Source organism: Petromyzon marinus, chromosome 42 (assembly GCF_048934315.1).
Source record: "Petromyzon marinus isolate PM22_M1 ecotype Great Lakes invasive population chromosome 42, UKy_Petmar_22M1.pri1.0, whole genome shotgun sequence".
NCBI classification, from domain to species: Eukaryota; Metazoa; Chordata; class Hyperoartia; order Petromyzontiformes; family Petromyzontidae; genus Petromyzon; species Petromyzon marinus.
The window spans coordinates 6,491,370-6,635,548 of NC_133708.1; the positions used below are offsets into that span (position 1 = coordinate 6,491,370).

Here is a 144,179-nt window from a genome sequence, read left to right on the forward strand (position 1 = left end):
GTGTTTACTAAAGACATCGGAAAATTCCGTCAGAAGGGTGCGTAGGCCGGCACGCTGGGAGTCGGACAGATCACTCGTGCCCGAACATACTGTGTCCATCCAACTATCGTCCCCCTCAGAATGCGGTTGAGCCAGAGGATCGGTCCCCACATTACCCATAACCGTGTCTACCACGGGGACCGGCGTCGCGTGCGCGAGCACAGTTCCCTGAGGAACGACGGCCGTCTGTACGCCAACGTTAAGGACGAGGATAAACGGGTCATCGCTCCCCTTAACGAGCGTTTGAGCGGCCACCAGATCCAGCCCGTTTTCCCCAGCCCTCGAGGGCCCTAACAGAATTCCCTGATCCAGAACACCGGGCATGAAAGGCCGACGCAAGCGAAGGGGCACAAGCATTTGCGCCCCAGGAGGTACACGCACCGTCCGAGTGACGAACGCTTGTATCGATGCGCACGCTGCCCTTGAGGTGACAGGGGAAGGCAGGAATGTTACCCGTCGGCCCGAGGGAAGCTCGATGCAACCCTGATCAATTAGAATTTTAATCGGCATTTTGCCCAAAAAGTCCGTCCCCAACAAGCACGGAACCGCCAGCGAGGACGAGACTAATATCGGCCCAGAGAGTTTGATATCGCCAATGCAAATTTGTGCTCGAATTTGGCCTATGATACCCAGCGAACCCCCGTTCGCTGCGTAACACGGAACGGTGACTGAGAGCAAGGGGCGGCTCTGAACGGGAAGAATATTATAAATCAAGTCTGATACAATGGTCGCCGAAGCTCCCGTATCGACGAGGATACGCACCTCGACCCCGTCAATGCAACCCGCGACCACGGACGAGCCTGCCGACGCAGCAACAATGCGGTGGGCCAATTCCGTCCACTGCCCCGGCCCGAGCACCCTCTCGACCCCGCCGCCACCCAAAAAACGAATGGGCGTACCCCGAGGCCCGTACACCGAAATGCGCGAGGTGGGGACAGGTGTGTGCACAGGCCGAGCATGTGGGGTGCGCGACTTGCTGGGTTGCGATGCGGAGGCCTGTAGGCTGTAGCGCCGTCCGACCGTCCCGGCTGTTGTTGACGAGGCGCCCGGCATTCCGCAGCCACATGGCCCTTGCGGCCACAGTTGTAGCACGTGATGAGCGCCTTGGGGTGCTCCTGGCGATCCAGTGTTGTCCGAGCCGGCCTCCCTCCGGATCTCCACTCCACCGGGCGACCCGCCGCGAAGACCTCCTCGGAGGGGGGGATGATCGGCGTCCCAACGCACACCGCAGCTGCGCCCTTGGGGATGAGAGGTGATCGACGCTGCGCTATCAAGTGCGCGTGGATGTGTCTTGCTGCCCGCAAGGAGCACATGTCCGCGTCGTCCTCTGCGACGATGACGATCTGTAGCTCCTGGGCCAACGCCAGGAGCTTCTCCGTCACCATCGCGTCCACCCCTTCGCCGTCCATCCGCGGGAAAGCCGCTTTTGCGAGGGCCAGGAGAGCCGTGCGATACGCCAGCGGTCGCTCCTTCTGGCCCCTGCACCGCTCGTGGAAGAGTTTGCGGCAGTCCGACAATGGCCCGTAGACTATGGTGAGGACCTGGAGCGCCGACTGTAGCGTAGATCGCGTTGATCTGGGAGCTGTGATGAGCATAGCAAGGGCGTCATCGTCCAGCATGGCCGGTAGCGCACTCAACGCCTCGTTGTCCGTCCAGCCGGCCATCTCTTGATGAGCGAGAAAGCGGCGTTGAAAGGCCCCCCAGTCGCCGCCGTCTGAAACGAACTCCTTCAACACCGGCAGGCGTTGTTGAAACGATGGCTTCGTCTCTGAGAGGTGCCGCGCGCCATTTCCGGCCTCTCCGCCGGTGTTGGAGGGGCTGGGGACACCCATCGGCGGTCGCGCAGGTGATGACGATGCGCCTGCCGATTAGTCCTGACAGCGGGCGTCCGTTGGTGATGACGTCACCACCGCTGATTGGCCCACAGCGTCCACGTGGAGCTGCGACCCTCCAATCGCCGTGGCGGACACTGTCATGGCGGCAAATCCGAAATCTGGTGGCTGTGTTTCGGCGGGAATGGCCGTTGAACGGCGTTCGTCTCTCTGCCGCCTTTGCGCCCGCAGCGTGGAAGCCGTGGCATACAGCAGCTCAGCCAGTCGAGAGTGAGCCGCCTGCAACCCGTCCTCCATCGGCGGCCACTCCTCCAGCGGCGGCTGCTGTTGGGGCGTCTGGGGCATCCCAGGATCGTCGGCCGCGGCCTCTGGCGCAATCCCAGGCAAGCCGTCCTCCTCCTGGGGTTCCTGTGATCGGTTTGTAGTCCTTGTGTCCATTTTAAGACCACTTCTGACACCAGTTGTAGTGGGTTCCAGGACACGGAGACGGCAGAATAGAAGCAGCACTGTTTATTTAAACCTTAACAAGGGTTACACTAGAAGGGGTAGCGGCCCCTCCACCCGTATAACTCAGGAACACACCCCAGGCTCTCTAGCCTAAGCTCTAGGCTCCCAGTTCCTCCTGGTAGGGCTCTAAGGGAGGCTATCAGATCCGGCCCTGGTTAGGCACAGATCTCGGCACCCCGCCGACCAGACCGGCCCTTAGAAGGACTCTGACCCTGGGGCTCTGGGGCCGCACCACTGGCTTGCTGTGCCGGCCCTGAAAAGGGCAGCGGTCACAGGAGTTCCAGGGTCTCACCTAGCTGGCCTTCTTTCTTCACTGGTTGCTTCAGCCTCGGGCCCCACACTCTGACCCGAGCTCCCTGGCTCCCCGCACTTTATACCCACTGGAGCCTTAGCGGACGCTGTTGTAGCCACCAAGGTGTGGGTGAACCACACCTTCCCGTGCCATGTGTTTATTCCCCATAGCACCCCTACATAAGCAAAGGGCGATGTTAAACCCAGGGTCGGAGAGAAAGGGAGATCCCGGCCGTCTTTGTATCTCCGCAGCGCGGGGTAGGAGTGTGTATACGCTTGGGGAAACACGAGTCAAACACCACAACGGGAAGCTGACCCAGACCTTGGATTAATACAGAATCATAACTGTGGAACTCTGATGAAATGAAATGTTAACTTAGAACTTGTCAACCATTTCTTTGTGCGTCGGTGAAAGTCGGAGGAAATATCGCCCCTCCCTCCAGGTTGTGCACCCAGACAGAGAGGCGCCTTCGAGACAATTTATAACATTTGATTGTTTTACTTTATTGGTTTTATGGTAGGAGTATGACAACGGAATATACCGTGGGTGATGCACACAATGACACACACTGACACACGTACGGACACACACACGGACGCAGATACATACGGACAAATCCTGACACAGCAAAAATCGAAAGAAACCCCGCCTTGTGGGCAGGATCCGAGTGAAGGGATTTTTGGGCATGAAAAGAGGATCCTGAGCATTGAAACCTCAGTTCGACCGGGGGGGTGGGGGGGGGGGTCGGCTCACCAGAGTTCGACCGGGGGGTCGACTCTCGGGAGACAGTTCGACTCGGAGGTCGGAACTCGGGAGTTCGACCAGGGGGGTCGGAACTCGGGGCAGTTCGACATGGGAGAGAGTTCGACCAGTGGGTCAGCTCAGGAGCAGTTCAAATCGGGAACGAAAGCAACAGGTCGCCAGCCGGCGAGCTGCAGAGCAGGGCGCGGCGAGCAGAGGCCAAAGTGGCTCCGTCACTACCCACTGACGTTGGCAAGACTCGCAAGGTAGTGAGGCGCCACCGAGTGTGATTTTAAGAGCTGAAAGAAAGAGTATTGCTGAAAGTTTATTCTACATTGAGTCCAGCTGTACAGCGACCGACGCACCAAGCAAGAGCTTCTGCAAACCAGAGCAAGAGCACGTGCGACTTGGGTCATCCAGCAGTGGATGATGCGCTATGCCCCACTACACGACCAATCTGACGTTCGCTGGACCTAAATGCTCAACTACAAACAATGACTACGCCACACAATTCATGACACACAAACACACTCAAGTCCGTGAACCATCTGGCCGTGGAAGCATCGATCGTGTGATAACAGTCCGTCGTTTATAAGTACATTCGTAATTTTCCTCTTTAATATTTTGTTTTGGACTGTACTTCTAATCGCATAAGTTACCAACCGATCCATCAATACACATTAACCCTTGGTACCTTCGCCACGGAGCTACGCTCCCGGGGAGGAATCGTGCTAAACCGATTTTCTGATCATACAATCTTATTCACGAATTAATTAATCTCCCGTGAGATAACACGTTCCGCCGCACACCCTCACACATAAGCCATTTCGGTAATCTTATATTCTGTCCGGTGGATCTGTTGTTACATTTATGCCTTTGGAAATAATAACTGTTTGATTGTCTTAATAATGTGCTGACCATTTCAAGCATAATGATCATTCATATTATAATGTATAAGCTTTTGTGTAGCATAGCATTGGCATGTTCTGACTCTCTCTCTCACTAACAGCAATCGCTTTATGCGGGGTCCATGTGTTATCAAAGTGAAATCGTACAGTCGTTGATGATACTGTCTTGATACCGTGTGGATACCGTGTTGAAGTTCCGAGATTGAGAGTCACATACATATTATAGTTAAGGTTTAATTAGAAATACATTGATTAATACAGAAGTGGTCGTGTGATTCTTTCCTGAAATTTTTGCATAAGATCTGTATCCTGCGATGAGATATGAACTCGGGAACCTAAAATATAAACACACCAATCCACACTCATTAAACTAAAGCAAATGATATGAACTTGGGACCTAAAATATTAACACTCGGGGAGTGGTAAAGCGAGAATCATTGTATTATGCTGATCAATAATACGACGTTAGACAACGAGGCCGAATTGACACTAGCGTAACTGCATACGATTGATTGCGTTATCCTGATTGACAACCCCACCTCGTCAACGAGGCGGGGCCTGATTATCATAAAGGCTATCATTAACACAACCACACCCACTCGTATGAATTAATAGGATTACCTCTCTAATTAGCATAGTTATACGCATAATTACACGAATTAACATAATTTCGGATTAATTATGCAAATTTCATTTAATTTTCAATATTTTTCATAAATTTTCACACACCCACATATACAACAAATTGGGGGCTCGTCCGGGATCTCTCGCAGAGAGTTTATGCTTAAATTAAGGAACGAATCACTGTTGTATTAATCAAGGTTTTGTGAACTAACATTGCCCTGTGACTGTAAATGGTGTAAAACAAACAAAAAACGCACTCTGAAGGAAATACCAGAGTAGCAGTGTAGGACAAAGACAGTTGGAGTAAGATTATTTGCGCAAGTCGAACTAACAAGTCCGGTTATACAAATGTTTTTTATATGTGCTCTGAAGTGGAATTCCAGAGTAACTCACGCTGCACATGAGATGTTAGAATTAAGATACACTCTTAAGTCTATTAACTGCACTACATAATAGAGAACAGCATGACCCGCAACATTCTGAGTTTGACATCCCAACGCATAACACCGATATAGAGGGGACCTCCTAGGAGGAGATGGAATCAATGGAAAAACAATATCGTGAATTTGTGTTAAAACGTACTGGACGGACTGCTAGAGAGCAGACAGAGCAGGAAGACATATGGGAGGGGAGACATATAGAAGATGTTAAGGCACATAGGAGGAAACTACTTGAGGACGTGATGAAATGTAGCAAAACCAAACGTGACGTGAAAGTTGCAGATATAGCGAGGTTAGACTCGTATCTCCTCACACAGACAGACAGAGAAAGATTATGGAATGAGGTAAAATTTGAAAGGGAAAGAAAGGAGAAACTGTCCCTAATAGAGGAGGTAGAGCGTCTGCACACCCTCGTGAGAGAGAAAGAGTCAGCACTAACTGCACCAGCGAAACCCCCAGATGTTGATACACATAACACATACGGGAGTAACAGTTTACCACACTCCGAGCCACGTGGACGTAATCCAGAGACAGGTCACACAGGAGGTGTGGCTACCAATCAAAGTGGTTTTGACAGAGATTCCCCCTCGCGGCTCGAGAGAGGGGAGGGAGAGATACGGATGAAAACAGGAAAACATGGGACTGACAACTTCGAAGTTAGAGAGGAAAAAAATATTAACACTAAGTCAGCAGGATATTTTGTACTGATAGAGCAAAAAAGGGCGGAGCTGGGGCGAGACGAGCGACATGACAGAGACAGCTCACTTGGTAGACACATTCCACGCAGGCACGACCGACGTGGAACTTATGGCAGAGATTACCTTCCAGAAAGACGCACATTACACAAGCATGAGCCATTGGGATAAGCAGGAGTCACCGAGCAAAGTTGACTCACGTTACAGGTGCAAGAGGCACTACAAAAGTTATGTTAAGCAGCGCCACCGTGATGGTGACAGCTCGAGTGAGCACTCCTCAGGAACAGACGCCTCTGACGATGATCAACTGTCCGAATACTCAATCAGTAGTAAAACTCTGAAATTGATGGATAAAGCTCTCGTCAGAATTCCCTACTTTAATCCACACGACACGAACAGGGATATATACACTCACATCGCAACGGTAGAAGCAGAAGCAATGATCAGGGGTTTGAGGAAAACGGATGAAAAAGCCAGTTTATTGGAACGCAGCTTGCACGAGCAGTCTATGCCATGGGTAAAGTCGCTATCATGCAAGATTCGGAACGATTTCAAAAAGCTGAGCCTGACAGTGAGCCGGAAGTTTGGAGAATATTTAACATGGTCTGAGGGATTTAATGCTGCAAAATCTATGACCCAGTGCGCAGACGAGGATCCGCGAGATTACCTCCTACGGTTTAAAAGAACGTACTACGCGGGTGATGTGGATCAGTATCACGAAGGTGACAAAAGGTTCAAAGTTATGTTTTTCGGGTCTTTGAGTCCAGAGATTACAGAAATTGTGGGAATGGTTTTGAATCCAGAAACAGCCTCCTTACACCATATAGAGGATAAGGCGCACAGAGCTTGGCTGTACAGAGCTAAAGACAATAATTCTACGACATCCAGGGAGAGGGATGATGTAACCAGCGTTTCAGAGGGAAATAAAAATCACGTGAGCAGAAACACAACACCACCAGCGAGGCAAAGGCCCGCAGGCTGGGAGCGATCACAGCGTGCAGGGACGCATATTTGCGAGAATCGCGGCGTGTGTAGACCGAGAGCAGAATCATGCCGGGTCCCAATGCCACGACACACGAGGGATCAAACACAATCGGCTCACTTTCGATCGATTCCCCCACCAGTTTTACCAGGAGAGAGTAGAAGCATGAGGAATAGGGAGACAGGCGTGAGCTGGGCTGAGACACAAAAAATGACACGGGCACGTGATGAATCAATCACATTGGTTGAGAGGGAGCTTTCAGTGAGAACGGTGTCCGTGGAGCTGCAGGGAAATCACGGACCCGTTACAAAAATTAAGCAGGCTGCTGTTGACAAGGTAAACCAGGAGGGTCCCAATGATTGGGAAAAAATAAATGCGTCGGGCACCAGTTCTGATAATGTGGTGGAGAGCGCAAGTGTTGCTCCCGTAATTGACACACCTATCGAGCAGGGAAACATAACTGTATTAAAGTGTGATCCGACAGGAGATGATAACCAACCGCAGGGAAGGGAAGGAAAACCTGATTTTCTGGTAAATATAAATGCCACCCCTTGTGTCGCGGAAGTGCGTGAGTGTACTGTGGAAGAGGCAGATGAATGCAGACATCAGCCTTTGGATGACAAATTGTGCTCGGGCACACTAAGGAGGGATGGAGATCAGAGTGTTGAAGTGGAGGAGAAGAATATCCGTGACGGATCGGGAATTGTGTTGAAACAGCACACTCAAAAGCACGGAATCGAATCGTGACCCAGAATCGAATCGTGGCACGGAATTGAAGCGTGGCACAGAAGGGAATCGTGGCCCAGAGTCAAATCGACTCCCAGAGGCAGCAGATGTGCACAGGGCTGCGGAGAATGCAAATGACCACCACAGTCGCGCACGGAAACTCGTGGTGTATGTTGATCCTGATTACGCACAGCATAACTTCACGCCACACAATCTCACATGGAAAGGGAGTGATAAAATAAATTACCGATACGAACCAGTGAGCCGTGCTCATTTGGCCAAAGCCATCACGACGATGAGCCGGGACGATGATGTGATGATGTTGCATGGAAGGGTCATAGGTAACTCTAAGATACCTGGCCATGAGAGATATGATACACTCGTGACTAAAAGAGTCAGTCAGGTTATCAATGACTTGGTACAAAGGTGGCAGAGAGGTAACATGAGAAAGACAGAGAGACACCGTGGTTCTCGTTAACCTGCACTCCGCCATGGTTAACTTAACAATCCAAGAATTGGGTTTCGCAATCCGAGATCTGTACGAAGAAGAGAATACTCGACAGCCAATTCAATGGTTGATCCAAAGACTTGTTGCGTAGCACCAGCGGCAGCATCAGTGATCTTCTCCAAGGACAAATTCCTTCATATCTGGTAACTCCAACACTAAAAAAAATGTGCTACCATCAGCATCCCTGGAAACAATCAGTACAACACAGGCACAAATGGGTACAGCCACACCCATACATGTGGACTCCCAGACCAGACAGCTGGCATTTTTGTTGAATTTACCACTGGTCAAACCCGAAAATGTATTCCGATTGCGGACAGTATTGAACGTGGGTACATGGAATAACGACCTCTCCTATAACATGTAGCCAGTAAAAGAATTTCCCCTTGTTTTACCTTCCTGTTAGTATTTATTTTCTTATTTCAAATGTAATCATAAGTTGTGACGTGCGCGCATTGTAAGGAAAAATTACTTGAGTAATATTGATGATTCATGATGGAAAAGTGCATATATTCTTTATTTTAAAAATGACCTGTGGCCAAATGACCCCCAATCATTTTTAAAAGGGCGGATGTTGTATATGCCCCCCTTTCCATCTTAATATTAACAAGTAATTTTTCAATACATATTTCCATTGTTTTTTATAATGAATAAAAACACCAAACCAGGCCTCAGCATGGCATGTGGAGGTCATATTTACCTTGACCCACTAACACGATTTTGACGTTCAGAGCCCTCCCAGGGTCAGAGGGAGCAGATAGAGAGCAGAGCGCAGCGGATTGCAAGGGGCTGACGTAAACACAAAGCCAGGGTCACTGGGAGGTTGCATTAGCCTAGATCTAGTTAAGTCAAAAAAGCTAATTGGTTCTGCATTACTATTAAAGTAACTCAAAGTCGGAATTTAACGACAGGGTAGGCTAAAGTTATTGATCTTCACACCCACTTCAATTGAACCCTGCCACAAGCTACGTCAATGTAACCATCACCCGTCTATTAATTTAATAGGAAATGTATTTACATATTTTATAATTTCTATACGACTTGACCCGAAGCTTAACAATCAGGTTTTCCTAAGTCAATATGAATGCTCTAATCCACCCATATGCAAATAATAAGCCGGGTTAAAGTAAGAGTAGAGAGGAAAAGAAATGCAAGCGCACAGCAAAACTGCAACGTAAGCAAAGGGCGATGTTAAACCCAGGGTCGGAGAGAAAGGGAGATCTCGGCCGTCTTTGTATCTCCGCAGCACGGGGTAGGAGTGTGTATACGCTTGGGGAAACACGAGTCAAACACCACAACGGGAAGCTGACCCAGACCTTGGATTAATACAGAATCATAACTGTGGAACTCTGATGAAATGAAATGTTAACTTAGAACTTTTTAACCATTTCTTTGTGCGTCGGTGAAAGTCAGAGGAAATATCGCCCCTCCCTCCAGGTTGTGCACCCAGACAGAGAGGCGCCTTCGAGACAATTTATAACATTTGATTGTTTTACTTGTTGGTTTTATGGTAGGAGTATGACAACAGAATATACCGTGGGTGATGCACACAATGACACACACTGACACACGTACGGACACACACACGGACGCAGATACATACGGACAAATCCTGACACAGCAAAAATCGAAAGAAACCCCGCCTTGTTGGCAGGATCCGAGTGAAGGGATTTTTGGGCGTAAAAAGAGGATCCTGAGCATTGAAACCTCAGTTCGACCGGGGGGGGGGGGTGGTCGGCTCACCAGAGTTCGACCGGGGGGTCGACTCTCGGGAGACAGTTCGACTCGGAGTTCGGAACTCGGGGAGTTCGACCAGGGGGGTCGGAACTCGGGGCAGTTCGACACGGGAGAGAGTTCGACCAGTGGGTCAGCTCAGGAGCAGTTCAAATCGGGAACGAGAGGAACAGGTCGCCAGCCGGCGAGCTGCAGAGCAGGGGGCGGCGAGCAGAGGCCAAAGTGGCCCCGTCGCTACCCACTGACGTTGGCAAGACTCGCAAGGTAGTGAGGCGCCACCGAGTGTGATTTTAAAAGAGCTGAAAGAAAGAGTATTGCTGAAAGTTTATTCTACATTGAGTCCAGCTGCACAGCGACCGACGCACCAAGCAAGAGCTTCTGCAAACCAGAGCAAGAGCACGTGCGACTTGAGTCATCCAGCAGTGGAGAAAAACCTGCTTTCAGCAAACCAGCAACGTGCACCTTCGAGTTCTCCACCCAGAGAGAGGGAGCGTGCCGATGCAGCTCATCCAGCAGCGGAGAGAAACTGCTGTCAGCGAACCAGCACGAGCGTGATCGCGCAGCTCATCCAGCAGTAGAGAGAGGTGGCCACTGAGCAGCACTGAGAGCGATCAAGCAACTCTCCCCCGTGGACAGAGGCTGGCTGCTGTGTGGAGGAGGGAACGCCGATACGTATGATGCACAACCCCCACTCACCCTGACCGCTCTAAAGGGAGCGAGTATCCCTTTCATACCAGGGACACGTCGACGTATGTTAACGCGGGAAGACCAACCACACTCACATTACCCTATAAAGAGAACTCCACGATACGATGATGCGCTATGCCCCACTACACGACCAATCTGACGTTCGCTGGACCTAAAGACTCAACTCCAAACAATGACTACTCCACACAATTCATGACACACAAACACACTCAAGTCCGTGAACCATCTGGCCGTGGAAGCATCGATCGTGTGATAACAGTCCGTCGTTTATAAGTACATTCGTAATTTTCCTCTTTAATATTTTGTTTTGGACTGTACTTCTAATCGCATAAGTTACCAACCGATCCATCAATACGAATTAACCCTTGGCACCTTCGCCACGGAGCTACGCTCCCGGGGAGGAATCGTGCTAAACCGATTTTCTGATCATATAATCTTATTCACGAATTAATTAATCTCCCGTGAGATAACACGTTCCGCCGCACACCCTCACACATAAGCCATTTCGGTAATCTTACATTCTGTCCGGTGGATCTGTTGTTACATTCATGCCTTTGGAAATAATAACTGTTTGATTGTCTTTTTATATGAATACCGTTGCATGTTAATCAATCGCCTGTGATAATGTGCTGACCATTTCAAGCATAATGATCGTTCATATTATAATGTATAAGTTCCGAGATTGAGAGTCACATACATAGAAAATAAATTGATTAATACAGAAGTGGTCGTGTGATTCTTTCCTGAATTTTTGCATAAGATCTGTATCCTGCGATGAGATATGAACTCGGGAACCTAAACTATAAACACACCAATCCACACTCATTAAACTAAAGCGAATGATATGAACTTGGGACCTAAAATATGAACACTCGGGGAGTGTTAAAGCGAGAATCATTGTATTATGCTGATCAATAATACGAAGTTAGACAACGAGGCCGAATTGACACTAGCGTAACTGCACATGATTGATTGCGTTATCCTGATTGTTAACCCCACCTCGTCAACGAGGTGGGGCCTGATTATCATAAAGGTTATCATTAACACAACCACACCCACTCGTATAAATTAATACGATTACCTCTCTAATTAGCATAGTTATACGCATAATTACACGAATTAACATAATTTCGTATTAATTATGCACATTTCGGATTTCATTTAATTTTCATTATTTTTCATCAATTTTCACACACCCACATATACACCCCCCCCCCCCCTCGTCACAAATGTCTGATCCCCCCCCCCCCCAGGGGCATGACTCTGCAGGCTGTGCCTGAACCGCAGCTGAGGTGCAGCTGTTGCCGGCTGCTGCTGCCGTTGCAGAACCCTCGGCCAAGGCGGGGGGGAGGGGGCTCTCGCAGGGCCGGGACACGGGGTCCGCTCTGGTGCCACGTGGGGTCAGAGCGGCCACGCACAGCCGGTGGTCATTCAAGCAGCGAGGCTGACCGTGGGAAGGGGGCTGACGGGGGGACTCATCCTTAAATGAGAACATTAGCACTGGCCATCTCAGCCGGTCCTCTGTCGGCCCCTAGCGTTTGGGGAATGTTAAACAAATGTCTGCCCGTATCTGTGTCCCATAGAAATGTCCACAAAGCACCTATCCTTTGCGTATTATCTTAAAACATCAGCAGTTCCTGGATACCTGCATTGTGGTCCTCTTGTCTGAAGTCAACATCAAAATATGTTTGAGCAGATGTGACCGACAGCAGCGGTGATACAGTGATATACAACTGTGGGCCTATAACAATAGGTTTTTACCCTTTCTGACAATAAAACAGTTGTGTCAAGATGTTAAAGCACCATACATAATCCTTTTTCAAGGAATCCCGTCTACATTAACCACACGTACTTGTGGTGATCATGCAATGTATGCATTGGCTTTGAAACTGTTTAATCCACACCACAACTATCTCTGGTATGGACCAATCAGTTTCAAAGACAATGAATACATAATTATCAGAGCATGTCTTTGTTTTGTTTGCATGATCACCACAAGTACGTGTGGTTAATATAGACGGGATTCCTTGAAAAGGGATTCTGTTTGGTGTTTTAACATCTTGACACAACTAACTGTTTTATTGCCAGAAAGGGTAAAACCTACTCTTATATATTGATACTGGCAAGAAAGGTCCCATATTGTAACTGTGGGCCTGTTTCGTCTCCATCAGAATTCATCAGCACACGATAGTCACCAATAATCATTGCTGCAGAGTCTGCCTCTGGCATAACCGTATAAGCGGAGTCCTCACGTCCACGCTATGGGGGCCATTAGCTCGGCTCATGCCCAACGACGCTCACACCTCGCCGTGTCACTTCATTGCCGCTTACAATTCGTTGATTTTCTGGCCTATAATAGTTTCCCCATAATTTACCAATTTCATCTCTCCCGCGTGTTTTCTTTCAAATTAATGTACGATTGGTTCGCCGTGAATCAACCAGGCTGTTTGGTAATTGTCGAGTCCGTGCCAGCTCTTGCGAGTCGCAGGCTTCAGAAGCCATCAACACTCCTTGCTCCTCCATCCAACAAATAAAGCCAACATGTGAAGTGATTGTTGCACAAGGGTTTCCGACAACCCACCCTGGGTTGACACTGCTGACCGTTTTCCATTGGCACATCCGAGCCGAGCCATCAGAGGGCCTCATCGTGGGTTTCCACTGGCTGTTTGCCGTGCCAAAACCAAAGCAACCCGTGATACGCTGGCCTCGCAAGACACGTGAATCTGGCTCGGGGTCAAGAAAGTTCAGTGACGGGATTAATGACACGTTCATTGCATGCGACGTCAGTCATTACACTGAGGATAATTTCACCACGTTATCTACATTAGCCTCGACTCGTTCATTCAAGGAACTGGCTCCTTTAAGTTATTGTTGTCAAGTTGGCTCGGCAAGGCCCCAGCACAGCTCTAGCATGGCTCTGCTGTACAGTGGGGAAAAAAAGCATGGATGAACAATACCGGAAAGCCACTTACGGTATTCCCAATATGCTCCAGGCCTCTAACACTCCAACTAAAACCCCGGGGTGGACTTTATTATATTGATGACTCTGGGCATTGACATCCTACAGTCCATCTGGAAAATCCACACCGGGTTTTAGGTTATCGGAGCAGCTTCAGGTTCCACTCTGGGGGCATGTAATCCGACATGGGCCTTGACATTCCAAGCTCCACGATAAAATACACTTTCGGCCTCAATACATTATATTCTCCAGGCTATAAGGCCAACCTGGGCTGTGAGACTCCACATTCCGTGCCTGTAGGCCACACCGGATATTGGGGTATAATTACGTCTACACTCCAATAAAGGGGTCCGCTAACCTGACTCTAAATATGACATGCCATGCTCCTTTAAGTTAACGAATTGTTGCCGCTCCAGTCCCAGTCCGCGGAATCCAGTCTGCTGTCATTCCATGCACCCCCCTTTATTTCTAACTACGTGACTTTACCGAAAGAACCAAAGAATATGGATCCCTGCACTCACGAAAACTTCAAATCTAGATTCTCCCCCCTTTGGTTTAACTGCTACACTATATGCTCCAGGCCATCCTCCTTGGTGATAATCCGCTCCTGGATTTCACACTGTTATCTCTTCTCCAGTCTATATATAATCCGGGATTAACACTTCATTTACCATCATTGTAAAGGATAATCCACTCCTAGTTTAAACACCATATGCTACAGGCTATTATTGGGTTTTAACACTCCACAATCTATACTCCACCCTGAAGCTCTACGCCTGGTTTTATATTTGTGTAATTATTGAATCTTCATGCCTGGGTCCACGAACGGCCAAGGCTGTAAACGTTCCAGGATCCATGCGCGATAAATACGCTCCGGGATCGAAACGCGACGAATCCGCTCTGGGCTCCAGACTCTGGAAATCAGCTCCGGGCTCCAGATTTTTAAAATCTGCTCCGGGCACCATATTCTAGGAATGCGCTCCGGGCTTCAGACTCTGGGAATTTGCTCCGTGCACCAGGCTCTGGGAATCCGCTCCAGGATACACGCGCTGGGGATCCGTTCCGGGATCAGGCTCTGGGAGTTTGCTCCGGGCTCCAGGCTCTGGGAATCCGCTCCAGGATACACGGGCTGGGGATCCGCTCCGGGATCAGGCTCTGGGAGTTTGCTCGTGCACCAGGCTCTGGGAATCCGCTCCAGGATACACGCGCTGGGGATCCGCTCCGGGATCAGGCTCTGGGAATTTGCTCCGTGCTCCAGGCTCTGGGAATCCGCTCCAGGATACACGCGCTGGGGATCCGCTCCGGGATCAGGCTCTGGGAGTTTGCTCCGTGCACCAGGCTCTGGGAATTCGCTCCAGGATACACGCGCTGGGGATCCGCTCCGGGATCAGGCTCTGGGAAATTGCTCCGTGCTCCAGGCTCTGGGAATCCGCTCCAGGATACACGCGCTGGGGATCCGCTCCGGGATCAGGCTCTGCCCACGCGGTCGCGTCGCTTTTGTGCATGAAGGAGTCGGGTGGATGAGACAGCGGGTCCCGGAGACACAAAGACACGGGGACAAGGAGACTCAGGGACACAGAGACACGAGGGCGAGCGAGAGGTATCGTCATCCCCATCAGCATCATCACATGTCGTACACCCCTTCATCGTCAACCGGCTGCTCGGCGTCCTCGCTGGGATGACACCCGCGATGCCTGGGCGAGTGTGAGTGGCCGATGAGTGGGGTGATGGTGATGATGGTGATGTGTGGGTGAGGGTTCGCTAGTGAGGTGTTGTCTTTGCTATTGGATGAATGCGGCTGAATTTGCTGTAATTGCACTCCCAAGAAGGCCGTGGTGCCGATGGGTGGACTTGTTATTTTGTTTATGTGGATGTGTTGATGGGGACGGGTTGGCCTGTCTGCTGATCCATGTTGTTATTTTGTTTATGTGGATGTGTTGATGGGGACGGGTTGGCTTGTCTGCTGATCCATGTTGATATTTTAAGGATGAGGGTGGTGACATGTGGGTGAGCGTGCACGCTAGACGATGGTGTTGTTGTTGTGATGGCGAGGAGGATGGGGTTGAGTGGCATTCTGGTTGGAGCGCTGGCGTGAGCCCCGGTGTGAGGGGATGTGACGAGGTGGGTCTCGGTGTGAGGGGTTGTGACGAGGTGGGTCCCGGTGTGAGGGGTTGTGACGAGGTGGGTCCCGGTGTGAGGGGATGTGACGAGGGGGGTCCCGGTGTGAGGGGTTGTGACGAGGTGGGTCCCGGTGTGAGGGGGTGTGACGAGGGGGGTCCCGGTGTGAGGGGTTGTGACGAGGTGGGTCCCGGTGTGAGGGGGTGTGACGAGGGGGGTCCCGGTGTGAGGGGTTGTGACGAGGTGGGTCCCGGTGTGAGGGGATGTGACGTGGGGGGTCCCGGTGTGAGGGGTTGTGACGAGGTGGGTCCCGGTGTGAGGGGGTGTGACGAGGGGGGTCCCGGTGTGAGGGGTTGTGACGAGGTGGGTCCCGGTGTGAGGGGGTGTGACGAGGGGGGTCCCGGTGTGAGGGGTTGTGACGAGGTGGGTCCCCGTGTGAGGGGTTGTGACGAGGTGGGTCCCCGTGTGAGGGGTTGTGACGAGGTGGGTCCCCGTGTGAGGGGTTGTGACGAGGTGGGTCCCCGTGTGAGGGGTTGTGACGAGGGGGGTCCCGGTGTGAGGGGATGTGACGAGGGGGGTCCCGGTGTGAGGGGTTGTGACGAGGTGGGTCCCGGTGTGAGGGGGTGTGACGAGGTGGGTCCCGGTGTGAGGGGGTGTGACGAGGGGGGTCCCGGTGTGAGGGGTTGTGACGAGGTGGGTCCCGGTGTGAGGGGATGTGACGAGGGGGGTCCCGGTGTGAGGGGTTGTGACGAGGTGGGTCCCGGTGTGAGGGGGTGTGACGAGGGGGGTCCCGGTGTGAGGGGTTGTGACGAGGTGGGTCCCGGTGTGAGGGGGTGTGACGAGGGGGGTCCCGGTGTGAGGGGTTGTGACGAGGTGGGTCCCGGTGTGGAGATGTGATGGTGTGATGGTGTGAGTGTTGGGGTGATGTTGTAGTGTGAGTGATGTTGTAGTGTGAGGTGGAGATGTGATTCTGTGATGGTGTGAGTGTTGGGTGATGGTGTGAGTTTTGGGGTGATGTTGTGTGAGGTGGAGATGTGATGGTGTGAGGGTGAGTGATGTAGTAGTGTGAGGTGGAGCTGTGATGGTGTGAGTGTTGGGGTGATGTTGTAGTGTGAGTTGGAAATGTGATGGTGTGATGGTGTGAGTGTTGGGTGATGGTGTGAGTGTTGGGTGATGGTGTGAGGTGGAGGTGTGATGATGTGAGTGTTGGGGTGATGGTGTAGTGTGAGGTGGAGATGTGATGGTGTGAGTGTTGGGTGATGTTGTAGTGTGAGGTGGAGATGTGATGGTGTGAGTGTTGGGTGATGGTGTGAGTGTTGGGTGATGGTGTGAGTGTGGGTGATGGTGTGAGTGTGGGTTATGTTGTGAGTGTTGGGGTGATGGTGTGAGTGTTGGGTGATGGTGTGAGTGTTGGGTGATGGGGTGAGTGTTGGGTGATGGTGTGAGGTGGAGATGTGATGGTGTGAGTGTTGGGTGATGGTGTGAGTGTGTGGTGATGGTGTGTGTTGGGTGTTGGTGTAATGGTGTGAGTGTTGGGTCATGGTGTGAGTGTTGGGGTCATGGTGTGAGTGTTGGGTGATGGTGTGAGTGTGTGGTGATGGTGTGAGTGTTGGGGTGATGGTTTGAGTGTTGGGTGATGGTGTGAGTGTGGGTGATGTTGTGAGTGTTGGGGTGATGGTGTGAGTGTGTGGTGATGGTGTGAGTGTTGGGTGATGGTGTGAGTGTTGGGTGATGGTGTGAGTGTTGGGTGATGGTGCTAGTGTTCGGTGATGGTGTGAGTGTTGGAGTGATGGTGTGAGTGTTAGGGTGATGGTGTGAGTGTTGGGTGATGGTGTGAGTGTGTGGTGTGAGTGTTGGGTGATGGTGTGAGTGTTGGGTCATGATGTGAGTGTTGGGGTGATGGTGTGAGTGTTGGGTGATGGTGTGCGTGTTGGGGTGATGGTGTGAGTGCTGTTTAACGTGTCCCGGACTTCCAGGAGAAAGGTGATTGTCTCGGTGGGTCTCTACAGTATGGAGGTCCGGGTGAGTGACAGTGAGATGACTTGTGAGGGACCGTGTGAGAGGGTGAGGATTTCAGGTTTAGAGTGAGGGGTTTGAGGATGAGTCGTGATGGTGAGCGGATTTGAGGATGAGGTGGAAAGCGTGAGGATTCCGGTTGAACGGTGAGGTGAGGAGGGTAAGGGTTTAAAGGTGAGGGGATAACGTATATAAGAAGTGAGGGTTTGAGAGTGAGGGGAAGGATTTGAGGGTGAGGTGAGCAACGGGAGAGGATTTTCGGATGTGGATTCGAGGGCGTTGTGATGATGGCGAGGAGGGAGTGAGCGGCGAGGGCCTGTAGGTGAATGGGGTGTGTCAGGGCTATCGTAGTTCTCACCCCAGCAGTGAACTTCATGATATTCGAGGTTGCCGTTTCATTCAATATTCAAGTTTGTGTGTGTCTCTTTTTGACGTCATTGCTATGTGTTGTGTATCTGTTAGTTTTCTGTCTTGTCAGTATCCTTTAATTTGCCCCAATTAGCCTGAACGTATTATTAGCATACAATTAACACATTATTAGCATGATTCGTTGATTTTTACATGCACGTTTCAAGTATCATTAGCCTTAAGCAATATTCATCAAAGACTCTACGCATCGCGACGTCCCTGGCATGAGATATGAGGGTGGGGGGTGAGGGTGGGAGAATGTTGGTCATGTTTGTTAGTGTGATAGACTTTGAGTGTTAGAATGGGGTGAGGGTGAAGGTGAGGGTGAGCGAGGGTGAGTGTGTGAACTTGACAGCAATTACAGCGGGCGACGAGAGATTCGTGGAACGTAAAACTGCAGTCGTGCAATATCACCACAGCCTCCTGGCAAGTGGACAAAATGAGAGAGACATCGCTGCCTCACTGGCCCATAACGGTATCATCAACCGTGATGAATCCACTGCTGGTACTACCTCGATATCCCGAAACCTCTTAACCACATCGCCCCCGCGTTGTCTCATGAGCTCGTGAACTCAGAGGGCCTTGTGGCCGCACCCCCCGCTCGCCTCGTGGTGCGCGCGGCGCGTGCCCGGCTTTGCCGTCACCTCGTTGCAAAAGCAAACGCCGCGTTCCGAAAACACCACACGTAATCCTCTTTGCGCGTGAGCGATGGTCGTCACCTGCGTTCCCATGCCCGTTTTTGAGGCTGTTGACGCGCGCCGTGAGGACAAACCGGCATCGCTCCGTGTCGGGCGCCGCGTGGAGGGCCCCACCGCCGGCTACTTTGCCGTGGCCTCGAGAAAGGATCAGTGACTCGCCCAAAGATGGAGTCGTTCAGGTTAGCGAGACGGCCATTTGCGGAGCAACGAGGTACTGCCCGTGGGAAACTAAGGAGCGAGTGGGCTCGGTGGTCTGTGGTCTTCTGTGGAGACGCTGGGTCTTGCCATGGGAGTGTGGTATTTCCACTACTGGCTCGGGCCACCAGTGGAGTGAGGGATGCCCCCTATGCTTGTTTGAGCAGCGAGGTACTGTACGAACTTAATCTGCTTACAGGCTGGCCCATATTTGTGTCCATGTATGGTTGGGATGTTTTTTCTCCTAGCTAACGTCCCACACTCAGATCTGTTATTTGCCTTCCCAGAGAGATGTTGAGTCCTGTTTGTCTACACGGTTATACAAATGGTTAAAGGAAACTGTGTAATCCCATCATGCGTAAGCATTATTTTCAAATTGATCCCAGTCGGGTTAGTAAACCATGTAACCATAGACCGTTGTCAAGTTTCGCTTTCAGTGAGCCTCATCAGCAATGTACGGCTTCACAAAAGTTTGCCACTGGGGTTTTTCGGAAGTCATGTGCAAAAGTTTAAACAACCATGAACAATATGGGGCCCAAAATGTTTATTTTCAGTGTTGTGTAGACAGTTCTCAAATAAAGTCTCTCTGCTGATTTAATTGCGTGGTTGTTATATTCTGAACAACAAAAAAGGCGCCAGTCTTTAGCACAGCTGGTGCAGGAAGAGACGGTTGTAATTTAATCGCACAAATCCAGGAACGTTTTTCAAATTTAGAGTTAAGGCTGCGGCGTTGGCACAACATGGCCAGCTTTTGTGAGTGACGATAACAATGTTAACTGAAAACGATGCAAAGCTAACATGCGTCTGTTTGCTTAGCATTATCTCCGTGGCATAGCAGATGGGCCGCCTGCTATGCACGGTGGCTAGGTCGGTGACACTGTCGTTTTACATTATCTCGAGTTCAGAGATCTTGCTGATTTTGGTGGTCGCTGACCGCACAGCTTCCCCACCCATTAACTGCCTGCCCAACTGCCCCTGCCTGATAACATTTTCGTATGTGCAAGCCTGGCCAATGACACACCTAATGTCGGGAACCAGTCCAGAGTTTGCTTATGTTGAAACCACTGCTGCTAAAATCATGCGTGTCCAGAAGACCGTGTGACTGATGAGATGTGTAAAACATAGTTTCATGGTGTGTGTAGAGGGACCGAGATATGGTACAGTCAGGGGAAAAAGTATTTGATCCCCTGCTGATTTTGTACGTTTGCCCATTGACAAAGAAATGAGCAGTCTATAATTTTAATGGTAGGTTTATTTGAACAGTGAGAAACAGAATAGCAACAAAATCCAGAAAAACGCATGTCAAAAATGTTATAAATTGATTTGCATTTTAATGAGGGAAATAAGTATTTGACCCCCTCTCAATCAGAAAGATTTCTGGCTCCCAGGTGTCTTTTATACAGGTAACGAGCTGAGATTAGGAGCACACTCTTAAAGGGAGTGCTCCTAATCTCAGCTTGTTGTCTGTATAAGACACCTGTCCACAGAAGCAATCAATCAATCAGATACCAAACTCTCCACCATGGCCAAGACCAAAGAGCTCTCCAAGAATGTCAGGGACAAGATTGTAGACCTACACAAGGCTAAAATGGGCTACAAGACCATTGCCAAGCAGCTTGGTGAGAAGGTGACAACAGTTGGTGCGATTATTCGCAAATGGAAGAAACACAAAAGATCTGTCAATCTCCCTCGGCCTGGGGCTCCATGCAAGATCTTACCTCGTGGAGTTGCAATGATCATGAGAACGGTGGAAACATTATGCTTTGGGGGTGTTTTTCTGCTAAGGGGACAGGACAACTTCACCGCATCAAAGGGACGATGGACGGGGCCATGTACCGTCAAATCTTGGGTGAGAACCTCCTTCCCTCAGCCAGGGCATTGAAAATGGGTCGTGGATGGGTATTCCAGAATGACAATGACCCAAAACACATGGCCAAGGCAACAAAGGAGTGGCTCACGAAGAAGCACATTAAGGTCCTGGAGTGGCCTAGCCAGTCTCCAGACCTTAATCCCATAGAAAATCTGTGGAAGGAGCTGAAGGTTCAAGTTGCCAAACGTCAGCCTCGAAACCTTAATGACTTGGAGAAGATCTGCAAAGAGGAGTGGGACAAAATCCCTCCTGAGATGTGTGCAAACCTGGTGGCCAACTACAAGAAACGTCTGACCTCTGATTGCCAACAAGGGTTTTGCCATCAAGTACTAAGTCATGTTTTGCAGAGGGGTCAAAAAATTATTTCCCTCATTAAAATGCAAATCAATTTATAACATTTTTGACATGCGTTTTTCCGGATTTTTTTTATTCTGTCTCTCACTGTTCAAACAAACTTACCATTAAAATTATAGACTGATAATTTTTTTGTCAGTGGGCAAACGTACAAAATCAGCAGGGGATCAAATACTTTTTTCCCTCACTGTATGTGGAATGCGGTGTATTGCTCGCTTATATATTTAGCTACTTAAAGTCTCCACGGCGACGCTGACGATTATTCTGTCATCGTTTATGGTCACGGGCAGGCCAAACTACGAGTGCGTGGCATACTTGTACGTACACCCAGGCTGTGTGGCTTACAGCTCGGCCCGTCTGGCACGAGTTTGATCTTCATCATCGACTTGGCCGGGGCAGCCCAGCTGCAACGCGTTCGATGCTCTTTGCGGAGGTTCGCGGTTGGCATCTGAGAGGCCACCTTGGTTATTACTGCGGATGTAGTAAACCGTAAAATACGCGCGGTCAGCTTCACAGTGGATGTTTAATATCCCGTGATGTCATTTTGAAACGACGTAGCCCATTGTGGTCCAAATTTTCTAAGTAAATAAAAATTACCTGCAAATTACTGATTTGGGAAGCACAGCAGCACCTTCTTTCGTGGTTGCCTTGCGCTATAAGCCTGGCACAAATACCAAATGCCTGGCACAAATACCGAATGCCCTCATTATCATCATATTGCTTGTGAACAAATCTGAGTCTACGGCTGGAGGGCGCTGCCACCGTAACCTCGCTGTGACATCATTCGGGGTTCGAGTTACTCCTGTGACACGCGAAGACGAGGGAGCAGCGTCTGCGGGAATGTCATGGAAACCGCGCACCGTCCCTCTCACTGCTGCAGCACGGCGAGGCAGGCAGCCCACTGAGCAACGTACCCACCTGTACAGGCCTTCCGTCAACCCCACTGCTGGATGAAGAGCTCTCCCGCACGGTGTGGGTTGTGAGACTGATCTGACCACACCTTACATTTTGGGCAACAGCCGTTCTTCATAGCACATACAAATGACCGCCTTTTGAAGAAGGGTTATTACCCAAAATGTTGCCTATTGTATATTTTTCAATTAAGGCCGCAGCGTTATTGATGAACGTGTTGAGTTTTTTGCTGTTGTCAGTGCGGTTTAGTTCAGGTAGGGAGCATAGACACTGGAGCGTAGAAGTACAATACAACAATGGATTTTGCTCCCCTGTCCTCTGCTGCCCACAGCGTATGCCCCAGAGGAATCCTTCGGACTTTTTTGGTCACCCATCCAGGCACGATCCAGGCTCAACCCCCACTTAGCTTCTGAGATCTGACGAATTTGGGCCCAGTCCGGCTGATATTAACCAAGGTTCCCATGCACTGGATAATGTCATGAGAACCTCGCCCCGTTGCCTCTCCTCCTCCCAAACACCCTCCCACCCCAGGGAGGTAATGGCGTTGCATCGCTATTATTATTTAAGTCCCATCAGCCGCATAGTCTTCTGGGAGAGTGCACGGTATCAGCAGTGCTGGTTCAACGCAAGCAAACTCTGGACCAATTTCGACTTTCATTGTCTTGGAGCTAGGCTCGCTTGAACCAATGCTGGTGAACAGCCAAATGTTTCCAGGTAAGGACCCCCCCCCTCTATTAGATATGTGTCCTGACTGAATAGCACGTGGGCCCTGTGCCTTTGACAGATCAGCTCCTGCACCTAATGACGTGGTTCTGAAGGCACGGAGGGTCGTGATTGGTAGACGTGGGAGGTTCAACCCCCAGCGATTTAATCAATTGCCGCAATAAAAAAAACAAAATACTAATTGTTGCACACCTTGTAATTATGGCGGTGAAATCCAAACTTAAACAAACGCAGTTCAAAACAGGATCTCCTTGTAAGCAGGCAGGCAGGCGGTGGCTTGCTGGCAATGGTGCACATTCAGTAAACACATTGTCCCACACGCACGCGCTAATCGCATTGGCACATCTGACCTATATTTAGATGGCTGCCACAATAACGGATGCTGGGTGGCTGAGGATTTTACCTCCTGAGCCCAGCACCACCGACGTCATCGGTTCAAGCAGAAGTGGCAGAGCCTCTCCATCAAACTTGGCAGATGTCCCCCCCCATCCCCCATGTGTTTTAGGCTAATCTCGGGCCTCCTTTGAAGCCCAGGACATAAATAATTACAATATGTACCGGCACTGTTGTGGCTGCTGAACAGTCGAGCGTCTCCGTCTCGTCAGGTATCTCTCCGTATCTCTATCCACGTCGCTCTGCATCTCCGTATCTATGTCCTTGTGTCTGTGTGCCTGTCTCAATGGGTTAACTTACTGCCTGCCTCCCTGCTGACTCCCATCTCATTGCCCCACACACTTCTACCCCATAGCTTCACCACCTTCCATCCCATTGCCGCATATACATCAGGCCATATACATTAGATCAACATCCGTGATGAATATCTGAACCGGTCCTGGGCCTCCCCAAGGTCGACTCGGCTTTAAATGAGTATCTGGTGAGGTGTGTAAATATCAGCACTGGGTAGACAATGGTGGCCGGGCGTGGTGCTGGCCGCCCACCTCTTCGTGTGCCGTGCCGACCTTTGTAGGTGCTCGCTAACAGCTCACCCCCCAACAATCTGCTAAGGCCATACGGTGGGATATTTTTCTTAGTTTTTTTTATCAGTTACCATGAGCTGCAGGATGAATAGGTCTCACACCAGCACGTCTACATTTGCATTGACTCTGTGACTGCTGTGCTTGCCTTGTGGTTCGTAATTGCATTTGGCATGCATTGATTTGTACAGTAACGGGCCGTAATCCCCAAAGAAAAGGCGTTTCGTCAAGATTAGCATATTCCATTGACCTTGAGCCGTTATCATTGCTGCCAATCGCCATCTCGGCGCGAACTTCCAAATGTGAAGAATACTTGCAAGCGTTCACAATGCTGCCTTGTACTTTATCTTCTTTTGTCGTGTGGCCAAGCGCAGCTCTGCAGCGGTTTCGTGCTGAGCACGGTTTCCTAAGTAGGGGTCGAACCCTGGGAGCTCTCCTGTGAGGTCGGTAATGGGTTTTGTGGCGCTGCAGCACAATTACCACCACTTGCCTTGCACCGATAATTATGAATATTCTGCAGCTGTTCACGTTCAACATTCGTTTGTTACCGACTTGTAATTAATGTGTTATGAGCTACGTTTTTAATGCTACGAAAAAGAGAGAAGGAAAAAGATCGTGCCATACTTCATGTAATAATAATCATAATAATAATTTCCAGTCCTTTGTGAATCCGCTGCTGGATGAAGTCCTCCCCATGCCATATCGGCCATGCTGGTGGTTTGACCATACTTATCCACGCTGATCGGTGCGATAAGGTGAAGAGGAAGGCGCCCAGGGCCAGTTCAGGTTTCACTCGCCACTGATGTTAGCCGTGGCTGGGAATCAAGCTCGGTCTCAGAGTTCGTAGCACAGTGCGCTAACCGCTGTACCAAACGCTGCACCTGTGAGACACTTGACAACACAGAACTGTGGCTAAACGCTCGGTGTTTGTGGCTGCTGTGGGATAACTTTCCATTGAAAGTCACGAGTCCCCCTGACCGTCTTGAGCGCAGCGAGGAGCTCATGTCTATGGGTGGACCTGAGCCAGTGGAGGATATTGACGAGTAAAATGAATGAGTCCAAATTGACAACTCCTCTTGACTTGCCATGTGCCCGAACCGGCTTGGTTGAACCTAAAGGGATTGATGGGTGAATCGACCCCCGAGCGCCATTTGAACTCGCGACTCTCCACATGGCTGCTGACGCTCGCTTGGTGGTGAGAGGGCAGCGCCGATGCACAGTTCATAGGCTGGCACAAGCCACGTGGTGACGTCACCGCCACTTAGTGGTGAATGGCGATTGTTGTTGTTGGTGTCCCGGGTTCAGTGCCAGATTTGGTGCCAGATGAGTGGGCTTTTCACTTGGCTACCCTAACCACACTGACAGCCGGCTGCATTAATTAGCAGATATTCACTGACCAATAGATATCGCCAATATTTCTGTTGGCGCCCGATGGCTCTTCCTTTGTGGAGAGATGGAGCGATGGAATCGGCTCGTGTGCAGATGCTAGTTGTATTATTACATCGGGATTGTGAGGGATGCCGACAGCTCATGCATGGGAGGCCCTCATCCAGCAGTGGATTGATCATGGCTGGTGATGATGGTGATGAGTCGGTGACCAACAAAACTTAGAAACGGTTGCTTCAAAAATGAAGGCGTTAAATTCATAATTTCTAATTAATGAACTGTTTGAATTCAATCTGTACCGTGATAAAAAAAAACTCAACATACTTATCAATAACACTCCCTCAAAAGATACGTTTATAATAGCCGCCTTTTCACGCAATGTCCCTTCATAGCAGATGCATGGAGAGCAGCCGGAACGGTATGTGCTCCCTGTGTGCTCTGAAGAAAAGGCCATTGCCCAAAACGCCACCTATTATTTACTAAGCCTTTTCAGGGCCACGGTGTCATCGACGAATGTGTTGAGATTTGCGTTGAGTGTGTTCGTGCAGCAACTCCAGCGGAAGCAGCATCGCCAAATGAGATGTACAGTGACGGTGCTACAGGGTGCGTTCGGGACAGCTGTGAGACACTGATGGATCGTGCCATGTCGAAACCTCTTTGTGGGTGTGCTGCGTGTAGGGCGTGGATCGGGTTGCAGCTTCTCTTGGCAATGATGGAGGTGCTGCCATTGTCACAGAGGCAGTGGCGCTCAAATCCCAAGTGCAAGGGGTTTGTTGAGATGAAGCGGATAACCATTGGAAACCATGAAACAGGCATTGGGGAAAACTAGAAAGAGATCCATGTCTTCCTGCCTATGCGATTTACAGAAATATGATTATTTGCGTATGTATGTATCAGCAGTGTGTATAGCGTGTGTGTGCATCTGCCAGTTATCTCAGTCAGCCCATAATGCCGAGGTCTGTCCCATCCATAACCTGCTGCCTGTGGGCCTTCCACACATCACGTGGCGGCCTTATTGTGTACCTAGCCTGGCACAAGTGCTACGGCGACGTCACCGTGCTCATGCGTGTGAGAAGTGGAGAGTGGTGAAGCAACGGTGCACGCTGCGCCACGATGCCAGCTACTTGGGATTTATTCCTGGTCAACATCGGTGGCAAGTGGTGTCGGAATCCATCCAGGGCCTCCCCTCGGCAGCCTCAGCATAAATTGAGTACCTGGTGCCATGTGGGAGCATCGGCATAAGCATGAAAGTTTGGCTTCAATAGCCACCGCTGCCCATCACGCTCTTGCGCTGGCCTTGTTAAGTGTTTCATTCGCAGCCATTGCCTTCACAAATTACGCGGCTACATGTATTTGTATATGTAAGTCTTCGGTAACTGTCAACATAAACTAGTGTTACTTTCTGTAAAGTTACAGCAAAGTGGGTTGGCGCGGCTTTAGCAATGTTTGTAGTGCGAGTTGTGTGGTACATGCCGCAATTGTGTACTTTATCAACGTTATGCTGCTACTGCAGTTTCCAGAGCCTGGGCTGCGTGTAACCTGGATTTATTTTTTATTTCATTAACCTGAAATTCTTTGAGAATGATAACACCGTGGGCTGCCGTCGGCTGTCTTCCGACGGCTATTCTGGGAAGGCTCCCAAAATCGACAAAGGTGTAGCAGGCGGAACACTCTTCACTTGTTTATTTGAGAGGGAGCATCTCGCTTGCAGTGGTTGTCCAGGGTATTGATTGACGCACCGCAAACGTGACGATAGGTATACACACATACAAAGATCCCTATTACAACCTGAGACTGTTGGGGCTAGTGCTGTTTGCGTGCACCAATTTAGGCCTGCATGGCACACGAGGGAGTGGGTGGCCAGCATCACATCCGGCTGCCTTTGTCTCCCTAGTGGCAGTTTACACATTGCACCAGGTACTCAAGTTACGGGCGGTCCAGACTGGTTCAGATAATCATCACTGGTGTTGGCTGTGAGCAGGAATCGAACTCGAGTTGACTTTCACACCCTCGCACTAAACACACACACACACACACCTTGTTTCCCCTCTATGAAAACATGGCAGCGTAGGAATAGGAACCGTTCTTCTTCTCAAGTGCCCGTTAGGCACGTGTTTGGTGTCGGGAGAGGTGCCTGCGTGACGTACCGGAACATTTCCACAACCGTATGTATACACAAATACGTCGACAATATTTTAATAGTTTGTTTAAAGTCTACAGTATTCCTCTATAAGGACCTGAGCCCATTTCACTATAAGGGCCTGAGCCCATTTCACCAGTGCTAATGTCTGCTGCCCTCGGGAAGGCGATTTGAGGTCAAGACTGAAACCCAGCCTGGGCGCTGGCCACGTGTAAAGTGAGCAGCGGCACCGCGTGGTGCCGTGCGTTGCCGCGCGATGCCACGCGGTGCCACGGGGTGTAAATCCGGCCCCTCTCAGGCTCACGCGCCAACCGGTAACAACACTTCCCCTCCTTAGCCGATAAACAAAATTGCTCGAGACGGTGACCAGCTCTTCGAACAGTCAACAATCGAGTATGCCTGATGGATCGATCTTCCTTATTTTAGCCTGTCCACTGATAACGCATTGTATCTTGACGAGAGAAAAAGCGCCGAAATTCCATGTTTCTATATCGGAGCCAGTTTATCTATCGGACAACCACTGTTGACTTCCCGTGAGGCACCACTAATTTTATTGCCCCCCATCTGCCACCCCAGAGAGACGATGACCTCACCTATCTCCCAACCGGGATGTGAACTCGGGCCGTTAAAGCTTGCGAGTCGAGTGCTCCGACCACAGCGCCGTGGCACGGCCACTCTGCCGTTCTCCACAGAGAATCACCGTGCGGCTCAATCCTTCGCTGGATGAGGGCCCAGCCACGCCGTGCGGGTCACGGGGGTTATTTGACCAGAGTAAGTGGACTTTGCCATTGGATGACTTCAGATGGAACGGCAGCCAAAGATGAAAACGCGCCCAAAAGGAAGCGGCTGATATGCTGGTGCTGGGTGGATTGTCGCATCACAGGAGTGTGAGGGATGGCGGCGTGTGGAGGTCTTCATCCAACAAGTGATAAGAGCATGGCTGAGGGAGAATAGTGATGCCCCAATGGGTCGTACGCTTTAAATTCCCACCCACCTGTAGGTGCGTGCCGGTGGGTCGGTAGGTTCGCTCGCCTGTCCATACGGTGGAGTTTGTGGGCTCTCTCCAGAACGTGCGGAGTTTTCCCTGGCTGCCCTCCCAAACTTTCCATAGCCAAACCCTGCTGGAATATATAGCCGTGGGCGCCGAGTGAGGCCTAGCCGGGTAGAGATTTCACCTTGGTACCCTTGCACCGTTGACGTAGCCTCACCAGTACTCGCCTGCTGTTTGGGGTTTACTCCGTCCATCACCCACCAAGGATCACAATAAAATCACTAACACATCACTCCACATCCACAGTGGTTGCCCTTGGCATAAACTGGTCTCTCCCATGGAAATGTGGAGTTGAATACCACCCGGTTATGTGAGCAGAGAGACACTTTTACTTGTTTATATTACAAGGTCAAAAAGTCAGAAGCATCCGACTCAAGCTTAGAGCAGTGCTCATCTCAGTTTTGTATCCCTGAACATCCGGTGGAAATTCCACAGTCCTATGTCGGGGACCAGTCTGGATATTGATTATTTAAATTGATGAGTCCAATGAATAGATGTCACGAGGATTGTTAATTTGCCAGAATACGCATTGACATTTCACTTGTAGAGACGAGCATAATCTTACAAGAGAGATTGTAGCGTCGCCAGTGCATGGATGAGTAATGGATTTGTCCTGTAGCCTCATCAACTGACGGATTGCCAATCGGCGAGAATGACTTCGAGCTCCGCTCCGAGGTTGCCGTGTGCTCGTGACACAGCTCCATCCTCGCCACCATACGGTTACTATTCGGCTTCTCCACCCAGGGAAGCCGAACTGGCGGGTCTCGGGGATCTTCATCACGAGGGCCCTGCCAAGCTGTTGCAGCAAGAGGCGATGTTGCTCGAAGAGTGGTTTGCACATCGTAGTTCGGCATTGGGATGATTTGGCCAACACCACTTGCACCCGGAGGAGACCCATGCAGAATTGTGGGGGGGGGGGGGGGGAAGGTAAAACTCTGCAATGAGAGGTGCCCGTGTCAGGAATCGAACCTAGGCGGTCCTGGCTGTGGGGTCACAAGTGCTTCCACTGAGCTTCCCCCCCCCCCCCCCATGTCGGCAACATTGCTTAGGAGAAATATTTTTAGAATTGTGTAATTGCAGTCGGCTCCATGTAACTGCACACCACACAGCCGCATAGTCTTCTTAGGTCACATCAGGCTAATAATCATAATAATAATAAATTAATTTCCTTGATGTGCCCAGGGAAGCCTCACTGAGTCCGAAGACTATTTTCAGCAGGATCCTGCATGCATTGGAGTTTTTGGGCGCTTCAGTTCCGTGTGTGGTGCAGAGTGGCACAGTGGTTAACACTAGTGCCTCACAGCAAGAAGGGCCTGGGTTCAATTGTCGACTTGGGTACCTGTGTCTGGTTTGTATATTCTTTCCCTCTCATGCGTGGGTTTTCTCTGGCTTCTCCGGTTTCCTCCAATAGCTAAAAGCTCATTCAGTGTAATCGGTATTGGCCTTTCACGCAAACGCTGAGCAAAGACGAGCTCACGTACTGCATAACGCCTTTGGCAGCACCGCTGCGGGTCGGGGCACCGTGCTATCGACCAAGTTCTGTCGGCACAGTGCCAGGGGGCGCGCTGAGAGCACGCGGGCTGGGCGTTCCACGGAATTGGAACGTTGTGAGCTCCTGACGGGGGGCCAACTGGGCCTATCCTATCGTCGTTGAAATGAGCCAACAGTGGATGTCCTTTTGAATGTATAATTGTCATCGCGGACTTGGGGTCAGCAATGGAGATGGGCACGGCTCTGCCGCGTTTTCGCACACGTGCGTACAATCGGGAGCACGCGACGGTCCTGGAGAGGTGTTGGGAGCCCGTGGAGGGGAAAGTCGTTGGTTTTTGACCTTGACTTTTGTGCTATTGAGACCGCGCTGAAACCGTCCAACTCTCTGCGCTTGAGAACCCGGATCGATGTCGTTCGAGATGGCCGTTCGGAAATTGAAGTTCAGATCTTGGTGGTGCTGGCTCTGTGGCTCCGGCGCCGGGCATCAGCCTTGGCGCGAGCGAGCGAGCGAGCGTCGGAGAGACTCGAGCCGTTGCAGTGCTGTCCTGGCGTTGGTACGAGGCTGCATGGGTCGAGAGGGAGACTGCGCAGCATCAAGCCAGGAACCAGGGACTGTGAAGGGGCTTGCATTATAGGGTGTGAAGGTAAAAGCCGGCAAAACATTTGTTCCAGTGCCCGGTCACCCTCTACCAGCAAGCAGTGGATTTACAAAAGAGCTGTACCGGTACCTAAGCACCATCAATCCGAGACAGTGTGGCACTTGAACTCTCATGGAGCAATTGTAAATTAACCTCGACAATCTTGTGTTATTGCCTCTGTGAACGGGCATCGCCATTATCCCGGAGAAAATACGTACCAGGGTAAAGTTTCAGTGTAGAGGTGAGAGCTCCAGTGTTGTGATGTGAATCATTCATTTTGCCGAGTGGTGCGACCCTTCGTGTTAGAAAATGCCCCGCAGAAGCGGATATCGCAGTCTAATTCTCAGATCTTTTCAAGTGGCCTATGTTCCACACAGAGTAGAGGGCAGCACTTTCCCATCTGCTTTACCACCCAGAGCAATGATCCTCACGTGACCGTTACCATCTGATATTTTAAATTCTCACAGCTGGGATTTTAGGTGTGTCTCACGCGGGCACTGGGGATGCCGTGGGGGACGCCCTAAGGACAGGGTTCCCGCACATTTGTTCACGCGCTCCACGGGTTTTTGCACTCCGCAGGGAATTCGAACGGCGCGGCTCCACGCGGGCGATCGTGCCGCCATGTCACCTTTGGCGACCGCCGGCCAGGCGTGCCCCCCGCCGGACGGGGGCTGGGGCTGGGCCGTGGTCGTGGGAGCCTTCATCTCCATCGGCTTCTCGTACGCCTTCCCCAAGGCGATCACCGTCTTCTTCAGCGAGATCCAGGAGATCTTCCAGACGACATACAGCGAGATCGCGTGGATCTCCTCCATCATGCTGGCCATCATGTACGCGGGTGGTGAGTGCGCGGTGCGGGAGGCCCCGGCGACACTGCTTCACCCGGGGGCTCTGCTTGCTGACATGCGCGGAGTCTACAGGGGCAGGCGCCACTCAAATCGAGCGGGGGGCTCGACTCTCGACAGGAAGGCCCCGAGTTTCGTTCCCAGTACCAGTGTCCAATCACTCGCTGGAGGAGGGAGACATTTTGACTTTACGCTTGAGCCATGAAAGCCAAACGAGACGTTACTTCTAATACCTCGAACGCTGTCATCCGGAATCGGCCTACGATTACTGTTCAAAGCTGGCGCTCCGAGCGCCGGCTGTGGTTGATCGCGGGCTGACGGGGTGACGTGCGTGCGTGCGTGCGTGGCACCGTAGGCCCGGTGAGCAGCATTCTGGTGAACCGCTATGGCAGCCGGCCTGTGGTGGTGGCGGGCGGCGTGCTGGCTGGCACTGGCATGGTGCTCGCCTCGTTCTGCACCTCCATCCTACAGCTTTACTTCTGCATCGGGGTCATCGGGGGTGAGTGGGCTGGGCGAGGAGCCCCCACACGGGGGTCACGGGGGGTCAGGGCTAGAGACGGCCGCCGTGCCGAGGGGGATAACCAAGGACACAACGGCGTATCCAGCTCCCCGGATCGGTTCGCAGTGTGGGGGCTTTTTGGTATCCGTTACAATCAAATTTTAGTTTGCAAATGAACCCCAGGATTTGACTCTGCACACAGAGTCAATTTGCATTAAACCCCATTTGACTTCTGAACGTCGACCCGAACACTTCCCTGTAACATCCTACCGAGACACACACACACACGAAGAGCAGCGCGGCGCCATAATCAGATTAGCATTGCGTCGCACGTTCTGCTTAACCGCGCGTCGTGATCGCTGTGCTCTTCACAGTCGTGAGTGGTGCTGGAGACGTGGGAAGGGATGGTGTCAGTGGCTCGCGTTTCTGTGGGGAGAGAGGCAGCCATGCATACTAATCCAGGCAGCAGCAGTCACCTACTCCGTGAAACATGGAGCCTTAATGTGTGTCGGGGGTGGGCGCAGCGCCACGGTCAACATCAGTGGCGAATTATATTTAAACTGGTTCTGGCTCTCACTTCACCAGCCCGTGCTGTCCAGAGTGACAAATCATGGTCACGCATCGCCTTTGACCAACACAGCATGGGATGCGGCCTTCATCCAGCAGCGGAATTATAAAATACTATGAATATATTGCCATTTACATTTGAAACAAAGTTTTCCATAAAATGTATCAAATTGCCGGGTTATGTCACTTTTGCACGTACCAAATGGGGAATCATATTTTGGTGTTTTATGCACCTTCAAGTCACGTAACCTTTTAACGTCAATGTTGTTGACACTGGTATGGATGGGTATGTATCTGTGTGTATGCGCCTGAGGTCCATGTGTGCATCTGCGTGTGTATGGGGAGCAGTAGTGTAACGGTTAGCGTGCTGCGCTACGAACCCAGAGACCCGAGTTCGATTCCCGGTTCACTGCGAACACCAGTGATGATTATATTAAGCAGTACTGGGCCTCCCTTAATGCGAGTCGGCCTCAAATGAGTACCTGGTGCAGTGTCTAAACATAACCACTGGGGAGACAAAGGCGGGCGAGCGTGATACTGGTCACTCAACCCCGCGTGTGCTGTGCCGGCCCTCATAGGTGTTCACCAACTGCACTTGCCCCAACACTCTGTTAAGGCAATATGGGGGATCTTTGTGTATGTGATTGAGGTGCATGTGTGGTCAGCTCATTGCGCTACGAGTCAGTGGTGAGTTTTATCTACCAGTCCTGGGCATCCTCACTAGATTGACTCAGCCTTAAATGAGCGTTGGTATTAGCCCCCAGAGTCTCGCAGTCACATCTGATTCTCCGGCCGTTGTTGCTGTGGTGATCGTCGTCCTTTTGCGTGCACGCGAGTGCAGGCTTCGGCCTCGCCATGAACCTGCAGCCGGCGCTCACCATCATCGGCAAGTACTTCTACAAGAAGCGGCCGATCGCCAACGGACTGGCGATGGCCGGGAGCCCCGTGATGCTCAGCACCCTCGCGCCCCTCAACCAGTTGCTGCTCAACAACTTCGGCTGGAGGGGCAGCTTCATGATCCTGGGGGGACTGCTGCTCAACTGCTGCGTGGCCGGCGCCCTCATGCGCCCCGTGAAGCCGCCGCCATCCGCGCCGGCGGCCCTAACCGCGACGGAGTCCGCGACGGAAGTGGCCACGGAGAACGCCACGACTCCGCCGCCGCCGCCCGTGCCCGCTGACACGGCGAACCCGCAGGCCGTGAGCCTGCTGTCCGGACAGCCGGCAAAGCCCAAGGTGATGTCTCGGGCCACCCGTGCTCCGGCCGTGCGTTTGTTTTCCCTGTTTTCCCTGCTCCCGCCGGCCTCTCCCCTTCACCTGTGCCCTACCATTTAAAGCCATCTCAGTTGATTTGAAGCTTTTGTGACTGCAGGAATTACTCTTTGGTTCTTTCGGTAAAGTCACGTAGAAAGACAATAAATTAAATAATAGAATACGACGTTTCGATTGCAACACAAGCAGTCGTCATCAGGTAGAACTAAATTTGAGAGAGAGACAAAACACAGACACGGAGACACACAGACAGACACACAAGCAGATAGAGACAGCACAGAGACACACAGAGAGAGACGCACAACATAGACACACAGAAACCCAATGCCTCTGTGTCCTGGCCTTAAATAGAGAGAGGGGGGGGGGGCAGAGAGAGAGGTGGGTCTGCTGGAGCAGAGAAATTAGCATGTCAATGAGAGAGTTGTGTGGAAATCCACCCAGAAGCGGCCGGGGGAGAGAAAGAGCGAATGGACCTAATCGAGCCTGGTAAATTTTGGAGAGAGAAATAGGCCGTTTGAGAAAACAAAAACAAATTCTCAAATTGAATTCTACCTGATGACGACTGCTTGTGTTTCAATTGAAACGTCGTATTCTATTATATAATTATTTCTTTCTAACGTGACTTTACCGAAAGAACCAAAGAGTAGCCATCTCGGTGTCGAGGTGCGGTAATTCACCGGTTAAAATCAATCCTCATGATAGTGCGTGCGTCGAATCATTTCTTGTTAGAATACAGCAAAAAATACATCAACCAGAATTGAGAAGGGGCGACCATATCGTGGATCCTGCAATCTGAAGTGTCAAAAATTGACTCGGACGCAACACCGTCAGGTGTTCATAGCGAACATTGACGAGCAGTGTTGCGATTGATCCTGGGTTGGATAGGGAGGCCACGGAGGGATCTGCAGATCGGATAATGGGGGGGGCGCGATCTCGTTGGCTCATGCGCGTGGCTATGATCCTTTTTGCGTCACCCAAGGAGGGATTCCTGCAGCGCTTCAAGGAGCTGCTCGACCTGACGCTCTTCAAGCACCGCGGCTTCCTCATCTACCTCTCGGGAAACGTCGTCATGTTCCTCGGGTTCTTCTCGCCCATCGTGTTCCTGGCGCCGTACGCTCGCCACATGGGCATCGAGAAGTACTCGGCCGCCTTCCTGCTCACCATCCTGGCCATCGTGGACATGGTGTGCCGCCCCACCTGTGGCCTCATTGCCAACTCGCGCTGGATTCGGCCAAGGGTGAGGGCACGCGGGCACGCGGGCACGCGGGCACGCGGGCACGCGGGCACACGGGCGAGCGAGAAGCAAACGCGAGGTGGTTTGAGTCGAGTGGAGTGCTCTCGAGTTGGTCTCAACCCAAGTTGGTCTCAATTCGACTCGACTCCGTGAGTGGCCGGCCATCCTCACGCACTCTGTGCTTGCGGTTCAAAGGTCGAGAGAAAATTACTGACGAAATTTTATGTAAAAATTATACTGTGCTATGCCTCAACATCTGTGCTCCCCACCTTCACACATCCACACTGATCATTGTGGTGAAGTATAACCAAAATACACCCACGACCCACGCGGTGTGGGGAGGCCCTCATCCAGCAGTAGATTGACCACGGCTGATAATGACGACTCAAGTGAGCGTCGGGAGTTGTTATTCTACAACCCGCTGACAGGAGCCAGCGGTGGAAATTCCACAGTGTTAGGACGGGGGACCCAGCGCGAGGCATGGTACGCATGCCAACGCCCGCGTTGCAGACGCCCGCGCATAGGGGGCGCGAGACACGTGGCTCGCACAGCGCTACGGTCCCAGGGAGCCGGGCTGTGCGTGTGCATCGTACAATAAGCCGCCAACTTTACGACCGTCACAACTGTTTGCGGACGCCCCCCCCCCCCCCCCCCACAAACCTGTTCCCCCCGCGCCCCCCCCCCCCCACGCTTCACACCCGCAGATCCAGTACTTTTTCAGCTTCGCGGTGATCTTCAACGGCGTGTGCCACATGCTGTGCCCGCTGGCGAGCGACTACGGCGGCCTGGTGGCGTACTCGGTGTTCTTTGGCATGGCATTCGGCATGGTGAGCTCCGTGCTCTTCGAGACGCTCATGGACCTGGTGGGGGCGCAGCGCTTCTCCAGCGCCGTGGGCCTCGTCACCATCGTCGAGTGCTGCCCCGTGCTGCTCGGTCCGCCTATCGGAGGTGCCCCCTCGCTCCCCCTTGCTCACGCACACGCACGCACACTCAAACACGCACGCACACACTTATTGTGTTTAGTTTGTTCTCTTTCTCCCGCATCTCCGATTAGAACGGTTGGGTACGTACGGTCTGAAAAGTTCAGCATACATACAAACAGTGCCCCTTCACTCCCAGGTGCACACACGCACGCACACACGTGCACACATGCACACACGTTCACGCATGTGTAGTGGGTTCCCAAGCGACAGAGACGGCGAAGTGGAGACAGCACTATTCATTGTACCTTAACACTTGGAACAGGGCAAGGTATACAACACTTGGAAGGGGTAACGGTCCCTTCACCCGTACTACACTGGGATACACCCCTAGGCTGTCTGCCTATCTACCTACGCTCCCGGGTCCTCCGCAAAGGGCTCTAGGGAAGGCTAACTGACCTGGCCCAGCCAAGGCTCAGGTCCGACCACCAGCCACACAGACCCGGCCCTTAGAAGGACATCGGCTTGTAGGCCCTGGAGTCACACCGCTGGCTTGCTCTGCCCGGCCCTGAGAAGGACAGCGGGTCAGAGGAGTTCCAGGGTCTATTTAGCCGGTCTTCAGTCTTCAACTGGTTCTTCGGACTTCGGCTTGCGAACACTCTCCTATCTATATTCTTGATTCTTTCGGTAAAGTCACGTAGAAGGCAAACAATAAAATAATAAAAATATAAAACAATAAAATCCCACCAACAGCCTCGCCATACAAACCAACAAAATTATTTCTGATTCAACCGCATTAATTGATCAAACCAAACAGTTCTCGTTGAAACCTTCTGCTGCCAGGCCACCAAGATTATACAGCTTACCAGAAATACATAAAGTAGATACACCCCGTCGTCCCATCGTCTCTACTATCAACTCCCCCACCTACAAACTGGCTCGTTTTCTGTCTGAAATCCTGCGGCCTTTCACAGGAAAAACCACCCCTGCGGTACAAAATTCAACTCGCCTGGTATCGACAATCACGGGTATTTCCCTGTCCCCAGACGACCTGCTTGTCAGTTTTGATGTAGTTTCCTTATTCACCAAAGTTCCTGTACCTGACACCATCGCAATCATTGAATACTTGGTTCATCAAGGACTAAACACTGAGGTACCCCCCCTGGTGAGACACTGCTTAACCAATACATAGTTCACTTCGAATAGAACTTTCTACAAACAAACTGAGGGTACCCCAATGGGCTCCCCCCTATCTCCAGTTGTAGCCAACATTTTCATGTAGAAATCTGAGACTGACGCCATCCAGACTGCCACTCTGCGCCCAACCTTATGGAAGAGGTACGTGGATGACACTTTTGTCATCTGGCCACATGGCCGGCCTGCTCTAGACCAATTCCTCGACCACATCAATTCCATACACCCAGCCATCAGATTTACCATGGAAGTCGAAAAAGATGGCAAGCTACCTTTTTTGGATGTCCTAATAAAAAAGAGACCTGATGGTTCAATGAGCCACTCTGTCTATAGGAAAGCTACACATACGGATGCTTACCTGAAACCGGATTCCCACCACCATCCATCCCAGAAGAATTCCCTCATCAAGACTCTGTACCATAGTGCCCAATGCATATCCGACCAGGAACACATAGCCAGTGAACTCAAGCACGTACACCAAGCTCTTAAGGCTAATGGTTACTCCGACTACACAATCCGCAAAGCTATCACTCCAACCATGAAGAAGGACCCTCTTGAAGAGCCTTTCAAAACTATCACTTTACCCTACATTGCGGGGATCACAAAAAAGATCTCCAAAATCTTGAATAAACACAAGATCCAGATCCTATTCAACACATTACATAAAATCCATGATCTGGTTCCGTCTGTAAAAGATGTGATTCCGGACATACAGTACCCTGGCGTCTACAAACTAAGTTGCCTCTGTGGTAGTAGTTACATTGGATAAACCAAATGAGATGTCTCGGACCGCATTCGTGAACACAAAGCAGACCTAAACACGGTAGGACCAACACCTCGGCCATGGCAGATCACTGTTATAATTCAGTAGGCTCACATGATATTGACTTCTCCAAGACAGAGGTTCTTTGCAAGCCATCTGGCTACCATGAGAGATTCGTTCATGAGGCTATCCACATATACAAACACAGAGACAATTTCAACCGAGAAGATGGATTCTGGCTTAGCAATCATTGGAAGGATTTGATAAACCATTTCGGGTTTTAATTGATTGTTCACGCTTACGGTGGCTTTCAGACCGCATACATTATTGTCTCTCTCCTCCTCTTTTCCGAACATAGATGGACTCGTCCATCTGAATAACTGCCAAATCGCTCTCCGTGGTGCTAACATTAAAAATAATCTCCACTTTTTTCAAATATTCTTGCTTTGGTTTTCACACCTGATGATGATTGCTTGTGTTGCAGTCGAAACGTCGTGATAATTTTATTGTTTTATATTTTTATTATTTTATTGTTTCCCTTCTACGTGACTTTACCAAAAGAACCAAGAATATGAATCCCTGCAGTCACGAAAGCTTTAAATCAAAACTCTCCTATATCTCTGGCTCCCCGTCTTTTATACCAATTCCCCACCGAGGGGCGGGGTTCTGAGGGATCACAGCACACCCCGCAGCCCCCACCCATTGGGAGGGGCGCGGGGGATCCAAAGCCCACAGCCCTCTTTGGGTAAGCCCAGGGTGCTAGCTGTAACTGATGTGTGTTTGTCCCGTACCACCATAACAGCTGTAACTGATGTGTGTTTGTCCCGTAACACCATAACAGCTGTAACTGATGTGTGTTTGTCCCGTAACACCATAACAGCTGTAACTGATGTGTGTTTGTCCCGTAACACCATAACAGCTGTAACTGATGTGTGTTCGTCCCGTAACACCATAACAGCTGTAACTGATGTGTGTTTGTCCCGTAACACCATAACAGCTGTAACTGATGTGTGTTTGTCCCGTAACACCATAACAGCTGTAACTGATGTGTGTTTGTCCCGTAACACCATAACAGCTGTAACTGATGTGTGTTTGTCCCGTAACACCACAACAACTGTAACTGATTGTGTTTGTCCCGTAACACCATAACAACTGTAACTGATGTGTGTTCGTCCCGTAACACCATAACAGCTGTAACTGATGTGTGTTCGTCCCGTAACACCATAACAGCTGTAACTGATGTGTGTTTGTCCCGTAACACCATAACAACTGTAACTGATTGTGTTTGTCCCGTAACACCATAACAGCTGCAACTGATGTGTGTTTGTCCCGTAACACCATAACAGCTGTAACGGATGTGTGTTCGTCGCGTAACACCATAACAGCTGTAACTGATGTGTGTTTGTCCCGTAACACCATAACAACTGTAACTGATTGTGTTTGTCCCGTAACACCATAACAGCTGTAACTGATGTGTGTTTGTCCCGTAACACCATAACAACTGTAACTGATGTGTGTTTGTCCTGTAACACCATAACAGCTGTAACTGATGTGTGTTCGTCCCCTAACACCATAACAGCTGTAACTGATGTGTGTTTGTCCTGTAACACCATAACAGCTGTAACTGATGTGTGTTTGTCCCGTAACACCATAACAGCTGTAACTGATGTGTGTTTGTCCTGTAACACCATAACAGCTGTAACTGATGTGCGTTTGTCCCGTAACACCATAACAGCTGTAACTGATGTGGCTTTGTCCCGTAACACCATAACAGCTGTAACTGATGTGTGTTTGTCCCGTAACACCATAACAGCTGTAACTGATGTGTGTTTGTCCTGTAACACCATAACAGCTGTAACTGATGTGTGTTTGTCCTATAACACCATAACAGCTGTAACTGATGTGTGTTTGTCCTGTAACACCATAACAGCTGTAACTGATGTGTGTTTGTCCCGTAACACCATAACAGCTGTAACTGATGTGTGTTTGTCCTGTAACACCATAACAGCTGTAACTGATGTGTGTTCGTCCCCTAACACCATAACAGCTGTAACTGATGTGTGCTTGTCCTGTAACACCATAACAGCTGTAACTGATGTGTGTTTGTCCCGTAACACCATAACAGCTGTAACTGATGTGTGTTTGTCCTGTAACACCATAACAGCTGTAACTGATGTGCGTTTGTCCCGTAACACCATAACAGCTGTAACTGATGTGGCTTTGTCCCGTAACACCATAACAGCTGTAACTGATGTGTGTTTGTCCCGTAACACCATAACAGCTGTAACTGATGTGTGTTTGTCCTGTAACACCATAACAGCTGTAACTGATGTGTGTTTGTCCTATAACACCATAACAGCTGTAACTGATGTGTGTTTGTCCTGTAACACCATAACAGCTGTAACTGATGTGTGTTTGTCCCCTAACACCATAACAGCTGTAACTGATGTGTGTTTGTCCTGTAACACCATAACAGCTGTAACTGATGTGTGTTTGTCCCGTAACACCATAACAGCTGTAACTGATGTGTGTTTGTCCTGTAACACCATAACAGCTGTAACTGATGTGTGTTTGTCCTGTAACACCATAACAGCTGTAACTGATGTGTGTTTGTCCTGTAACACCATAACAGCTGTAACTGATGTGTGTTTGTCCTGTAACACCATAACAGCTGTAACCGATGTCTGTTTGTCCCGTAACACCATAACAGCTGTAACTAATGTGTGTTTGTCCCGTAACACCACTACACATGCGCGCATGGATGCTCTTGTCTGGAAACAGTTGTCCCGGGTCTGGGTGGACTGCATCTCCTCTTGAATGGAGTTGGAATCTGACACGAGTAGTGACAGCGAGCAGCGCTCAACCAGCTAAGGAGTAGGGGGCCAGGACCAAAAGCGATAGCCCCCCCCCACCCTCCCAGACGAAGGGCAAGCAACCTGAGAATAAAGGGAGACTCTTGAGGAGGAACCACTCTGGACAAAAAGTTAACGAGCACCCCTAGAGAGGAGGGGGAGATGCTCCTCATTGGCGGGAGCGGAGAGCCCGGGCGAGAAGCGGAGAGCCGTCCGTTCGGGATTTCGTCAGTGGGGACGTCAAGAGGGTTTATCTTATCTAGATTTATATACAGAGCTCGTGGCAGGAAATCTCAGCGGGGTTGATAATGATGATTATACCACGATAACGATTCGGTAACTAGGTGAGCCCACACTAACGGCATCGCCGCTACCCCCCCCGCCCCCACGCCCAACGTCGCAGGCTGGCTGGTGGACGTGACGGGCGACTACAAGTACATGTACTTCGTGTGCGGCGCCATCGTCATCACGGCCGGCATCTACCTCTTCATCGCCAACGCCATCAACTACCGCATGGTGGATCGCGAGGCGGCGGCCGAGGCGGCGCGCAACGGGCGGGGGGTGGAGGGGCTTGAGCTGGGCCCCGAGCCCCTCCCCTCGTCCCTCCCCTCGCCCCAGGGCAGCGACGAAGGCACCGGCAAAACCCCCAACGGCGTGGAGGGCGGTGCCGAGTAAACGTGCCGCGGAACCCCCAGTCGCGCCGAGCAGAATAGCGAGGTTCACCGATTTCACTAAAACCGCTCGCTCACTCGGTCACTCGCTCGCTCGCTCACTCGCTCGCTTGCGTGCAGTCAGGTTCTCTCAGCAATGAGCAGCGGTAGGAGGTTTATTGTTTTAAATGCCTTGGTCTAAGCGGTTGCACTAAACCACTTTGTTTTATTTTGCGTAAGAAGGAACCTAATGCTGGTTCCTGGAGCGGGGTCTCTGGGCGTTGCGCTCTGACATCGGTGGCGTCGCCCAACGCTGAGGTCAACTTAGCCAACAAAGGCAATCGGCTGCTGTCCTCGTAAATCATGAAACTCCACTGACCATCCGTGGTCTTGCGTCCCTGTCAATCGCCTGTAAATAAAACTCAAACCCTTAGCGCCCAAACGCCTCGGTCCCATGGCAGGGTCCCTGCCCTCCACGAGACAACCACGGTTGGCTTCCCACTCAGTGGTTCCGATCGTTTTATTGCCCCAAGGGGGCGATGGAGCTTCACGCACCCACCACGTGTGGAGTCTCCGGTCTCCGCGTGCCCTCCCCCTCAGCACTGCGTATACACAGATAAGGCACACGTGCGGTTTCTGTGTGTGTCTGTCATCGTGTGAATATATACACGAGCCCAGAAGACGTGTAACAATTCGGACTTGTAACAGAAGCTGTGTGTATGCATGCGTGTGTGTGTGTATACATACAAAGATATGCAAATACGGATGTTATTTATGCATCTGTAGCATTACTGTAACACAGTTATAAATATGTATGTAATACATATGACGTGTTCCATTGCGCACCCGCGCACAAAGAGCCCACGGTGGTCCGCGTAGACCGCTGTGGCAGGCAGGGGCTGTTGGCTGGCGCCCGTTGGGGCCGGCGTAGCGTGCACGCCGGCGTGGCGTGCATGCCTGCGTGGGAAGACGACCGCACCGCCGGCGCCCTATGTCACCCGGCCCGCGCCAGCTCCTCCGTTGAGGCCGAGTCAACCCAAGGGAAGTCTCGACCGCCTCAAGGCACCGTTTGTCTCCAGTCGACGCTGTGGGCTGCAGGCGGGGTCGCCGGGGGCCGTAACGCTGTGGGCTGCGGTCAAGCCGCGGTCGCTGGTTGCCGTGACGCTTTGCGAGCCGCGTGCCGGAAGCCACCACCAGGGCCACTGGGGGGGACGTTCGTCGGCACTCGAGTCTCGGTGTCACCCCATCGGGAGCTGCAGAGTCGGTCATCGTCATTGACACGAAGAAGGAAAGAACTTGCTTTAAACAATATAAACCGTCGTTTATTTGATGCGTTTATATATTTTAAACAATTAATTTCCACTTGTATACGAATGCAAAGTTACAACAGTTTTACTGAAGTTCATTTAATACGGTAATTTATTTTGCTGTTAATATTGTTAGAGGTGATGGTTTGGCTTCTGCATCGATGGAAAGCTTAACCCGTTTCGTATTCTTGACGAGATGGTGCATGTACCAGCAGGGCAGGGTTTGTGGATCACAACGGGAGCTAAGCCATGTGACGTATCGAGCTGCTGATAAACAGGTGTTGTCTGTAATGGGGGCAGCACAGCAAGTAGGCTGTTGCCCACAGCGGCCAGCTTTGCGGAATTGAGTTACATGTATTTCACATTTTTGAGTTCTCCGGGTACTTTTTAATTCATGTGTACCTTATATCCACAGTGAATGCTATAAAGCTATAAAATAATTACGCAGACATTACGCATCCTTCCCCTCTCCGCCCCTCCGCATAAATGTTTGAGTAATTTTTTTCCTCTTCCCATCAACCACATGGCCTGAGAGTGCCTAAACTTAGCAGCACAAGTCCAATACGAGCAAATTCTGGACCGGTTTCAACATGCAGTGTAAACATTTGCAGCAGGACAGAAACGTGCGAGGGATGCATTTTGCCTGCCTGGTTATTTCGTCACCTATATTCTGCATAACAGCGCTATTGATTATTTTGTGATATGGATGATTTATTAATGCCTTCTCGCGTCACATGGGCGCGTTAGAAAATGTGTTACCACGACTCTCGTGCGACCTCATCGAGGAAACGTCACGCTTTACCTTATTACTTTGTAAATCGCGCTGTGCCCCAGCGCGCGGTGGCGCCGGCGTTTGGCCAATCGTGGCCCGGCTGGAACCGCCCCGCTGTGTCCGGTGCCCGCCGAGTCGGCGACGCAGCAACCTGCGTTGTGCTGCTCCCGCGCAGTGTTCGCGTGTCACGGATGCAACCGGCGCACAGAGAAATGTACAGGTCCCAGCGTGAACCCTGTCGTCCCTCGGCAGCCCACGTTCGCTCCGTTTGCGCTATAAAACGTACGCGTTGCTTGAGGCTAAGAGACTGCGAAGAGTGGCCCGGTGCATGGGTTTGGCGTTGTGAGAAGGTCCGGTGTGGTGTTCCAACGTGTACCGGCCCGGTGCAACCACTTGGGTTCGGTTGTCGATATGACGTAAACGGGACCGCTGGATCTTTGGTACATAGGAGAGGATCTTCTGTTGGTGGTATGGCCAGGACACGGTTCGGTTGGCTGGGCAGCAGAGCTCCTGGACAATGTCAGTCTTGATTTGAAGCTTTCGTGACTGCAGGAATCCATACTCTTTGGTTCTTTCGGTAAAGTCACGTAGTTAGAAATAATGTTTTTTTTATTTTATTTCTAACTACGTGACTTTACCGAAAGAACCAAAGAGTAATGTCAGGCTTGCTTAGTCAAATCATCCTCGTCACCATCGTCATCATCATCATCATCACCCTCGTCGTCGTGTTGGAGTTGGTAAAATGAGCTCGCAACCTTGAGACATTGAGCCTATCACTCTTCCCACATCGCCTGTGTGAGACGAATGGCCAGCCGGCTTTAGTCACCATGGTGATATAGCAACTGGTAACAATCCACATTCCTTTGTCAATCCCCTGCTGGGTGAAGGCCTCCCTGTGGCACGTCGGCTGTAGGGTTGTTTGACCATACGTCACCACTGCTCGGACTGAGCACTGGACTCAGGTCTGCGGGTTCACGGTGCACTTGCCACTGCGCGAACCGCTGCACCATCAGACCTGTGTGATGCGAAATCAACCGTGGGTTTCGTCCTTATTATGCGTCATCAGTGCGGCAACAAGCCCCTGCTGCACTGATGACAACAACGAACTATCTTCCACTTTATCAGGGGAGTTGTCAGCACGGTGTGGTACCGTCACAACGGCGTGATGGTCGCTTTTGTACAAAACCCTTTGAATCCGGGGGGGGGGGGGTGGAGAGAGAGACACGGCACCGGCGTGTGGCCGGTCGGACCGTCTCTCGGACCGGGCAACGTGGCGGAGCCCACAGCTCTTCCGCCGCGCAAGCCGGGTCATCCCGACGGTGGAGGGTTCGTAGGCCGAGCTTCCAGAGCCACCGCCGCTCTCACCCCGATTTAGAGATGCAAACTCCTACCAAAGAGGACAGAGGACTCGCGATCGTGTATCCGTGTCTCAGGACGGCAGAGAAAAAAACACGACGATGCCACAAAACTTGTTTTCGGAGTCGTGTACTGTACCTTCCTTCCTCGGTGTTAAACAAAAAAAACAAAAGCGTACTCATGTTTCTTTTAGTTGTCTGCGCTAGTTAGTACGCGACTCGCCTCGTAGCTTAAATGCAGTGGGAACGCGCATTGTTACTCGCGGCAGTGTTAATGTTGGCAGGGCCGGTGCCGAGCGGGGGGCGTGTGGCGGTGCGTGCGGGAGGACCTGGAGACAAAGGCGGCCGGGCGTGGTGCTGGCCACCCACCCCATCGTGTGCCGTGCCGGCCTTCATAGGTGCTACTCGCTAACAGCACAGTGCCACTGCCAAGGGACAACGCCACTGCTTGTTGTTTGGCATCCCTGTTGTTTTGTATGATTTTTGTTTACACATTTCCCTTTCATCCCCGATGCTATAGAAGTATTTGTGAAAATAAATGAATACAAATGGAAAATTTACCTTTTTTTAAAAAAAAAGTGTTAATTTTGTTATTATCGATTGAGATTCTTGTTTAAATGGGGTGACCGTGTGTGTGTGTGTGTGCACCTAGCCTGGCACCGCGATTCGCCACCAACTTCTTTGTCTTGTTCTGGGTTGTGTTCATCACTGTCAACAGAATCCGAATCTTTATTTAGAGTGGAGGAGGAATCTGATGAGCTATGAAGCTCTTTTTCACAGATGTCCAAGAATCCAACAAAATCCATCCGACTCCCGGTCCCTGCTCGGATGAGTTCTGGTTGGAGGCCATCTCTGGTGGTGACCCTTGGACCAATGTGATGGGAATCTCACATCCCTAACGTGTAGACGGACCAGTCTCTTCCATAGCACAACCACTACCGACCTCCCACAATGTGGTACTTATTTTATCGATGCAATAGGGGTGATGATCTGCGTTCATTCCTCTGCCGCAGCAATCCCTGCCCAGTTTGGTTATAATCCTATTGGTGAAAAAAGAATAGGCTGTACCTTTCTGGCTGTAATACAGGCGTTAAGTGCCCAAACACGAAATAGATCGCCATTGCCAAGCAGCATCACGTCTGGGTCAAGCCTTTTTTTTCTCATAATTTTGATATCGACAAAATTGGTGCCATGTAATCCTGTTGTTTGTATTTGTGCCACACACTCCTGGAATCACGGCGGTTCTCAGCGTCGGGGATTGCATTTCCAGAGATAAAAATATCAGATTAACATTCAGAAAATTAACAAGCATTTTTCCGACATTTAATTGGAAAATGCAGCCCAATAAAATTATACAGGCACAAATCAGAATTTGGAGGAGACTTGTTGAGTAAATACCGCGGACAGAGCTACATGGAGGAGGCCACGATCGCCAACGTCTTCAAGAAAGGACACGGCACAGAGAGAGATGAGGCTAACGTTGCCCACAGATTAACATTACCCATAGACTCACAAGTTCTTGAGGAATATTATGGGGAGAGCTAAATGGAAGGCAGGCCATGGCTGCTGGCTTTGAGAAAGGATGCGGCACAGTTCCCCATCACATGCTGGGACGTGTTGCTTCGATGCCCCGTTTGTCCCGTTTGTGTCGGGCAGCATGGGACTGGTGGGAGCAGCTCGGTCATTTTCGAAGTGTGCAAGGCTTTGGTAGAAGATTCGGAGAACCCAGCTGGCGTAACTGTTTCTGGCACGCGGGGGACGCGTGCAGACTCATTTCCAGTTCACTGTGATGTTCAGAGTTTTGCCGTGGACTGTCGACAAACCGTGGCCGAGATGAGCCCGGCAGGGCTGCTTGTAGGCAGAAACACCTGCAGAAGATATGACGGTGATGACGACCGCAAATTAATACAACAAAAGCGCTGCAAAGATTTAATCATTAAATACATTGACCAGTGTTTGGATCTCCGCATAAAATAATATTGACAGCTCATGGGCCTCTTGGCATTCGAGCCTCCTAGTGGTGCAAATTCCATATTTATGGTAGGGGTCATTCTTTCTATGGCACAACATTAAACCTTCCGCATATCTTTACTCATGTTATCAGCACCAGCCAGACAAGAGGCTGGAAGCCTGACCAGGATTTGAATAAAACGGGTGTTAATTCGGTGAGAAGTCTACTGGTACTTGCCTGTAGATAATCTGACCCCTGCCATAGGAACATAGAATTTCTACCATTGTATCGGGGTCGCCGGCGGATACGAGCACCACCCAAGTGCTCGGACTAGGGAGAGGCGGTGACCTCTGACCCTGGTGGTGAGACTCGCCTGGTCATTGTTTTTGAGGCCCAGCTTTCTCAGGTCGATGGGGGTGTAGTGAAGGTTCGACATGGTGATCCGAATGTCCTCCACCTGACGCGCGTTACAGCCACGCACACATGCAGGCGTGAATTCGCAGTTAACTCATCACGTGGGTTTTCACAGCCAACGTTATTTTCGTAATTTATTTCTGGGTCAGGCCACGTAGTGATGATCTGGCCACATTTTTTTACGTGAAACCCTCCACCACGTGACAGCCACAGTTAGCGACTTGGCATCTGAGTGTTAAAGTAGGTTGCGAGAAACGCAATGACTGCCCGAAAACAACAATCTGCTCGTCGTGGAACGCTCGTGCACCCCGTGACAATCTCATTCGTCTGACTGTGCCGGGCAGTGGAGGGTTACACGGCAATACATTTGTCCAGTTCATTTCTTCGTGGTGCCACCGCCGCACCCACGCGCGCCCCTGTGCGTTCTCCCCCCCCCCCCCCCACGTGCGTCTTGTACGTGCGGTAGGCTCCGCAGCACGCACTGCCCGGCCAGGTAGAGGGTGTGCTGCACGGATGGGGAGTAAACCCCCGTGTCCGGGGGGCCGGCGAAGGTTTCCAGCAGACACGCGTGCACACGCTCCCTGCGCACGGACGGAGACACAGACCCCACCCCCCCCATGGAGCCCCAAACAGAATGTTGGGGCACGTGCTGTTAGCTGTTAGTGACTAGTAGCAGCGCCTACGAAGGCCGGCACGGCACACGAGAGGGGGTGGGTGGCCAGCACCACGCCCGGCCGCCTTTGTCTCCCCAGTACTGATGTTTACGCACCGCACCAAGCACTCGTTTAAGGCCTCGGAGAGGCCCAGCACCAGTAGAGGTAATCAATAAGTGAGCCTGAATGAATTCACGGATCTATTGACAGAATGGGCGATTAAATGTGTACATTAATTAGTTGTTTGGGGAAATGAATGAATGCATGAATGAGCGCGTGAGTGAATGAGTGTATGGGTGACTTTGCGATTAAATAAACGAGCGAGTCTGCGGGTACCTGGCCTCGTCGTAGTCGCGGGCGCTGAGCGAGAGGCCGCGCTGGAAGGCCCAGCGGGCCTCCATCTCGGTGCAGAAGAAGCGGTCGCGTGTCTCCTCGAGTGACGTGAAGCCCTCCCGGGCGAAGCCCGCGAAGCCCGACTGGGTGGTCTTCAGCACGCGGAGCCCTCGCAGCCCCGAACGGACGAGCGGCGGCCCTGTGAGAGGGCAGCGGGAGGAGGGCAGCACGGAGCTGGCCGATGGCAATCGATGACGACGACGATAATGATGATAATTGAAGATGACGATGATCGATGGCCAGTGATGATTCATTCATAAAGGTTTTTGGGTGAGATCGCGTTATTTATAAATGTGTCGTAACCCTCCACCACCCGACACGGCCAATCAGTAAAAAACAGCGTCACGTTGACAAAAGACAAACAGTTCACTACTTTAGCCCACCGGTGTGTTGAAGAGTGAATGCACAACATTTAAAAGTGATGATTCATGTTCATTGATGGTGGGCGATGATTGATGATGTCGATGATCAATTATAATTATCGACGATGATGATTGCGTATTGAGGATCAATGATGATTATGGGAAATGATCGATGATGACTGATGATTGGCGATTATTGATCGATGATGATGATGATGAAGACTGCACCGTGTTGCTGGGCCTCTACATCGCAGTAGAACTCCACCTCGGGGCTCAGCACGAACGCGTGGTTGTGAGGCTTCCCGTCCTGTGCAGCAGCAGCACCAGCCAACACAGACACAGCGCCTCCTTCACACAGCTGCTCTCTCCACTCATCTCAGGCTGGGTTGACGTAGAGGAGGCAAGGGTCGCATACCGTTGCATATTAGTCTCAAACAACACGGTTAGAATTAGACCAGTCAAGGTACTCAACTAGTCAACTACGACTGCTCTGCGTAACAAAACAGACCAACAAGACGCCTGCTGTTCACTCGAGGAAGCTCTAGGGAGGGTGTATTTGGTGTACTCTTCTACGCCGACCAGACGTCTTGGGAAGAGGCTGGCGTGCCCACACCTTACCCCTGCCCATCGCAGACTCTGCGCTTGAACCCATTTACACTGCTGGGTGGACAGAGGCAGATTCACCACCGCGCTGGGAGACGGAATGAAATCGGCGACCTCTGAACCGCGAGTCCAGTGAGCTGACCCACAGTTTTGCGCTCCTTCAGCGGTGGAGGATCAGCAAAACGACTTCACGAATTCATCTCTCTCCCTCTGCTGGAGCCCTCTCGCCGTGGCCTGCGGTAGCAAGCACCAGGACCTCCACATTGGGCATCGAGCTGGTGAACGCATTGCTCCTGCCAGGGCCGTCCATAGGGGAGTGCGTGTTGTTGTTGTTGTTTGATGTTGTAGCGTTCTGACCCGCCCCTACTGGACCATCTGTGAAAAAGAGCTTTATAGCTCATCGGAATCCTGAAACATAAATATTCTAATTCTGAAACAACACTGTGCCCCCCCCCCCCCACGCCTTCTAACTAAACCAAAAGTATTACAGCTGACACTGTGAAATTGAAGCGTGCCCCCCCTCCCCCCAAGCACGGGGCCCGGGGCAGTCGCCCCGATGTCCCGTAATATAGGGATGACTCTGGCTGCTGCCATCGTGCACCAGAATAGAGTGGAGAGTGCGAGACAACAGGGGCGAGGTGTGTGTGGTGGGCGGCTGGGATTGAGGAGGAGGAGGATGGGGGGGGGGCTCTACCAGGTGCATTCGTCTCCAGGGCGTCTCCGTGAGCGAGGCGCGCACGCGCTCCACGCGGCCGTGAGTGCGCAGCACGTGCTCGCACAGCTGGCTCGCGAACTCCTCCAGACAGCGGATCTAGCACGCGACCAGGACCACAATCAACAAAAACAACAACGTCACCGGCACCAACAACCCATGCCTCTATCCCATAACAGCCCGACCCCATGCTCGACCAAATCGCGCCGCAGCGCTGCGCGCCCCTCCCCTCCCCGAATTGCTGCTGCTACCGCAGCACCACGGTCAGCGCGCCACTGACCCCGTTGGCGAGCGCGAGTGCTTGCACGGTGTTCTTGAGCGTGTCCGTGGGCACCACGGCCGCGTTGTCCCCGCGCTCGTAGTCCTCGCTCGACGCCAGGCTGAGCAGCAGCCGCGCGCGCGCCTCGCGCACCGCGTGGAGGCCGCGGGGGTCGCGCCGCAGCTGCAGGAGGCGCACGCCGCGCTTCCCGTACTCGGCGTCCAGCACCGCCACCCGCAGAGGGGGCGGCTGCTGCGGCGGCTGCTGCGGCTGCTGCTGCTGCGGCGGCTGCGGCTGTGGCGGCTGCGGCTGCTGCTGCCCCCCGCGCGCCGTCTCAGCCGTGCCCGACATCGTTGGCCTCCCTGCGCCGCCAACGGACAACGAGGGGGCAGGCGGGCGGGCAAACAAAACAAGGGGGCGGGGGGCAATTTGGTAAATGGGCAAATAAGCAACAAGGCAATGGGAAAAGGTGAATGAAGTCGGAGACGGAGCAATGATGTCAGCTGGTTGGGCAGGTGGCCATCATCCGTGATTGATGGATTGTTGCATCGCCAGATGGTGGAAGATGGCAACGGTTTTGGCCAAGGCCTTCATCGAGCAGTAGATATGTCATTGCTGATGACGGTGATGGATTGCGACACTGTGGCCTTTAGAACGTGGGGGGGGGGGGGGAGAGGGGAAATCCAGACACTCGTTCCGTTACCGCTGAGTCGCAGACGCACTGCCACCCTGACAGGTAGGCGAGACGGAGGCGAGATTCACGCCGTTGTCGTCCCAAGGTGGATGACAGGAGACTGCTGAAGCTCTTGATCGTGTGACACTCATCTGCGCCTGCGCCCCCTGTTATATACGGTACCCAGGACGGACTCTTCACGCACGCTCACGTTAATACATATAACGATTAAACGATCCTCAATTCTAAAGGCCCGATATTAAATTGACATCTGCTAAAAAAGTTAAATATGCTCAAGCGGGCACATTTTTTAAGATTACAATTTAGCCTGCTAGAGATGGATAACTCGTTGCACAATTAGATTAGTTAATTAATGCAAATCCCAATATCCGCAGAGGTGCAAAGGTCTGTCCCTGGTGCCTTTTAAAGCGCTCGAGTGACACGGAGTTGAAAATGGCAGCGGCGGGAAACTTGAGACACCAGCGCTGCCAGTGAAGGATTAGAACCTGTGGCTGAGTGTCCCTCTCTCCTCCCACCATGGGGTTCACAATGGCCAAGTCACGTCGTCAACGAACTCCAATGAGATCCAGGGTACACGTTCAGCTTGGGGTTGGGTGTCTGTCTCTGCCTTAGGATTCATCATGGCTTGATCAGCAAACACCGAGCCCAGCGCTGCCGAGATCCTGCCTTTGTGGGGCGTCTGCGTGTCTCCCACTCATTGGGCCCATCATAGCAGCCGCGCGCGAGTGCAGATGAGCACGCGTTGCCTAGTAAGCGCTTGACAGGATATTATAGACGGATGTGTTCAGGTTTTGTTCTTTGTCCACCACTGCCAACGCAGCAGCAGCAGCATCATCACGACCCAATAACGCGTTCTGTTTTCAGCAGTTGGCAACACCTGCCCGGGATCGACACCCACGCGTGCTGCACGCCTGCCCAGTGTCCAGGTGGGCAGCAAGGCCTCGTGAGAGTCTCCATGCTGGCGATTAGGCCTCTGCACGAAACGTCGGTATGGAGGCCAGAAGAGGAAGGCCGAGACGCGAATGGCTAAGCGGGCCCAACAGGTATGGAAAAGTATAAAATGCGTTGGCTTCGGTAATGATAATAGGGTTTTCCCCTTTCTGGAAATAAAACAGGTGTTAAGATGTGTTAACACATCAAACTGAAACCTTTGCAAGGAATCGTGTCTACATTAACCACATATATTCTTTGGTTCTTTCGGTAAAGTCACGTAGGTATATTTTATTTTATACCTACGTGACTTTACCGAAAGAACCAAAGAGTATGGATTCCTGCAGTCACGAAAGCTTCAAATCTAGATTTAACCACATATACTTGTGGTGAACATGCAAACAAAAAAATAAATTTAGATTTAAAGCTTTTGTGACTGCAGGGATTCATATTCTTGGTTCTTTCGGTAAAGTCACGTAGAAGGGAAACAATAAAATAATAAAAATATAAAACCAATAAACCAAGAATAAAAAAATACATGCGCTGACAGTATGTGCATTGTCTTTGAAACTGATTGGTCCACACCAGAAACAGCTTTCGTTTATTGCCAGAAAGGGGAAAACGCTATTAACACATTCCTGCGGAGGGAGCTGGTAGGAACGTTGGGTTGCTCGGTCAGTGGCCAGGGTCAACGGCGGCACCACGTGGTGTATTCCGCAAATATGCCCGACTGTGAGGGCGGGCACAAGCCGGCGCGAGTAGGTTAAACGTTTAGTTTTATAAGGGCACCACGGGGTGACCAGCCCCTCCCCACCCAGCCCCTCCCCTCCCACCCCCCACCCAGCCCCACCCAGCCCCACCCAGCCCCACCCTCCCCACCCAGCCCCTCCCCACCCTCCCCTCCCCACCCAGCCCCTCCCCACCTAGCCTCTCCCCACCCAGACCACACCCTCCCCACCCAGCCTCTCCCCACCCAGCCCCTCCCCACCCTCCCTTCTCCACCCAGCCCCACCCCTCCCATTTTTGGATGCACGACGAACGGACGGACACAATAATCCCCTGTGGGCTGGTGTAACCAGGAGGTTCCTACCAGTATCATACTCTTTGGTTATTTCGATAAAGTCACGTAGAAAGAAAATAAACGAAATAATAGAATACGACGTTTCGACTGCAACACAAGCAATCGTCATCAGGTAAAAACAAACCTAGTACACTTAAAAATACAATGCAATACAACATAGACAGTCGGCAAACACAACAGTCAACACCCTACCTGGTTGATTACGTTCCTCGAAAGATTGCTAAATTTGAGAGAGAGAGAAAACACAGACACGGAGACACACAGACAGACACACAAGCAGAGAGACAGAGACAATACGGAGACACACAGACAGACACACAAGCAGAGAGACAGATACAATACGGAGACACACAGACAGACACACAAGCAGAGAGAGACAACACAGACACGGAGACACACAGCCAGACACACAAGCAGAGAGAGACAACACAGAGACACACAGACAGACACACAAGCAGAGAGAGACAACACAGAGACATACAGACAGACACACAAGCAGAGAGAGACAACACAGACACGAAGACACACAGACAGACACACAAGCAGAGAGAGACAACACAGACACCGATACACACAGACAGACACACAAGCAGAGAGAGACAACACAGAGACACACAGACAGACACACAAGCAGAGAGAGACAACACCGAGCCACACAGACAGACACACAAGCAGAGAGAGACAACACAGAGACACACAGACAGACACACAAGCAGAGAGAGAGAGACAACACAGAGACACACAGACAGACACACAAGCAGAGAGACAGATACAATACGGAGACACACAGACAGACACACAAGCAGAGAGAGACAACACAGACACCGAGCCACACAGACAGACACACAAGCAGAGAGAGACAACACAGAGACACACAGACAGACACACAAGCAGAGAGAGACAACACAGACACCGAGCCACACAGACAGACACACAAGCAGAGAGAGACAACACAGAGACATACAGACAGACACACAAGCAGAGAGAGACAACACAGACACCGAGACACACAGACAGACACACAAGCAGAGAGAGACAACACAGAGACATACAGACAGACACACAAGCAGAGAGAGACAACACAGACACGAAGACACACAGACAGACACACAAGCAGAGAGAGAGAGACAACACAGAGACACACAGACAGACACACAAGCAGAGAGAGACAACACATACATGGAGACACACAGACAGACACACAAGCAGAGAGAGACAACACAGACACGGAGACACACAGACAGACACACAAGCAGAGAGAGACAACACAGAGACACACAGACAGACACACAAGCAGAGAGAGACAACACAGAGACACACAGACAGACACACAAGCAGAGAGAGACAACACAGACACGGAGACACACAGACAGACACACAAGCAGAGAGAGAGACAACACAGAGACACACAGACAGACACACAAGCAGAGAGAGACAACACAAATTGAATACTGGCAAAGGTGGTCTCACGATGGCTTCGGGAACATTGCAAGGCACCCTACCCACCCATGGCCAAACAATGATGGGCAGAGCGTAACCAAGTGATCAAAGCCACCTGCAAAGTCTAATCCAGGGGTGGGCAACACGTGGTTCCGCAGTGCGGCTCTATAAGGGGCCCTCCATAAATGACGTCACGCGATTTTGGACCATTTTTGACCCCCCCCAACCCTTTCGTCACACGGCGTCACAAAGTCAGACACCCCTGAAATATGACGTCACAAAGCTCTGCCCTCCCCCAACAAATAAAACATGCTTCAAATCGCTTTAAACTATTGTCAATGTAGTGCGTATTTAATGTGGCGCTGCACTCTGATGTTGTAGGAGAAAACATTTATTAAAAAGTATATTTAATTAAGTAGAACGTGTTGTCTATTTTGATGTGACGTCACATTTCTCACCCTCCCCCCCTCGTCACATATCGTCACAAATGTCTGACCCCCCCTAGGTACGTGACGTCATTTATGGACAGGCCCCTAAGGACTGATTCGTGACGTTGTTCGCATGCAATGCGGCTTTTAAAATATTGAGGGTTTTTTTTCAACCTAATTCGAGAAATACAATTACACTTCTTGTTATTTTAGTTGACGACCCGTGGTCTAAGCCAATGTCGAAACACAACGGACCACGTGGTCTACAACTTGGGGACTCATGATAACGTGGAGGAGGGAGTGGGGAGTACAGAGCGTAGGCACTGATTGAGGCTGCGTTGTGTAAGGAAGAGGAGCTCACAGATACTTAAAGACGTGGATGTTGCCCCACAGTGCAACTTCTGTTTGGCCGGATAGAAGGGGGGGGGGGGGGGGGCTTAAGCGGCCCTGGCACGGCTCTGGCACGGTTCGAGATGGGATGATGTAGTAAGGGAGGGTGTCAAGCTGAGTGGACTTGCCGAAGTTTGGTGCCAGCGATGTCAAGATCGGCCTTTTTGCCCGTTCGCCTGGCACTGCGAAGTGACAGAAGAGGTGCACGTCAGAAAAAGGGTCGGAGCCAGGATTTTGACTTTGGGGGGGACTGACTTCAATATTCTGAGATATCCAGTGTAATGTTTTCCAATGGGCGCCACAAATGTATAAAACTAAATTTTATTGGATTTGAACGCGGAGTTTATTAATAGGTCGGAGCCGCTGATGTGGCTAATAGGTTCGATAAGTTCGAAAGGCTGCCGCTCAAGCAGCCTGCAGGGCAGCACAAGGTGGCAGCACAAGGTGGCAGCCTGCAGGGCAGCACACGAGGTGGCAGCCTGCAGGGCAGCACACAAGGTGGAGCCTGCAGGGCAGCACAAGGTGGCAGCACAAGGTGGCAGCCTGCAGGGCAGCACAAGGTGGCAGCACAAGGTGGCAGCACAAGGTGGCAGCACAAAGTGGCAGCCTGCAGGGCAGCACAAGGTGGCAGCCAGCATTTTGAAGCAGCCGGATATCCGGTTATCCCGATTACCGACTTTCCCAAAATTTCAGGGGGGGGGGGCAAAGCCCCCAACCCCCCCCCCCCCCCCCCCTGTAGCTCCACCCTTGGTCAGAGCGACGTGACATTTGAAGGCAGTCGCCCTCTGACAATCACAGAGAGTGGAGAACAACGAGCGGAGCTCCGTGGAGTTTAAAAACAACCCAGCGAGTTGGCACAGACTGGCGTCTGGCAGTCTTCTCGGTCCCATGACCCCCTTGGCCAGCAGCGAGAGCCTTCCACGCTTTACGTGGCCTCAAGGTTGTAAATGGAGGAGCGGTGGCGCAGTGGTTAGCGCACTAAACGACGAATCCATAGTATTCCCGTCTTTCCTCTACTAACTGTTGGTCACCTAATATACAAACCTATAGCCCATATTTTCAACCTGTCCATCAAAGAAGCATCAGTTCCTCTAGAATGGAAACATTCCTATGTCCGTCCACTTCACAAAGGGGGCCCTAAAGATGATCCAAATAACTACCGACCTATCTCAATTTTGTCCCCGTTGATGAAATTTTTTGAAAAATTATTGACCTACCAAATTAGCTGTTTCCTGTCCACCAACAATCTACTACATCTAAAACAATCTGAGTTCCGAAAAAAATACAGCACCACATCTGCTGCATTAGACTCTCTGAATCACATTTACAGTCGCCTTGATAATAAGCAGTACTGTGCCTGTCTTTTTCTAGACCTGTCCAAAGCTTTTGATACAGTAGACCACAACACCCTGCTTAGTAAACTACAGTGAGGAAAAAAGTTTTTGATCCCTTGCTGATTTTGTACGTTTTCCCACTGACAAAGAAATGATCAGTCTATCATTTTAATGGTAGGTTTATTTGAACAGTGAGAGACAGAATAACAACAAAAACATCCAGAAAAACACGTCAAAAATGTTATAAATTGATTTGCATTTTAATGAGGGAAATAAGTATTTGACCCCTCTGCAAAACATTACTTAGTACTTGGTGGCAAAACCCTTGTTGGCAATCACAGAGGTCAGACGTTTCCTGTAGCTGGCCACCAGGTTTGCACACATCTCAGGAGGGATTTTGTCCCACTCCACTTTGCAGATCTTCTCCAAGTCATTAAGGTTTTGAGGCTGACGTTTGGCAACTCGAACCGTCAGCTCCCTCCACAGATTTTCTATGGGATTAAGGTCTGGAGACTGGCTAGGCCACTCCAGGACCTTAATGTGCTTCTTCTTGAGCCACTCCTTTGTTGCCTTGGCCGTGTGTTTTGGGTCATTGTCATGCTGGAATACCCATCCAGGACCCATTTTTAATGCCCTGGCTGAGGGAAGGAGGTTCTCACCCAAGATTTTATGGTACATGGCCCCGTCCATCGTCCCTTTGATGCGGTGAAGTTGTCCTGTCCCTTTAGCAGAAAAACACCCCCAAAGCATAATGTTTCCACCACCATGTTTGACGGTGGGGATGGTGTTCTTGGGGTCATAGGCAGCATTCCTCCTCCTCCAAACACGGCGAGTTGAGTTCATGCCAAAGAGCTCCATTTTGGTCTCATCTAACCACAACACTTTCATCCAGTTGTCCTCTGAATCATTCAGATGTTCATTGGCAAACTTCAGACGGGTATGTATATGTGCTTTCTTGAGCAGGGGCACCTTGCGGGCGGTGCAGGATTTCAGTCCTTCACGGCGTAGTGTGTTACCAATTGTTTTCTTGGTGACTATGGTCCCAGCTGCCTTGAGATCATTGACAAGATCCCCCCGTGTAGTTCTGGGCTGATTCCTCACCGTTCTCATGATCATTGCAACTCCACGAGGTGAGGTCTTGCATGAAGCCCCAGGCCGAGGGAGATTGACAGTTCTTTTGTGTTTCTTCCATTTGCGAATAATCGCACCAACTCTTGTCACCTTCTCACCAAGCTGCTTGGCAATGGTCTTGTAGCCCATTCCAGCCTTGTGTAGGTCTACAATCTTGTCCCTGACATCCTTGGAGAGCTCTTTGGTCTTGGCCATGGTGGAGAGTTTGGAATCTGATTGATTGCTTCTGTGGACAGGTGTCTTTTATACAGGTAACAAGCTGAGATTAGGAGCACTCCCTTTAAGAGTGTGCTCCTAATCTCAGCTCGTTATCTGTATAAACGACACCTGCGAGCCAGAAATCTTTCTGATTGAGAGGGGGTCAAATACTTATTTCCCTCATTGAAATGCAAATCAATTTATAACATTTTTGACATGTTTTTCTGGATTTTGTTGTTGTTATTCTGTCTCTCACTGTTCAAATAAACCTACCATTAAAATTATAGACTGATCATTTCTTTGTCAGTGGGCAAACGTGCAAAATCAGCAGGGGATCAAATACTTTTTTCCCTCACTGTAAGTTGCCTCGGTTTCTCCGAAAACGCAGTAAAATGGTGAAAAAATTACCTCTTTTCTTGCACCCAAACTATATTCACAGATAGTTGGAGATCAAACAGTGTTAAGATAACAAAAGGGGTTCCACAGGGTTCCATCCTCGGCCCCCTTTTGTTCTCTCTTTATGTCAATGACTTGGGCACTGACCTGGATCATTCCAGGGTAAATCTTTTTGCAGATGACACGATACTGATTACTGCTGGCCGCTCTTCAGATGACGTGATTGCTAAGCTACAGGGTGATTTCAACAAACTACAACATCAGCTAGTTGCTCTTAAACTAGTCCTGAATACCTCCAAAACCAAGGTGCTATGCTTCTCACCGGGACTAAAGCAGGAAGTTATTTTTCCCCTATTACATTCCTTAAATAATTATCAAATAGAGCAAGTCAAGATCTATAAGTATCTTGGGGTCATCCTGGATTCAAAATTTAATTTTGAAGATCACATTGATTATATTGGTAAAAATTAAAAAATAAAAATTGGTTTTCTGTATCGACACGAGCACTGCTTCCCCCCAATGTACCGTTTGGAATTGATAAAAGCTACCATACTGCCTCTACTTGATTACTGTGATATCGTGTATAAATCAGCCCCAAGTACAGTACTGAAGAAGCTTGATTCCATCTATCACTCGGCCTTAAGATTTACATTGAACTGCCCATATAGGACTCACCACTGTGATCTCTACATTGGGTCAAACTTAACATCTCTTAATGTTCGATGGCTTGTGCACCAGACCTTATTTATTCACGATGTACTTACAAAAAAATCCGCAGACTACCTGCTGGATCTCCTCTCCGTTTCAAAGAACAAATTTGACCTCAGGTCTTCGCTCATTTACCAGCTTCACATTCCTTATTGCCGTACAAAAACTGGAGGAAGGGCCTTTGCTATTGATGCCACCAGGGTCTGGAATGCTATTGCGAATAAACTACAACTTGAATCACTACCTATGAGATCTTCTCTCAAAACTGCTCTAGAGGAGTTGTACACCCCTATCTGCCACTGCTATTCATTGGCGTAAAATAAAATAAAATGTTTCGCTCAGGATGACGCTGCAAAGTATTATCTGTATTTTGATTTAGCGTGCTGATCTGAAAGGTGCATTGAAAAATTTGATACTCCGACTGAAGCTTCTGTCGTTGTGGAGTAACTCATGCAGCCAGCTATGGCTCTAAGATTTGGTGTTACATGTTATTTATGTAGTTTTTGTAAAAATTCGGTCACAGTCCCTGTGATCACTGTTACGTTGCAATTATGGCTTTATTTTTTGGTGATTTCGAAAAGTGTTTTTGTTTGGACGTGTTTGTTTTGTTGTAGTACGGAGTTAGACTGACGGCCTTAATCTAAGTTGTCTTGTGGTTGTTGTTATTTGACTTGCATCTCACTGGGATTTTTTTGCACACAGCGTTGGTGTACGGTGCTTTTTTCAGGAATATTTAATGTTTTTTTCATGGATTTTCTGTTTGCACAGTCACATAGTCACTTTAAGATGTTTTTCTTGTTCGTGTTTTTGTTTTGCTTGTTGTGGTTGCACCCGATTCAAGAGCCGAATGGCTCACAGGGCTATACCAAAATAAATCAACTGAACTAAAACTAAAACTGAATCCGAGTTCGTTTCCCGCTCACCGCTAACGCCAATTATAACCATTCAGAACCGGCCCTGTGCCCTCCCCTAGGTCGACTCAGCCTTAAATCGACGCCTGGTGCGGTGTGTTCCACATCAGCCCCGGGGAAGACAAAGGCGGCCGGGCGTGGTGTTAGCCCCCCCCAGGACCTGTCTGTGAAGGCTACACGGGGGAGCTTTGTCTTTGTCTCTATAGTCCAGTCACTGCAGGAAGTGGCGAGGTCAGTGCCGCTGCGCTCGTCACAGCGGCAGCCCGCGGAACTCGACGTCGCGGACTGCACCGACTCCTCTGTACTAGTTAGGGGTTGTACTAGTTACACGATGTACTAGTTAGGGGCTGTACTAGATACAGGCTGTACTAGTTACACGATGTACTAGTTACACGCTGTACTAGTTAGGGGCTGTACTAGTTACACGATGTACTAGTTACACGCTGTACTAGTTACACGATGTACTAGTTAGGGGCTGTACTAGATACAGGCTGTACTAGTTACACGCTGTACTAGTTAGGGGCTGTACTAGTTACACGATGTACTAGTTACACGCTGTACTAGTTACGGGCTGTACTAGTTACAGGCTGTACTAGTTACAGGCTGTACTAGTTACACGCTGTACTAGTTAGGGGCTGTACTAGTTACACGCTGTACTAGTTACAGGCTGTACTAGTTACACGATGTACTAGTTACGGGCTGTACTAGTTACGGGCTGCACTAGTTAGGGGCTGTACTAGTTACAAGCTGTACTAGTTACACGCTGTACTAGTTAGGGGCTGTACTAGTTACAGGCTGTACTAGTTACAGGCTGTACTAGTTACACGCTGTACTAGTTACAGGCTGTACTAGTTACAGGCTCTACTAGTTACAGGCTGTACTAGTTACAGGCTGTACTAGTTACAGGCTGCACTAGTTACACGCTGTACTAGTTACACGCTGTACTAGTTACAGGCTCTACTAGTTACACGCTGCACTAGTTAGGGGCTGTACTAGTTACACGCTGTACTAGGTACACGCTGTACTAGTTACAGGCTGTACTAGTTACACGCTGTACTAGTTACACGCTGCACTAGTTAGGGGCTGTACTAGTTACGGGCTGTACTAGTTACACGCTGTACTAGTTACAGGCTGTACTAGTTACAGGCTGCACTAGTTACACGCTGTACTAGTTACATGCTGTACATGCTTTACTAGTTACAGGCTGTACTAGTTACGGGCTGCACTGTACCCGCATCAGCTGATCCAAGTTCCGCTGCTGTCTCAGCTGTCTCGGTACGTCCCGCACTGTACTCGTGATGTGATAGTGCACGTGAGCTGTGTTGCTGTGTCACGTGTGTTGCTGTGTCACGTGTGTTGCTGTGTCACTTGTGTTGCTGTGTCACGTGTGTTGCTGTGTCACGTGTGTTGCTGTTTCACTTGTGTTACTGTGTCACGTGTGTTGCTGTGTCACGTGTTACTGTGTCACGTGTGTTGCTGTGTCACGTGTGTTGCTGTTTCACATGTGTTACTGTTTCACGTGTGTTACTGTTTCACTTGTGTTGCTGTTTCACGTGTGTTACTGTGTCACGTGTGTTGCTGTGTCACTTGTGTTACTGTGTCACGTGTGTTGCTGTGTCACGTGTGTTGCTGTGTCACGTGTGTTACTGTGTCACTTGTGTTACTGTGTCACGTGTGTTACTGTGTCACTTGTGTTACTGTGTCACGTGTGTTGCTGTTTCACTTGTGTTGCTGTTTCACGTGTGTTACTGTTTCACTTGTGTTACTGTTTCACTTGTGTTACTGTGTCACGTGTATTACTGTGTCAAGTGTGTTACTGTGTCACTTGTGTTGCTGTGTCACGTGTGTTACTGTTTCACTTGTGTTACTGTGTCAAGTGTGTTACTGTGTCACTTGTGTTACTGTTTCACGTGTGTTGCTGTGTCACGTGTGTTACTGTTTCACTTGTGTTGCTGTTTCACGTGTGTTGCTGTTTCACTTGTGTTGCTGTTTCACTTGTGTTACTGTTTCACTTGTGTTAGTGTTTCACGTGTGTTACTGTGTCACGTGTGTTACTGTGTCACGTGTGTTACTGTATCACGTGTGTTACTGTTTCACTTGTGTTACTGTGTCACGTGTGTTGCTGTGTCACGTGTGTTGCTGTGTCACTTGTGTTGCTGTTTCACTTGTGTTGCTGTGTCACTTGTGTTACTGTTTCACTTGTTTTGCTGTTTCACTTGTGTTGCTGTTTCACGTGTGTTGCTGTTTCACGTGTGTTGCTGTTTCACTTGTGTTGCTGTTTCACGTGTGTTGCTGTTTCACGTGTGTTGCTGTTTCACTTGTGTTACTGTTTCCCGTGTGTTGCTGTTTCACGTGTTACTGTTTCACGTGTGTTGCTGTGTCACGTGTGTTGCTGTTTCACTTGTGTTGCTGTTTCACTTGTGTTGCTGTGTCACGTGTGTTACTGTTTCACTTGTGTTGCTGTTTCACTTGTGTTACTGTTTCACTTGTGTTAGTGTTTCACGTGTGTTACTGTGTCACGTGTGTTACTTTGTCACGTGTGTTACTGTTTCACGTGTGTTACTGTTTCACTTGTGTTACTGTTTCACTTGTGTTACTGTGTCACGTGTGTTGCTGTTTCACGTGTGTTGCTGTGTCACGTGTGTTGCTGTTTCACTTGTGTTGCTGTGTCACGTGTGTTGCTGTGTCACGTGTGTTGCTGTGTCACGTGTGTTACTGTGTCACTTGTGTTGCTGTTTCAATTGTGTTGCTGTGTCACTTGTGTTACTGTTTCCCTTGTGTTGCTGTTTCACGTGTGTTGCTGTTTCACGTGTGTTGCTGTTTCACTTGTGTTGCTGTTTCACGTGTGTTGCTGTTTCACGTGTGTTGCTGTTTCACTTGTGTTACTGTTTCCCGTGTTTTGCTGTTTCACGTGTTACTGTTTCACGTGTGTAGCTGTTTCACTTGTGTTGCTGTTTCACGTGTGTTGCTGTTTCACGTGTGTTGCTGTTTCACTTGTGTTACTGTTTCACATGTGTTGCTGTTTCACGTGTTACTGTTTCACGTGTGTAGCTGTTTCACTTGTGTTGCTGTTTCACTTGTGTTGCTGTTTCACTTGTGTTGCTGTTTCACGTGTGTTGCTGTTTCACTTGTGTTGCTGTTTCACTTGTGTTGCTGTTTCACGTGTGTTGCTGTTTCACTTGTGTTGCTGTTGCACGTGTGTTGCTGTTGCACTTGTGTTGCTGTTTCACTTGTGTAGCTGTTTCACTTGTGTTGCTGTTTCGCTTGTGTTGCTGTTTCGCTTGTGTTGCTGTTTCACTTGTGTTGCTGTTTCACTTGTGTTACTGTTTCACTTGTGTTGCTGTTTCACGTGTGTTGCTGTTTCACGTGTGTTGCTGTTTCACTTGTGTTGCTGTTTCACTTGTGTTACTGTTTCACATGTGTTGCTGTTTCACGTGTTACTGTTTCACGTGTGTAGCTGTTTCACTTGTGTTGCTGTTTCACTTGTGTTGCTGTTTCACTTGTGTTGCTGTTTCACGTGTGTTACTGTTTCACTTGTGTTGCTGTTTCACTTGTGTTGCTGTTTCACGTGTGTTGCTGTTTCACTTGTGTTGCTGTTGCACGTGTGTTGCTGTTGCACTTGTGTTGCTGTTTCACTTGTGTTGCTGTTTCACTTGTGTTGCTGTGTCACGTGTGTTGCTGTTTCACTTGTGTTACTGTTTTACGTGTGTTGCTGTTGCACTTGTGTTGCTGTGTCTGCTTCAGCTGTAGCACTGCTGTTGTAGACTTTCTGTATCTTTGTGTTGCTATCCGCTGCTGTTGCTACCGCTGCTGTTGCTACCGCTTGCTGTTGCTACCGCTGCTGTTACAATGGCTTGCTGTTACAATAGCTTGGTGCTACAATGGCTTGGTGTTATAATGGGTGAGTGTTACAATGGCTTGGCGTTACAATAGCTTGGTATTACAATGGCTTGGTGTTACAATAGCTTGGTGTTACAATGGCTTGGTGTTACAATGGCTTGGTGTTACAATGGCTTGGTGCTACAATGGCTTGGTGTTATAATGGGTGAGTGTTACAATGGCTTGGTGTTACAATGGCTTGGTGTTACAATGGCTTGGTGTTATAATGGGTGAGTGTTACAATGGCTTGGGGTTACAATAGCTTGGTGTTACAATAGCTTGGTGTTACAATGGCTTGGTGTTACAATGGCTTGGTGCTACAATGGCTCGGTGTTACAATGGCTTGGTGCTACAATGGCTTGGTGTTACAATGGCTTGGTGTTACAATGGCTTGGTGCTACAATGGCTTGGTGCTACAATGGCTTGGTGTTACAGTGGCTTGGTGTTACAGTGGCTTGGTGTTACAATGGCTTGGTGTTACAATGGCTTGGTGTTACAGTGGCTTGGTGTTACAATGGCTTGGTGTTACAATGGCTTGGTGCTACAATGGTTTGGTGTTACAGTGGCTTGGTGTTACAGTGGCTTGGTGTTACAATGGCTTGGTGTTTCAATCGCTTGGTGTTACAATGGCTTGGTGTTACAATAGCTTGGTGTTACAGTGGCTTGGTGTTACAGTGGCTTGGTGTTACAGTGGCTTGGTGTTACAATGGCTTGGTGTTACAATGGCTTGCTGTTACAATGGCTTGGTGTTACAATGGCTTGGTGTTACAATGGCTTGCTGTTACAATGGCTTGGTGTTACAATGGCTTGGTGCTACAATGGCTTGGTGCTAAAATGGCTTGGTGTTATAATGGGTGAGTGTTACAATGGCTTGGTGTTACAATGGCTTGGTGTTACAATGGCTTGGTGTTATAATGGGTGAGTGTTACAATGGCTTGGCGTTACAATAGCTTGGTATTACAATGGCTTGGTGTTACAATAGCTTGGTGTTACAATGGCTTGGTGTTACAATGGCTTGGTGTTACAATAGCTTGGTGTTACAATGGCTTGGTGTTACAATGGCTTGGTGTTACAATGGCTTGGTGCTACAATGGCTTGGTGTTATAATGGGTGAGTGTTACAATGGCTTGGTGTTACAATGGCTTGGTGTTACAATGGCTTGGTGATATAATGGGTGAGTGTTACAATGGCTTGGGGTTACAATAGCTTGGTGTTACAATAGCTTGGTGTTACAATGGCTTGGTGTTACAATGGCTTGGTGCTACAATGGCTCGGTGTTACAATGGCTTGGTGCTACAATGGCTTGGTGTTACAATGGCTTGGTGTTACAATGGCTTGGTGCTACAATGGCTTGGTGCTACAATGGCTTGGTGTTACAGTGGCTTGGTGTTACAGTGGCTTGGTGTTACAATGGCTTGGTGTTACAATGGCTTGGTGTTACAGTGGCTTGGTGTTACAATGGCTTGGTGTTACAATGGCTTGGTGCTACAATGGTTTGGTGTTACAGTGGCTTGGTGTTACAGTGGCTTGGTGTTACAATGGCTTGGTGTTTCAATCGCTTGGTGTTACAATGGCTTGGTGTTACAATAGCTTGGTGTTACAGTGGCTTGGTGTTACAGTGGCTTGGTGTTACAGTGGCTTGGTGTTACAATGGCTTGGTGTTACAATGGCTTGCTGTTACAATGGCTTGGTGTTACAATGGCTTGGTGTTACAATGGCTTGCTGTTACAATGGCTTGGTGTTACAATGGCTTGGTGCTACAATGGCTTGGTGCTAAAATGGCTTGGTGTTACAATGGCCTGGTGTTACAATGGCTTGCTGTTACAATGGCTTGCTGTTACAATGACTTGCTGTTACAATGGCTTGCTGTTACAATGGCTTGGTGTTACAATGGCTTGGTGTTACAATGGCTTGCTGTTACAATGGCTTGGTGTTACAATGGGTGGGTGTTACAACGGCTTGGCGTTACAATGGCTTGCTGTTACAATGGCTTGGCGTTACAATGGCTTGGCGTTACAATGGCTTGGTGTTACAATGGCTTGCTGTTACAATGGCTTGGTGTTACAATAGCTTGCTGTTACAATGGCTTGGTGTTACAATACCTTGGTGTTACAATGGCTTGGTGTTACAATGACTTGGCGTTACAATGGCTTTGTGTTACAATAGCTTGCTGTTACAATGGCTTGGTGTTACAATGGCTTGGTGTTACAATGGCTTGGTGTTACAATGGCTTGGTGTTACAATGGCTTGCTGTTACAATGGCTCAGTGTTACAATGGGTTGGTGTTACATTGGCTTGGTGTTGCCGTCTCTGTGTTATGGTTGTTCCCCTGCTGACTAACCCGAACTGCGTGACCTTCATGTGTGTTCATCTGAAGTGCCGTTGCTTTTATGAATGTACGCCGACTGTACAGCTAGCTGCTGCTGCTGCTGCCTATGTTGTACATAGCCATTGGTAATCCAGGAGTCGCTGTTGGCGTCTCCTGCTGTAGCCACCCCATGTGGTTGGTCTGTCTACTTCGTGGGGGTTGTATTGGCTGCTGTGTTGTTGACTTGTGGTAGCGACAGCATTTGGGTTTTTTTTTCCCTTCAGAAATGACTTGTACAGTACACACTTCCCTTCCTGTTACCGATGTTGTTTACACTGCTGGAGAGCTTCTCGAACCGCGACCCTACTACCTGCAGCCCCTATTACCTGCAGCCCCTGTTACCTGCAGCCCCTATTACCTGCAACCCTTATTACCTGCAACCCCTATTACCTGCAGCCCCAATTGTCTACAACCCCTATTAGCTGCAGGCCCTATTATCTGGAACCCCTATTATCTGCAACCCCTATTACCTACAACCACAATTAGCCGTGGCAGCTGAAAATCCCTTCAAAACTCTTATTTGCGGCCCTATTAGTTATAATTATTACAATTAATGGGATCTACAATTTGGGCCGCCCATATCGCGGATACGAGGTGTTCGCCCTGTAATTCACCGCTCGCCGTGTTGCCTGCGCTCACATTGCGTGTGATCATTTCTCTTCATGCTGTCGCACAGATCAAGATCGCCACAGCAGTCCCGAGAAGACACCACCGTGGAATTATAGCTCGGGTTCCAGCCGATGTCACCGGTAACGGCAGCGGTAGCAGCAGCCACGTGAGTCGTCGTAGTAGCTGCCAAGCGAGTTGCGGCAATGTTGAGTAGCCTCCAGGAGCACGTGTCTCGGATGGCCGCGCAGTATCTGCACCGGAGCGGCACGCGGAGCCCGCGAGCCGGGACTGGAGTCGAACCGGGACCTGGTGACAGAGCGGAACCCGGCCGGGAAGGAAAGCCGGCGGGTCAGGGGTTGCGAGACCAGAGCCGGCCCGACTGTGAAGCGCTGCCGCAGCGCTACCCGTCAAGCCGGCCTGCCTTCGTGCTGTCCACGGAGCAGCAGCAGGACCCACAGCGGCAGCAGCGCAGGACGCGGCAGGAGGGAGAGGAGGAGACGCAGCAGGTCGAGCTGTGGAAGGCGCTGCGGCGGCAACGACAGCAGCAGCAGGCGGAGGAGCAGTGCCAGCACTTGGGGGGGCAGAGGCAGGAGAGGCAGCAGGAGGAGCAAGAACAGCAACCTCCACACGGAGAGCAGCAACGGGAGCTACACGAGCAGCAGCAACAGCAGCAGCAGCAGCAGCAGCAGGAAACGCAGCCGGACGGTTGCTCGGTGGTGCGGGCTGTGCGCCCCGGTGCGGCGGGTTTGCCGTGGGGGTGCGGCTATGCTGAGTGAGTCCCAGGGGTCGCGGCTATGCCGAGCAAGTCGTTGGGTTGCGGCTATGCCGAGTGAGCCGTGGGGGTGCGAGCCGTGGGGGTGCGACTATGCCGAGTGAGTCGTGGGAGTGCGGCTATGCCGAGCGAGCCGTTGTGTTGCGGCTATGCCGAGTGAGCCGTGGGGGCGCGGCTATCCCGAGTGATTTCCCCCAGGATTTGTTGCGCATTGCAAACAGCAATGGAATTGCTGTTTGGGGTCCGCGTGTGACGCTTCTGCGTGTCAAGGGCCACGAACCACAACAAGAGCCGGTGCAACGAGGACCAGGCAGCCTGCCTCATGCTGCCACTGGAGTGGCCCCCCACAGCCTGCACGGACGGACCCCTGCACACATCGTCACAGCTGGGGAGCCAGGTAATAGCAAATAAGGATCTAACCCTTATGCATAATATTGGTCGCGAAAGCCTACGTGTTAAACTAACAAACACTCCACCGTGCCACTGATTTTTTTTATCTTTAGAAAGCGTCACATTAAATCTTAAGCTCTTTTTCAGGAAGTGTCCCACATTTTGGATGTTTGGCCAATTAATTTTGTATGTGATGATTTGCATGCGGGAGGGACTTGTGTTCAGTGGGTATAACACTATATAAAGTCTGCACAGACAGTTTCAAACCCACTTGTTGTACTGCCACATGTTGGCCGCTTTGCAGCCCGGCATGTTTTATGAGTTTCAAAAGCTCCGTGCGATTTTTTTCAGCCGTCGATGGATCATGTAGTTTAGTGAAACTTCCAAAAACTGCTGGGCTGTGGGGTAGCCTGGAAAAGCAGTACAGCAAAGCAGGTTGTGAACCTGACCTTGTGGACCCTTGAGTGTCATGCCGTGGTGTGAGTGGGAGGTTCTCTCCGAGTTCTCCAGTCTGTCTACACAATAGAGGTTTTTGGGTTCGATCAAGTAAATATGTGTTGTTAAACCCGCCACCACCCGGCACAGCCAGTTTGTACGTTTATTCACGTAAACAGAACGTGCCAATTCATTACTAGTACAGCACACGGGTGCGTTAGAGAGTAAACCCACAACATTGGAGAGTAAACCCACAACATTTACAATTTGAGTATGACGTTTAGCCAGTAATTACATCATCAGGCCACAGCCAGAGTTGACTGTTGCCTGATGATGCTAGTTGTAATTACTGGCGAGACGTTGTACTTGAATTGTAAATGTTGTGGGTTTACTCTCCAACGCACTGGTATGCTGTATTAGCCACGAATTGGCACGTTTTTTTTTACGTGACAAACCTTACTAATTGGCTCTGGTGGGAGGTGGCAGGATTAGCGACACATTTATATTTACGCGATCTAACCCAAACACCTCTTATGGATAATATTGGCCTCCACACATTAAACCTTTCTCGCAATGGAACTGTGCTGAAACATCCCCAGTAGAGCAGGACTCTCCTGAAAAAAACTCCTGAGGCTCGGAGATAGTTCCGCAGACCAAACACATCGTTATACGAGTTGAATCACATGGCCCGCGTGCATTGAGAGTGAAAAGGGAACTGGTGTGACTTCCACTTATCTATTGGCCCTGCAATTCACAAGCAATGTCGGCAAATCTTGGCAAAGGAGAATTGACAGCTTTTATGGTTCCACTTCCGCGAGGTTCAGACATTTTTGGTTCTCTATCATTACCAGTTCGGCTGAGATACATACATACGTACGAGATGCCGTACAGACAGATTATAATCGGTGGTTCATTTCCGTAGTTTCTCCCGTGGAGAGAGATGGAACTGCCACCGTTGAGCACGAGGTCTCGTGAAGCTTGCCCTCTCCTGTGGCTCGGTGAGAACCCCAAAGGGCGGATGATGTGACCACAAGCGGACGGGACTCGACATCACATCACTGGCCCTGACATTTTACCAAATAAAAATCGTAATCGGCAAGCAAAGGAGACGTGTGACAAACGATGAGAAACGAGCAGCTGGATTAGGAATGTCTCCCCACGCGCTGCGCCTGATCACACGTGTGCGTGCGTGAGCATGCTTTGGGCAATGTGGATCATAGTGAAAACGAAACGTTGAATTCGGTGGTGGCCATTCCACATTCCCATGATGGGTGCCAGGTCATCAGACGTTTTTTCTGTTCGGCTCTCACAAGTCGGTGCGAGTTGAGTGGTTTGGGAATTGAGCGGCAAGCCGGCACAGGTTTACGCGTCTTCAACGTTTAGTGTTCAGTGGTCAGGGCTCAGTGGAAATTGCCAGTGCTCAAGAGCCAAAATGTAACGGTTCACCCGCTCAGTGCGACTCGATGAAGTGCCACGATTTGAGGTTCAGAATTTAATTCATGAATCAGTCTTGGCAAATAATTCCACTGTGTGTTTTAAAGGGGCATTGTCACACTTTTATTCTCCAAAACACCACTCTCTCCGTATCCCTCTCGCACCTCATGGGCCGTGCAGGCAGCCGCCGGTGTGGTCACGGCTCTCCTAGACAAGGCTGAGGCTCTCTTGCCACCGGGCCGTGTCTGCCACCAACCTCCTGACGCCGAGCTCCTCCTGCACGAGGACTTCGAGATGGTCTCCCACGACGCTCTGGGGAGCGGCGTGGACCGCCATTCTAAAACTCCCAGGAACATTTCGAACGAGGACGTGGAGAACTCTGGAACTGTGGTTTTGGAAAATCGCAGAGGTGCAGCAGTGAGCTCATTCACAGGTGCCAACAATACAGGCGACGCTCAACCAGGCACCGCTGACAAGCGCCGTTCACACTTGACATCATTCGCACATCACCCACGTCACACGCATCGCTCGCTCGCGTATCGCGCATCTCTGACGCGCGCGTGTCCCCGCATGCGTGTGTCCCCGCACGCGTGTGTGCCCGCAGGCGCGGTCGGGGAGGCGCTGCCCTACTGGGCGCTATTTGACGGGCACGGCGGTCCGGCCGTGGCCCTCACCGCGGCCCACACGCTGCACAACCTCCTGGGCCGAGCGCTGCAGAAGGTGGCGCCGGTCCTGGCGGCCGAGGGCCCCGCGCCGTTCGTCATCGCCGCGCCCAACGCGCCGCAGGCGCCGGCCGAGCCCGCGCGCCCGCGGCAAGGGCGCGCCGTGTCGCGCGGCGAGATCGTCGTGGGCGCCATCGAGAGCGCCTTCCTCGAGATGGTGGGTGAGGCCGGGCGGCGCTCGCGGGCGGAGCGCGCGGGTTCCCGTGGGAAGGTGGCGAGTTTTTCCCGGTCCGTCTCCGCACCGCCGTTGCCACCGTTTAAGCAGCGGGGTGGCGAGTGCGCACGTAGTCGTGGTGGGGCGAGGGGTGTGGACGCTTGGTGATTGGGCTGTGCGCGGCTACTCGGTGTGTCTGAGTCACGTCCCGTACGTCACCTAATCGGCGCCGGTGCTGCTCACCCGCCATACCATTTACAGTAGCCTTGAAAGATGTGAGCCATGTTTCAAAATCGTGCAACTCTTACATTTGCCTCGCAAACCCACTTAAAACTATTGTGCTAGATTTTGTGGCTTTTTTTGTTGTGTTATGGTGTAAGTTCTTACCGGAAAATCTCATCAATCAGTTTCGTAATCCCTCCCTCCTTCTCCCCTCTCCCCCTGTCCCCTCCCTGTTCCCCCGCGTGCAGGACCAACAGATCGAGAGGGAGCGCGTGTCGTTCGACCTGCGCGGCGGCTGCACTGCGATGGCGGCGCTGTGTGCACTGGGCCACCTTTACGTGGCCAATGCTGGGGACAGCCGGTGTGTGTATGTGTGTGTGTGTTGTGTGTGTCGTGTGTGTGGGGAGCGATAGTGTAGCGGTTAGCGCTCTGCACTATGAACCCGGCGATACGAGTTCGATTCCCGCTCACGGCCAACAGCAGTGACGATTATCTGAACCGGTCCCGGGCCTCCCCTAGGTCGACTCAGCCTCAAATGCGTACCTGGTGCGGTGTGTAAACATTGCCACGAAGGAGACAAACGCGGTCGGGCGTGGTGCTGGCCACCCACCCCCTCGTGTACCGTTCCGGCCTTCATAGGTGCTCGCTAACAGCACTTGCCCCTACAGTCTGTTAAGGCTATATGGGGGATCTTTGTGTGCGTGTGTGTGATTTTTTTCACGTGGTTTAGTGATACTAGGGTTGAAGGTGGAGGGGCTACCAGCCCCTCGCATCCGACCAGAGCTCGACCTCCTGTCAATAGGCGTTCGATACTTTGCATAGCCTTAACGTGCACATAGCCAGGCACAAGCGCCGTGGTGATGTCACCACCACTTAGTGGAGAATAGCGGTTATTGTTGTGTGTGTGAACACGTGTGTATACGTGTGTGTGTGTGCGTGTGTACATGCGTGTGTGTGTTTACATGTGTGTGTGTAGGCTCAGGGTTAGTTGGATATCAGCACTGGTAAGACAAAGATGGTTGTCCTGGTGCTTGGAGCACTCCCACCCTCTTGCTGCCTTGAACTCGCAGAGTGTCTAGGAGAGCACTCAACTAGAGCACCACTTTGTGGGTCCCCCAGTAATTGTCCAGCAGCGTGCGGTGGTGACGTGAGATGTCCACCACAGGCTCGGGGGAGTGCCACCGCTTATCTTGTCCTCCGCTGCTGCGCGGGTCGAACGTTTTGACACTCGACCCGGACCCACAAGCCGCTCGTTCCCACGACCCGGCCGGCGGGTGATGGCCTGCGGGCACCTGATCGCGAGGGTGTGACCTCGCGCGGGCGCCCTCGCGTGGCGGTGGCAGAGAGAAAGCGCGCGCCGTGCGTGTGTGGGGTGCAGGGCTATCATCGTGAGGGCCAGGGACGTCATCCCCATGTCGCATGAATTCACTCCCACGACAGAGAGGCAGCGGCTGCAACGGCTGGTAACCGTCTTGCCACGCGTGTTCACTTGGCTCCCACTCATACTGTCACCCATTTACCTGAGTTCCGATTGGGTCTCTAGAAAATGCTATTGACAGGCCAGTCTCTAACGGGGTCTCTAGACAATAGACTGACAGCCCGGTCTCTGACGCTGCTTTCACCTAGGCGAGTGAGCGCCCCGAGCTGCTGAAGGAGATCTTCACGCCGCTGGAGTTTGGGTGCCGGGTGCTACGCCGTGACCTTGGCATGAGGGTCCTCTACCGCTCTCATCACATGACCGGCTGGTGCGTCGCCCCCCCCTCCCTCCGCCCCGCCCCCACTGCCCTCCCAGCCCGGGGCTCCTCACACGCCAGGAGGTCACGTGGGAATGCGGGAGACGCACGTGGAGGGTAGACATAAGGAGAGAAAGAGACGGTGGGGTGCACAGGGGGAGACGTAGGGACGCTTCGGGGGACGCAGAGGAAAACGGACGGGAGATGGTGCACACGCGGGGAAGATGCACAAGTGAGGAAGATGTATGGAGGGGAGACGCGGGGAAAGCCTGGAGTAGGTGTGAAGGGGAGTGACGCAGACGGAGACACCAGCCGACGTGGAAAGGAGATGCCAGGGAGACGTGGGGCACGAGAGATTAAGAAGTGGAGACCCAGGGAGAGGTGGAGTGATATCAAGGGGAGACGCGGGGTAGATGTTGGTGACACGGGGGGGGAGACAAGGAAGAGACGAGAAAGGGAGACACGGAGACACAGGGTGGGAGACAGGGGAGTTGTGGAAGGGAGACGCGGGACGACCGTTGGATGTCGCTGCCAGTGGCACTGGCTGAAGGAGGATGTGCCGGGCCATGTTCCCGCAGGGGCTATAAGACCGCTACTGAGGAGGACCTGCGCTTCCCGCTCATCAGCGGCATGGGGAAACAGGTGGGTGGGCCCCCGTACGGCTTCCCTGGGCACGTAACGAGCGCACGCCCCGTCCAACACGTCGACACAGACACAGTCTCGATTCGTTTCATTCAATCTAGATTTGATGTTTTCGTGACTGCAGGGATCCATACTCTTTGGTTCTTTCGGTAAAGTCATCGGTTGCTCGCCACTGTGTTGTTTATGCTGGATATTGAAAATGTGGTGAAAATAATACAATTTAAATGCAATTTTTTAAAAAATGCGTAATTATCCGATATTATGTTAATTATGTAATTGTGTGCATAATTAGATATATAATAGTATTAATTTATGTGAATGTATGCGATTATGCTAATGCACATCATTATGATAATTAGGCCCCGCCTCGCTGACGAGGGTAGTATTATCAATCGGGATAATACAATTAATTGTATGAAGTTATGCAGGTGTGCTGTAAGTATGCTAGATTAAGCTCAGCTTCGTTGTCTAGGGTTGTATTATCAATCGGTATAATACAATTATTCTCGCTTTAACAGGTCTCCAAATTCAAATCTCACCGCAGGATACAGTTCTTATAATGAAGATTATTACGCATGAACTTAAGAAAGAAACACTAAAACACCTCTGTTAAGCAATTTTAATTTCTAAACAAAACCTTAACACTAATATGCAAACTCTTATGTTGGGAATTGTCAGCACAGTACTCCTGGAGATGTTCCCCTCATTGATCCATACGTTTAACCCTCAATGGTCACGTTTGTTAACTGGGTAACAGTACAATCGATTATTCCTCAGAGTATGCGAGCATACACGGCGAGAGGAAAAGTCATAAAAAATTCATGCAACGATATTCATACGAAGGGCAATAACGAAACATGTTCCGAAGGCAATAGTAGTTATCAATGAATTAATTGGTAAGATTATGCAATTAAAAAGAAAAAAAACGAACGACTAAAATACTTCTAAATGACCGTATCCACGTAACTCAATGGGCAGCAATGTTCTTCACGATCAGTTGATATTTAACGCACCATCTTGGAATGGCAACCCTTCCTGAACCACAAAGATAACTTTTTCGAACAATCTTATTTGTCCCGATATGCATGTTGTGTGTCTTCTTTGCCACTCGTTCAATTCTTTGCGTAAAGCAGACGCCAGGCGATGCGTCGTGACGGTGTGAGTGTGGGGGAGGGTCATACAAACGGCTTTGTTCTCTCTCTTGCTCGGGGGCGGCCACAGTTTCTGTCCACAGCTGGCTGGAAGAGTCGGCACGACGCTCGCCGTCGTCGCGCGATGATTCGTCGTCAGATAGCGCCCGCAGCTCGTCCGCTGGCTGCAGTTCCTCACTCTTGTCTTGGTTCCCAGCTGCTGCTGGTCGGCGTGCGTGTGGGTCGAACCCACGGCGCGCTCGCTGGCGCCGACACTCTTGCTCACGGGCTGCTGGTCAGGCTCTTTCCGCTGCTGATTGAGCCAAGTCGGCACAACGCTCGTCCGCTGGCAGCTGTCACCCTTGCTCGGTGGCGCTGGTGGCGCTGCTGCGCGCTGTCTCTCTTGCTCCGTCTCTCTCTCTCTGGCGACGCTCGATTGCGCATGCAGCTCTTTACCCTTCTTCCAGGAGGGCTCTTGCTGTGAGCTGCTCGTCGCTGGCTGGATCACTCACTCTCAAAACTTGAAAATTGTATTTGCACACCTCTCACACAACTCTGATAGCTTAGTACGATACAGCTTATCGCAATCCTCGATTCCGCAAGCGACTCAAAACATCAGGATGAATGTAGAATAAACTTTCGGCGATACTCTGTCGGTCCATGCCGAACTCGGCACCTAACATCACCTCGCCCCTCTTCTCTGCGAGACACAGCACCCATTGCTAATGTCTCGAGGCCATGCCCCGGCGCTGGCTTGCTGTCCTCTTCCGAGCTGCTGTTTCGAGCTGTCCCTTGCCGAGCTCTCTTGTCGAGCTCCGTTGTCGAGCTTAAATGTGAAATTCTCTCTCCTCTCTCCGCGTCTCTTGCGAGAGAGCAAAAAAAAAAAACATATGCCCTCTATCAGCATCCTCCTCCCGTGGCAGCAGCGGCCTGGCTGCCCCCCCCTTTTGACCTTTGACCTTTAACTGTTTTACCATCACATTTTGTTTGTTTGCATTCCCAACCCCTCTCTTCGTGGTTTCTCCTATTAGGGAGGGGAGGCACTCTCCCTTCATGCGTATTTTATGGCTACCATATGTTTGTGTGAAATTGTTGGAAGACAAAGGCGGCCGGGGAGGCTCTGATTTCATGGAATACATATTATCTGGTCTTGTGTGGTTGACCTATTTTCTTGTACCTCTAATTAATTACCCCAGGTATAATCTCTTGTTATTATTATTTGGTTTATGTTTAATCAAAATTTGTAATGTACCATTAGATGTTACTTCCGGTAGTTCAAGGGTTTTATTAACTTTTGCTCCCTGTCTGCATCCAGGGATCCGTGCTTTTTATTCCCGAGGTCAGAGATATCTCGAGGCTTAGTTTGGACTTAAGTTTTCGTGATTGCAGGAACTCATGTACTTTGGTTCTCTTGGTAAAGTCACGTAGATAGAAAGATACAATAAGAAATAATATAAGGAATACTGCAGTCTATAATCTCGACTTATTCTTATAGCCAAGCTTCAACTTTTTCCATACAAAAAAAATATGTATCAGTTATAATGTCCGTTTGCCCTGCGCTCTGTGTCTGTGCCTGTGATTCTGGATATTTGTTTGTGAATTGTCCTTTGGAAATCTGGAGATTTTGCAGATAGTCGCTAACCTTGCTTTGCCCCGGAGTTTATTATTTAATGGCCTTTTACGACCTCCAGCTGCTTGGTGCTTGTGGGAGGTAGCGGGTTTGAGGGTGGTCTATTTATTTATTTATTTTATCGATTATTATAATAAAAAAATGACGCAATTATTTTTAATATAATTTTTTGGAAAAAGGCCTATATATACAACAACTGGGAGGGCCATCCCTTCAGATAGAGCATCCCAAGGCTGTCCAGAGTGTTGATTGACGCATACACAGCCAACAAGTAATGACATCTATACGCACAGAAACAGCAGCCGCCGTTCGCCGCAGTGCTTGTGCCAGGCCAGGTGCACGTTGAGGCCACGTAAAGTGGCTAAAGCTCTCTGGCAGGAGGTCACGGGGCATACTCAGGTGCCCATGGGTCGACTGAGACGACTGGCAGACACCAGCTGTGCTCCCCACTGCGCCACCGAGCTGCGCTTCAGCCGCCCGGCGCTCCGCTCGTTATTGTGAGCCTCGCTCCTCTGCCCTCCGCTCTTGTTGGAGGGCGACTTCCTCCAACCGCCAGTGGCATCCTTCACGAGCTTCCTCCTCCACGGAGGCCAATCTTGACACCGCCGGTGCGTGTGCTGTGTTCAGGCTCGGCTATTCAGCACGATCGGCGTGACGCGGGGCTTTGGGAACCACGACCTCATGGTGCACGACACGGACATCTGCATCAAACCCTTCCTGAGCAGCACTCCGGAGGCACGGCTTCCACCAGAGCACAGCAGCCTACACCACCCTGCTGTGCTACCACACAGCATGGTGATGCTGTACGGTAGCGCAGCAGCCTATACTGCCATGCTGGATCACCAACCATGCACTACTACACACTGCCATGTAGCATCACCATGCACTACATTATATAAACACTCATTCGTGGGGTCGGCAAAACATCCCAATTTAGGACCACAGAAATTGGGTAATCGTTGGTGACGGTTCTGGCTACCTTCCGACGTCTCGTCTGTGGCTTCCTGCGGCTCCGTTTTGATCTGCGGTTTGCATGAATGACGCTGCTCTATCAGAATAAAACATTGGTACCGTATTTGTACATTGAACCATGCAGTACTATGCACTGCTTTTAAAGGAGGAAAACTTGCATGCACGGCTCTACGGAGGCTCCACAGGAAGGTTTGGTCAGAACAATAGTGAATAATTCCTAAAAGCATCGAAGCGAGGACCCTCCGACGGTTTGAAGGAGGGGGGGATGGAGCAGGAGGCGAGATGAAGCGGTGGGATTGAGACGTGGTCGCCGCTGCTCCGCGCCTGCAGGTGATGGTGCACAAGCTGTGGCAGGGTGGCCCCGGAGATGAGGAGGACGACGACGAGGTGCTGGTGATGGGCACGGACGGGCTGTGGGACGTGCTCGGCGTGGACGAGGTGGCGTCACACGTCCGCTCCGTGCTCAAGGCGTCGCGGCCGCACGACCCCGGCAGGTCAGCACGGTGCCCGCACGTGCTCACCCACGCGTCTGTGTGTGGGCTAATGATGTGTGTGTGTGGGCTAATGGTGTGTGTGTGGGCTAGTGGTGTGTGTGTGGGCTAGTGGTGTGTGTGTGGGCTAGTGGTGTGTGTGTGGGCTAGTGGTGAGTGTGTGGGATAGTGGTGTGTGTGTGGGCTAGTGGTGTGTGTGTACTAGTGGTGTGTGTGTGGGCTAGTGGTGTGTGTGTGGGCTAGTGGTGAGTGTGTGTGTACTAGTGGTGTGTTTGTGGGCTAGTGGTGTGTGTGTGTACTAGTGGTGTGTGTGTGGGCTAGTGGTGTGTGTGTGGGCTAGTGGTGTGTGTGTGGGCTAGTGGTGTGTGTGTGGGCTAGTGGTGAGTGTGTGGGCTAGTGGTGTGTGTGTGGGCTAGTGGTGTGTGTGTGGGCTAGTGGTGTGTGTGTGGGCTAGTGGTGTGTGTGTGGGCTAGTGGTGTGTGTGTGTGGGCTAGTGGTGTGTGTGTGGGCTAGTGGTGTGTGTGTGGGCTAGTGGTGTGTGTGTGTACTAGTGGTGTGTGTGTGTACTAGTGGTGTGTGTGTGGGCTAGTGGTGTGTGTGTGGGCTAGTGGTGTGTGTGTATACTAGTGGTGTGTGTGTGTGGGCTAGTGGTGTGTGTGTATACTAGTGGTGTGTGTGTGGGCTAGTGGTGTGTGTGGGCTAGTGGTGTGTGTGTGGGCTAGTGGTGTGTGTGTGGACTAGTGGTGTGTGTGTGTAGGCTAATGGTGTGTGTGCTAGTGGTGTGTGTGGGCTAGTGGTGTGTGTGTGGGCTAGTGTGTGTGTACTAGTGGTGTGTGTGTGGGCTAGTGGTGTGTGTGGGCTAGTGGTGTGTGTGTGGGCTAGTGGTGTGTGTGTGGGCTAGTGGTGTGTGTGTGGGCTAGTGGTGTGGTGTGTGCTAGTGGTGTGTGTGTGTGGGCTAGTGGTGTGTGTGTACTAGTGGTGTGTGTGTGTGGGCTAGTGGTGTGTGTGTACTAGTGGTGTGTGTGTGGGCTAGTGGTGTGTGTGTGTGTGGGCTAGTGGTGTGTGTGTGTGCTAGTGGTGTGTGTGTGGGCTAGTGGTGTGTGTGTGGGCTAGTGGTGTGTGTGTGGGCTAGTGGTGTGTGTGTGGGCTAGTGGTGTGTGTGGGTTAGTGGTGTACGTGTGTGCATGTACTTTTGTATGTACGTGCGTGTGTATGTGTGTACGTGCGTGTGTATGCGTGTACGTGCGTGTGTGTGTGCAGGTTCACGAGGGCGGCTGTGGCTCTCGTGCGTTTGGCCACGCGGCCCCAGGGATCCCCGGACGACGTCTCCGTGTTCGTCATTCCCCTGCGCCCCCCTCGCCTCGCGTGCAGCCGGCCAGGGCCCCCCAGCCCAGGCCCCCCAACCCGAGCCCTCCAGCCTGAACAGGGAGGACTGCCAAGCTGAAGCCTCGTGGTGATAGCGGTGGTGATGGTGGTGGCCAGCAGCGGATCCAAGAGGCGTGGGGCTGATAGGGGCGTCCGCCCCCCCCGCTTGGGTCCCGATAATTGGCATTGTATTTACCATGGAGAATACATTGAATATTTTTTTATTATGAATGTAGGGGGCCCTGTGTGAAGAGCTTCCGGTTCCAGGGACCCCCACCACCACGGGAATGTTTATAAATCTCTGGCCGTGGCCGTGGTAGTGACGATGATAATGTGAACTTAAAACTTCGATTTTCGTAGCCAGTACCAAGATATGCGTGCTGGTGCGTGGTTGTTCTCTGATGTCGTGATGGTGCTTGTGACTACTGTCACGGTGGTGGTGGCGGCCCGCGCTATGATTGAATTGTGCCACCACTTGCTGGCAGGGATTGGTGGATCACAAGGGCATGGTAGTCCTGCATTTGCAGTTCTATGTTGGGGTAAACGCATGGCATTAATGCGTTGGTGTAAATCCAATTGCCAAGGCAGGTTCCTGAAACTTGCACGATTGCTCCACGTTTCTATTTGTGATTAGATTACTTGGCGTGTGCCACTTGATTCGTTTGTACGCGATTTAATGATTATATTGTGAAGGGAGAAAGCACGGGCGTTGGGCGGCAGCGAGGGGTTGAGTCCCACGGGACGCGCGGAGCTCGGTACGCGGCCGCAGTCGCAGCGTTTGCAGCTGTCGAGTCAAGTGGCGGCGTAGGCCGCACGACGTCGCCTCGGGCGACTGCACCCTCCTCCCCGAAACCTCGCGACATCGGCAATCGAGCCACGATCACCACTCGGGGAGGTAACGCGACGCTGGAGCCGCGTCGACGGTGCTGCGCGAGACCCCAGCTGCCGCTGCCTGAAGGAGGCAGTGCAGAAAGTAGGTTGTCTGACGAGGCTGTCCGGGGGGCCGAGTTTGAGTGTTCTCGTGTGCGTGAGTGCTTTGGCCGCACGTTCCAGCTTCCTCACGGAGAACAACAACAACAACAACGAGAGAGAATGCTGGGAAACTATCGGAGCTGAAAATTTCAACGGCCGAGCTCTGTTGAGTTCTGGAGACTCGCAGAGAGGTTTTCCTGTGTAAAGAGTTCAATTTCACATTACTCCTTCGTGTCCAATCCGCAATAATTCCGCGCAATGTGCTGACTGCCGCAAATCCGCGTCGCCCCAGCTATCCATTGAAGTTGCCACGGGATTTAAAAGTCAACTGCGATTACGCATAACCTGGCTGTACTGTTAGGGGCTGTTTGAGGCTTAAACCCGTGACTCCGGTGGTTCTGGTTCAGTGCCTGAGCTTGGGCAGCCGCCAAAGACATGAGGCCGAGGGGGGGGTGCTGAAATCCCGAGCACAGAGCAATCCGTGCTCGGTTTGGTGAAGGTGTGCAGGTCAGGAGGACTGTGTAAACTTACGCCACTTAAGTTAACGCGAACCAGGATTCAAACTCAGATCGCGTTATTTATAAATGTGTCATAACCCTCCACCACCCGACACGGCCAATCAGCAAAAAAGTGTCACGTTGACAAAAGACAAATAGTTCACTACTTTAGCCCACCGGTGTGTTGAGTGAATCCACAACATTTACAGTTTGAGTAGTACGACGTTTCGCTGGTAATTACATCCAGCATCATCGGGCAATTCGCCAGAATGGTAAAGTCCTCACTTGCTCCCGGTCTTAAATAGAGCAGCAGGGTGACGTCATCATTTAACTCATTCAGGTGCAGTAATTTGAGGCGGAGGGGGGGTATTGTAATTATATAATCGATTGCTAATCAGTCAATGGTTATGATTAGTAATGAGTTGTAGATTAGTAATTAGTTGTAATGTGTGTTATTGTGATTATATGCTACGTTAGTGATCCGTTAATTATCGTGTGTTTCCCCTATAAGGAATTGCAATATGTATTATTTACTAATACGCTTCCAAGCGTATTATTAAATAATGTGTGCCCAATGAACAGCAACGGCCGTGTCGGGTGGTGGAGGGTTACGACACATTTATAAATAACGCGATCTAACCCAAAAACCTTTATTATGAATAATATTGGTCGCGAAAGCCTACGTGTTAAACATTCAAACTCAGGGTGCAAGGTTCATAACGCAGTGCGCTGACCACTCCACCATGAAGGATATTATTCCGCTGGTTTGTCCAGGAAAACCTCGCTGAGTGTCATGACTTTCTCGAAAGATGGTGCTGCCAAATTCTCGCTGTAGGGAGCGATCATTTGCTCTGTGTAATCCAGTCGAGTCATTTGCGCTGTTATTTTACAAATGCGTGCCCTGGCGCTGGCACAGAGTGGCCGACTCTTGCTGACGGCGTCATGGGATCTTTAACGTCCACTGTGAAGGTGACGGCGCGCAGTATTATCACGGTTGTTACACCGCAGTATTAATTGAGGCGGGCGCGGAATGCGAAGCGCGAGCCTTGGCAAGACACGGCGAGCGCGCTGCCGCTGGGCCCCGGTCTGAACGAACGATCGAGGCTCAAGTCCAGACAGTGACGGAGCCGCGTTCCACGCCGTTTGCCAGGAAACCCTCCGAGTCCGCGCCCCTCTGGGACTCCAAGCCGCACGTGAATTTGCGTTTGATGGAAAATCCAACTCGGCGCGGTGCTGAGTTCGTGTGGCTCCTTGAGCAGCCTCGGGAATTGGTCCTGAATGTTAACATTCCTTACGATGGCCTTTGTCTGGCTCTCAGCGTTGGAGTCGTTAAGGTTCAACAACCACTATTTCTTTGGTGCCGAGTCAAGAGTCTCGATCATCACTGATTTTTTTTTCGTGTGCCCAATGAACAGCAACTATGCAAGATATATCAGTTAATGATTTAGCTGTGCAGTTGCTTTGAAAGTTGGTGAATTTCAGATCCAACCAGCCATCCAGCCTTTACGTGTATATTTGGGGCAGTGCGAAGTTAGAGGGTCCGTGGTTTGGAGTCCGTGGCCACAGGTGCACACAGGAGTCATTAAGAATCTCCATGCAGCCTTGGTCTGCCTCGAACTCTGAAATCACTCGGATGAAGCCCGAATACCCCTCGCTCGTTCGCGAAAACCCCCACGAACCCGAATGCGGATGTCCGAACTCTCGTGCGACAATGGCAATGCAACATTCTAAATGACCGTGTTATTTTTACAGATATACGTATATACGCAGAATTTAATAAAATACGAATCGTGCAGACATTTCAATCGGCGTTGGACAATTCCTTGTCGGCCACGCGGCCAAATCGATGGTGTTCACGTCTGAAAGTGTCCCGTGCGCCTTGCCTCCACTGGTTTATGACGAGCGCCGACAACCAAACCACCCGGAATGCCCCCCAAGTCGCGTCAGAGCTCGGGACCCCCCCCCAGCAGGGCTTGAGCCCGCACCGTGCTCGGATGGGCAACCACCAAGCGCTACGGCTGTTGTCGTCTGTGGGGCTGTAACGCTGTTCAATACAGCGAATTACATTGTACTCGCCTGTGCCCCCCACCCCCAATCCGCACTGATCCGCGTGGTGAAGTATGGTCGGGCAAACGAGGGCTGAAGAGTGGCGTATCTGCGGGGCCGAGTCGCGCCCCCGGGGTGACCGCGTCACAGGCCGCGTCGTCGTGCGGATTAACGAGCGCATTCGCGGCTCATCCCCCGTGTCCTGGAGGCTCCGTGAGTGGCGGGGGGGGGGGGGGGGGGGCTGCTTCGGTATCCAGAGGGACACAGGAGCGCGACTGCGGACTCGCAAGCCAAACCGTAGACCACACGGTAAAGCACTGTGGTCTGCGCTCATTCAACAGAGGAGGAGCAGGAAAACGACAGGAACTCTCAACTGAGAACCCCTCTCTTCGTGGCCAGCAGCAGCAGACCTCGTCATTGTCATTGAGTTTCGGAACATCTTGCTGCTGCTGCTCCTGCTGTCATCAGTGGCGAGAATAGAGGGACACCGCATCGGCGCAAGAATACGGCGCGGAGTCCTCGGGGACTTTAATGATTCCGTGTAACGGTTTAAGAGGCACCCACCGCTGCGTTCCCGGTGAAGGGCACGGCCAGAAGAGCTGGACGCAGCAGAGCCAGGTTCATGAGTGTGGGTGGGGCTTTGATCCCCGTGGGGGGGGGCACGTGAGAGGGGGGCACGTGGGAGGTGAGCACCCGGTCCTCTTAAGAGACGTGGCGCCTGAGGCAGGGGCTGAACCTCGGATGATCGGAAAGGTAGCAGAGCAGCAGACACGCGGTGAGCAGCCGGTGCTGCCAACAATATTGCCCAAGCTCTATAGTCATCTATATATTAAGGTGTTACCAGCCAATTAATGACTGTTACCATGTGGGATGAAACTGGGGCGCCCGGAGAAAACCCATGCGTGCGAGGGGGAAACACTCTATCCCGTACAAAAGCAATGGGGAAAGTCCACCGTACTGTATGGCGCCTCGACGCCCATGGCAAGGGAGTTTCACGACGTCTGTGTGATTCACCAACCCTCGCTGCTGTCTCCACGGTGCTGGGTTATAAGCCACGTGCAGCAGAGCCACCAGAGCCCAGCGATTTTCAATTCTAAAGAGCTTCACATTAGGGGGAGAGAAATTGGAAGTTTGAGAACACAAACTTAGTCAACTTAGAAATGTAATGTGTGGTGCCACCGCAGCGGAGCAATTCGGCCGGCGCTACCCTCTCCTCGCACCCCACTCCCCCATGAACGCATGCACGCCCCACTAAACACTCACATGCACCCCCGTAGGGTCTCGAGGAGGGATCACCTGGTACGATGGGTTTTCACCCGAGGACCCCACTAGCAGGGACGTTCCACGGTTTCCCTGGACCAGGAGATTGGCCGAGCCCCCCAGACCGGGTTACATGGCGGCCCCCCCTAAAAGGGGGCATAGAGCTTTACAGGTCGGCCCCGATGAAGCAAACACAGCACGGGGGATGGTACCCCAAGGCGAGCACCCTGCGGCAGTGTAAACAGTGGGGTGGGAGGGAAAAGCCCCGAGGCAAAGAGGAGGATTAAGAGAGAGGGACCGAGGGGATTATCGGTGAGTCAGCGATGGGGAACGCAGGTACAGAGATAATAGAACGAGGGGGGGGGGTGGGATGACGTGACCCCCCCCCCCCCAACGGCCAGAGCGCTCAAAACGGCCGGAAAAAGGATTCGATTGGATGCGCAGGATGACATCATGTCACCCGGGGATTAACGGGCTTTGAGAACATAAGGGGGGAAGGAGGGCAAATTGGGATCAGAGTTCTTCTGGAGTGGTGGAGAATACCGGCCGCCCTCAGCGTCCGTGGGACGCGTGCAGGGTGCAGCTGAAAACGATTGCCCAGGCAAAGTCTCCGAGGCGAGCATCTTCCCCAACCCCCATCGTGCAGCTGGAAAGGTGAGTAAGCACGGGTGGCCGATTCGGCCCAGTTCGCAGTCAGCCCTAGCTCAGGGATAGTCGCACTTTGCGAAGGGGACGTGATAAGAGGTTAGGCGCTGTCCGAAGGGTGCTGGTTGAGGGGGCCAAAAGCAAGGGTTCGCTATTCACGCCGGAAATAAAACCTCGGTACCAGATTGTTGGTTGACGCGTTGTGTGTGTGTGTGAAGAGGGGTAAAGAGCGGTGGGACAGCGATCGGCGCACTGCTGTGTGTGGGTGACTCCAATCAGTGTGTGTATGACGCGCGCACACATATAAATAATTAAATATATGAACGTTCGCCCGCGCCGCGAGCGTATTGCGCAGAGATTAATTGATTCCGAGCGCCGGCCGCATGTTGACACGACGGCTTAGAGAAATAATTAATTAATCCCGAACAGCTGCGAGCGGCGATCTAAACAATATTACGTAATCCGCGTGGTTCGGACGCGCGAGTGGGGGGGAGGGCGCGCGCGTAATTAACCCCTAGGCCAGTGGTTCTTAAGCTAGGTTCGATCGAACCCCAGGGGTTCGCTGAGTCACTCTCCGGGGTTTGGCAGGGGTCAAGACACACACAGTATAGCAGCCCGGTTCGCACTAGCAATGTCGGGCCGTTTTTGTCGGCCGTCAAACAATTGGCAACACACAATTTTTCTTCGCCGTGTTAGATTACAAATATTTAGTTGCTTAGTAAAAAATGTGTTACACAAAATACATTCAGCCGACTTGTATTATTTGTGACGTCACGCTCCGCTTGGCCATCATTGGCTGCAGCTGATCACGACGCCACGTTGCGTGATCAGGAACTTGGTGCGCTCAGTAGTCGACTTGTGGCTGTTGTGATTGTACGTCATTTGTGATTTTCTTTTAATCTTTCAATCCCTTCATACTAACTATGTCGAGCAAAAAAAGAAAGTGGTTGGACGAATACGTACAATATGGATTCACGTGTATAAAGGAACGTGATGGGAGTCAGCGTCCTCAATGCATGATTTGCAATGCCAAGTTGAGCAATTCTAGTCTAGCACCGGCAAAACTAAAGGAACACTTCCTAAAGCTGCATGGAGATGGCAAATACAAGAACACAACGCTCGCTGAATTCAAGGTGAAGGGAGCCAGATTCGATGAAAAGGCTACTCTGCCTGTTCTCGGCTTTGTATCCATCGACAAACCGATCCTCACAGCATCGTACGAAGTTGCGTACCTGATCGCAAAGCAGGGCAAACCACACACCATTGGTGAAACACTCGTAAAACCAGCCGCGTTGAAGATGGCGAATATCATGCTGGGAAAAGCTGCTGAAGATAAGTTATCCCAAATTCCTCTTTCAAATGACACTATCAGCAGCAGAAGAATAGACGACATGAGCGATGCCATCTTGGCTCAAGTAGTTGCAGATCTGATTTCAAGCCCAGCAAAATTCAGCCTCCAACTCCACCAGACCACCGACGTTTCCAATCTAAGCCAGCTTGTTGTATTCGTGCGCTATATGAAAGACGACGTGATAAAGGAATATTTTTTTTATTTTGTAAGCCTCTTACAACAACAACCAAGGCAGTCGATGTGAAGAAACTCGTGGATGACTTCTTCAGAGACAACGATCTTTTGTGGAATATGGTTTCTGCAGTTTGTTTGGACAGAGCTCCAGCCATGCTGGGACAACACTGGTTTTGGAGCGCTGGTGAAATCCGATGCACCACACATCATTGTTACGCACTGTGTTCTGCACAGGCATGCGTTGGCAACAAAAACCTTGCCTCCAAAACTGGCAGAAGTATTAAAAATTGTAGTTGAATGTGTGAACTACGTGCGAAATAGTGATATGAAGCACCGCATCTTCAAAGAGCTGTGTAAGGAAATGGGCTCTGAATTCGAGGTACTTCTGTACCATTCTAACGTTCGGTGGTTATCCCGGGGAAAGGTGCTGAATCGTGTTTTTGCCATGCGTGTGGAATTAGCCCTGTTTTTGCGAGAGTACCAACATTGTCATGCAGATTGCTTCGAAAATTCTGAGTTTATTCTCATTTTGGCGTACATGGCCGATATTTTCGATGCTCTCAATCATCTCAATCGACAGATGCAGGGCGGTGGAGTCAACATCATCGAAGCGGAAGAAAACCTGAAGGCCTTTAAAAAAAAGCTACCTTTATGGAAACGACGAACAGAGAATGATAACTTCGCAAACTTTCTCCTGCTGGACGACTGTGTAAGTAAGATCGAAGACGTGTCTGGAATTGGAGACATTTCTGTACCTGGGGAGCTGAAGCAAGCAATTTGCCATGCACTTAGATGAGCTCGCAAAGTCTCTCGACAGATACTTCCCCACCAGTCATATGCAGCATGGATGAGACAGCCGTTCACGTTTAGTGTTGCGACAGCAGATGTCAACGATGAATACCTCGAGGAAATCATTGAACTTCAGCAGAGCCAGCTTCAACAGCAACTCTTCAGAACAACAACGCTCAACGTTTTGGTGTGACCAAATCGTACCATACCCTCTTATTGCTAAGAAAGCCCTTGAGATACTCACACCGTTTGTTCCAACGTATCGCGAGCAATCTTTTTCGAGGATGGTAGACATAAAAACTAAGAAAAGGAACAGACTTTGTTGCGAAAATGATATGAGAGTGGCACTTGCCAAGGGTGAAGCCGCGCATTTCTGAACTTGTATCTGAAAGGCAACAGCAAAAGTCACATTGATTTGCAGTAAATATTCATTGAGTTATGTTTTTGCGTGAAATTCATGTTTTGTTGGTTTTGTTCTTTGAACACAATGATTTTGTGTGCAACTGTTGCATGGTTCATTTTGTGCACTAATACAATATATATACCTATGTTCTGAAGAAATCATATTTTATTTTTCCAATTACGAAGGTTTTGGTGAATGCACTGATGAAGCTTGCAGGGTTCAGTACCTCCAATAAAGTCACGTTGAAGGGAAACAATCAAATAATAAAATATATATAAAACAATAAAAATTCTCACGTTTCGACCATAACACAAACAGTCGTCATCAGGTGTGTCGGTTTACATTAATTTATTTATTTGTAAACGGTGTATTTATTTATTTATAAAAAACGTCAGCGCCACGCGCAGCGATTTGACAGTTTATTTCGAAGGACTAGTCCATCTATGTTCTGAAAAGAGGAGGGGGGAGACGAAAAATTAATGTATGCTGTCTGAAAGCCACCGTAAGCGTGAACCATCAATTAAGACCTGGAATGGTTAATCAAATCTTTCCAATGATTGCTAAGCCAGAATCCATCTTCTCGGTTGAAATTGTCTCTGTGCTTGTATATTTGGATAGCCTCATGAACGATGCAAACCGACACACCTGATGACGAACGTTTGTGTTATGGTCGAAACGTGAGAATTTTTATTGTTTTATATATATTTTATTGTTTCCCTTCAACGTGACTTTACCGAAAGAGCTAAGAATATGAATTACTGCAGTCACGAAAGCTTTAAATCAAAATTTTACCTCCAATAAGGTTAAGAACCACTGCCCTAGGCGGTGTCTGCCAGCCGCTAGCTATGTCAGTCATAGAGAGGGCTGGTGCGGGGGGGCCGGTCACCCGGTCGGGGGTGGAGGGGGCAGACGTCGCGCCCCACCCGCTCTCGGGGAGCGTGGAGGGGGAGATCAGCCCCCACCTAATGAGGAGTGGGGAGGGGGGCATCAGCCCCCACAAATGCAATGCAAACACAAGAGAGTCGGCTAACACAACAGTTAACACATTACCTGCTTCATTACGGTTCTTCCAAAGATTGCTAAATTTTAAGTTACGTCTGAGAAAATGGGTTCTAAAGCTATGCAGCTTATCGGTCACACATCGAGGTGGTTGTTAACTACAGTGGCTGTTGTTGTTGTTGTTCCCCTGGGTGTGTGTGTGTGCGGCTGTGTGTGCAACGTTGGGGGTCTTACGCGTCGCTCGCTCCAGCTTCCGCCTCCTTGCTGGCACGCAGCCCACGGACGCGTGCTTCCTCGCGGCATCCACGTACGCGCGGTGGGGGGGGGGGTCCCGGGGTTCAAATGAAATCTTAACCACGAAATGTTTTTGAAATCCAACTCTATGGACGTCTATATGTTTTGATAATTGTATCGCACAAATTTAAAAGAGTAAAGTGATGATCGCGTGTTTTATATATATATATTTTTTATATTGGAAATTAATACGCCTCTGAATTAAAAAACATTAAAGAGGACGATCATTTAATAACCAAAGCATTCGTAATAAACAAGAGCATTTCGTTTTTCAGGGGCAGCAGCAGAGATGGCGCCGTGGCCCACGTTCACGGAGTGATGCCATCTCAGCTGTGCCAGGGCGTCGGTGGGCAGCATGCAACGGTAAAGTCACGTAAAAAAATTTCACGACGTTTCGGCCACAACACAAGATGAAGGCCACTTGTGTTGTGGCCGAAACGTCGTGAATTTTTTTGTTTTTTTACGTGACTTTACCGAATAGAACCAAAGAGTATGGATCCTTGCAGTCACGAAAGCTTTAAATCTAGAACAGAGTATGTGAACAGTTGTGCACCTCGGGCTATACAACGCTTGTCGCTGCTTGTTACTTGTGGGGGCATTCATCCCACAGGCTCTGCCCTCCCGGTCCAAAAGCGCGCAATCTCCATTGATCCCTCCCATAGCCACATTGCTATGGCAGGGACCAACACACACATCGATGACGAAACAGAAATGTGCTCGAGACTTTTTTTTTAAATACAAATCTTTATTATAAATTACAAGGCACAGGTTCACAGCAGAAAATTATTCAACAATCGTTCAAATGAAATGGGGATACCGATGGTAGTTGGGGAGACGCGTGCGTCCGCTGTGTCAAACACGGCACAGAGATGAACGCCGTTGCTGGACCAGACTCAGTTCTGTTATGGCAAGGACAGTGCTGCTGCTGCTGGTAGTAGAGGGAATGGCACAGAGGAACAACACAATTCCACAACAACATCACGTGGCGCTAACCAAGCCTACCTCGTGAAACAGCTCGGCTCCTGCAAGCTGCCTTCCCCCACTTCCTCTCTCTCTCTCTCCACAATCCCGCACCTCCTTTATTCTAACTCCTCCACCTGCAGCCTGAAAACCAACCCACGCTGGCAACAACCGGGCAGAGTCGGGGGGGGGGGGGGGGACTGATTGTCGATAAGAAGGTGAAGTTACGTTCCGAAAACGTTTCTCTCACGCCCAAGTTTGATGGACGGGTGGCCGTGATTTAAGGAGCATCGCTGCCTACCAGGCAACGCAGTGGTGGCCTGTAGGAAAGGAACCGTGCAGCCAGCAGGCGTGCCGCAGGTGTGCAGCAGCCTGTATTGCAGCCGAGCACTCTCCAACAAGCTGGTCGCTGGAGATCACTCGCCACAACCTCGAGCCGTGAAGACGCGGCGGGGAGCGGCTTGAGCGGAGTCCAGTCAACACAATCTCCACACGCCAAGCTGTGCCGGCATGGCGACGACTGGGGGCGTGGAGTGCGGTCTCAAGAGACCGCACCGGCAGCAACGCGGACGACAACAAACAGAACCGCAAGTGTGACGCAACGCGGCATCTTCTCAGTACGGTTCCAGGGAGATCGATCAGCATAGCGAATGCCACTTAATCCGTACGGTTCGCAAGTATTTTTCAAGATCACACGTCCGCTACATCGGGCACTCCTGCACAACACGCTCGAGGCCCTTGCCGAGCCCGTGGGTCTACACACCGCACACCTCACGAACCACCGAGCTCGCAGGCGCGGTTCATCACGTGGCCACCTGAAATCGCGGCCACGGCGCCCTCTCCGCTTTCACGTCCACGCCGACCGCTCGCTCGCAGAGGGCCGGCGGGGGTCACCCGCCGGCCACAATTGCCCGGAACGCGCCCCGGAGTCTCGTAAGATCGCGGAGGCTGCGCTGGGCCGAGCCACGTGGTTAGCGCTGGATTAGAGACCGCCGGCGCACGCAGAAGCCTGGCACAGAAATGGCCTGGGTCCACAAGATATGGGGTCGGCCAGGTCCGCCTGTGGAGCGAATCCGTGCGAAGCTACGAGTGCTATCTCGCTTGTGTGTGCGTGGGTTTGTCTGTCGGTCCACCGGCTTCCTGCCGGATGGATCTGACCAAACGTCGAAACCGAGCCGAGTTTCTCAACTCCAGTCCTTGAGACACCCAGCCCGCAGCCCGCCTGTTCGTGATCACCAATCCGTTCTAGTCACATGCAAATAAAGCCACTGCACACATCTGATTATTGGTAACGACAGAAAGCTGCTCTGGGGGAAGGGGGTCACGATGACCCTCCCCGAAAGAGTCTGGAGACTCAGCGAGGCTTTCCTGGGTAAAGAAAGGTGGCCTTTTGAAACGCCTTTCAGGATACGAGCACCCGAATGAGCCTGTGTATCACTGTGCACTCTCCATGCGCGGTTTAGCTTCGGCTCGCGGGACAATCGAGATGGAAGACGCAACACGCAGACGAGACCAACACAAGAGTGAATTCTTACATCGAAATTCGATCGCAAATTGAGAAAATTTAATCGCGCGAGGAAGGAGACCTTAACATTCCTTTTACACAGCAAGTGGAATGTTTGTTTAGAAACAAATGAAGCTGAATGTAAGCAATTGCAGAAGCTGCAATAGCGCAGCATATCAGCAGCATATACTGCGGATTATTGGCAATAAATCGCCCGTGGAGAAAGCGATTAATTGCGTCTATCATTTGAGTGAAGAAATATATTTCATCGACGTGTCGCTCCGTCGTTCCAACTTCAGAGCATGGTCAGCAGCAAAGCGAAACGGGAGGGGGTAAAGCCGTGTGAACGCCGTGGAAGCAACATCCCGGCAGATGCGAGACACGCCACGGAGATGGAGACAGGTCTCAGCAGTGGCCACCGAAGCAGCGGGGGGAAACAGACGACACGAGTCGCGAAGCCTCCTCCCGCCCAGTGGCGCGCCCACCGCCTGGGGTAGGGCGTCCAGGTCCGGCTGCTCCCAGCGAGCGACCTCCACCCCACGAGGCCTGGGTTCGCACCGACCCGGGGCGCAGACGCCACGGGCGACATCGCCGCCACCGCACTCGGTCTGAATGTGACGTGGCGCCCCGGGCACACGAAAAAAATCCGCACCGCGGCACTGTAACAGCCCCGTCCCAGAGTCTCGCGATCCATACGAGCGCCACGCGCCGCAGTCTCTCTTTACGGTGCATTCGTAAAGTTGGGTAAAAACGACGACGTGCAGCGCCCCCCTCGAAGGCTTCACACCGGAGCCGCCCGCTCCCCCGGATCGCCCCCCCCCCCCCGTCCTAGACCGGGCCGTGCCGGGCTCCGGTCCGCATTCTCCTCGGCCGCCGCGCAGACCCCGACCGAGCCACCGCCTGCATCAACGAGGAACGCACCCCAAGAGGAGGCACCGGATTTGAAATGTGTTTTTTTTATTTTGAAACGTACTGTGCTAGCGTGTAACGCCAATGCTACACAAGCCACTTTTGTGAAATAGAACTCGTATCGATACAGACTTTCATCTCATGGACTTCAAAATAGAACATATTTGTATTTACATAAAAACACGTTATTATTTAAAATAGTCTTTCCGTACGAATCTTAAGAGTGCTGGACAATTGTGCTGATCAGGCAGATTAAACCGGAATTAAAATACACGACGTCATCGCCGTCGTTAGTATCTGCGTCTTTGAACGGTTTCCAATTTTTTTTAAAGATTATTTAGGAATCCAATCACGACCCCAATCACCCAAGTCCACATTGTGGAGTGTAAACTTCTCACCAGGCCCGTTCGACAAAAACCTCCAAGAACAATTTGCGCGAATGCTTCGCTGCATCTCCACGACCGCACAGGAGTCACCGACACCAGGAAACCAGACCCGGAGATGGAGGCGAGACGGTGATCTGGCGAATTCAGCAGCGTCACCCGCAGTGCCGTGGCGAAACACGTTCGGCAGACGAGGCCACGACGCTCCGTGTTATCTGCACCGCGGGCGCCGCGGTGGCACTCGTGGTTCGCGTTCGAGCCACGGACCGCTGCGGCCTCTAGGCCCCCCACCCCCAACCTCGAATCGGTATCAAGCGACCGCTGCATATGCGGTCAAACGGCCTGAGCACCGCCCCCCCCCCGCCCCCGCTTGTCGAGCACGCAGAGGAACTCAGTGGTAGAAATACCACATTCCTATGGCAGGGGCGGGCGAAGTCAAGGACATCCGCGGTTGACTTCCCACAACCGGTTCTCGCGTTTGTCGATCCTGAAGGGTATGACGGCTGAGCGGAGCCTCGAGCGGGATTCGAGCTCTCGAGCTCTCGCGACGAGAGGTCACGCGCCGCGGCACCCGCACCGCGCGGCCGGGAGGTTACGGAGCGACCCGAGAAGCGTCGGCGTGCGGACGTCGCAGACGCACGCACGGAAGGCTTCACCATGGAGAATGACGCACGGTGAACCGTGGGGGAACGCTGCCCGACCGCCGGGGCATGTACGTAGGTTGAACTTCTTTCGCACCGCACGCAGGCAACCGTGTTAAATCGGAGGTGTGGGGGGGGAAGGACAAAAAAAAACCGAAACAAAAAAGCAGTTATAAAAGAAATGTGATTTCAATCTAGATTTAAAGTGCATAGCTCCAGTGGCTTTCTAATGTGGGAAGGAAGAGCGTTCCAGACGGCCGCAGAAGCGCATCTGAAAGCGCACGATGATGCGGTGACCATATTTGTTTGATGGCTAGCCAAACGATGCTGCAAGTTCGCGTGATGGTTCATGCTCCTTGACGAGATCAGCGAGGTACTGTGGTTCCTTGGTGACGAGCACTTTGTGTGTCATGAGTGCGACCTTGTAATGTCTTTGTTCGGCAACCGGAAGCCAATGCAGCTCGGCGAGCACCGGATGGACATTGTGAGATCTCGCAGTACCCATCACGACACGTGCCTAATAATTTTGTACACGCTGCAGCTTGCTAAAGTTTTTGCCAGACGTCCCGTAGAGTAGCGAGTTGCAGTAATCGAGCCTTGTCGATACTATGCTACATTCCACCGTATTGGCTATGTCACGCACGACTCGATCGTGGTCGAATGTGTCATCGAGCTTTGATATTACAATAACAGGACCTCACCATATTTTGCACATGGTGACCAAACGACAGCCATACCTCGGTATACGACCGCTTTGGAATACGTCGAATTTGGTATACGTCGTGTTTGGACGAGAAAAAAATTGTCTAGGGGTACGACGCGCTTGCTAGAACTTGTATAGGTCGGGGGATGAATCACCGTGTCCCCGCGTATACCCCGTTCACGACTGAAACAAAGCGCCGCTCCTCAGTCTGCCTGTAGATCCCGTTCAGTGCACAACCCTTGCTGTAACTCTGTGAATTTTCACAGTCTATAGTACACACAAAAAGACAGAAAAGAGAAAGAGGAAAAAACCCCAGAATTTCAGCTTCCTGAAGTTTTAATGGAAGGGGACTCTCCTTCCAAAAAATATCTCCTCCTCCTCCCCTTCCTCACCACCATCAACTCCTCTCAGCAAGGTAAAGTGATGTTTAAACTTCATTTTTATTTCAATTAATTTATGCATTTCTTTTAATTTATTTTAATTTATGTATGCATTTTAGTAATAAGTAGTGTCTCAATTATGGTATACAACCACATTAATGTATAATAGGCCATGTAAAATATAATTTCTTATTACTCTGGAACGGATTATTTATTTTCCCTTTATTTCTTATGGGAAAAATTAGTTTGGTGTATACGTCATCTTCGGTATAAGTCCTCCCTTCTGGAACGGATTAACGACGTATACCGAGGTACCACTGTATTCAGGTTGAGTATGGTGCTCTTTAGGAGGAGCAGAAAACCGAATCCTGGAGTTTGCAACTGCCCCTCTGGGTCCTCCCACACAATATTGAGTGCCAACCAGCAGAACCTCCCAGAGGCCCCAACTCAACTGTGCTCCCCCGTCTGTAAATAAAGACGACCAGGCTGCTAACCCACCCCTCACCTATGCACCTGCTTGATCACATACCCAGCTACCTACCCCACCCAGCGCGCAGAAGTCGACTTTTTGTCCCTTCCCGCCAGGCGACGACATGAACTTTGTTCGAGGGATTCTCAGCGATCGTGGTTTCCCATCGCACACGGATGCTCGTGGAAGACTAAGCGGAAATATTTTAAAATCTATTTAAAATAAAATTAATTAATTTGAGATGTCCGTCATAATACATACAAGCACGCAAATTCATCGCTCACCCAGACCACACTGCGCATTCTACAATGACAATCGTTTCTCATCTTTACCCAGGGAAACCCATACACGCCTCCAGGAAATGTGTTCCAGGCTCATAGCGTTGGGGCGAGTCATTTGTCAAGACCGGAGAAACGCAATAAGTGATACACGCAATAAGTGATCCAAACTCTGATGCAGAGACTGCGGCGCAGCCGCTCGGTCCACACGCGCACAACGCACTGCCCGTGCCACCAACCCAACCGACCACGCGCGCTCCCGGTAAAACTCGTCACGTGACACGCAGGCGATTGCCCTCGAGGATTTTTGGTGCCCTGGGAGGCATTTTGGCTAAAGCTGTCATTCTAACCCGTCGCTCTGTGTCATCATCGACGCCAATCACCAACAGCGATGACGATGACGACGACGCTTGTGTAATTTGCCGCTTAAACGTTCACACCGCGCTTTACGAGAAGCTCACTTCAAGGCGTGCTGAGGAGACCCCATCAACAAAGGGTGCTGCAGGGTGGACCACTGACGGTGGATATGGTTACCATGGCAACCATCTCGCAACAACCATGCAGCAGCAAGTCACCAACCCCGTGTGAACAGAATCCACCTTGGTGATGGTTTAACTACAGTAACTTTTTCTAAAGACAACCAACTCAAAACACACAAGTTTTTTTAAGCCTCCTTTCCGAGACAACTTTTTTTTTTAAATATGTACTTATCTGTATATATATATAAAAAACATGTTTCCCTTCCTCTGAATCACCGCAGCTCGGACAACAATCAAGACGCAACCAAATCAATTGCACATGAATCACGGCGTTAAATCTCAAGTGACGTGCGGATAACAAATCCGCCTGCATATATCCAGACGTTTGTTCCTCTACGCGTTGATCTTCCTGCGACTCCACGACCCTCCCGGCACGGGACACGGCCCCCGCCTCGCGGGACGAGGCATCCGGGAGCGGCGCCGCGCGGTCGACGAGGGGTACCTCTCTCCTCCTCCTCCTCCTCGTCGTCGTCCTCGTCTCCCGAGGAGGGCGTCGCGAGGGTCGAGGGGGCGGTGCGCCCGCCTCTCCTCGGTCGCGCGTGCGTCACATCTTTGTATTCTCTACGACCTGCGGAGGGGACGACGCACAGGGCACCGAGGTAAAAGGGACGGATTCGCCACGGCGGGGAGATGCCGTCGCGTCGCCTGCAGTCGGCGAGCGGCTCGGCGCGGTTCCCCAGCGGGCGCCGCGTGACCGCTTCTGGCAGCGCTGCTGTGGACCGACGTCGCACGAGAGCCAAGCAAAGCCTCGCAGTGTGCTTGGGCTTTACGCTGAAATTAATCAAACAGGAATTCACCAAGACCACCGCCACCATTGATCCGGTCGTTTTCGTTTTAAATCAACAACACCATTACAATAATCGCCGCACGTTCCTTAACCCCGTGTAAAACACTCTTAATTGTGACCATCATTGCCATCACTCCACCAATCACCACCCGTCCACCTTGATCGCTCAAAATCACCACCACCAACAGTACCACCACCACCACCACCACGCCCGTACAGAGCACCACAGATTGTTTTAATGCCACCGCACGCAAGCAGAGTCTACGAAGACGACCAACCTAAGCGTCTCATTGCTCCTCCACGTCTGCGGAATCCTCGGGCGGCAGCCTCAGCCCTCGCCAGGGCGAGCCGACCCTTGGAGACAAGCCCTGGGGTTTGCGGCCAGGGAATCAATGACGCCAGGTTTAAAGAGGGCAGCGCGATCGCGTTCCGGCTTCACGTTCCCACGCAGCCGCGGCTCGGCCGCCGGGGGAGCGAGCGCAGGGACCTGACGGCGCGCCGTCGGGTCAACTACCCGAGGGGAATCGCACCGCTGATTGGCTGACTTGGACACGGACTTCGAGTTAAACCTGTCGTAGTCTTAACTATAATAATTATAATTACGACATTGACAAAACGTGCAGAGTTTCTAATAATTGCCTCGGGAAATCCGAATTTCCCTCGGTAGTTCTAACCCAGTGAAAATAATTCCATATTGTTATGGCGGGGCCCAGTCCATCCTATTGTTGTCCTTCTCCTGCACCTCCAATTAGCACAGCTACGTACAGTGTGAAACAATTTCAACATATATAGAAGGTGGCTCTTGCAAATGACAAATCCTCGCCTCTGGAGTTCTCGCTGAAACACAAACTGAAACTATAAAAATAGACAAACACTTTGTTCATGAATGCCTCCTGAACCCGGACCGAGGCTCCCAGTGAAGGCCTCCTTAAACCGGACCCAGGCTCCCAGTGAAGGCCTCCTGAACCCGGACCCAGGCTTCCAGTGAAGGCCTCCTGAACCCAGACCCAGGCTCCCAGTGAAGGCCTCCTGAACCCGGACCCAGGCTCCCAGCGGAGGCCTCCTGAACCCGGACCCAGGCTCCCAGTGAAGGCCTCCTGAACCCGGACCCAGGCTCCCAGTGAAGGCCTCCTGAACCCAGACCCAGGCTTCCAGTGGAGGCCTCCTGAACCCGGACCCAGGCTCCCAGTGAATGCCTCCTGAACCCGGACCCAGGCTCCCGGTGAAGGCCTCCTGAACCCGGACCCAGGCTCCCGGTGAAGGCCTCCTGAACCCGGACCCAGGCTCCCGGTGAAGGCCTCCTGAACCCGGACCCAGGCTCCCAGTGAAGGCCTCCTGAACCCGGACCCAGGCTCCCAGACGTGGCCACTCGGTGCCCTGGCACAACCATTATGAACCCCTTGAGGCAAGGAGCATTCCAAGGTGAATTGAGGACCCGAGTTTACACAACGGACTTGCGTTCACGCATTAACACGAGCCACATCCGCAGTGTAGATAGAGTTACTGCTTGTGTGTCTGCTGATGGTATTTCTAAAAGTATCTATTTCCTATACCCTCTACGAGCGAGCGAAGCGATGGGAGAGACGAGCAGACTCACCATCGGCGCGGGGCTCCTGGGCTCTGGGTAGCACCCTCCGTTCTCCACGTGATGCGCGTGTTTGTCCTCCTGGAGGCAACATCGTCCGTCCGTTACCAGAACCTCACTCGCGGTGTTGCGCGTAGCGCTGTTAAGTGCTGTGTGTGTACGTATGTAGAACGTCTTCCATACTCTGCATAGCCAACCGTGTTAAATAGGAGGGTACGGGGGAAGGACAACAAACTGGCGTGCTGGCTGTGCGGTGTGCCATCGGTGCTGGCTGTGCGGTGTGCCGTCGGTGCTGGCGTGCGCCCACCCTTCCGTCGGCCGTGTGGTTGTGCGCGCCAGGCGGTGTGGTGAGCGCCGGTCTGCTGTGCAGCGCGTCTTGGCGCTGGCAGTGGGCCACCGCGTCGGGGACGCTCAGGAAGAGCTGCGCTTTGCTGGAGGGCCCGCTCAGAAAGCCGGTTCGCTCCAGCTGGGTCACCACCACCGCTGGCGGCACACAAAAACAAAGATCCCCCGTGTCCATGTGCAGTCGGTGAGGAGCACCTAGGAAGGCCGGGACGGCGCACGAGGGGGTGGTGTGGCCCGGTACCATGCCCGGCTGGCCAGGTGCTCTTTAAAGGCCAAGTTGAGCTACGGGATGTCCAGGAATTGTTCTGATAGCGTTTGCCACTGATGTTAGCCGTGGCCAGCAGTCAAACCCAAGTGACCATTTTTCGTGCGCTAAACACTGGGCCAACGCTCCCCGGACAGATAGACTCACGTGTTGACCACCAAATCTAGCAAAAGGTTGGGTGTGAGTATGTGCGTGTATTTGGGAGTGGGTGCATAAGTTGTGCGAGTGTGTGCGTGTATGAACGAGGGTGGTGAGGTGTGTGCGCTAGGTTTGGTCCCAAGTATTCCTCCTTAACTTCAAGGTGAACCGAAACAACAACGGGCGCGTCACACGTGCGCACTTCATCCGTTTGGTCGTGTCGAGTGGTGGAGGGCCAGATCATCGCGTGGCCCAACCCAAAACTCGACCACGACTCGTAGCTCTGCACGCTGCCCGAACCAAGCATTGTATGTCCCCAGGCGTGCGCCCCCACTGGCAGTAACCGTTCAGAGGTGCGCCGAGTGAACTGGGCGAGCGTGCGAGGGAGCAGACGCGTGACGTACCTCTACAACCAGCCAGGCACACTTGCACTCCTACCTCCTTGTGCTCTTGGAATATCTGCAAGGGAAAGAGCAAGCACCGTATCATCATCAAGCTATCGTACGGGTTGGTGGAGCGCATCAAATGTTGGGAAACTCCTTTCCGGTGGGCGTCATGGAAGAGCAGTACCCTGGCTCGCCAGGAGAAGGCGGTACGGCAACATGCGGACTAAAATCCCCTCCGTACGGGATAGAGCGTTGCCCCCTCGCGCGCGTAGGTTCTCGCCGGTTGCTCCCGTTTCCTCCCACACATATTAAAACTTCAAAACACGTTCCTACATAGAGGACGGCAGAGCTTGGGCAATTGTTGTTAGCACCGTCTCACCGCCTGGTTGCTGCCTTCCTGTTCATCTGTGGTTCCTCAGCCTTTGTGAGTTGTAATTTTCATCAACGCCTGGGCAAATATAAAACTAAAAACCAGTATTTTTTAATTATGCAAATCAGATTACGCACCGAAACATTCGCGTTTCTTGCCGTTGGTCGGGAGCCAAGACGTTTAGGTCAATTAAAAAATTATCAAGGAAAAAGAGGCGACCCAAACCACTAAGAGCGAGTAATTAGGAGGTACACGCCCGAGCCGTACGGCGTCACGGAATGTGGGCATTGAACAAGCTTGCACACGCTCGCTCTCGCACACGCAACGACCACACAAAGATCCCTTGTATAACCTATCATAGACTGTTGGGGAAAGTGCTGATAGTGAGCAACGCTTATGAAGGCCGGAACGGTACGTGTTGGGGTGGGTGGCCAGCACCATGCCCGATCACACACACACACTCACTCACTCTCACACAAACGGCCCGATGTGCGTACCCTCTTGAGCATCTTGACGCCGGGCGTGTCCACGAAGGTCACGGCGCCAAAGTCGAGCACGAGGAAGCGGTACGCGGGACTGGTGAGGCCCTGCTCCTCGCTCTCCTCCAGCGGGAGCACCACGTGCCCCGCCTCGGCACCGTCCTGGCACGCACGGCCGGCACAACGCCCTGGGCTCAGAGCAGCACACTCGCCGCGTCACAGCCTCACCACAGCCTCGGCCCGCGTCACAGCCTCACCCCGCGTCAGCCTCACCACAGCCTCACCACGCGTCACAGCCTCACCACAGCCTCACCCCACATCACAGCCTCACCACAGCCTCACCACGCGTCACAGCCTCGGCCCGCGTCACAGCCTCGGCCCGCGTCACAGCCTCACCACAGCCTCACCCTGCGTCACAGCCTCACCACAGCCTCACCCCGCGTCACAGCCTCACCACGCGTCACAGCCTCACCACGTGTCAGTGGGGCCAAATTTAATTGCCACGTTGGCCACCCAGGTGACTCTTGCACACGAGGCTCGTTGCTGTCTCCCAGGTTCTCACGCGGTCAAGCCAAACTGACGTACACAGCGCGTGCACGCACTGCTCAGCATCGATTCCCACAGGCACGACGCGCGCATCACGAGCGTGAGAATCGATTGCGAAAGCCGAATCTCCCCCCCCCCCCCTCCCCACACACGGCTGATGCTGCGACTGTAGCCCCGTGGCGAGTGGAGGCCGCCCGAGGTCCTCACCAGATTGAGCGTGGCGCTCTTGGCCTCCGTCCCGGCTTCGCGACGCCGCTTGCGCTCCAAGCGCTGCTGGTGGGCGAGGAACTTCTTACGCACGGCGATCAGCGACCGGGGGTCCAGACCGGTCTGCGCGTGAACACACACAAAGAACACACACGCGCGCACGCACGCACGCATTAACACGCACGCGTGAACCCAGGACCCTCAATGGTATCGGCTCAACGCTCAGACTTCCGAGCAACATGGCCACCTATTTTTTTTGTTTGTTTATGGCTAAAGTTAATGTCTCAAGCCGTCGGGGAAAAAAAAAAAATTGACGAACAAAGAAATAAGAGGAAATTAAACTGACGGGAGGACACAGCCCCACCTTGCTGATGAGCGCCTCCGTGTACATATCGGCGTTGGCGAAGTAGAGCGACGCGTTGGTCTGGAATATCCTGATCCCGGAAACCTCCTTCGCCTGGCACACGCGACAAGAGAGGCGATGCGTTCACGCGCGCGCCACGACACTCGCCGCGAACCGCGCGGCAAACAGCCCCGGGCATTCACCGCGCTACGTGGACACAAGCCGTCAAAACCATCCTTGCTTCCATGAGTGCGTGTCCTTACTTCCGCGTATTCTTTGAGGTCCAGGTAGATGTCGGTGTTGGGGATTTTGCCCAGAATCGAGTACTTGGGCCTTGGAACGGGCAGGGCGTGGGATCGGGGACATGGAGGGATGGCACACAAACATCGCCCTTCACAACGTGTCGAACGGGCCCCATCGTGCAAGTGGCAGCGATTGTCTATGACAAGTGGCAGCTCAGCCAAAGCGATGATTGGTGGTGGTGATGATATTGTGAACTTATAACGTGCCACCACGCAGCAATTGCTCACTCTCTGAGAGAGAGAGAGAGAAAGGACGACTCGCAGGCATCAGGACAAGGAACCACAGACGAGTGGGAAGGCAGCCACAAAGTCAGCCGGTGGCAACAATTGCCAAGCTCTGCGGTTCTCTTCATATCAAAGTGTTATTCGCCAATTAATGAGTGTTTACATGTGGGTGGAAACCGGAGTGCCCAGAGAAAACCCACACGTGCGAGGGGGAAACACTCTATCCTGTACAGACGAAACAACTGGAGTCTATGCTTTGCTGCGTTCTCCTTGCAGGGCCAGGGTACGGCTCCTCCTCGACACTCACGGGAATAGGAGTTTCACAGCATCTGTGTGATCCATCAACCCTCACTCCCTCCACCAATGCGAGATCACAGGTGAGCGCCTGGTAGTGGCAGTGGTAGTTGATTATGGTGATGACGGTGGCGGCGGCGGTCGTGGTGTCCGTGGTGGCCATGAAGCACACACGACCGATGCCACCACGAGCCCCATCATCCCTGCGCTGTCGTCCCATGTCGCAGACCGACGCCGGTGCTGTGCGTGCGCCACCGTAGGCTCCCGGCGTGCCGTGCCGGCGTAGAGGAGCCGCTGGTGCTCACGTTTGGGTGCGGATGACGACGCTGAGCAGAGCAAAGGACACTGCAACGGCCAGGCCCAGGTCCAGCCCCAGCAGCACGGACGCCCAGAAGGTCACCATCCACATGGCCTGTGACACGCAAGGGACAACGGACCGCTTTGTAGCCACAGAGCGCCATGGCTGCCCAGACACCTTGGTCTCCCCAGCACCATACTTGACGGTCACCTTTTCGAAACTGGTTTTTATCTTTTCCCCACACCACCCCCCCCCCCCCCCCGGTTTCATCCCTGTTATGTTTTCAGGGTCATGGGCGTATATAATCCATGACCTTTAAGTGAACTCTGGACCAGACACTCGGGGACTGCCATTTCCCAGCCCTGTCCTGCCACAGAGAGGACCGTTCCTCGTATGACGGTTAAACTGCCGTGCTTAATTCTCAGAGCTGGAATTGAGCCAAATGGAATTGAGCCAAATTAAGTGCGATTATTTTTTGTTTGTCCAGTCCTTGATGACCGTCAACTTGGCACGGGCAACCAAATGGACGCGAGCCCAGGATCTCCGCGGTGTCAGCTCTGACCTCTGACCCACATGGCCACCGCACTGGGTCATCATCTTTCCCCGAACTGCTTTGGGGAGGCTCAAACCGAGTTGGATTTTAATTGGCTATCGGTGGTGATGTTGTACATCGCTGCCAGGAACCAAACTCCGGTCGGATGATTCGCAGTGCTGACGTGGAGCTGTGCATCATCAACGCGCGCACTGTCCCAGCCGGGCCACGTGAATAGATGCACGTGGTCAAATATGTGCCACGTGAATAGATATGCGTCGTCAAAGTACACACCCATGATATATCCTGCTTGCACAAACACACACGCTTGTACCAAGACAAACATCACCGAATAGACACAGCCCAGGCAGGTGGTGTTAGAACAGGCACACGAGCGGTGCAATGAGGCCAATACCCACGTACGCTCGGGCACCTTTGTATCCCACCCGTCGACGTTTGACAATGCCACTTCACCGCGTTCCCATAGCTAGGGGGAGACCCACGAGGGGCTGACATCTCAGCGCCCCCCCCCCCCCCCCCCCCACCAGCAATGGGCATCACGAGGTGCATCTGCTTCGGTATTCCCCGATCGGCTCGTACGGTGGAAGTGAAACCAAATCACCCAATTGGGATCACACGGCAGCAATCACTGCCCCCTACTGGCAGATTCGTGCCCCAGGTCGCTCTTGCGAACGAGACGATCGTGGTCTCCCGAGTCATCACCAGGTTAAACAAAATCAACTCGCATAATCTTGTAGTGTGTTTCTGGAGGGGAGGGGATGGAGCCGCTCACCAGGTCTATGCGACAGGTTCTCCACAGCTGGGGCACGTCCGCGAACTGCTTGAACATCCCCTTGAGGTTGACGAGAACGACGGCCGCCAGCGCCGCCTGCCCCGAGCACACGCACAATGACTCACGCACACACAACGACTCACGCACAATGACTCACGCACAATGACTCACGCACGATGACTCACACATGATGACTCACGCACGATGACTCACGCACGATGACTCACGCACGATGACTCACGCACGATGACTCACGCACAATGACTCACACATGATGACTCACGCACAATGACTCACGCACGATGACTCACGCACGATGACTCACGCACGATGACTCACGCACAATGACTCACGCACAATGACTCACGCACAATGACTCACACACAATGACTCACGCACAATGACTCACGCACGATGACTCACGCACGATGACTCACGCACGCACAATGACTCACGCACAATGACTCACGCACAATGACTCACACACGATGACTCACGCACGCACAATGACTCACGCACGCACAATGACTCACGCACAATGACTCACGCACAATGACTCACGCACAATGACTCACGCACAATGACTCACGCACAATGACTCACGCACGCACAATGACTCACGCACAATGACTCACGCACGCACAATGACTCACGCACAATGACTCACGCACAATGACTCACGCACAATGACTCACGCACAATGACTCACGCACGCACAATGACTCACGCACAATGACTCACGCACGCACAATGACTCACGCACAATGACTCACGCACGATGACTCACGCACGATGACTCACGCACGATGACTCACGCACAATGACTCACGCACGATGACTCACGTACGATGACTCACGCACAATGACTCACGCACAATGACTCACGCACAACGACTCACGCACAACGACTCACGCACAACGACTCACGCACAACGACTCACGCACAATGACTCACGCACGACGACTCACGCACGACGACTCACGCACGCACAATGACTCACGCACAATGACTCACGCACAATGACTCACGTACAATGACTCACGCACAATGACTCACGCACAACGACTCACGCACAACGACTCACGCACAACGACTCACGCACAACGACTCACGCACAACGACTCACGCACAACGACTCACGCACGCACAATGACTCACGCACAATGACTCACGCACAATGACTCACGCACAACGACTCACGCACGACGACTCACGCACGACGACTCACGCACAATGACTCACGCACAATGACTCACGCACAATGACTCACGCACAATGACTCACGCACAACGACTCACGCACAACGACTCACGCACAACGACTCACGCACAACGACTCACGCACGCACAACGACTCACGCACGCACAATGACTCACGCACAATGACTCACGCACAATGACTCACGCACGACGACTCACGCACAACGACTCACGCACAACGACTCACGCACAACGACTCACGCACAACGACTCACGCACAACGACTCACGCACAACGACTCACGCACAACGACTCACGCACAACGACTCACGCACAACGACTCACGCACAATGACTCACGCACAATGACTCACGCACAATGACTCACGCACGCACAATGACTCACGCACAATGACTCACGCACAATGACTCACGCACAATGACTCACGCACAATGACTCACGCACAATGACTCACGCACAATGACTCACGCACAATGACTCACGCACAATGACTCACGCACAATGACTCACGCACAATGACTCACGCACGCACAATGACTCACGCACAATGACTCACGCACAATGACTCACGCACGACGACTCACGCACGACGACTCACGCACAATGACTCACGCACAATGACTCACGCACAATGACTCACGCACAATGACTCACGCACAATGACTCACGCACAACGACTCACGCACAACGACTCACGCACGCACAATGACTCACGCACAATGACTCACGCACGATGACTCACGCACGACGACTCACGCACGACGACTCACGCACAATGACTCACGCACAATGACTCACGCACAATGACTCACGCACAATGACTCACGCACAATGACTCACGCACGACGACTCACGCACAATGACTCACGCACAATGACTCACGCACGATGACTCACGCACAATGACTCACGCACGACGACTCACGCACAACGACTCACGCACAATGACTCACGCACAATGACTCGCGCACAATGACTCACGCACAACGACTCACGCACAATGACTCACACACGATGACTCACACACGATGACTCACGCACAATGACTCACGCACAATGACTCACGCACGCACAACGACTCACGCACGATGACTCGCGCACAATGACTCACGCACAATGACTCACGCACAATGACTCACGCACAATGACTCACGCACAATGACTCACGCACGCATTGACTCACGCACGCACAATGACTCACGCACACACAACGACTCGCACACACGACTCGTACAGCGCACGTGCTTACAGATCCCCCCCGGAGCCTTCACAAACCCTTGGGGTAAGCGCCGGCACAGCACATGGTGGGGGGGAGGGGGGACTGGGTGGCAAGCACCACGTCCGTACGGATTAAGTCAGCAGCCCACTTGCTGCGCTGCCTCATTTCACACAAACCTCACCGCCTCTGGATAGAGGGGCCGGGGGGAGCCACCTTACCCTGGGCAGAGGCCGGAAGAGGCTGCTGATGGCCAAAATTACGATGAGCACCAACAACGCCGACACCAGACCAGCCACCTGCAAAGACGGCGCGGAGTCAATCCGGGGGGACACGGGAGGTGTGCACCGTGCCAGCAAGTCACTGGTGGAAATTAATTCTGTATAAGTTATAGAATTAGTATGCGTGCATACGTGTCATCAATGCATTTGCTATACGTGCGTGTATGCGCGTAAGTGGACTCGAGTTCCATTCACGCTCACGGCCAACGATAATGGATGTACCTGTGTTTGCCCTCCCGTCGCGTCCTGCACCAGGCTCCGCGACATGGCACAGCTGATGGTGAATGAGTGGAAGATCGACCCGAAAATGTTACTCAGGCCGATGGCGACCAGCTCCTGCAGGCGCACACAGGCAGATACAGACGTGCACGCACACAGATATAGAGATGCACACACACACACACATGGTGTGCACACGCACGCATACACACAAAGACAAAGATCCCCCAGATAGCCTTAAGTTAACAGACTGTAGGGGCAAGTGCTGTTAGCGAGCACCTATGAAGGCCGGAACGGTACACGAGGGGGTGGGTGGCCAGCACCACGCCCGACCGCCTTTGTCTCCCTAGTGGCAATGTTTACACACCGCACCAGGTACTCATTTGAGGCTGAGTCGACCTAGGGGAGGCCCGGGACCGGTTCAGATAATCGTCACTGGTGTTGGCGGTGAGCGGGAATCGAACCCGGGTCACCAGGTTCATAGCGCAGCACGCTAACCGCTACACTATCGCTCCCCACACGCACACACACACACAACAGACGCGCAAGTATTAGTCGACTACAACTTGGCACACAATTGGCACATGCCCTTGACCACAGGAGGGGGAGCTGAGCGGGGATTGAAGGCATCATCATGATCAGCGTCACGCGTCGCACTATGACGGGATAAGCGGAGTGCAGGTGGAGTGCGAACTGGGTGGCGTGTACTGGGAGGAGTGGCAAGTACACCGAGTGGTGTGTACCCTACATGGAGTGCTGGTTGGAGTGTTGTGTGGAGTGTTGTGTGGAGTGCGCCACTCACCTGGTTGCTGTCGATGTTGTATCCATGCTTGAGGGCGAACGTCTTGCCCATGGAGATGGCGATGGAGAAGCCCACAATGGCCAAGGTGATGGCGTCCACCACCACCTTGCCAAACAGAGTGAACGATGGGACCACCGGGGGCTTCAGGCTGCGGCGCGCGAGTGGACACGCACGCACACAGACACACAGCGCAACGTGCAGACACGTGTACACACACACGCACGCACACAGAGACACATACAACCACAACACGCAAACACAATCGCGCACAATCACAATAAGCAGACACGCACCAATACAGCAACGCGTGCAGACACACGGTCACAAATACAAAGATCCCCCATATAGCTTAAACAGACTGTTGGAGCAAGTTCTGTTAGCGAGCACCTATGCAGGCTGGCACAGTACACGAGGGGGTGGGTGGCCAGCACCACGCCAGGCTGTCTTTGTCTCCCTAGTGGTGACGTTTATACACCGCACCAGGTACTCATTTGAGGTTGAGTAGCCCTAGGGAAGGCCCAGGACGTGTTCAAAGAATCGTCACTGGCGTTGGTCACGTGCAGGAACAGAACTTTGTTCACTTGGTTGTGTAGTGCAGTCCGCGAACCGCTGCACCAACGCACCCAACACAACACAACTGCCGTCACCATGACACTTGTGCCAGGCCAAGTGCACCCCGAGGTCACGCGAGGTTATCCACGGCTCGCTGCTGGCAAGGTTACGGGACAGACCCAGATGTTACGGGTTGACTGAGATGACTGGCAGATGCATCACCACTGTGCGTACAGGCGCACACGAGTGCGTCCGTACGTGCCGGCGCGCGCACACACACACACATACACACCCAGTGGGAATGTCTCCAATGATGTCCACCGCATGCTTCTCGTTGAGCTCCAGGCCGCTGGACGCGAGCGTGGCAAGTACAACCTAGGCCACGCGATCGCACAGGGACGCGAGTGAGGACGCGGCGAGTCTCCCGTTCGTGCCCCGTGCCAAGCCAGCCGTTTCCAAATCACCCGGAACGCACGCCATCTCACCCGAGCTCAGAGGCTAAGCGGGTTTGAGCCCGGACAGTGCCGAAAGGTGACGGCCTGCCCAACAGGCTCTCATCAGGCTGCGTCTTAGACAGCAGAGGGCGGTGCAGTCAAATCCACTGTCGTGCCATACTTCGACGCTTTCACATCTTTTCTGCCCGTCCTCAACCCTCACTGGTAAGCGTGGTGAAGTATGGTCAAATTTATTTGTTTTAAAAACGAGGCGAGAACTAATTTGCAAAAGCGGCCCGGAGTAATCAACAGGGTCAAATAACCCCTACGACCCTCACGGCTTAGGTCAAAGCTGCGTACACGTGCGCGCCGTATAAACGACGCTTCAAACTCGCGGGAGCGCGGCCGGGGTTGGGGGCCGTGTCGCGGTGCCGTCGGCGTGGCGACTGGCCCCGCGAGAGCCCCCCCGACTCCCACCACCACGCCCGTACCAGGATGAGCTCCAGTGGGATGGGCGCGGGCAGGCGGTTCCTGTAGCGGTCGCCCAGCTCCTTGCTCCCAGCAAGGCCCACGGTGCAGATGACGCACAGCAGGAGCGACACCAGGTTGGTGTGGCCCAGATGGGAACAGAACTCTATTGTAGTCTGCTCACACAAAGACAAAGGTCCCCCAGATATAGACTTCTACAGATTGTTGGAGGCGGGTGCTGTTAGCGGGCACTTATTGAGGCCGGGCATGGCACACGTGGGGGAGGGTTGGCCAAAACCACAGCTGGCCACCTTTGTCTCCCCAATGCTGATGTTTAATACGCACTGTGCCAGGTACTCGTGTAAGGACCGAGTCAACCTAGGGGAGACCCAGGATTGGTTCACATATACACCGCTCTTATTGATCGTGAGAGGGACTTGAACAAGTTGCCGGTTTTGTAGCAAAGTGCAGACACCGTGGCCACCAAACAAACAAGCACCCCCATATGCACATATAAAGACAAAAATCCCCCGCATAGCCTTCAAACTGTTAAGATAAGTGCAGTTATCGAGCGGCACCTATTAAGGCCGGAACGGCACACGAAGGCGGTGGGTGGCCAGCACCACGCCCGGCCGCCTTTGTCTCCCCAGTGGCGATGTTTACACACCGCACCAGGTACTCATTTGAGGCCAAATAATCGTCACTGCTGTTGGCCGTGAGCGGGAATCGCACCCCGGCTCGCCGGGTTTGTAGGACAACGCGCTAACCGCTCGCGCCACCGCTCCCCACACCAGATACACACTCGCACGTCGCGCGCACGCCTGCTTACGTATACGATGGCCAGGGGCCCGCTGTAGCGCGAGACGCTGACGCCGAACATGTACTTTAACTGGGTGACGCACACGTGGATGGAGCAGGCCGTGGTGAAGCCACGCACCATGGGCTCGGAGAGGTACGTCGCCACCACTCCGAACCGCAGCATACCCAGGGACAGCTGCCGTCACAGGGTGCACGGGGGACGGACGCAGAGTGTCGGGGGGGGGGGGGGGAGAGGGGTCATGTTATTGTGCGCTGCAGTGATGAAATGTGGGTTAGTAAGGTGAAAACATTCTTATGACCACCAACATCTGACCACCGGTGGCCACCGACAGCTTTCCCTAGACAATAGACTAACAGCCCAGTCTCTGACCAGGTCTTTATACAATAAACTGACCAGCAGAGCGGTCGTGTGCCGTGGTCGTGTGCCGTGGTCGTCTGCCGCGGTCGCGAAAAGTGACAGTGCCGGGACACACCTGGTAGATTCCGCAGAGGAAGGTGACGGCGATAGCGACGGAGACGCGTGCCTGGTCGCGCGCTGCCACGTCGATGCCCTCCAGGGACAATCGCATGCTGCTCAGGGTCTGGTTGGTGCCCGTCAAGTTTGCCGGCGGCAGGAGGAAGTCCTCGTCCGGCACAATGCGCTCCGTCACGTCGCCCACCATGACGCTCAGCACCGCGAACGTGCCTGACAAAGGTCACCACCCCCCCCCCCCCATAGTCTCAACAGGCTGTTGGTTCAAGTGCTGTTAGGCGAGCACCTGGGAAGGGCGGCACGGCAGACGTGGCGGTGTGCGGGAACCCGGTTCATATAATTGTCATTGGTGTTGGCCGTGAGCAGGATTCGAACTCGGGTCGCCGGGTTCGCAGCGCAGCGCACTAAGCGCATAACACGCCCGCGCACGCCCGCGCACGGACACACGCGCGAGTAACAACTCTATCTGCAGTGACGCGGTCCTGCGGTAGCGCGTTCGCCGCTCGTTGCAGAGGTTCGCGGTTCAAACCCAGCGGCCGCCCTGGTTAATAACACGGGCGTATTAACCATGATAACGCTACGCGCTGTCTGCTTCACTCAGTGGACATTATATATTGCCCGACGTCATTCGCAAGAGTAGGCCATCGTGTGCCGGCATCGGGCTCCAAATTTTCCACGTTCGATAAATGACTCAATTGGGACCCAGGCCCCCTAGAGGCAGCAGAGTAATGCTCCAGGTGACTGTTGCAGCCTGATCTATTGCGTTCTCACCTAGATATACAGATTAAACTTGAAATGTGAATTCTCGGCCTCGTTTCCGCACTCACCAATGGAGATGTGATGAGATGTCCCGAGGAAGAAATAGACTAGCATTGGGTAGAAGGAGGCATAGAGGCCATAGATGGGAGGTACTCCGGCCAGCAGAGCGTACGCCATTCCTGGAATGACAAAGATCACCCGCGTAGCCATGACAAATTGTTGGGACAAGTGCTGTTAGCAAGCATCGATGAAGCAGAGCAACGCCAACATCAATACGATACAATGTACATTCATGTAGCAGCATCTAAATGCAACCGCATCTCCAGATGCCGCATGGGGTGGGGGGGGAACTAAAACGCGAATCCAAATGGGGTCATAAGTGTGGACTTGAACAAGGGCAGCAGGAGCAGCAGTGTCAACCGCACAGAGGAGTTCAAGAAGAAGAGAATTCCAGACCCCAGGAGCAGAAGCCGAATCAAGAGCGACCTTCCACGGAACTATCAACAACTGACCGTCAACAACTGACGTTCATCTTAATATTCCTCGGGGTGTGCCGGTGGTCCTCCAGAGTTGGCCAGATACAGTGCAGATTAGCGACTGACATTATTTTTTTTTTTCAACGAACAGAACCCAACGAAGATCTCAATGAATATCGAAAACGAAGACGCATCACTGAGAGGGCAGCCAATCAATGAAAGGCAGAGGAGGAGAGGCTTGGAGGGGGCCCACGAGTGAGAGAGCGAGCGTAGCGACGCACCCTGCGGTAACTGGATGACACCGGTGCTGATGCCGGCAAAGACGTCTCCGAGAAACCACTCGCGCAGACGGTAGCGCGGCAGCCATGACAGTACGGGGAACGCGAGCTTCATCCGGGCGCTCAGGTCCGCGCGAGAGCAGCTGCAAACACACGCGCACACACACACACACACGGCTATGGTTAGCTACGTACAATACGAAAGAAGTTCAACATACAGCGAGGGGAAAAAAAGTATTTGATCCCCTGCTGATTTTGTACGTTTGCCCACTGACAAAGAAATGATCAGTCTATAATTTTAATGGTAGGTTTATTTGAACAGTGATAGACAGAATAACAATAACAAAATCCAGAAAAACGCATGTCAAAAATGGTATAAATTGATTTGCATTGTAATGAGGGAAATACGTATTTGACCCCCTCTCAATCAGAAAGATTTCTGGCTCCCAGGTGTCTTTTATACAGGTAACGAGCTGAGATTAGGAGCACACTCTTAAAGGGAGTGCTCCTAATCTCAGCTTGTTACCTGTATAAAAGACACCTGTCCACAGAAGTAATCAATCAATAAGATTCCAAACTCTCCACCATGGCCAAGACCAAAGAGCTCTCTAAGGATGTCAGGGACAAGATTGTAGACCTACACAAGGCTGGAATGGGCTACAAGACCATTGCCAAGCAGCTTGGTGAGAAAGTGACAAGAGTTGGTGCAATTATTCGCAAATGGAAGAAACACAAAAGAACTGTCAATCTCGACACACTTCTACGGGGAAGTTACCGTTGCATTTCTGTCCTAAATGTGCACCCCAAACCTGTTCCCACCCCTCCCCGTTTCTGTGTATATGCAAGATGTGCTGTTTTTGAGCTGCCGCAAGATGAGCTGCCACTCTCTTTCTGGCCCCTCCCCCCCCCCAACCTTATTTCCTATTTAAGCTGCTGTTCATCCCTCTCTCTCCTTGCCTCTCTGTCCGTCTTTCCTACTGACCATGTACCTCGTATTTTCACTCTGTCTATGCTGGTTTTTTGCAATCCAGAAGTTGAACACGAAATTTAACACTCTTCTGAAATTCGTGGTCCGCCAGGAAGTGTCTAACTGTGTTGTTGGCCTGATTGGTTGTGCTTCACATAATGTTTTTTAGGTTTGTTAAATTCTCGTCTCTCATCTTTTTTGTTGTATTTACCTCCATGATTTGTTCTTTCCATGATTTGTTCTTGACACCTGATGAAGATCGCTTGTGTTGTGATCGAAACGTCGTGATTGTTTTGTTTTAATCTAATTTTATTGTATTTCCACATACGTGACTTTACCGAAAAAAACAATGAGTAACTGTCAATCTCCCTCGGCCTGGGGCTCCATGCAAGATCTCACCTCGTGGAGTTGCAATGATCATGAGAACGGTGAGGAATCAGCCCAGAACTACACGGCAGGATCTTGTCAATGATCAAGGCAGCTGGGACCATAGTCACCAAGAAAACAATTGGTAACACACTACGCCATGAAGGACTGAAATCCTGCAGCGCCCGCAAGGTCCCCCTGCTCAAGAAAGCACATATACATGCCCGTCTGAAGTTTGCCAATGAATATCTGAATGATTCAGAGGACAACTGGGTGAAAGTGTTGTGGTCAGATGAGACCAAAATGGAGCTCTTTGGCATCAACTCAACTCGCCGTGTCTGGAGGAGGAGGAATGCTGCCTATGACCCCAAGAACACCATCCCCACCGTCAAACATGGAGGTAGAAACATTATGCTTTGGGGGTGTTTTTCTACTAAGGGGACAGGACAACTTCACCGCATCAATGGGAGGATGGACGGGGCCATGGGCCGTCAAATCTTGGGTGAGAACCTCCTTCCCTCAGCCAGGGCATTGAAAATGGGTCGTGGATGGGTATTCCAGCATGACAATGACCCAAAACACATGGCCAAGGCAACAAAGGAGTGGCTCAAGAAGAAGCACATTAAGGTCCTGGAGTGGCCTAACCAGTCTCCAGACCTTAATCCCATTGAAAATCTGTGGAGGGAGCTGAAGGTTCGAGTTGCCAAACGCAGCCTCGAAACCTTAATGACTTGGAGCAGATCTGCAAAGAGGAGTGGGACAAAATCCCTCCTGAGATGTGTGCAAACCTGGTGGCCAACTACAAGAAACGTCTGACCTCTGTGATTGCCAACAAGGGTTTTGCCACCAAGTACTAAGTCATGTTTTGCAGAGGGGTCAAATACCTATTTCACTCATTAAAATGCAAATCAATTTATAACATTTTTGACATGCGTTTTTCTGGATTTTGTTGTTGTTATTCTGTCTCTCACTGTTCAAATAAACCTACCATTAAAATTGTAGACTGATCATTTTTTGTTCAGTGGGCAAACATACAAAATCAGCAGGGGATCAAATACTTTTTTCCCCTCACTGTACGTACAATATGAAAGACGTTCAACATACATAGACACACAGACGCGCGCACGCATACACACACACACAAACGCATGGAAGCACACAAACGCACAGACACGTGCGGACACATAAAGCCACGTGTACAGGCACACACAAGTACAAACTTGTTACATTTGCAGATGGCAAAAGTGACTCAAAAGGCCTATTGAGGTCAAGAGGTGTGGAGATGGCACTGGGCCACGTCTTGCCATCGCTCATACCCTTCTGCCAGATTTCACAACCGTTGTCGAGTCAACGACTTACCTTCACAGCCTGCTCGTACAGCACCCCATTCTTGTAAAACCGTTTACGGCCGCAGGCTTCTTACCCTCGTCAATAAATAAAAACAAAGAGCCGTTTTCAGGTCTGGGTAACCTGCCCACCTTTATTATGCGCATGTGTCGGGCAGCGTGAAGTTTAAACAAAAACTTAGGAATTCTTGAGATTCTTTCACCGCTAATCCTGCCCGAAGGCGATACAAATCTGAGCACCGGTCGGGGAGAACTGTGCCGTACAAATGGTGGCGACTGATGCACGCGTTTCGCGAACACATGTGCGGTGCCCTCCAAAACACAAGAGACCGAGCCGGGCAAAGGTCACATTTCCTGGTATGGTAACAAGTATCTCAGTGGTTCCGAGTACAACAACATTTACATTAACAAAGCGCAGAATTAAATTGCAGGGAGGAGCGGTGGTGCGGCACCTGGCGCACTACGCAATGAACCAAGTGAGCCAAGGTCAACTCCTGGTGACGGCTAACATCAGCTGGGGGGGGGGGGGGGATATTGGAAATGGCCCCAGGTCCTGCCTACCCTCACCAATTCGCACTGCCCACGGTCAAACAATCCCCATGACTGACACAGCGTGAGGAGGCCTTCATCCAGCGGTGGATTGGCAAGGGGCAGCAGCGACTGCTGTCTCACTGATGCAACCGCGTCTCGAGACGCCGTGCCGTGGTGGAGGTCGCACGAGGTCGCAGCGACAACCGGGATGACTCGTCCAACGAGTAAGGGACAATGTTAATTAACTCCTCTTTGTGGAGATTTACTCGGCATTCTAAAACTCACGGTCACAACCCACATCCTGCTTCCCGAAGGAGGGAAACCCCCTACAAGCCCAAGCCACGCCTGTCGATGCCGTTACCGTCACCAAGCCTCCATCGTCACCTCCCGTCAGTCGATCTTAACGATCCCGTGACATGATTCGTAAGGGTGGGCCATAATGCGCTGGCGTCCTGATCCAAATGTCAAATTCTTAAATTACCCGCAAATTTATCAAATGGGACTATACACAGCAATCAATCATCGCCCCATAGCGGCAGACTAATTCCCTGGGTCACTTGAGTTCACCTGGCTAAACAAAATTAAGCGAACTTGAAACTAGCGGCACACTTGGGAACACAGGAGAGACCATTCCCCCACACCCCACCCCCACCCCCCCCGACTAATTTTGTGTCTTCCGACGAGTCGAGCAATGGGGCCGACAATCAACGGCGCGACAGATTACGCGATGCAGAGCACGCTGGAGATGCCGCGACTCACTGCACGCAGGAGAACAGGCGCTCCCGCAGCGTGGGCGGCGGGTGCTCCGCCCGCATCGCCAGCCCCTCCAGGTCCGCTTGGCTCATCGGGTGGCGCGCCGAGCCCCCCAGGGACGTCCCGCCCTCCAGTGACCCCCCTCCTAGCTCTCGCTGCCGCGGCAGCGACCCGTCGCTCAGAGCCATCGCGGATCCGCGAGCCGGCGTCGTGGTTGAATCGGTTCAGTAGCACGTCCTACTTGGCCAACGCTACACACAACACGCGCAACAACAAAGGAGGGAGAGAATGTATAACTTAGTACATTTGGTGTTCGCGCCATTGTTCAAGCGCACGGCCATTACGCAGGAAGGCGTTTGGTTGCTTTCGCGAGAGACGCAGTTGCAGTCGTTACACAGCCAGGGGTGATGCTGCTTTGTGTTATCGCAATTCAGTAATGCGCTGTGTCATTTTGCAAATTCGACAAATTTAGACCAAGATGCCGGTACACAATGGCCTTCTCTTCTCAAATTACGTCACGGGATCTTCCACGTCAGCTGTGACGCAGACGGCGCGTAGTATCTTAACGTTATTACACCCGCAGTGTTAACCAGGGCGGCCTGCCGGATTGGAACCGTGGAACTCTGCAGCAAGCGGCGAACGCGCGGCCGTTGGGGCTCACAACCTCAGCACCGCTCCCGCACGTCGTCGCCACCACCACCACAACCTCAGCACCGCTCCCACACGTCGCCGCCACCACCACCACAACCTCAGCACCGCTCCCGCACGCCACCACCACCACAACCTCAGCACCGCTCCCGCACGTCGCCACCACCACCACCACAGCACCACTCCTGCACGTCGCCACCACCACAACCTCAGCACCGCTCCCGCACGTCGCCACCACCACCACCACCACCACATCAGCACCGCTCCCGCACGTCACAACCACCACCACAACATCAGCACCGGCTCCCGCACGTCGCCACCACCACCACCACAACCTCAGCACCGCTCCCTCACGTCGCCACCACCAGCACCACAACCTCAGCACCGCTCCCGCACGTCGTCGCCACCACCACCACCACAAACTCAGCACCACTCCCGCACGTCGCCACCACCACCACAACATGAGCACCACTCCTGCACGTCACCACCACCACAACATCAGCACCGCTCCCGCACGTCGCCACCACATCAGCACCGCACGTCGCCACCACAACATCAGCACCGCTCCCGCACGTCGCCACCACCACCGCCACAACCTCAGCACCGGCTCCCGCACGTCACCACCACAACCTCAGCACCGCTCCCACACGCCGCCACCACCACCACGGAGTCGTGTGTGGCTAGACAAGGGCTGACTATGATTGTAGTGATGATGAGGATGATCATCATCATTTCTTTAAATACTCATTAAATAAACAAAAACACAATTAGGTACGTCGACAAAGAGGCCTGCAGCAATGTTTAGCCGCAGGGCGCGTTTGGATTTGCGCGCGTCCGGTCACCGGCCCGCGGGTGATCAATGTCATTCTGCAGAGGTGGTGGATGTGACGAAAGAGCCCTTCACAAATGCCATCGCAGCAGCAGCAGCAGCAACACCACGTGCCTTCTGGGTGAGCTTTTCATCGCCGTGTCTTTAGCTGATACACTTAACCGGCGTATAATTAAACTGGGTTCTGAAGTGTGTATATATAAGTATACACACACACACACACACCATGGTCACCAATGAATGCACAAAAAACAAGCACATTCGTTCGGGTTTTTCATTTAAATCTCTGCAGATTTCCGCGGTGAAAATAATGATTTCCACGAAGCAAATCAGGTACAACCATAAAGCCCGCACCGGCTAGCGTGGGTAAGATGGGCTATTGAAGAGACGACAGAAATAGGGTAGGATTAGTGAACAGTGTCATCTGCTGGGGCCGTTTCCGGGCCACGTGCGGTGTCACGTGCGGTGTCACGTCACAACATCACAACCGGCAAACAAGTGGGATACACAAAGCAACGTCTACTCCCGACAGCTCTGCGAGTGGAAGATGGCAACACCTTGACTGCGGCGTTGACGTTGGCCATTTGGAGAATCACAATCCCACCCACACCATTTTGTGTTCAAGAACTCGTTGGTATCATTGAAACATTTCGTCAAGTTATTCAAAGGGATTGTTCAATCGTTTCCCAGAAGGGAGGGGGGAAAAAATTAAGAACAGAATCCGCTGACACAACGCAAGCCAGACACGCCGCCTGCAAATGTTTATATGCGCATTTCCAGTGCAGCCGGGCACAAGGCAAGGCACTGCTCGTGACGTCCAGCGGTCTGGAATGCAGCGCATCAGTCGCGATCAGTTGAGTTACACAAGCCGCGTTTCGTAATATGTTGTTAATAGTAACGCAACGGTGTTACGTAATTATTCAGTGGCGGTGCAGACAGCACTCTGTGTGCTTCGATTCTAGGATTTCGCGTTTCAAGCCGAACTTTGTTCGTGTGCTGCCAGCGGACCAAAATCAGAATCTTTATTTATCCTGGAGAAATCCCATGGCTGGTGAAACGGGTGCCGCACGCGCTGGCAGCGTTCGTGCCCCTATCGCAGCGGACTGCCCGACCACAAATGCTCCCCCCAGAAGCGTGCCACCAACCTGCGGCTATAATCTTGAAGCTGCAGCTGCTGAGAAATCTACTCGCGGGCACCACCCCCTACTACTAGGCTGAACGGGGCCATCTGCTGAATGCAGAACAACATCTGAGCCGAGCGCGGTCCTCGTGAGGACAGCACACACGGGGTACGATGGGCGGCAATGTTCACATACCGTATATGTAAGCATACATCGATGTAGAACGTGGCAATTGGGCTACACTACAATTTTGGCACACGATGATCGACTGCACCGAGGCAGTTCCTCAAATTCTGTTCTATTCTTGGATATGGCAGCAATACGTTCAGGAGCCAGATGAAATGTCAAGTTCAGCTGGTCACGATAAGAGGGCTTCAAGAGAGAGAGGGTGTAGTTTTGTTGCTCCTCCGTTAAAGGGGAGCAGACTACAGTGGGTTTACTGTGGTCCGTGGTTTGGGTTGCATGGCGACAATCGTCTCACTATTATGATAGAGATGATGCACGCATCGATCTGTTGATGTTCCCATGAGGATGCTGGTCACACCAGTGTCTTCGAGGAGGAAGAATATCAAAGTCAGCAGGTGTGATGTTTGGGTCTCAAATGAGGAGTCTATTCTGGACGTCCGGGTTGTTCAACTGCGTCCTCCAAGCGTTCTTCCACAAATGAGACGAATGGGACAACCATCGCTGCCTCCACACTCCCGGACCACAGCCCAGCACCACCACCGCCCGACAAATCTGTACGCGTCACCGCAAGGTGCAGACGGCACCCGGGAGTACAGTCGTGCGCCGTGGTGCCGAACGCTGCCCGTGACAAGACATCACGAGCGGCTGCAGATACGGGGAGCCAAGATCACTCAAGGACCCTCACTGCCACTCTCAGGAGCTCTCTCGAGAGAGAGAGAGAGCGCCGTGGTGGAATGTGGCCTCGAATCAAAGTGCAAGGCAAACTCACAGCAAAGCCCTCGTGCACACACGACTTAGCAATCCTCAACTGGGACCCACAGCAGAGAGGGATCTTGCTTACCAAAGTCTGGCAGTTCGCCAGGCTGCTAGTGAGACTGCATGCCAGTCAAAACTCAAACCAGAGTTTGCTTTTATTAAGCCAATGTTGTTGAACATATGCAGGCCATTTGGCTGATGGGATGTGCAAAACATTTTTTTTCTACATTTAATGCGGAGGGGAAATATTTGTTCGGGATGCATATTGTCTGTTTATGTATTTTGCTACTTATATTCTCAAAGACGCAAACGATTATGCGACAGATCATCAACCCACTGCCAGATGCAGGCCTCCCCGCACCCTTTCGGTCATGGGGGTTGAATGACCATACTTCACCATGCTAGTGAGTGCGGGTCGTCGGTAAATGGACTTTGCCAGGAACCGTTTAAATATCACTCATTGGTGATATTAGCTGTAGTCTAGAATTGAACTTGGGTCGCTGGGTTCATAGGGCAGTGCGCTAATCACTGCGCCACCGCTCCACCCACATCTTATTTAATTTCCATGTTGATTTTGGTTGTTAGAAGGTATATACGGTGTGTATATATATAGAACACACACAGACAGCTAGAGTTTACACAAACAACTAACAGTCAGTGTAGGGACAGCCTGCTATTAAAAGCAGCAGATTACATCTGCCGGCTGTGTGGCTGGGCGCTCCTTTTGGTAGCAAAATTAAACAACAGGAAATGTGTATTTGGGTTGTGGCTTCCTATATAGCCGTTCCCTGCAGTCACAAGACGGCTCACGGTGGTAACCCAAAGTCTGCGACTACATTTGCCAATGGGCTACAAAGTTAATATCTCTGTTGTCACTCCCACAGACAGCTTGAGGAAGTCAACAGATGACTGCACACACACAGCAGAAGACCAAACATTCAAGTGACCATTATACACGATACCCACCAAGTGACCATTCGCCACCATACCCACACCAGTTGACTATTCTCCACTATAACCACATTAGGCAGTGTGGCCAACAGAAGCAATAAACCAAACCCTCCAATAGTTTGTTCCATCACCACATCTTTTATTTCTCACCCTGAAGCTCTTCTTCCAGTGGGAAACTCCCCAGTGGTGTCCATTGATTTTCTCAGACACTGCACCGGTTTGGACTTCGCCCTGCCACCAGCGAGGTGTGGCATCACAAACCAATGGCTCCGGGTGGTCAAACGTAACGAGCGAGTGCAAGAAAAAGCCACAGACGTCGCAAAATAGAGAAAAGGTAAGCACGTCACTAAAAAATAATTTAATTAAATATACAGTACATATAGAAATTGCATGAGTATATACGTTCATGCCGAATTTTCAACACAGATAAAAGCTTCGGCAAGGCAGCAAAACAACAATAACAACAACAAAAACCAGTCACATAGCACACAAGACAATACACAGTCCCGTTAGTAACATGGCACAATGACAATGAAATGATTTTATACCTAAGTGACTTTACCGAAAGAACCAAAGAGTATGGATTCCTGCAGTCACGAAAGCTTCAAATCAAGATTCAAATCAAGAGATTGGCCACAACAATAAGCAGCTGAAGCACCATGAACAACACGTAAACGTTCATGGATGGGCTCTTGCTTATGACACCGAGCAACACAACAAACGCCACTGGAAAAATACGAATCCAGTCGAGGAAAACCCACTGAGTCGGTGTTGATTCTCTGTTATGGGCCGTGGCAGACCCTTAGCTCGTTAGTTTATTGCTTTGTTCGCAACTGCCCAAGTCGCTTCACAGTGTTTTCAGTCACCATACAAGGTCCCGCCGGCGTCTGTGTGCAAGGAACACCTGTAGTCGCGCGCACAACGATGGAACGACTGCGTCTCAGCGCACCACCAGGCACGGTTAGAGCAGGCCATTAAGCGGCGATGACCTTTGTTGGTTTGACATTCGTGGAATAAACAGTGCGAAAATGCACAGGGTTCGCCAACTTCCAAGCACGCCGAGACCTTGACGGCACTACTTACGCAGCTTACGCTGGCTCCTCGCTTTCCACGAGAAAAATCACTGAGAGAGAGAGAGAGAAATCCGGTCACGATTTGATTCGAGAATGAATTATTTTGATCTTGTTTTGACTTAAAGCTTTTTTGCTGTGGTTTTCAAACCTGATAATGATTGCTTGTGTTGCAGTCGAAACGCCGTGAGAATTTAATTGTTTAATATTTTATTGTTTCCCTTCTACGTGACTTTACTGAAATAACCAAGAATATAAATATTCATCTTGTTCATTTCGTTTATATCGTACGACTTGCTTGTCCTGCCTCGTTCATCCCCGATAGCCTAACGGTAACATATGCATTTAATTTCCGCAAATAATGGTTTCTTGCATATACGATTCGTTGCACACTCTAAAACTGATAGGAATTGCCGAGGTGATAAATCATGACAACATCACAGGCCAAGATCCATCTACTGTTGGATGAAGGTCTCCCAGACCCTAACCTCTCAGTGCTGTGAAGCCACAATCCATCTTACTAATGGACATCGACTGATCTCATCCCTCCATCTCACACACACACACAGTATACAAAAGACAAATCCCCCGTGTAGCCTTTTACAGACTGTTGGGGCAAGTGGTGTTAGCGAGCAACTATGAAGGCCGGCATGGCACACTATGGGGTGGGGGGGGGGGTGGCCAATACCACGCCCGGCCACTTTTGTCTCCCCAAAGCTATTGTTTACCACATAAGGTACTCATTCAAAACCGAGTCGCTCAAGGGGAGGCCCAGGACCGGTTCAAATATTCGTCACTGTTATTAGTCACGAGCGGTATTTGGACTTGAGTAGCCGTGCTCGTAGCGCAATGCGCTAACTACTACGCTGCCTCTCCCCTGCCCTCCCTAAAAAAACAAGAGTTTACTGTGAGTGCACGTGAGTGTACACACAGTGTGCACTCAAAGAGACGTTAAATATACACACACACACACAGGTATACAAACTACATCAGCTGTCCATTGTCAGTAAGTGGCAATTACATCCTCATAGAGCTTGTGCCAGGCTAGGTACACACAAAGACGTGCACTCACGTCATCACTCAACGTCTACAATGATCGTCTTCTCAGGCGAATTATTTCCTTTGGCTGCCATTCCTTCGTGGACCTTGTCCATCGGGGCTATCACGCCTTCTCTCTCACTTTCCTTAAGTGTGTACACGCCGCGTCTCCGATGCGCGTTTGTACCCTGGCCCCACCACGTCCCTCTCGCACTCCCCTTGTGCAATACCAAGCTGCGTCTCGGATTATTTCCCCCAATATTCTGCCCCTTTTGCTCCATTTACTTTGCCAGTGTGCATATGTTTTTACTTTCGTACCCAGGCTTAGAAAGTTAAAATATGCAATGATTAAAAACGTTTTTCTGAAGTCACATTGCGACGCTGCGTTTAATTATCAAGCTCAGGCTCAGCAAAAGCACTCTGTCTCCTCCACCCTGCTCACCCCCCCCCCCCCTTTGATTCACCAATGAATCCTGAAAGTCTTTGACCTGACAGGTAGCGCGGGTTAATTAATGAGGCTCCACTGGTAGATCCGGCCTCTGTGGAATGTGGCTTGTAAAAAAAGACTTCTCTCCACCCACCCACTAATTCCCACACTGTATGAGCCACACACACGCATATATATTTATACATTCGTCGAATGTATAGCCCCCTATTCAAAACGCACGGAGTTAAACCCTACGACCAAATCGTACGGAGTGCGCCCTCGCCGTCCTGGATGGCGACCACCATCATGTACTCTATAAAAAACAGGTGTTATAGGCTGCCGCGGGGCTATGTTGTCACTAGGAAGCAGTGCAGCAATATCCATTGCTGTACGGTACTCGACTGTCAAAGTCTATGCTCCCCGCTTTCACCAAGTCACGATAACCAGCACGGTGAAGTATGGTCAAATGACTCCCAAAAACCCGTACGATGTCGTGAAGCCCTCATCCAGCAGTGGATACATCAAACAGGCGTTACACATACATGATTATAACGCACACTACGGTAGTGTGCGATGGTTAGGGGAACGGGGGCCGAGGAGATTGAATGGTTGAGCGTGCAGAATTAAAAGAGCCGCTTCCAGTGAGCTGCTTACCCCAGAGGAGGACACAGACGGTCATTAACCAACAGGCGCTTCTGACTCGCTGTGTAACCCAAACATTCAGTCCATCAGCTTATGGGTCACCGGGACCAAAACTTTTGTGCAACATTGCTTTGAGATGGCACATCCTGGCTTCGATGTATCCCAGTCTCATCAACAGAGTCATGTTAATCAACAGTTACCGAGTTGCCCAATGTTACATGCAAGGGCCCTCTGTAAGCAATGGTCAATGTCCGTCCATCACAAACTCGGGGGAGAAAACTGTGATGCGCCGTCGTGGTGCATTGTGGGGGAAAAGCCAATAAATTAGAGGCAAGGGCCATTCGTACCACACCAACATGAATCCACGTGGCGGCTGACGTGTAGTCTGAAACCGAAGTAGGTTCGTAGCAACAGCATAAGCTCTCGTTGTCAGTGGCCACGCATTTTAAGTCAGAATTGAGAACTATAAAACTTAAGACTTCCAAGCAATCAATAAAGTCAATATTCCGACTTAATTATTCACTCAAATCCTGCCACCTCTGTTCACACGCTTGACACATTTTACATGCAAATGTGTAAAGTAACCAGAGTTCATAATATTGCCAGGCACCGTCTCGTACCTTCTCATAAAGTACGCTGTGTATTTGCTTTGCGTTGTTAAGGTAATTATGTTGGTGTTGTACAATATCCCGCAGCGCGGGATAATAAAAGTTTCGAGTTGCTTTTGCCGAACGAGGTGAGAACTCACGAGGCCAGGATAGGGTCACATTTACAGAACGACCTGAGGTGCATCGCCCTGCCAGTAGGGGAGCAGGCAGAGGGGGGGGGGGGTGATGGCTGCGTGTGATCCCAACCGAGTATGTTGGGGGATTTTTTTCATTTGAAAATGTTGGACCCCGACGGCGGCACACGACAGCTGACTCTTGCAAATGACGTCACGGGGTCTTTAAAGTCCACTGACAAAGGAGACGGAAACGTCGTGTTTTACGATTATATTGCCCCTGTAGCAATAACCAGGGCGGCCACTAGATTCAAACTCGTTAGCCTCTGCAATAAGCGGTGTCAATGTATAGTTAGAATTTGCACATATCTTTGCGTAATTTAAGTTTGCAATCTTGGTCACAATGTTCTGATATGCAAGAATTGTACACCCTAAAATAAACTTGATTTGAAGCTTTCGTGACTGCAGGAATCCATACTCTTTGTTTTTTTCGGTAAACTCACGTAGGTAGAAATATTTTTTAAAAATCTATGGTGTCAGGCACAGGTACCTTGGTGAACAGAGAGACTACATCGAAGTTGACAAGCAAAGCAAATCATCTGGAGACAGTGAAATGTCCTTGCTTAGAGAAACCAAGTGAGCTGAGCTAAGTACTGCTGAGGTGGTTTTGCCCGTGAATGGAAGCAGGGTCTCAAGACAGAAATCGGACCAGTTCGTAGGTAGGCGAGTTGTTGATGGAAACGATAGGATGGAGTGGAGTACTTTCTTTATGGATTTTTGGAAGGCCGTAAAATCTGGGTGGTCTAGCAGCCGAAGGTTTTAGAGAGCTGCTTGGTCGGTTCGATTAGAGAAGTCGAATTAGTGATTATATTGTTGGTGTTTGTAGCCAGGCAGTTGGTAGGATCTTTGTTGATTTTGGTATAACTGCCTTCATTAAGAAGGTCCTGGATTTAGTTGTATGTGGTTTATCCATGATGACCGTGGCATTGCCCTTATTGGCTGAAAGGATGACAATGTCATCTCTCTTTTTAATTAGAGCGAGTTCAGAGCGCTCGTCTCTGCTGATGTTACTAATGGGTTTCTTAGCGTTTGAGGATGGCGGCGATTTCAGATCTTGCCACGTCTGCTGGGATGTGACCCAAACCTTTGAGGGCTACGTCAACCTGGGCAATGATATCATCCACTGGGATGTGTTTGGGTGACTTCAAAATTAAGCCCTCTAGCTAGTACCGATTTTAAGCTATCGGAAATTGGGCTGTTACTCTGATTGATGACAATCTTGTCAACATTTAACTTTTGAATGTGGATCTGGCTTCTTTTTTGACAGGATGTTGAATTTAGCAATCAGGTTAACTTTACATTTGGTTGACATTGCCGCGGCAGAAGAAACAGTCATGTTATCTACAATGTCCCAATCAGATGTGGACATTTTATCTGTTAATGCTAAGTGTTATTGTAAGAGACATTTGTCTAAATTATCAAGTTCAAAACAGAGCAGTAATTGTACACCCTGTATAACATGTTTGTATTTTTAACCCAAATCTGCCTTACAATAGAGAGTTTACACGTTAATGGGTTTTGCCCGATCATAAATAAACAACTTACGGCAATAAATAAACATCTGCATGTAATAAGGCCAATTTTAATGTATATACTATTTAACTATGCACATAAACAGTCCAACAAGACAAAACTAAATAACATAATCAAAACCAAAACACGGGCTAGGCTGTGACACCATGTATAGCCTGCCATCCCATCTCATCCCCTACTTTCCCATCTCATTGAAGCCCAACCCAAACCACTGCGCCACCACTCCCTACAGGTGCTAAGTATAGTGGGAAAATAAGAGATCCTGCGAGTCTGGGACACGTGGTGAACCTTCGTTTAGAACCGAACGCTGCAGAGAGAGCCTCCCTGCATTCAACGTAGAACCAGAATCTGTTGAGGCGCACCTGTCGCCCACACGCACGTACGCAACACTTAGTGAATGAAACAGCTTTGCCGCTTTAAAAATGGCTGCGTGAATTCACGGCCCTTTGTAAAATTCAGCGCTAAAAGCCTTCTGCCATGTCACTCATAGTGTTAGGGTTTTGACCATACTTCACCAAACTGATCGAGGTCAGAGGCAAGTGGGGGGGGGGGGGGGGAAAGAGGTCCAGGACCTTTTCATGTATCGCTCGTCACCGACGTCCACCGTGACCGTGAACCAAACTCAGGTCCACCAACCACTGCTCCCCACTCCCTCACACATTTTACTGCTTTAAATAACTCGTACCACTCCAGACAGTGTAATGACCTTCGTCACACAGCCGTGCTGGACCTTCATCTGTGAACAGGTAAGAAGCCCATGAACACCAAGTCTATTTTTCAACGGAGAACCGATTCCCAACATGCACAGCAAAGTCAGGAAATTCCGAAGTGTCAAAATTGGCCGCCGTACGGAATGATAAATGAATCGCTTTGTGGTCTCTAATCGTTACCTGCTGGCCGTGTTGAGACAGTAGCTTATGAAAAATACAAGCCGCTCAGATCCTGTTCCGCATTTAGCACGGCGCTCCGCTCCTTGTATCCATGTAACACGACTCTTAAGGTCAACACCTGCCCATACCCAACTCCCGCCAGCGAGTGCGATGCACAGTTTTTCGCTCAGCAAAAACAGCAGAACGCGTTGGAAACGACAGCAGCTTGGCGTGGAACAACGCAGCGACACGGCTCTGTGACGGCGAACAAGTTGATGGGTCACGCAAGAGACCGGTCCACCTCTCGACCGCACAAGGCTGCGGAGTGGGCAGTAGTAGAGCGACAAGGGGGTTGGTTGATGAATCTGTCCGTGCAACACTGCGACCCCCTTGGACGCGTTTTGGGTGTCGTGCTCCAGCTCCGTACTATCCGCAAAGCTGTTTCTCCAACCATGGAGAAACAGCCCCCTGAGACTCCGATCAAAACCATCACGTTGCCATACACAGCAGGCGTTACCAAAAAGATTTCCAAAATCTTAAACAAACACAAGATCCAGGTCCGATTCAGTACAGTACACAAAATCCGTGATCTAATGCCATCTGTGAAAGATGTCATTCCTGACTTGCAATACCCTGGTGTTTACAAACTAAGTTGCATCTGTGCTGATTGTTACATTGGCGAAACGAAACGTCATGTCTCTGACCGTGTCCCCACCTGATGACGGACTGCTGGTGTTGCGCCCGAAACGTCGTGATTTAATTAAGTTGTTTTAATTTTTATTGTATTTTTTTACCTACGTGACTTTACCGAATAAAACCAATGAGTATAAAAAAAACAAATCCTTTGAAGAAGACATTTGTGAACTTTCCAAATGCAGTGTAAAAAAGAGTGCGGTGACTCAGACGAGCTCCCATGACTAAACGGGTTACATAACTGTTATTACACAAGTTCATTCTTTCATGGACTCTGCCCAACCTCTCTCATCTCGCCGTACACCCCATTCCGTGTCCTCAAACTCCAGCAACAAAGGCCTTTAATATCCAAACCTGCAGTCGTCTTTCCACTCGATGGGAAGTCACTCCCGTCTCAGATTTACATTGCGGCTATGTGCATGTCCACCCCTGGCCATCTGTGCGGCAACACTGCCTTACTTATCCTGTTCAAGTCCAGGCTCAATGTGTCTACTCCGCCGCCTCTTCGTATATGGCGTGCCAACATCACCGTGTATCCCTTCATGTCCCCTACCTGCCCTGTTATTTCAGTTTCATTTATTTATTATAGCCCTGTGAGCCATTCGGCTCTTGAATCGGGTGCAACCGCAACAAACAAAAACACATTGACAAGAAAACATCTTTAAAAGTGACTACGCGCAAAAACAAGTCCACTAACTGTGCATTGTCTTGAGAGCCAGATACCCCCGCTGCACTCCACACAACAATATTTGCGCAAGTGCTTATTCAGCAAGCACCTACGAAGCCTTGCACAGCGTACGGTATGCGTGGTATGGCCAACAACCACGGCAGGCCGCCTCGGTCTCTCCCACAGTGCTAACGTTTACACGCCGCACAACACCCGGTCACATAACCACCGCTGGTGTAAAGTCGTGGCTGAGAATCGCCGAGTTCGCATCACAGTGCCCTTACCAGAGCGCTACCGCTCATCGGGGCCGCCGAATCGAGGCTTCACGGGCGAACACGGACAACTGAACCGGGGAGCCAAGAGCAACAGCGATCACACGTGGATGAGAATACAGCCGAAAACAGCCGAAAGGGTCACGGAGGGTTAGTTTGGAATAACAGCGAGACGGGGTGACGAAGGAGCACGTGGATCCGTGAACATGAACCCACCGGCTCGCGCCCCCTTGTTGATTGGTGGCGGCGAGTGGGCAGCGACACGGACATCGTGATCGCTAGGATGGTGGTCGAGACTAACAACGGAGTGGCAGCCAAAGGAGAGAAAACGCGGAGCGATGAAACCGCGCGTGCCAGACGCGCAACGCGAAACCCTGAGCGGTTGGCGACAGTTTGTGGGAAAGCTTTCATCCAGCAGTGGATACATCACAGCTGCTGCTGACGCTGACGCGTCTAGGCTAACGTTGTACGAACGTGGCAGAAAAAAAAAAAAATCAACGACCGCCGAATCGAACGGTGACCACAATAACGAGCGACCATTCATAGAACCCACACCCCGTTACTCCGCAGGGGTCACCCCGCGCACCGGCCCCCGGACACGCCCGGGCAGGGGGCCCCAGGCCGAGCGCGCCCGGGTAAGCCGCTATCCGAGCACCGGTGTCTGGCTCGCCCGACTAGGCCTCGCTTCGGTGATTCCGCCTCGACGCGCCGCCCGGACTTTCCCTGGCCCGAGGGGATCCTCTCGGGCCTCGTACCTGTTGCCCGACGTTCCCGGTTGGCATCCGTGAGCGGGAAGCAGCGTCCACGGTACGGAGCGGTGCCTTTAAGGGGCGCGCACAGGCGGGCACACACACACACGCGTGACGTCACGGGGGTGGGGCGGTGGGGGCGGGGTGGGGGGCGGGGTGGGGGGCGGGGGGGAGATAAATGTGAAGTCATGCTGTCATCATCATCAGCAGCAGCATCCATCCAGGGTCAATCCACTGCTGGATGGAGGCCTCTACGCTACCTCTGTCGCTCCTGCAACTTAAAACAACTCGCAAAGGCTAACACCTGTGCTTCGTGTAGCCGTGAGGCGACATTGAGATTTGTTCGTGGGAGCGCGTGCATTACTTAATCGTGGGATAACACAGTGAGATCGATTTCTAAGAGGTTCGCTTTTGGGCAATCCATAAAAACAATTTTTCGAAACTTTTTTCTGAAGCATTTTTGTTGTTGTTGGGTCTATGGCATCAACGGCGAATAAAATTGTGCCTGGCTGAACACAACACATCCAGAGCTTATTCAAAGCAATTGACATCATTACTCAAGCAAAATCTCAAACAGTGGAGGGGAGGGGGGGGAGTAGTGAGAGCCTGTGCGAGATTGGAGGGGCAGGCAGGCAGGGGGGGAGATGTGATTCTCCTTTATTTAACCGTGGGGAACCCACTGAGGCTGAGCACTACTAAGGCCTTGGTGACATGGAGACAGGGACCAAGAAGAGCTGGCTCTCACCCTGTAGCCCACACGCCTGAGGCTGTGGTGTGCCAGATTGACGCAAGAACGATGCTTCATTCACACTTTGAAGTGGCTCGCAATATTGTGATGTAGGAGCGTCAATGTGACGTTGCCGTATGTATGTTGAATTTCTTTCGCACCGTACGGTAGCCAACCGTGCTAATCGGAGGTGTAGGACCTTTGGAATGAATATACGGTTCTACCCCAATTTACGTCTCCCCGTTTAACGTTGTTTCGCAAATACGTCGTCGTCAAATTTCGATTTAAAGCTTGCGTGACTGCAGGGATTCACATTCCTGGTTCTTTCGGTAAAGTCACATAGAAGGGAAATAGTAAAATAATACAAATAAAACAATATAATTGTTGTTTTGTTGTTTAATAAAAATAAAACCAATATTTTTTTTGTTTTATTGTTCAATTATTGTATTATTTTATTGTTTCCCTTCTACGTGACTTTACCGAAAGAACCAAGAATAAGTCGTCGTCACTTTATTAACACCGCTACCCGGTGTGCGCTGCCTCAACCCCGCACTTACGTCGCTGACGGCATCGTCCGTCCGTTACCCGTCGCCTCTCTGCCTTCGCCTCCATCTACCCTGCCAATTGCTTTCATTTACGTCGTTTCGAAATTCGCTGTCGCACTTTTCAGGAATTGTACTGTCATTTATAATCATGTTTTTATTTTAAATATACATTAATTCGATCCCCCAACCCCCCACACCTCCCACCCCCTGCCCGCACCGTGACACCCCAAGCGGGGGACAGGTGGCTGGACGCACAGCGGTGCCGAGGAGGACGAGGGGAGGCGGGCTGAGATAAGGTTGGGGCAAAGGTTTACATTTATTTGACCGTGGGATATTTGTCCGATTCAATGCATATGTGTTTGTACAAGAGTAGAACAATCAAAGGTCTACACAGGTGGATTCAATAATCCACGTCCTGCACAGACGTCCCTTGTCCACTCCTGCTTAGCTTCCGAGATCTGACATGACCGGACACATTCCGGGTGATTTGGTCATGTGCTTCATAGGAATATATAGAGTACCTTGGGCATAAGATTGGGGTCAGAGTTAGGTCAGCAGTGTGGGTGGGTGTCTCTCTGCGGCCTTGCAAAGTCCGCATCCAGTGCCGGGATGCGCGTAGATCTCATTCAAAAATGAATATTGAAGACACGAGCTACAGCAGTGCGATTGTGGCCATGCAACCATGTGGACCATTTAGTAAACCCACTGTAGTATGCGCTCCTTCAATGGACGAGGAGCAGCAAAATGACACGAACTCTCTCTCTCTCTCATGAAGCCCTCTCATCATAGCCAGCGGACCTCGACATTGGCATCGAGCTCCTGTACGCATTACTGCTGCTGCCATCGTGCGGGAGAAGTGAATAGTGCCGGAGCAAGTGCTGGTGGTAGTCGCCTCCGACACTTGAGGAGTCGCGATGTGGGGACATACGGAGTGATGCCCATTCAAGGTGGCTGCTCTTACGTGGGATGGATTTTTAAGAAGCTGTGAACGAGTTTGGTGGCGTTTCTCCAATGTGATTTTACTTTCTTGAACACGGAATAATCATTCGTTGCGTGGCACAACCAGGCCAGGGTTTCTGCTCATGTTGAACCAGACACTGCTGAAGTGATGCACCACAAGAAGGCCGTACTGTGGCTGATAGAATGGGTAAAAAAACCGCGTTCATGTTTTATTGTCGCGGGACGGTTGTGGGAAGAAGGCGTATCGCCTGCTTATTTATTCTGTCGATTTAAAGTACAATCCATTCTAATGTCAACTTTTATAAATAATTGCAATTTGTTTTTGGTGGTCACGAGTAATGTGGTGGCCACTCAAAATTTTCAGTCCGAATTTGAACCTCGTGTTGGTATCGCCCTCTATTCCTACATCGTGTCAGTGAGGGTGAATGGCTACAGCTGAAGACAACAGTTCTCTCGTGCAAGGAAAGACGATGCCAAGATACCCGAAAATGCGGATCCCACGTGGCGACATTCCAGATGACTGCAGATAATAATAACAAACACATCGCTCAATTTAGGTCAACACTACTGAAACAACCCACGCGGCAAAAATCCACGAAGAAAAGTTTATGAATTACATAACCGGGCACACTCTTGGACGGTTAAACACTCGGGGCCGTGACGTGGCCTCGCGTTCGCCTCTTGTCGCAGAGGTTCACGGTTAGAATTCAGCTGCTGCCCTGATTATTACTGCGGTGGTGTCGTGCGCTAATCATAGTAATATTTACGCGCCGTTTGCTTCACAGTGGATATTTACGATCCATTGACGTCATTCGCAGGAGTGGGCCATTGTGTGTCGGCATCAGGGTTCAAATTTGGCAAATTTTAAAACGACCCACAAATAATTTGATTGGGAGTTTTCACACAGCAGCGCGCAGCGCCCCCTTCGGACAGTGCAGTGCCCCAAGTCACGCCTGCAAATGCGACTCATCCTGGTCACTCAGGTCCTCACCTGGTTCAACAACATCAACGTGAATTCCCCCGCGTGCCACCACAGGTCTATTCGTGTACGCACTTGGACAGCACGCCTGCGTGCCACCACACCAGGTACGGCCCTGGCGACACCCATCCACAGAAGTGCCAACACTAAAATTGTGCAGAGAGCTGAAATGAAGCGTGAACGACGAGAGCGAGCGACGGTCACATTCACGTCGTGACGGCCAGACCATGAACCTCCCTGTCACACACCTGTCTCTCGCGACTTTTAAATCACACCTCACCGACAATCCCCTGACGTTAAACCTGCCACTCGCTATCGGGTCACATTTCATTGTGACTCAACAATGTGAGTGTTGTCCGTTGTATGCGCTACGCGACGATGCTTTTGTCAAAACTCGACAACAACAACAACTGGACACTTCTCTGTACTCGGACATTTCAGTGGCCACTCTACTGCAAGTAGCTGCTCTGACCCAGCGCTGTGGAGGCGGCAGCGAGGGTTTGTCCATCACCGCACAGATGATGTGAAGCTCCCTTCCCCTGGGCGTCGTGGAAGAGCCGTTCCCTGCCTCGCTAGGAGAAGGCAGTTCAGCGAGTGGACTAATCGCCATCTGTTTCCATCTGTACAGGGATTGAGTGTTGCCCCCTCGCGCAAGGCCTGGGTTGTCTCCGGGTGCTTCGGTTTCCTTCTCCCACGCGTGGATAATAAACACGACTCGTCAATGACTGCTTGAAAACAGATTCAAATAAAAAAATGTAGCAGCGGCAGGACCCTCCTAAAAACGAGCCATGTGACTCAGTGTGTCTCTCCTGGATAAACAAATAAACAAATACATTTTACAAAAGCGATTGCTCTGCGTACTGGGTGGCCGCGCAGACCGCTCACCCCGATGAGGCCGCAGATGCCTCGACAATGGACGTCTTTCCCCGGCCGCTTCTAACTTGGGCTCACTCCAACAGTCAACAATTTTAATATTTGGAATGTAAACAGAAGAACATCTGAAAATATGTGAGTTGTAATTTGCAATTGCCGTGTAGCAGTGGCGCAGTGACGCAGTGGTGCGTGCACTCTGCTATGAAGCCAGCGACCTGAGTTGAGTCCCAGCCACGGCTTACATCAGTGGTGGCTTGAGGTCTGACCCACTCCTGGGCCCTGCCCTTCTCCAATGTCCTCAAAACCCCACGTGGCCGATACATCGTAGGCAGGCCTTCATTCGGCACTGGATTAAGACAAGGCTTGAATTATTATTTGGGTCTTTCGGTAAAGTCAAGTAGATACGAAATTCCGGCAGTCACGAAAGCTTTAAGTCAAGGCTTAAATTATTGTTATTTTATTTGTTGTTATTACTATTTGGGATGAATTACATCCAAAATAGCCACAGTTTAGCCACAGTTTATCACCAAGCTGGAGAGTCCAATAACACAGAGGAGGCTTCGTTAATGGCCATAACGCACTTTTATATTCACAAACAAACCGGCGTGTAAACATGACAGAAAGCGTGACAACGGACCTCCCTCCCCCGTCCGTGATTTTCCATCAGGGTGCATCACTCGCAGTGTGCATCTCCTCGTTCTGATGACTGCATGTGACAATGCAGCGAGAAAACCAATCAGCATGACTGGCGTTTTGCCTGTGTGGCACAGGCTAATTAATAACCCCAATACGAGTGGCATTCAGCTTGTTTGGCTGGCTAGCTGGCTGACCGGCTAGCCGTCGGCATCTAACTCCGTGTGTGTGTGTGTGGGGGGTGGGGGGGGGTCGAGGAGGGGACGCTACGGGCCTCGTTGCCGAGGCGTGCGGTACGGGTCGGGCGCTGTGGGTCGATCCTAACGATCACCGCGCGCCGCCTCTCTTCGCGGTGGACGTTAATGAGCCCGCGAGGTCGTCCCAAACGGGTGGTTCGTTCCATTGCGTGTCGGCGTCACGGCCCAAATTTGCCAAAAAATCACCAAAATGACACCGCGAATGACCCCACTGGGAATTGAGCACGCCGCGACATCGCCCCTGCCTCCTGCAGGCTGGCGATAGCCTCGCGGGAATACAGAACTTACTCAATCATCATTATTCATTGCTTTGTCAATTCAGACATATTCTCACGCTCACGATAGACGCGTCTCCCCATGTGCCTTGCCAGAGCACCGACAACCCGCACTGCCACGTTCAGTCCCAGGCTGTTGGCCCCACTTGGCGGACTGCGATCTCTGGAGTGTGCCGAGTTGTCCTCACATAAACCATAATTAATGAAACATCGATTTAAAGCTTTCGTGACTGCAGGGATTCATATTCTTGGTTCTTTCGGTAAAGTCACCACGTAGAAGGGAAATAATAAAATAATAAGGACGGCTGCTTGCGTTGTGGCCGAGACGTCGTGAGAACTTTCTATTATTTTATTATGTTTGATTTTTATTATTTTATTATTTCCCTTCTACGTTACTTTACCGAAAGAACCAAGAATATAATTCATTAGTTAGTTTTTTTTTCCCCCAACGAAGGTCTAAAGCGCAAGCCATGTCTGTCCGTCTCTTACGGCAGTGGGGGCAGGGGGGTCACGATGATTTTCCACCCCGTGCGAAAACCTCGTGCGGGTGGCCCTGCCAGCGGAGATGCCCGGACCCAAGTGACCTGCGACAGATGCCTGTGAGCCATCGTTGAGCCGCCTGAGTCGGGTTTGCAGCGGACTTGACTCCGTGTTGTGATTCCACGGAGCGACGGCGCTGTGTCCGATCAGCACGGCGCGCTCGCCGATGGGCTGGACTCGCGGGAGTGCGCGATAACAGCTGTCCGGCGCTTACTGACGGTCTAACTCACCGCGGCTGTGTCTACTAAAACCAAACAGCGGAACGCGTCGTCCGGCAACGGCCGCTTTGCTCGTTCACCGGCGGCGTCTCAGACCTTCGTAGAGTGCCCCCCCCCGCCCCCACGTGTCGCTCACTCCTCGCTGACTCCGCAACTTCGACGGCAACGCAGAACGCCGCTGCTCGCCCTGACGGAGGCAAGGCGATACGCGTCTCATCGAGGCTCCGCGTTCTTAACTCACGTAACCAACGCCTTCAAACCCTGGGCTTCCAATGAGTCTGTCTCAGCGCATTCTCATCACCTTCATGTTTCAGGCCATCAGCCTGCATTCTAATCATTTTCTTGCGCATGATGTCAACTTGTGCAAAAGAGCTAGACGCCAATGTCGTCGAGGTCTGATGGCCACGACGAGAGGAGTTCAGGAGAGAGTTCGTGTCGTTTTTCTGTTCCTACTCCATCGCAGGAGCGCAGACGACCTTGGTTTATTGTACGGTCCATTGTTTGGGTTGAATGACCACACTCGCACTCCAGTGGCTTGCCTTTAATTTCCAAATAAACTTTCTGATCCGTTACTTCACACCAACATGTGTCTAACAGGCCATAAACTTGTGATGTGCAGTGTGGCACTTCTTTTGCCTGTTTGGCTGAGTGACTAAAATGTCACTCTAATGGTGAGGTTGTGAAACTGTCCCTTGGCTGCTCATCTATTTATTAATGCTCTGCGTAAGGTGAATCAGTGCCTGATTACTCATTACCCGAGGTTTTGGAATTTACGTAACAAGATTTTATTTCGTCGCTTACATCACCTCCACGATTGCTTTCCCGTGTGATCTGCGTGCATCAGCTGCTGACATCATGATTTCTATGGAACTCCCCTTTATTCATCCTCACAAGATAGCTATTATGAAAGTAATTTGATTACCCGCTGGGAATGTAGCAGTGATATTATGTTGCTCCGACCAGCCGGAGTTAATCAGATTGCACAGTGCACTCGGGATGAGCACATGGAAGAAGGAACTTACCAGAAATTCGCCTATTATATATAGTTTAAGACCGCAGTGTTGTTGACGAGTGTTTTGAGTTTTTTGTTGCTGATTTCGTTGAGCCAATATTACAGGTGAGTCGTTAAAGCGGCGACACACACAGCAGCAGCAGCAGCAGCAGTCACGTGACAGATTGCGAGTTACAGCATCGAGGGCTACCATCAAGAGAAGCCAGCTTATGTCATGAAGTAAAAAGCAAAACCTGGTTTCAGAAGTAATTTTCCAAGCGACTGCAAGACGCGCCTCTGGTCAACAATTAGTGCTGCCCGGGCAAAATTAAGTGCACGCGTGCGCGCTTTGCGATCATTGATTCCGTTCAAAACGTGGTCAGTAATTTCCACTCAACCGTCCTCCCGCACAAGTTTTTGGACCGGGGCGGAGTGGGTGAGTGGGTGGGGGGCAGTGTTTTATTTTCCTCCCCATTTGGCGCCGCCTCGCGCTCCACCTACCGCCGCGACCCCGACGCTGGGCTGGCAACGTCTTCGCCGTTCCGCTCGGGCGCTCCGATTTACGATAGCGAGGGGGGCGGGGGAGAGCGGAGGCGCGCAAGCGACTGCGGCGATCGTCAACAATGAATCTGCAGAAATGAAATCGGCTCGGAGAGGACCACCAGCCGCACGGCGGGATGGGCTGTGAGTGTCCTCCTCCTACTCCTCCTCTCCGTGCGCGGCGCGGATTCCAGCGCTGGCAAACAGCGTCCCCCCCCCCCCCGGACGGGGGCCTCTCTTCTCAAAGCGTTCGCCGAAAAAGTCTTGCAAGCGTGGAGAGTTGTTTTGTTTTCGTGTTGCCGGATTCACAGATGATGAAGCAGCGCTCCCATATTGCGGAGAATAATTACGACCACGCTGTCATAGGCAATCAAACAATCTAAATTTATTCTCACGGCTGGAATTTGCCAAGGTAAATGCGCACAATTGTTTTGTGCATTTATTGGTGACCGGGCCGAGAACGATGCACTCCCTGCACCCGAAAAACCTCGGTGCACACCCATGCACGATCTCAGCAGTGAAGCGTGGGGGCTGGGGGGGGTGACCCAGCAGGACATGTTCAGATATCACTGGCCACTCATGTTAGCCGTGGCTTAGAATCAAACTCGGGGTTGCAGGTTTATATCGCAGTGCGCTCATCACAGTGCCACTGCTGGGCCCGCCGAATGGAGTCATCTGAGTTGTGTTTCGTGTTGCGTCCTCCCATAGGGACACGGCCCACGCGCTTTCTCAGTTGAACCCATCGGCCTGAACTCACTGAAGGACAAACGTTGTCTCTCTCTCTCTCTAACTCAATGTCCAACTGTGACCTAAACACCCTACCTGAGACATCTACCCCACTTGCACAAACAACACACCGAGTAGCGTTCTGAAACTACACAGTCAGTCATCAATCAATCTTTATTTTACATGCCAATATCGCCCTCAACAAAGTTGACATCAGTGCACATATACTAGGAGACAAACTCCGCAAGCAGAGGCCATATCAGTGTCGAGAGCGATGAGGGAGGCATCGATGAAATGGTGTGGACACGTGGTGAGAGTGGGCTCAAGTGAAATTGTGATGAAGGGGAGGATTACATTCGCGTGTAGCGAGTTAGATTTGGATCTGCGCTTAATCTGGCCAAATTCCAACTCTGAATTGTTTTAAAATATCGGGTGGACTGTCACGCAGATAACAAGCGGGTGTGGGAGTGCTGTCCCCTACTGCGTGGACCAGGGGTCGCTTGAATCGATTGGAGGGGTAGCTCTGTGATATCCACTTCCGCGGGTCGTTCTCTACCACAAAAACACATACAAACAAAATCAAAACGACAAAAAAATAGCGCACAATACGTTCACGAAACAATCTACAATTCTTTATTATTATTCAATATTTAGTTTAGAAGCGCACAACAGGAAAACAGAACAGAGTATATATTCTTGGTTCTTCTACGTGGTGACTTTACCGAAAGAACCAAGAATATGAATCCCTGCAGTCACGACAGCTTTAAATCAGAACAGAGTATGTGAACGGTTGTGCACCTCGGGCTATACAAATTATTGAACCAGAATCGGGACCAGGAGGAACATGAGTTCAGAAGAATCGGCACCATGAGTGCATTCATCGAGTAGAGCCCGTCGAGCTAAAAAGCCCCTGGCCAAGAGCGGAGGAGAGGAGCGCGAGGGGAGGGGTGAGGGAGTCCACGAGGAGCCGGGAGGCTGATCCAGGATCGGATCGAGAGCCGGCGGAGCGGCGTTGGGGGCTGCGGATGGTCGTGGCCTCACTCGCGCATCGCAGCGTGCGCAGCGTGCGGAACGTGGAGGAGAGGGTGGGTGGAGACGGATTTGGGGAGAGATTTGCAAACAATGTGAAGTCAATGGGACCCTTATTGCCAGTACTGTATCAAGATGAAAACAAAAAAAGGCTTCATCCTTTGTGGTATAAATACAGGTATTCAGATGCTCGTAGCTGTGTATCCCGAGCGAGCCATGGTGTGGCGTTTGCATCGTCCTTGTACTGGTCGCCTTTTGGAGGCATTGGCTCTGTAGCACCGGTGAGAGACAACGTCACAAAGGAGGCTGTCTCCTGTGCAGGCCAATCACTTCCAAGGACAGTGCGTAAATTATATATTTAAACAAAAAGTTTGCTTGCGTGTTTTAACACAAGTTTGTGTGGCTGATGCGGACTTGATGCCTTGTCATAGGTTTTTGTGTTTGAACATCTCAACACCTGCTCGTATTTATGCCAGTAAGAGTAAGGCATTTTATTTTTTATTTTAATCAATGTTAAGTCAAGCAGAAAAACAAATTACACATCTGGCATTTGTCCTGCTCTCCAGCGCGATTATTAACTATTTCTTAGCAATATAAACCTTTTGCAGAAGCGACCTGGCCACAAATGATAGCTCAACACAGTGGTGTATTACGTGGAAATGCATAGCCGCCAAATACTCTAAACGCGTGATGTTTATAAATGTGGAGGGAAAAGCCAGAGGACCACGGGGAACACACGCACACTCCAAATATAGAGCAGCAGCAGGCGTCAGGGTCGGGATCGAACCCACGACCTCCTGCATACCAGGCGAGGTAGTTCACATCTCATAGCCACCGTGATGATGATGATGAGAGAGAGACACGCAAACTCCAAATATACAGCAGCAGCAGGCGTCAGGGTCGGGATCGAACCCACGACCTCCTGCATACCAGGCGAGGTAGTTAACATCTCATAGCCACCGTAATGATGTTGATGAGAGAGAGAGAGACACCGCAAACTCCAAATATACAGCAGCAGGCGTCAGGGTCGGGATGGAACCCACGACCTCCTGCATACCAGGCGAGGTAGTTAACATCTCCTAGCCACCGTGATGATGATGAGAGAGAGCGAGAGACACGCAAACTCCAAATATAGAGCAGCAGCAGGCGTCAGGGTCGGGATGGAACCCACGACCTCCTGCATACCAGGCGAGGTAGTTAACATCTCATAGCCACCGTGATGATGTTGATGAGAAAGAGAGACACGCAAACTCCAAATATACAGCAGCAGGCGTCAGGGTCGGGATCGAACCCACGACCTCCTGCATACCAGGCGAGGTAGTTAACATCTCATAGCCACCGTGATGATGATGATGAGAGAGAGACACGCAAACTCCAAATATACAGCAGCAGCAGGCGTCAGGGTCGGGATCGAACCCACGACCTCCTGCATACCAGGCGAGGTAGTTAACATCTCATAGCCACCGTAATGATGTTGATGAGAGAGAGAGAGAGACACCGCAAACTCCAAATATACAGCAGCAGGCGTCAGGGTCGGGATGGAACCCACGACCTCCTGCATACCAGGCGAGGTAGTTAACATCTCCTAGCCACCGTGATGATGATGAGAGAGAGCGAGAGACACGCAAACTCCAAATATAGAGCAGCAGCAGGCGTCAGGGTCGGGATGGAACCCACGACCTCCTGCATACCAGGCGAGGTAGTTAACATCTCATAGCCACCGTGATGATGTTGATGAGAAAGAGAGACACGTAAACTCCAAATATACAGCAGCAGGCGTCAGGGTCGGGATCGAACCCACGACCTCCTGCATACCAGGCGAGGTAGTTAACATCTCCTAGCCACCGTGATGATGATGATGAGAGAGAGGCACGCAAATTCCAAATATACAGCAGGCGTCAGGGATCGGAACCGAACCCACGACCTCCTGTATACCAGGCGAGGTAGTTAGCATCTCCTAACCACCGTGATGATGACGATGATGAGAGAGATCGAACCCACGACCTCCTGTATACCAGCCGAGGTAGTTAACATCTCGCCGCCGTGGAACATGACGTTTCGAAGGCGTAGTTGTTATTTTTATTGGCACGCCTCAAATCGACCCCTTTGGTGAGGCTTGGCTTGCTCGAGCGAGAGAGCCACTGCGAGATCCCACTGCGAAGCCTCAGCATTTGTGGTTCACTATCAAGTTTGGCGAAGCCGGCTCACTGTGACCAATAGCTCTAAATTACAACTCCCGCAGTGAGGGTATTATCATTATTTCTTCTAAGTGAGTTTCTCTCATTTGAACGCCACTGCAATGTGTAAGCCTGTGACCGAGTTGCTAGGATTGTTAGTGTCACATTACCGGGTTGTTAGTGTCTCATTACCGGGTTGTTAGAGTCACATTACCGGGTTGTTAGTGTCACGTAACCGGGTTGTTAGTGCCACCTTACCGGGTTGTTAGTGTCTCATTACTGGGCTGTTAGTGTCACATTACCGGGTTGTTAGTGTCTCATTACTGGCTTGTTAGTCACATTACCGGGTTGTTAGTGCCACATTACCGGGTTGTTAGTGTCACATTACCGGGTTGTTAGTGTCACATTACCGGGTTGTTAGTGTCACATTACCGGGTTGTTAGTGTCACATTACTGGGTTGTTAGTGTCACCTTACCGGGTTGTTAGTGCCACATTACTGGGTTGTTAGTGTCACATTACCGGGTTGTTAGTGCCACCTAACCGGGTTGTTAGTGTCAAATTACCGGATTGTTAGTGCCACATTACCGGGTTGTTAGTGTAACATTACCGGGTTGTTAGTGTAACATTACCGGGTTGTTAGTGTCACATAACCGGGTTGTTAGTGTCACATTTCCGGGTTGTTAGTGTCACATAACCGGGTTGTTAGTGTAACATTACCGGGTTGTTAGTGTCACATTACAGGGTTGTTAGTGTCACATTACCGGGTTGCTAGTGTCACATAACCGGGTTCTTAGTGTAACATTACCGGGTTGTTAGTGCCACATTACCGGGTTGTTAGTGTCACATTACCGAGTTGTTAGTGTCACATTACAGGGTTGTTAGTGTCACATTACCGGGTTGTTAGTGTCACATTACCGGGTTGTTAGTGTCACATAACCGGGTTGTTAGTGTCACATAACCGGGTTGTTGGTGTCACATTTCCGGGTTGTTAGTGTCACATAACCGGGTTGTTAGTGTAACATTACCGGGTTGTTAGTGTCACATTACCAGGTTGTTAGTGTCACATTACCGGGTTGTTAGTGTCACATTACCGGGTTGTTAGTGTCACATAACCGGGTTGTTAGTGTCACATTTCCGGGTTGTTAGTGTCACATAACCGGGTTGTTAGTGTCACATTACCGAGTTGTTAGTGTCACATTACAGGGTTGTTAGTGTCACATTACCGGGTTGTTAGTGTCACATTACCGGGTTGTTAGTGTCAAATTACCGGGTTGTTAGTGTCACATTACCGGGTTGTTAGTGTCACCTTACCGGGTTGTTAGTGTCACCTTACCGGGTTGTTAGTGTCACATTACCGGGTTGTTAGTGCCACATTACCGGGTTGTTAGTGTCACCTTACCGGGTTGCTAGTGTCACATTACTGGGTTGATAGTGCCACATTACCGGGTTGTTAGTTTCACATTACCGGGTTGTTAGTGTAACATCACCGGGTTGTTAGTGTCACATACCGGGTTGTTAGTGTCACATTTCCGGGTTGTTAGTGTCACATTTCCGGGTTGTTAGTGTCACATAACCGGGTTGTTAGTGTAACATTACCGGGTTGTTAGTGTCACATTACAGGGTTGTTAGTGTCACATTACCGGGTTGCTAGTGTCACATAACCGGGTTCTTAGTGTAACATTACCGGGTTGTTAGTGCCACATTACCGGGTTGTTAGTGTCACATTACCGAGTTGTTAGTGTCACATTACAGGGTTGTTAGTGTCACATTACCGGGTTGTTAGTGTCACATTACCGGGTTGTTAGTGTCACATAACCGGGTTGTTAGTGTCACCTTACCGGGTTGCTAGTGTCACATTACTGGGTTGATAGTGCCACATTACCGGGTTGTTAGTTTCACATTACCGGGTTGTTAGTGTAACATCACCGGGTTGTTAGTGTCACATACCGGGTTGTTAGTGTCACATTACTGGGTTGTTAGTGTCACATTAGTGGGTTGTTAGTGTCACATTACCGGGTTGTTAGTGTCTCATTACTGGCTTGTTAGTCACATTACCGGGTTGTTAGTGCCACATTACCGGGTTGTTAGTGTCACATTACCGGGTTGTTAGTGTCACATTACCGGGTTGTTAGTGTCACATTACCGGGTTGTTAGTGTCACATTACTGGGTTGTTAGTGTCACCTTACCGGGTTGTTAGTGCCACATTACTGGGTTGTTAGTGTCACATTACCGGGTTGTTAGTGCCACCTAACCGGGTTGTTAGTGTCAAATTACCGGATTGTTAGTGCCACATTACCGGGTTGTTAGTGTAACATTACCGGGTTGTTAGTGTAACATTACCGGGTTGTTAGTGTCACATAACCGGGTTGTTAGTGTCACATTTCCGGGTTGTTAGTGTCACATAACCGGGTTGTTAGTGTAACATTACCGGGTTGTTAGTGTCACATTACAGGGTTGTTAGTGTCACATTACCGGGTTGCTAGTGTCACATAACCAGGTTCTTAGTGTAACATTACCGGGTTGTTAGTGCCACATTACCGGGTTGTTAGTGTCACATTACCGAGTTGTTAGTGTCACATTACAGGGTTGTTAGTGTCACATTACCGGGTTGTTAGTGTCACATTACCGGGTTGTTAGTGTCACATAACCGGGTTGTTAGTGTCACATAACCGGGTTGCTAGTGTCACATTACTGGGTTGATAGTGCCACATTACCGGGTTGTTAGTTTCACATTACCGGGTTGTTAGTGTAACATCACCGGGTTGTTAGTGTCACATACCGGGTTGTTAGTGTCACATTTCCGGGTTGTTAGTGTCACATTTCCGGGTTGTTAGTGTCACATAACCGGGTTGTTAGTGTAACATTACCGGGTTGTTAGTGTCACATTACAGGGTTGTTAGTGTCACATTACCGGGTTGCTAGTGTCACATAACCGGGTTCTTAGTGTAACATTACCGGGTTGTTAGTGCCACATTACCGGGTTGTTAGTGTCACATTACCGAGTTGTTAGTGTCAAATTACAGGGTTGTTAGTGTCACATTACCGGGTTGTTAGTGTCACATTACCGGGTTGTTAGTGTCACATAACCGGGTTGTTAGTGTCACCTTACCGGGTTGCTAGTGTCACATTACTGGGTTGATAGTGCCACATTACCGGGTTGTTAGTTTCACATTACCGGGTTGTTAGTGTAACATCACCGGGTTGTTAGTGTCACATACCGGGTTGTTAGTGTCACATTACTGGGTTGTTAGTGTCACATTAGTGGGTTGTTAGTGTCACATTACCGGGTTGTTAGTGTCTCATTACTGGCTTGTTAGTCACATTACCGGGTTGTTAGTGCCACATTACCGGGTTGTTAGTGTCACATTACCGGGTTGTTAGTGTCACATTACCGGGTTGTTAGTGTCACATTACCGGGTTGTTAGTGTCACATTACTGGGTTGTTAGTGTCACCTTACCGGGTTGTTAGTGCCACATTACTGGGTTGTTAGTGTCACATTACCGGGTTGTTAGTGCCACCTAACCGGGTTGTTAGTGTCAAATTACCGGATTGTTAGTGCCACATTACCGGGTTGTTAGTGTAACATTACCGGGTTGTTAGTGTAACATTACCGGGTTGTTAGTGTCACATAACCGGGTTGTTAGTGTCACATTTCCGGGTTGTTAGTGTCACATAACCGGGCTGTTAGTGTAACATTACCGGGTTGTTAGTGTCACATTACAGGGTTGTTAGTGTCACATTACCGGGTTGCTAGTGTCACATAACCGGGTTCTTAGTGTAACATTACCGGGTTGTTAGTGCCACATTACCGGGTTGTTAGTGTCACATTACCGAGTTGTTAGTGTCAAATTACAGGGTTGTTAGTGTCACATTACCGGGTTGTTAGTGTCACATTACCGGGTTGTTAGTGTCACATAACCGGGTTGTTAGTGTCACATAACCGGGTTGTTGGTGTCACATTTCCGGGTTGTTAGTGTCACATAACCGGGTTGTTAGTGTAACATTACCGGGTTGTTAGTGTCACATTACCAGGTTGTTAGTGTCACATTACCGGGTTGTTAGTGTCACATTACCGGGTTGTTAGTGTCACATAACCGGGTTGTTAGTGTCACATTTCCGGGTTGTTAGTGTCACATAACCGGGTTGTTAGTGTCACATTAACGAGTTGTTAGTGTCACATTACAGGGTTGTTAGTGTCACATTACCGGGTTGTTAGTGTCACATTACCGGGTTGTTAGTGTCAAATTACCGGGTTGTTAGTGTCACATTACCGGGTTGTTAGTGTCACCTTACCGGGTTGTTAGTGTCACCTTACCGGGTTGTTAGTGTCACATTACCGGGTTGTTAGTGCCACATTACCGGGTTGTTAGTGTAACATTACCGGGTTGTTAGTGTATCATTACCGGGTTGTTAGTGTCACATAACCGGGTTGTTAGTGTCACATTTCCGGGTTGTTAGTGTCACATAACCGGGTTGTTAGTGTAACATTACCGGGTTGTTAGTGTCACATTACAGGGTTGTTAGTGTCACATTACCGGGTTGCTAGTGTCACATAACCGGGTTCTTAGTGTAACATTACCGGCTTGTTAGTGCCA

At 51.2% G+C, this 144,179-nt stretch overlaps 4 protein-coding genes across 6 annotated transcripts; 2 read left to right on the forward strand and 2 right to left on the reverse strand.

The window, feature by feature from the left end:
* The first annotated feature begins 14,875 nt into the window (after positions 1 to 14,875).
* On the forward strand, positions 14,876 to 45,453 carry LOC116951315 (monocarboxylate transporter 2-like). The gene is made up of 7 exons (XM_032969870.2): positions 14,876 to 15,295; positions 31,249 to 31,507; positions 31,867 to 32,010; positions 33,419 to 33,810; positions 34,826 to 35,083; positions 35,785 to 36,028; positions 41,213 to 45,453. Exons 2-7 carry the CDS (start codon positions 31,291 to 31,293, stop codon positions 41,482 to 41,484), a joined length of 1,527 nt encoding a protein of 508 aa, XP_032825761.1. The 5' UTR covers positions 14,876 to 15,295; positions 31,249 to 31,290; the 3' UTR covers positions 41,485 to 45,453.
* A 741-nt stretch (positions 45,454 to 46,194) lies between these two features.
* Positions 46,195 to 51,067, reverse strand: LOC116951161 (uricase-like). Its single transcript, XM_076073471.1, has 8 exons — positions 50,944 to 51,067; positions 50,262 to 50,602; positions 49,964 to 50,080; positions 48,895 to 48,973; positions 48,248 to 48,443; positions 47,716 to 47,839; positions 47,218 to 47,301; positions 46,195 to 46,761 (listed from the first exon to the last, which is right to left on the reverse strand). Exons 2-8 carry the CDS (start codon positions 50,589 to 50,591, stop codon positions 46,687 to 46,689), a joined length of 1,005 nt encoding a protein of 334 aa, XP_075929586.1. The 5' UTR covers positions 50,592 to 50,602; positions 50,944 to 51,067; the 3' UTR covers positions 46,195 to 46,686.
* Positions 51,068 to 51,399: 332 nt separating this feature from the next.
* On the forward strand, positions 51,400 to 82,103 carry LOC116951186 (protein phosphatase 1H-like). Of its 2 annotated transcripts, none has more exons than XM_076073470.1 (12): positions 51,400 to 51,977; positions 66,805 to 67,509; positions 67,780 to 67,906; positions 69,949 to 70,201; positions 70,373 to 70,647; positions 71,115 to 71,227; positions 72,245 to 72,329; positions 72,493 to 72,611; positions 73,178 to 73,241; positions 76,629 to 76,736; positions 77,304 to 77,467; positions 78,725 to 82,103. In XM_076073470.1, exons 2-12 carry the CDS (start codon positions 66,941 to 66,943, stop codon positions 78,906 to 78,908), a joined length of 2,061 nt encoding a protein of 686 aa, XP_075929585.1. In that variant the 5' UTR covers positions 51,400 to 51,977; positions 66,805 to 66,940; the 3' UTR covers positions 78,909 to 82,103. The 2 variants fall into 2 exon arrangements, with proteins under 2 accessions (XP_075929585.1, XP_032825553.2); XM_032969662.2 differs by lacking the exon at positions 51,400 to 51,977 and adding an exon at positions 60,082 to 61,156.
* Positions 82,104 to 91,660: 9,557 nt separating this feature from the next.
* LOC116951305 (prestin-like) lies at positions 91,661 to 128,237 on the reverse strand. Of its 2 annotated transcripts, XM_032969838.2 has the most exons (22): positions 128,118 to 128,237; positions 114,886 to 115,130; positions 110,920 to 111,059; positions 110,231 to 110,341; positions 109,405 to 109,616; positions 108,942 to 109,106; positions 108,136 to 108,288; positions 107,503 to 107,585; positions 106,659 to 106,806; positions 105,860 to 105,973; positions 105,578 to 105,655; positions 102,921 to 103,016; positions 101,603 to 101,709; positions 100,740 to 100,809; positions 100,498 to 100,590; positions 100,134 to 100,256; positions 99,399 to 99,542; positions 98,550 to 98,604; positions 97,705 to 97,880; positions 97,410 to 97,478; positions 96,091 to 96,180; positions 91,661 to 95,593 (listed from the first exon to the last, which is right to left on the reverse strand). In XM_032969838.2, exons 2-21 carry the CDS (start codon positions 115,065 to 115,067, stop codon positions 96,100 to 96,102), a joined length of 2,400 nt encoding a protein of 799 aa, XP_032825729.1. In that variant the 5' UTR covers positions 115,068 to 115,130; positions 128,118 to 128,237; the 3' UTR covers positions 91,661 to 95,593; positions 96,091 to 96,099. The 2 variants fall into 2 exon arrangements, with proteins under 2 accessions (XP_032825729.1, XP_032825730.1); XM_032969839.2 differs by lacking the exon at positions 96,091 to 96,180.
* Between the last annotated feature and the right edge of the window lie 15,942 nt (positions 128,238 to 144,179).

Coding starts and splice junctions, on each gene's coding strand:
- LOC116951305 (XM_032969838.2), bottom strand. CDS start 115,067: ATGGCTCTGAGCGACGGGTCGCTGCCGCGGCAGCGAGAGCTAGGAGGG. Junction 108,289..108,941: donor GGCCCCTGGCCATCGTATAC/GTAAGCAGGCGT, acceptor TTGTGTGAGCAG/ACTACAATAGAGTTCTGTTC. Junction 97,881..98,549: donor GTGCCTGGCTGGTTGTAGAG/GTACGTCACGCG, acceptor GTGTGCCGCCAG/CGGTGGTGGTGACCCAGCTG.
- LOC116951315 (XM_032969870.2), top strand. CDS start 31,291: ATGTCACCTTTGGCGACCGCCGGCCAGGCGTGCCCCCCGCCGGACGGG. Junction 33,811..34,825: donor GACAGCCGGCAAAGCCCAAG/GTGATGTCTCGG, acceptor GCGTCACCCAAG/GAGGGATTCCTGCAGCGCTT. Junction 35,084..35,784: donor CGCGCTGGATTCGGCCAAGG/GTGAGGGCACGC, acceptor TCACACCCGCAG/ATCCAGTACTTTTTCAGCTT.
- LOC116951186 (XM_076073470.1), top strand. CDS start 66,941: ATGTTGAGTAGCCTCCAGGAGCACGTGTCTCGGATGGCCGCGCAGTAT. Junction 70,202..70,372: donor AGCAGTGAGCTCATTCACAG/GTGCCAACAATA, acceptor GTGTGCCCGCAG/GCGCGGTCGGGGAGGCGCTG. Junction 72,612..73,177: donor TCTCATCACATGACCGGCTG/GTGCGTCGCCCC, acceptor ATGTTCCCGCAG/GGGCTATAAGACCGCTACTG.
- LOC116951161 (XM_076073471.1), bottom strand. CDS start 50,591: ATGTCGGGCACGGCTGAGACGGCGCGCGGGGGGCAGCAGCAGCCGCAG. Junction 48,974..49,963: donor CCTGGAGACGAATGCACCTG/GTAGAGCCCCCC, acceptor GCTGCTGCACAG/GACGGGAAGCCTCACAACCA. Junction 47,302..47,715: donor TGCTGCGGAGCCTACCGCAC/GTACAAGACGCA, acceptor AACGCGCGTCAG/GTGGAGGACATTCGGATCAC.